The 114,623-nt window shown below is 40.1% G+C and overlaps 7 protein-coding genes, 1 long non-coding RNA gene and 2 other non-coding genes across 14 annotated transcripts; 6 read left to right on the top strand and 4 right to left on the bottom strand.

Moving 5' to 3' along the window:
* Positions 1 to 9,909: 9,909 nt before the first annotated feature.
* On the bottom strand, positions 9,910 to 56,964 carry kek2 (kekkon 2). Of its 2 annotated transcripts, none has more exons than XM_017156508.3 (3): positions 55,801 to 56,964; positions 30,508 to 30,539; positions 9,910 to 15,602 (listed from the first exon to the last, which is right to left on the bottom strand). In XM_017156508.3, the coding sequence occupies exon 3, from the start codon at positions 15,014 to 15,016 to the stop codon at positions 12,344 to 12,346; it is 2,673 nt and encodes an 890-aa protein (XP_017011997.2). In that variant the 5' UTR covers positions 15,017 to 15,602; positions 30,508 to 30,539; positions 55,801 to 56,964; the 3' UTR covers positions 9,910 to 12,343. The 2 variants fall into 2 exon arrangements, with proteins under 2 accessions (XP_017011997.2, XP_070071975.1); XM_070215874.1 differs by lacking the exon at positions 55,801 to 56,964 and adding an exon at positions 30,936 to 30,956.
* spag4 (sperm-associated antigen 4) lies at positions 24,338 to 25,860 on the top strand. The gene is made up of 4 exons (XM_070216255.1): positions 24,338 to 24,549; positions 24,609 to 25,184; positions 25,480 to 25,646; positions 25,704 to 25,860. The coding sequence occupies exons 1-4, from the start codon at positions 24,397 to 24,399 to the stop codon at positions 25,729 to 25,731; spliced, it is 924 nt and encodes a 307-aa protein (XP_070072356.1). The 5' UTR covers positions 24,338 to 24,396; the 3' UTR covers positions 25,732 to 25,860.
* Positions 26,744 to 29,896, top strand: LOC138913191 (uncharacterized). 4 transcript variants are annotated; one of them, XR_011418848.1, is made up of 3 exons: positions 27,118 to 27,132; positions 27,187 to 27,395; positions 27,837 to 27,994. It is a non-coding gene; the product is annotated as an uncharacterized lncRNA (long non-coding RNA). The 4 variants fall into 4 exon arrangements; XR_011418847.1 differs by lacking the exon at positions 27,118 to 27,132 and adding an exon at positions 29,882 to 29,896 and having other exon boundaries at positions 27,188 to 27,395; positions 27,837 to 28,668; XR_011418846.1 differs by lacking the exon at positions 27,118 to 27,132 and adding an exon at positions 28,486 to 28,500 and having other exon boundaries at positions 27,213 to 27,395; positions 27,837 to 28,428.
* LOC123003273 (U2 spliceosomal RNA) lies at positions 50,092 to 50,287 on the bottom strand. The gene has a single exon (XR_006412505.1). It is a non-coding gene; the product is annotated as a U2 spliceosomal RNA (small nuclear RNA).
* LOC123003277 (U5 spliceosomal RNA) lies at positions 50,525 to 50,649 on the top strand. Its single transcript, XR_006412509.1, has one exon. It is a non-coding gene; the product is annotated as a U5 spliceosomal RNA (small nuclear RNA).
* On the top strand, positions 51,822 to 53,167 carry Mst33A. Its single transcript, XM_017155917.3, has 2 exons — positions 51,822 to 51,958; positions 52,033 to 53,167. Exon 2 carries the CDS (start codon positions 52,063 to 52,065, stop codon positions 53,092 to 53,094), a length of 1,032 nt encoding a protein of 343 aa, XP_017011406.2. The 5' UTR covers positions 51,822 to 51,958; positions 52,033 to 52,062; the 3' UTR covers positions 53,095 to 53,167.
* A 14,328-nt stretch (positions 56,965 to 71,292) lies between the features above and the next one.
* LOC108066958 (aminopeptidase N-like) lies at positions 71,293 to 82,110 on the top strand. The gene is made up of 7 exons (XM_044394998.1): positions 71,293 to 71,774; positions 78,466 to 78,624; positions 78,690 to 79,161; positions 79,249 to 79,475; positions 79,542 to 80,409; positions 81,480 to 81,836; positions 81,895 to 82,110. The coding sequence occupies exons 1-7, from the start codon at positions 71,293 to 71,295 to the stop codon at positions 82,108 to 82,110; spliced, it is 2,781 nt and encodes a 926-aa protein (XP_044250933.1).
* Positions 82,111 to 105,391: 23,281 nt separating this feature from the next.
* LOC108066959 (uncharacterized) lies at positions 105,392 to 107,608 on the bottom strand. The gene is given in 4 exon segments (XM_017155767.2): positions 105,392 to 105,433; positions 105,435 to 105,512; positions 105,515 to 105,539; positions 107,544 to 107,608. Coding segments are annotated over 4 exon segments (210 nt in total).
* A 643-nt stretch (positions 107,609 to 108,251) lies between these two features.
* On the bottom strand, positions 108,252 to 110,273 carry LOC108066960 (mitochondrial sodium/calcium exchanger protein). Its single transcript, XM_017155768.3, has 5 exons — positions 110,177 to 110,273; positions 109,907 to 110,124; positions 109,245 to 109,851; positions 108,663 to 109,190; positions 108,252 to 108,604 (listed from the first exon to the last, which is right to left on the bottom strand). Exons 1-5 carry the CDS (start codon positions 110,201 to 110,203, stop codon positions 108,386 to 108,388), a joined length of 1,599 nt encoding a protein of 532 aa, XP_017011257.2. The 5' UTR covers positions 110,204 to 110,273; the 3' UTR covers positions 108,252 to 108,385.
* A 1,009-nt stretch (positions 110,274 to 111,282) lies between these two features.
* LOC108066966 (uncharacterized) lies at positions 111,283 to 113,017 on the top strand. Its single transcript, XM_017155772.3, has 2 exons — positions 111,283 to 111,738; positions 112,342 to 113,017. Exons 1-2 carry the CDS (start codon positions 111,321 to 111,323, stop codon positions 112,965 to 112,967), a joined length of 1,044 nt encoding a protein of 347 aa, XP_017011261.2. The 5' UTR covers positions 111,283 to 111,320; the 3' UTR covers positions 112,968 to 113,017.
* Positions 113,018 to 114,623: the final 1,606 nt, after the last annotated feature.

The following is a 114,623-nucleotide window of genomic DNA, read 5'->3' as shown; positions in this document are numbered from 1 at the left end:
CTCGCACGGCTGCAGCACGCACTTGTGCAGCAGGGAGGCGGAACTGGAAAAAAATCCTGACCCCCGGCAACAGACGCGATGTGGTCGACGACAGCGACTCTGAAGGTGACGTCGCCACAGCTGCGCTTAGTTAATTAGTTTAGCAGTATGTTGGTCCTGTGTCGGCGGTTGTATCTGCAACTGTATCTGTATCTCCGCCTGTATCTCTATCTGTATCTGTATCATCTGCTAGGAGGAGGGGACAAACTGTGCCTGTCATTTCAGGCCACCGGGATTGGAGCAGTTACTGCGTTTTTCGACTGTTTGCTGTCGTCGGTTGATCAGCAGCTCGCAGAATTTTGGGCCCTGTGTTTGCGCGTCCCTGTTTCCTGTGCCCTGAAATGCTCTTCAATTACAGCCCGGCAAATTCTGACAGCAACTGTTTGCAGTTTGCGACTTTAAAATCGCTTAGCCGGCAGCGGATTGGGTTTGTTTGACGTGTTGAGTGGACGAATGCTAATTAGAGCTTCAATCAGGGATTAAACGAAAGTACAGAGATTTCTTGAAACTGAGTCGGTATAGGATGGGAATTTAAATCTACTTAGTTATATCATTAACCAAAATTATCTTTACTATTCGATATGCGCAGAAATTTACCATTTTATGTGCATATCGTACTGGTCGAATCGATATTAAATAATATAATTTTACAAAATTGAGGCAAGTATCTAAAAGTAGGTCATAAAGGACAATTCCAAGCAAAAGCCTTCTTGAAATTTCTGATTCAATTATGCTGTGTGTTTTGTTTAAGATTTCTTGATGCCTGACAAACACTTTAGCAGATTTCATTTCAGTTTTTAAAGTCTAACAACGTCAACACCCGCAAGGACATCGGGAATAACAAGGGAAAGTGTGAAACTTTTATGTTGTTTGTTAAAATATAACCTTAAGCTCTCTTGTTGGTCAAGACAAGCTGCACACCCCACCCACAGCCACTCCGCATTTTTGCCACCTCTCCTCCTGCTTTGAGCCAAGAAAGTTGTCGGACGGAGACTTCCGAGCAATTCCCTGGGGTGTATTTTTCAAGTGGAGCCCGGCGTGGGCGAAACTTTGCCCCATCTCTCCAGTCTCCAGTCTGCAATCTCCATCTCCCACGGAGCCGGGCATTAAAAATTGATGAGTTCTTAATTTGTGTTGCGCTGCCGCTGCCATATTGAAAATAGATTAAGTTCTATTATTTGCAGTCATGATGTGGATTAGCACGGACACTTTGCAAGAGCCTCGAGTCTTGAGCCCGGATAGAAAAGGAAAGGAGGCGATTCCCTTGGCCGCTGGCCAGCGGGGCTGCCTTTATAGACGTCATCATTAATCATGCTGACGAGGGCCGCTTGGATTTTCATTTTACGGTGCTGATGGCGCTGCCGCTTCCATTCTCAAACCCATTTCCATGGCACTTTGGCCCCAGCCTGTGCCAATATCCCCGTAAACCCTATTTCGATTCTTATGCCGTTGCCATGGCCCGTAACAATTTTGTTTGCCTTTTGCGTTCAGTTTGTTTGTATAATTTATGTGCCTCACTGATGCGCAGGCCAACTGTCCAAATCCGCACTCCCTCTATCGGAATTGTCGGGATGGATATGGATGGCGAATGGTCAGTGCGAGATTCAGAAACAGAGGTTAATGGAGAAAGGAGCTGCAAAGAAGGAAAATAGGGAGGACCAATGGTATTAAGAGACCTGCCAATGAGGATTAAATATTATCAATTGGATATCAATCAAAGCGAAGAATGTCTTAATTATTCAGTGTTTTTTAGTTTTACACTGCACGTAGATGTCATTAGTTTATATGCACACAAAAAAAACACATCGGGATAAAATCGATATGTGCATGGTAAATTTCTGGTATTTTCTGTGGCTAAAATTAAGCTTTTAATTCACAGAAGATAGAATTATTATTGTAACCAATAACTTTACGTGGTTACTAATAGGTATTACCCATTCGAAGACCAGTTCTGTAGATTTTTTGGAGCTCGCAACCCACACACAACAATTTGCGAGTTATTTATGCGCAGCGCGGGCTCTAATTGCAATTTCCGCGCTGTCGCGAAATGTTGCAAAATGTATGGACCAACCTTATGCGACTTGGGCGAAAAACTCAATAATATTGGCCACACACACGCCTTTTTGACAAATTTGCCAATGACGATGGGACATCAGAATGGAATGGTGGGCCGGGAGAATATCTAAAATTTATTTATGGTAATTTCGTCAAACTGCGCGATGTCGGCACCCGCAGGGGGAGGCAAACATAATAACGGCGGGCAAACACGGCATTTGTCGCATGCCCAAGGTAAATTTAACAGATTGCCTCTGCGGCCTGGACAGATTTTGGGACCCGGTCCACCGAATATATGGATTGGGAATTCGGCATTCTATCTAATATGGTCCAGCGGCAGTTGATTTGATTTGGCGCTCATCGCTGGGCGCAGTTCATTTTTGGGGGAATTTAATTAACAATTTTGTATCGGTTCTATTGACTGCTCAGCCACGCGCTGGTAATTGTAATTGTCATTTTTTCTATCCGCCAGACGATCGTTGTGTTTTTGTTTTTGTTTGCCTTCATTGGAGTTTGTGTAATTAGCTTGGCGCGCATTGAAATTTTCAAAATTAATTAGTTCAAACAACAGGGCGGTTTGTTTGTGTTTTCATAATGCACCTGCTGAAAAGATTTTGCCTGCCTTTTTTTCTCGTTTCCTACTGTAGAATGCACAAGCACGCGTTGGAAATTTATGAACAGCTTAATTCAGCAGGCCAATTAATATTTTTATTTACTTTGCCGCTGTCTTGTCAATAATGTGCATCAATTTATTTGACAGAAGGAAAATTAAATGCCATTAAATGGAAATTAAAGGGATTTAATTAATTTATTATAGGGAAATAAAAAGATGTATGCACCGAAAAAAAACTTGATATGAAACGACGATCGATTTTAAACCTTTAACGCTATCTCCTTCTATTTCGAAATTATTTGTCTCTTTTTTGAAGGCGGAGAATCTCCGAGAGGGAGAATTTGGCCAAATTATATTTTTTAAAATCAATTTTACACGATTTGCCTATAAATACCAGAAATTGACCATGCTCATAAAGATTTGATGGCGGCGTGTTTTTTTTGTGTGTATAAATCTAAAAGTGAGATCATCCTTTCTGAAATCTGTAAAGGCTCTTTGAATTTTCAATTTTTTAAGCCTTATAAATGATCCTAATTAAATTGACTTGATATTCAAGGAAAAGTCAAGTCATGGCGTTTCCCTACTTATCTGACCATTTGAATGCGAATTTATTATTCCGGATGCGATGTCGCCTGCGAACATTTCCTAATTAGACAGGGCACCCACAGCCCTTCGAAATATCCTTTCGGCAGGCAAAAGCTCACACACGCAAAGGACTCAGCCACACACACACTCGCACACACTTACACCCAAATTGGAATGAACGTCGAAAACTTTCAACGCCACAATGAGGCATTGCGTATGGTTTAAGCTTTATTTATTTGCGGCCATAAATAACGCTTAACGCATCTAAATCTTGAACTTTGTGCGAATCCGAATGCGCTGGGCTAGGAAATGGGCGGCAGATGAGAATGGCCCGAGTTGTTTACCCGGACTAGGGATAACTCGACATGGCTTAAACGCCCGATTCAAAAGCCAAAAGTTAGAAGACAATACAAAAATCGTAGGTATTTCCCCCGCCGAGATTTATGAGCGACCTTTTTGCGCTCCCTCGAAGGGTGACGCTTAATAAAATGCTTTAAAGTTAACCATATTTTTGGTATCCTTTTTTCCGTTTAACTTGTCCGAGGTTTTTTCCGTTGATCTCGCTCCATATTTTATGTGTAGTGGTTGTGGCAAAAGGGCGGGGGAAAACAGGCACAAAAACTGAGGACTTAAAAAGGAATTGTGGGTGATTCGAAGTTTTAATACGATTTAGGGAGATTAAAGTATTAATATAAACAGAACAAAATATAAAACATTTAATTTAATTAAACAAATGTAACATTATTTTTCATATATTTGCTAGCGTTCTTGAAAAACAAAAACAAATAAGTAATTTAAACTAATGATTTTATTTTATATATATTATAACTAATGGCAAAACGAATTTATTAATTTAAACAGAAACAGATTTATCGTTTAATTTAAGCAGAAAAAAACATTTAACCCTTACTTCAAATTTATATATTTTATTTTAACAAAAAAAAGTATATTAATAAATTTAGGAATTTTCAAAATTTAATTTTTTAATTATACTTTTAAGTTAAAAGTTTTAACTGATGGCACAAATAATGTAGGTATTATTTAAACGGTTTTTAAATTTGTTTAAAATATTTAAATATTTAGTACTTGCACATCCTTTGTCCCTCTTTTGCTGGGTGCGTGCATCCTGGCCCAAAGTGATGCCTTTCTGGGCTGTCATGTTGTTCTACCAACTGATGGCTTACAGCTGCCTGCTAAAACTTGTGTCTCTTCCTGTCCGCCCCTTTCCCCGCCCACTCACCAGTACCAGTACACATCCTGGCACCGACACACACACAGATATTGGCTCGGCAAATGTCAGTTTTGGCACCTACAACACTTTGTTGAACTTTTCGGTTTTTTCTTGTTTTTTTTTTCTCTTTTCGGTGTTGCGTGAGTGAATATTTTTGTTTGGCAAAGGAGAAGAAGAGGTATGGAAAATGGGGAGTGGGGCCAAAAGCTTTCACACACTTTCCCTTGTCGTTGTGGATTTTGCTTACAAATTAACATATAAATTGATTTTTCGCAGCGCCAAAGTGTTGAGCTTTTTTGAATTGTCAATGTGGGCCAAAGGTGGCAGACTTGTAAGATCATTTGAAAACCATGTTTTCCTTTAAAATTCAATATTTTTGTTTACCACTGAGAGCGATTAGGATTCAATTGCCAGCGGAGAGTAATTGTTATACCATGGCCTAAGCTCCTTTGGCCAGGCCCAATCGTTGTGTCCGTAAATCGCTTTAGCGCTTTCCCCTAAGAAAGTGGGTCAACCGGAAGTTGTATAAATTACAATCCCCTCCCGGCCCCGAAAAAAGAACGGAAGCCAGGCAACCACATGCCCAGCTTAGACTTATTATGGCAAAGATACTGCAATGGTTATCTTTAAAATAGCCGCAAAATCCATTTAAATTATACAACAAGGAAGGGATATAAACAAACGAAGCTTAGGCCAGGCCTTCGGGCCATCTTAGATCCAGCCAAAGTTCTGGCCAAGTTAATTACATTTAATACGCATGGACTGTGTCTGTGTGTGCGAGTGGCTTTGACCAGAAAACCTGTTTGGTTATTTGGTGATTTGTGTTAAGAGAATGTTTAGAGAATATCCCTGCAAAAGGGTTCTAGGGCATTGAGCAGTGTTGGGTGTGTGTGCCAAGGGAAAATATTGGGTAGTTATTTGGCCAAAGATAAGCATAAGAGATTGCATTTCAAGGAAAAGGAAGTGCTAAACCCAACATTCGCTCTAAAATATGCATTGCAGAAATTCAGTTCATTGAATTCACGAAGCCCAAAGCTAAATGGATAGGTCTACATTTACTACAAGTCTAAGAACTATTCCTAATTAACTAAAATGTACTTTACATTCTTTGAACTACTTCAAGAAATGAAGTAGAAAAAGAAAAATTTTAACTAAATTTTTTACATTAAATTTATTTTTACGTACACCCAAAAATGATATTATTTATTATCATAAATTTACCATACATTTACCATGCGCATATAGCAACTATACCACTTTAAAAAATTTAAATTACTTTTCTTCAACATATTTCCATCAAAGGTACCTGATAGTCGTATCCTTTTTGCCATCCAACTACTGAATCCCATCTTATTTACTTGCCGAGTCCAAAGTGTGACCATTAAATATTTCGGCAAATATTCTGGTGTAATCACCAGCAGAATGGCCAAGGAGCAGAGTCCAAACGGAGAAGGAGCCGAGTTGTAGCAACAGCTGGCCAAATTATTCTAATTGCCAGTCAATGGACGTTGCCTGGCAAAACAAATTTAAAATTCCATCAATTTGGCAAAATAGTGAGAGGGCCGATGGAACTGAAAACGAGAGATGCGAGAGATCCGAATCAAATTATCCTAAAGACGTTGACATTGCTCTTTGTGTGCCGGATCTGGCAAATAGAAAGTTTCCCAAGAAGTCCTTTGTTCGTTTCATTTGTTGCAGTCTCGCAAAATTGATTTGTCAAGCAGCCACATTAAAAATTGACAACTAGACAAATACCAAACGAAGCCGCCAGCCTGGCAATGTAGTACGTGTAGGGTTTTCCAAGATGAATGGCCGCCCCACATCATCTTCAGCCCAGCTGGCCTGTTTATTGTCAATATTTTATGAGTTTGAATTAATTTGGCGACATCCAACGGGCAGCTGCTCGAATTCGTGGCCAGGCACGTTTCGGTCCTGTCCATTGTTTGTCAGCCGAGTTTTGCAGTTTGACATATTCCGAGAGTCCACTCTCCACTTTTTCCTGGGACACTCAAAGTTTTTCTACATTTTTCGTATTAGTTATGCAAATTAATGTGCGTGCATGCGTGAATGCGAATATTTAATTCCGGCTCTACGAGGAACCTGTGACAAAAGACCGGGATCCTCCGTTCCTCGTTTTATGACAGAACCCGAAACGAGTCATATAAATGAAGCAAGTTGATGCCAGGGATTTGAAATTGGTTAAGTTTCTCAATGAGGCAGGGAACGTGCCAGTGAAACACTGGGAAACTTATGATCAAAGTTTCGAGCACTGCCGGTTTTAATTCAAAGCCTTAAATTTATGTAGTGCAGCCATCAATATTTAATTGGCATATTAAGCCAGCTCAACGCCTAATCTCTTTCAACCTAATGACCAACAAAGTTGGCCATGAATCACCTGCCATTCTGAGCTGCTTTACTTATGCATGACTCTGATTGCCTTTCTTGTGGCTGCAAGCCACACTCGCAAGCATATACACATGGTATATCGACTGCCTGAATCGTTTATTTTATGCACAAGCACTTCCGAACCACATAGCAAATTTTATAACAAACATTAATTTTGGTTAATAACTTTATAAGACAAACTAGTCGGAGCCAGCCAACTTGTGTGGATATCAAACGCCCTAATGCCACAAACTTTGACTCAACATTTTTCACACAATGTTTGAGGGGGTGGTGATGGTGATGGTGCCTCCAAAGCTGTTGGGTCGAATCTGGGTTGGGGCATAAAATAGAATTGGAATAACCATACGATAAGCCCAATTTGTGCGCAGCTTTAGTGGCGCATTAGCCGTACATAAAGCAAAGATAGACGCCTCCATATTTGTGCGTTGATGTGCGTCACTTCCGCTTGTAATTGTAGCTACAATGTCACAATCACTAGACCATATAAACGCAGGCAGTCAGTCGGAGGACGAGGACGGGGAGGGGCGGGAATCGGCCATCTCTCGCACACATAAACAACCAGGATACGCACACCCACAAACACACACGCAGAGCTGGCTTTGTGTGCGCTTTTAAGTGGCTCTGCGTCTTGCCCACTCGGGCGCCGTCCCACCAAAGTGAAACTTAGATGATGCACCGTGTCCTGGAACTTGTTGTGAAAATATCCTAAATATATATTATTTGTTTTGTCCTAAAACTTTTGTGTCTGAATTGGTAACGAAATTGTACAAATTATTAGTGATACACAACCATATTCCATACATTTAGAATGGTTACTCCATTTTAAAGTTAATGAACTAAGTTGTAAGTTAATTAAATCACTAAATAAGTGCAAATAAATTTTTAAAAATAATTTAAATTTTTATAAAGGTTAGAATTTTAGTTTTTTTTATATTCTAATTTTTTTAATAAAATGTTCCCCTATCATTTACTCGTGTTGTGTTTTTAATAAACACTGTTTCCCAACATTTTTTTTTTAAATTTTAAAAAGATAAAAGTCGAAAGTGGTACTATAGCTGTCAAATTTTAAATAATAATACAAATAAAAAGTTATTTAACAATTTACTTTGAAATAAAATACCACTTTAATTTGTGGTTTGAAATAAATTTACCTTAAAGATTTCAAATATTCTTTGGAAGCTTGGTCCCACTGTTCGATGCCTGGCAACCTCAGGCTCGCAGTCCTCGCTCGTACTTGCCACTTTGTAAGTAGCCGCACCAAAGGCACACGCCCGACCATATTCGCATCCCAAAGATACTCGGCATTTGGGAGATATGGTTAGAGTATGGTATGTTGGGGTGCTTGGGGTCTGTGCATTGCCTTGGCAATATTTACAAGTCACTTGTTTTTATGCCTACATTAATTATGCGCGCCTCTGACTTTGGTTTCTGGTCGGAGTCTCAGAGTCGTCTTTGATTTTGATGCCGTTGCCGCAATTCCTGCTTGGCTTTGGTTTTTCTCTCTGCTGCTGTCAACGATGTGGCTGCTCCTCCTTATCGCCGCCCCACTTCCGTGGCCATATTTTTGCCGGCTTTAGGCGTCTTTCGGGTGTGCGGGCTTAAGGCATTTCCAATAAATTTCAACACTCATGTGGAGCTGCTGCTGCTGCTCGTGCTGCGGAGGTGGTTTAAACCCTGCTCTTAATTGCTCGGCGCTGGAAAGTGTCTTTCGCTCCGGGGCAGCTATCTGCAGCTTTCTACAGCTGCTCATAAATGTCAGGTCGAGGTAACAACTGGCTGGCTCTGGCTGCATTAACTGACCCAGTTGTGCTTCCTCCTTGGCGCTCGCAGCCTCCGTTCCTCGCTTTGCGCCTTTTAATGACATTATTGCGCACTGAAACGTATAATGCGTCAGTGCCCGGGCTCTGAGTCCGGGTTTTGAGTCCGGGCCTTGTGTTAGCTTCACTTTGAGCTACAGCCGGCTGTTGGCTGTGACCTTGCCGCGCCTTGATGTGCTCATTTTGGGCAGACACTGCGTATGCGTGATGTGCGCATCTTGAGGCCGCAAATAACCTTGTGCTGCAACGGGCTTTGTTGCTCGAGTAAACTTGTGGCAGTAAAGCTGTCATTACATATGCCAAAAGGGCTTGCGTTTCGGTGGGATTTTGCTCGACTTTTGGGTGGGCTTTGACTTACGATAATTACATTTCACCATGCTGAATTTATTAAATTATAAATATTTAAGTATGCTAGCAATTATTTGGTCTAAGCAGTTTAATTTAATTAATCATACTAATTGTCTTGAGTTTGTAGATATTTTGTGGAACTTATATTTGCTCCCTTTAATATTTTAGCTATTTCTTTCATACCCACTTAATCTTCTCAGGTGATTGCAAAAACTTTAATTAACATGGAAATGTATTTTTCTGCACCTTTCCTCGCTTTATTTTTCATTTTCTCATACTTTTGTCTTTGCAAAACAATTCAATGAACTCTTATTCAACTACTTCTTCCTAACTCAATTCTGCTTTTAAATTCTTCAAATTGACTGATTATTTTTCAACAACGAGACAGAACGAGTACCTGCACTGCACTGCTTGAATTCCACTATCTGCTCATAACTTTTTAATGAATGGTTACTCTACGAGTAATGGGTATAAAAAGGGCATTTATCTGGATTCTTCTCTGTTTCGATGTATACCTACCCTGTCCGTCTTACATTTAATTTTCTTTTAATATTCCAGCACATCTATGAAGCTCAGCATTCCCTGCAGCTTCAGATTGTTTTTTTGCGTAGCCTACTTAGCAACGCATTTGCATTTCCCTCGCTATTCGTCGTTAGTATGGCATTATCCAGCTGCAGAAAAGCTGCGAAAAAAGAAAATAAAAGAGGCTCCATCTCCGTCTATTTAATATCCAATCGCTGGAATTGTTTGCATCCCCATTGTTGGCAATGCTGCGGCCATCGGGCTTAAATAAGAAGCGACATAGTTTAGTTTTTATTAAATTCTTCGGTTTAATGCGTTTTATTCGGTTTAATTTCTCTCTTATCCTTTTTACACTTTGCTTCTGTTATTATCCGTATGCATTTAAGTTTTAATTTAACTTAGAAAATTAATTTATAACTAGATTGTGTGTCCTCCCATTGTCCTTTTCAAATTGTATCTCTCTCTGTTATCTTTTTAAATGTTTTGCGACCGTTTATGGGCCTTTTATTCGGTTTATGCGTATGTTTTCTGCCTTGCCAAACCATTAACTTAATGCTAAACATTCTCTTTATATTGTAGTGTATGCCGTATAATATTTAAAATTATTCCGCCTGCAGGCAATTCTTTACCTTAATATTCCATCGAGTGTGTCTGTGTCTGGGCTGAGATTTAAACAGTTCGCTAGGCTAAAATGTGTCGTATTTTTTTTGGTATTTTTCGCTTTGTTAATTTAGTGTCTGCTGCTATATTCCTTTAGGTGCATTTTGCCAACTAACTCACTTGGTGAAAATAAAACTTAATCGTTCGCTACATACACAAATCATTCCGAGTACGAGTGTGTGGGTGTTTTCTGCAGGTGTTAGTGTGTTTGCTTTGTTCTTACGTCTAATGATTTATTTATGCCATTTACAATATTCCATATTGTGCTTAAATGATTGCTTCTGCCCTCGCCTTCTCATATGCATTTTAGCTATTGCTAGTTGTATTGGTTTCTTACACTCCTCAAAATACTTTGCAATCTCCGCTTGCCTCGACTTAACTTCAATTTATGTTACAGTGGGAAAGTCTTGAACACTTTACATAACATTTACGTTAAAAGGTGAAAGCTTGGGCTCTGCTTAAACGATCTCTATAGCTACGTTTACATACAAGTCTCAAACGGTTGGGGCTATCCTATATTTAGTTAGTCCTTACAATGTTAGCCGTTCCAATTTACGATATCTACTTTAATGTTACCCGGAAACACTTGTGTTCATGTTTGTTCTGTTCGATTCGATACAACAAACTTAAGGCGGGAGAATCAAAGTCTGAATGTGGGATAGGATAAGATGGGTGAAAGGGAAAGGAAAAGGTTTGCTTGCGACCCAGAGAAAGTTCTGTGGAAATGCTATAAATTATTTAAATGCAACACTGGAGCGGATGTGGCCCGAATTAAAATTTCATAAACTAGAGCACACTACAAAGGAGGAGAAGCCCTTAATGCCACTCGCGATTTTCGGCCGGAATTCTCGACTTAGCCCTTCGCTGTGTGAGAGGTTCAACTGTTCCGCCGTTCGGTTGTTCAGCAGTTCAACAGTTCAACAGCCGGGTCCTCGAGCCGGAGTCCTTTGTGTCACGAGGAGCAGGTGTCGCCATGGCGAAAACACATGCCACTTGGCTCTGAAGTGAGCCACCGGCTCGGAACCCCGTGAAGTGGTCCCTCGAAAGGGGTGGCCCGGGGTTAGTGAGTGGGTCCGCCCCGTCGATTGTCAACTAACAACGCCTCCGAGAGCCCAAGAACCCAATCACACACACAGACCATACACACATATGTCTAGTCTAGCAGTAGGCCCGGGATTTCTTTGCCTTCTTGCCTTCTTTTCTCGGCCTTTGTGCTGCGGGGAGGCTGCTGCTGAAAACTTTATATTAAATGAAAAAGTTTTTCAATTACATCAGCGGAAATAAAATGCTGCCAGCTTGCCACTCGAAGCACGCAGCAAACAGAAACAAACAACGACAAGAGGCTTTTGTTTAGCGGCGTCTTTGTTTTTCGGCTTTATTAGGTTAGGTCGGCCTATTGTTCTGCCAAATACCCTGAACGCAAAGGGTCCCCAGAAATATTGTGGAATTGTGGAGGGAAAAGGCTAATAATTTTGGAAACATTTTCAAATATGATTTCTGGGAAGTAAAATATATTTTAAAAATGGTATTACCCACTCCCCTTTAAATGGTTTGAATTTATTGGTTGATTTATCATAACTAAAATATTTATCATATAATCTCAACTAATTAAATTAAATTTATTAAAATTTCATAAAATCAATTGGAAATTGAACCTTTGGAGGCTTTAGAGCTTAAAGTGCTCTTTAAAATTTAACCGGCGGTCGAGAGAACGGCCCTTAGTTTGGGTATTTAAACTTCGGCTTTCCCTAGAATTCCTGTTTCTGCTTTTCCCAACATTTTATTTGGTTTTCTGGGCCTTCTCCTTTTCGGACTCGCTTTTCGGGCTCTTTCCCTCACCAATTATTAGGTTAAACTTGGGTCCGCCTTTTGTTTGCTTGTTTCTTGCGGGCAAACCAACAAACAGAAAGAACGAGTGGAAGAGTAAGTAAAGCAAAATCAGTGGGACGGAACTTAGGCTATGAGTGGTTTGCTGATCGAAATGGCCGTTTACAGGGCCACTGAATCGTCTAAGGCCGCTTCCTCCCTGGCAGTTGGCTGCTGCTGCTGCAGCTGCTGATGGCCGGGTCAAATGTCGCTGGTCTCCTGGCCATCGCCCACGTAGCCCTCGTCGGGACTGTCGGCCAAGGGGCCGTTAAGCTGTTTGAGTTTCGCACTGTCCGTGGCCGGGTTCTCCTCCTCGCCGCCAGGTGGCGCCGCAGAGCCGGCGGCTTCCTCGAGGCGCGGCGAACTCGCCTCGCTTTCGTCCAGCTCGGGGATGGTGTGTGTGGATTGTGTGCCTGCGGCCGAAGACGTCGGTGGTTGTGGTTGCGATGGTGGTGGTGGTGCTACCACAGGTGACTGCTGCTGGCTGGTGGGTGACTGGGCGAAGCGGTAGCCGGGCAGACAGCTGGGCCACTGCTGAAAAGGGGCCGGCATCATGGCCAGATCGCTCTTGTAGCCCTCTGGCGGCGAGGGAAACTGATGTTGCAGCTGCAACTGTTGCTGCTGCTGCTGCTGCTGTTGCGGATAACCCTCCGCGGTGAAGCGCACATTGGGCAGCTGGTACTTCTCGTAGCTCACCGTCGGTCCCCGCTGGATGAACTCGGCCTCGAGGCTGTAGCGCAGGGTGGGCTGATTGGGATTGCCACCACCCACATTGCCGCCCGCTGCCGCCGCCGCCTGGAATTGCTGCTGCTTGTGCAACCTGTTGTGTGGCAAGGTGCGATAGAAGTTGGCAGCCGGCTGCACCTGCTGCTGCTGCTGCTGGTGGGGTGGCTGCTGCACCAGGTGGGCACTGCTGTAGTCGTAGGCAAAGGATCCATCCTGGCCCAGGAAACACACCGGATTCAGATGGACATCGACCTGATGGGGAGCCGGCTTGAGTTGCATGCCGCGCGGCAAGGTGGTCATCGCCTGGGCGAAGCGTCCCATCAGCGGATGCTGCCCCGGATGCTGGTGCACTGGATGTGGGGCGGCGGCGGCCAGCTGATAGCAGCCCTCGTACTGCCCACAGTCGCTCTGCGTCTCGTACTCCCCGGCTCCCCCGTCCAGACTCACCGCCGTCTTCAGTTTGTGCTTCACGCTCTCCGCATCGTTGACCAGATCGGGATTCTTCTCCTGGTAGTTCCTCAGCGAGGCGGGCGGCGAGCAGTAGGCGGCCGCCAGTCCATGACCGTTGCTGAGGAGCAGCGGTGGCGATCCCGGTCCCGCGCCCATCAGGTTCACATTCAGCTGCAGCTGCTGATGCTGCTGCTGCTGGGGGGGATTGGGAGTGGCGTACAGCAGCAGGTTCTGCTTCATCTGATTGCCCAGGATAATCCCACCGCCGGCAGCTCCATTGGCCGCCTTCGTGGGCGTGAGTGTATCGCCCATTAAAAGTCCCGCATTGCCATTCAGACTATCCCCGCCATCGTTCAAGATCGAGGCGCACTTCATCATGCCCATGCCCGTGTCCTGGGTGCTGCCCGTGGAGGAGTCCGTGCCGCCGGCTATGCTCGTCACCTGGTCGCACTTTTTGCGCTGCTTGGCCGGCTCCGAGGGCTTCTTGCACTTGACCACAATGGTGCAGAGCAGCACCACGAAGATGATGCCGCCGCCGGCACTGCTGGCCACAATGTAGTTCATGTAGTCGCGAGGAAAGGACACCTCATTCACCACCGGCGGCTCCTTGATAATTACCCTTAATGTATAGTTACTGAACGTGGTGCCGGCTATGTTCTGGCCCACGCAGGAGAAGGTCCCGTTGTCCTCGGCGCCCACGTTGTAGATGAAGATCTCGCTGCGCTTCTCCTCCGCCCCGCTAATCCCGATCGTCTCGTCGATGTAGTAGTACATGTGCAGGTTGTCTACCAGGCTGTCGTTGCTCATCACCTGGCCGTTGAAGAGCCACAGGACCTTGGGCTCTGGAATGGCCCTGACCAGGCAGGTGATGGACATGTTCCTGCCCTCACTGACCTCCGTGTAGCTGGACTGGGGACTCACCTCCGGCAGGCAGGCCAGTTGCTCCCGCTGCAGACCCTTGATCACCTGACCTTTAAGTCGCGCCGGCTCCATGCACTTGGGCTCCTCGGCCAGTGGTGTGTTGTAGTTGACCAGCCAGGAGTGGATGTCGAGGAGACGACAATCACAGTTCCACCGGTTGCTGTGCAAACTGATGCCATGCAGCGACTTGGGCAGGATGTGCGGACCCTGGATGAAGCCAATGCGATTGCCATCCAACCGCAGCCATTCCAGGTTGTCCATGCCCACGAAGGCCTCGTTCTCGATCCGCTCCACCTGGCAGTTGGACAGCTCCAGCGTGGTCAGGAAGGACAGGTGGCGGAAGGCCGAGGTCTTCAGCTCCCGAATTGGGTTCCCACTTAGCGAGAGGCGCATCAGGGAGCTGTAGTCCTGGAACGTCTCGCTGGGCACATTCTGCAGCGCATTCTCGCTGAGATCCAGCTCGACCAGGTTGGTGAGGCCGCGGAAGGCCTTCTCGTGGATGCGAATCAGCTGGTTGCGCGACAGGTAGATCTTCTGCAGGTTGAGCAGGTCCATGCGCAGGAAACGCTCCGATTGCAGGACCTGCAGGCTGTTGCCGCTGAAATTGAGGACCTGGGTGCCCGGATCCATGCCCTCCGGCAGGTTGGAGAGCTGCTGGCCGCCGCACTCCACCGTCTGCTTGCCGCCCTTCCATTTGCACACACACACCTCGGGCGGACAGGCCAGGCCCAGGGATAAAAGTGCGACGAGCGCTATCAAAAGTGGCAGGACACTCATTGTCTAAGGAGATTTTTCTATTCTTAGTACTTGGGAATTCCAGTCCTCGCTGGCTTTCTAGCTCTTGTGTAAATATTTTGCTCACGTTGGCATGTCAAATTATGCAGCCGCGTCTTCTGCGCGGGTAAATATTATTAGCCGATCGGACGCTGTCACGTCTAGTGCTTCCTCTTCTTCGTTGGGCCATAAAAGCAGCGCTGCTCCCACTTTAATCGTTATCGGAGTGGTGCCACCCATCATTGTCCTGTCATGGCTGCCACTTCCGCTTATGCTTTCGCTGCCACTTCTACTGCTGCCGCGACGTCCTTTGTATTAATTTCATAAAAATGCCAGGCTCTTGATTTTCGCTCGACAGCGCCCAGAAGTAGGCAATGGAGAAGGCTTGGGGCCTATTGTCGCCTTTGCGGCTTTCTCACTTTCTTTCTTCTTTATCCTTTCTTCTCCGCTCCTCTTCGCTTTGCTATCTCCCGGCAACGTTGTTTCACTGCCGGCGGAGAAAGGCTTTTGTCCTTAATGAAATTATAATGTAATGCATTTGCCGCGTGTTCTTGTCGAAGTTGTTTTGTGTGTCCTTAAATGCCGCTTTCTGCAAGAAAATTAAAAAAAGACAACGGAAAGGGATTAGTAAGATTAAAATTTTTAAATAATTACTTTTTTAATAATTAGAGTTTTAATTTGTAAAGGATTAAGTATAAATGTGTTGAAAAACATTTATAAGCTATTATATTTATGTAACAACTAATTTAAAAATAAAATGTTAATATATTAATATTAAAATGTTTTAATATTATTTTTAGAGAATTAAAAATGAATAATTTTTCTAAATTAATATGCTCAAAAATATTAATGGGCTTATAAATTTAGCCCCACCTTAGTAAAACCCAATTTTCCCATTATCTTAGTCACTTATAATCTTGCTGTCAATCTAAAATGTTTTATTAATTACTTTGTTTTTTAATATTATAAATTATAATTTGTAAAGGACTAAGAATGAATAGTCCTATCTAAATAAAGGTGTTTAAAAATATTTATGAGCTTATTTTTAAGCCATTCATTACGGAAAAACCAATATTCCCCTTTCGATTAGTCATTAATTATCTTGCTGTCATTGTAGAATTAATTAAAAAGCTGCGACCCTTTGATTTTAAATGTGTAAAATGCAAAATGCGATTAAATAACAGGAATATAGTTTTCAAACATTTTACACTAATCCCTACACCCTGTGATTATGGTCAAACTAATTTTGCCCTCGTGCCTTTAACGCACAAATAAATTGAAAATAATTTGGCTCATTATCTGCGTGACATAGACCCATAAATTAAACGCAGCGAACGTAATTTATTCCCAATAAAAACAGGCAATTTCTGCGTCTGAGCTGGCTGATTTATTTTTAATAGTTCTCGCCGTCAGGGGCTTCTCAATTATTCAAGTGTTTGTTTTCTTGCATAATGAATCGGATCGAATGGAATCGAATCGGATCGGTAGGGTTCGATTTCAGATGGCAAGTGAATCAAGGGCCGCAACAAGCTAATTATTGCACTCTTATTGCAGAATCGATATCGCAGTTATGCAAATATTTATATCCGGGCTGGATAAAATGAAATGGAAATTGACACAGCGAAAGTACCAATCGAGTGCATCGCATTGTGCGACTTTAATTGGATGGAAATGGATTGGTCGCTTTGTTGATATAATCCCAATAATTTGCTGGCCCCATTATGGTGCATCATTATGTTCTGTCCACCTTGTCCCCGACATTATTTGCTTATTATTCATATTTTTATGAGGGCAGTTCATTAAATTCCCCTGGGTCCGGGCTGACATTTATATTTGTCAAAATTAATCTAAGTGAAAAACAAAAGGCAGACCGAAGTCGAGCAGCAGGAAACGAGAGCAATAAACAATTGAAAATGTCAGGCATAAATCATGCAACATATTGCACGATGGCCGCCTTAGTTAAATAACAGATAAATTACAGGAAAATTAACTTAAATGCAGGTTTATTGTGCTGTGCGCAGGAGGAACAACATAAAACAAAGCCCCAGATTTCGCCTCTGGTTTTGGTTTTGCTTCAGATTGAGATTCGGGGAAACCCAAGATGAGCTGGTCGAGCAAAGGCGGATCCGAAAAGATTCCATCGCTTCATTAGCTGCCATTCCTCCCACGCCAAAAGACTACGGGCCAACTCGAGTTTCAGTTGGCTTAGAGAGGGAAAACGAACCGTCTGGCGCCAATGCAAATGCGTAATGGATACTCGGATTCCAGCAAATTGACTTGATTTGGCAGGCACCTGAAGTCTTCTCCCCGAACGACGGGACGACATTATTAATAACCGAACATTAATCATGACCACCGACTTTCAATGGCCTAATGTTGTTGCCGCAGCTGCTTTCGGCCTTCACTCAAATGTATGGTGCTTAGTCTGAAATGGAAGCCGAGATTGTAATGATACACCGGGCAGGTGAGGATACTTAAGGCCCCGACTTACACAATGGCCGTCTGTTAATTAGATAAATATACATCAGTACTGATATTACGCAAAAGGAATTTCCTCATAACATACTAAATTTCCTTAAAGAAAAATTCATTATTACCATTTATGTTTGGTCAACGGTAAATACTTTTATTGGTTTTCGCCTAATTGAAGCATTTAATAGTTCTGTCCTGCTGTTTTCTGGTTTTCGGTCAGTTTAAGCCGAATCGAAATTTTAATTAAATTTCGGAAATGTCTCTCTCTTTTTAGGCAACTTGGGCCCAGAGATAAATGGAAAATGTTCTTTCTCATTTGCTTGGCTTGTCAGCAAACATTTTTTGACATTTTCATTTGTCAGTTATGAAGCAGACACACACAGACACGAGATAGAAAATCCTGGCTCGCATCTGTGCGAGTGGAGTGTGCACATTTGTTATATCCTTATCACAGAATGATTTGACAGTCGAGACCAAGAGGCAGTTGAACCTCTGCCAGAGTGTGAAGCACTCACTCACCCTCCGCCCTCCAACTTCCCTTTCCATCATCCCCGGATGAAACTTTTTCTATCCTGTGTGATTTAATAAGACGACATGAACGCAGCAGCCTTGGGCAATTTCAGAGATTTGTTCAACTCCTGCCTGCCTACTGCCGGAATTATTCGGGCTAGATAAATATTTATTTTATTTTTCACATGTCCCAGGCATTGACACGTCTGCTAAACTGCTGTCATTCGAAATAATTTCAATTTCATTTCGTTTCAGACCGATGGAAAAAAATCAATAGGCATTTACACCAAATTGACCTTTCACTCACGAGCAAATGAAAATTTCATAAGGAATTGATTGCGCTATCGGGCTGCTGTGAAATCCCTTTGAAATATTGATGGCCCTGATAATACGGCCAATCGATGCGGATAATTTGTGTGCGCAATGCGACTTTGCCGGAGCTTACAAGATATTTTTGTTTACATTTGTCCAACATGACGTATGCGTGATAATTAAATGTGCAAATTGAAAGGTGGAATTATACCCTCATGATATTTATTTGGTTGTCAGGTAGCTTTGACTTTTAAACCCTCAGTAACAGTGTTAATTATGTGGAGATGGTTTATCTAACACATTTTTCTTTTAACTTTAAACAGTTTCATTTATTAAAAATCTTAAAATTTATCGCGTTTAATTTCAATTTTCGTATCCCTGTCTCAATGCTTAACATTCAGAATATTCCAAAAACCGCACAGTTTTATGGTCTAGGCCATCTAATAAGCCTAAACCTAATTAAAATCTTATCAACAGCTTCGTTAAAATGGCAATTTTCCCAGCGTTTGCTTGTTTCCGTGGGCAACGCGAAGCCAGACAACAACAACCGAAGCACTCCGGGCGATTTCTTCGTGGACCAACAAATTGCATTACCAAATTTAACAACACTAACTTAAAAAGTCTCCTTCTACTAAAATTCCTGGGGCCTCTGCCTCTTAAAGCGCCACTCGGAATTAGTCATGCAGCCGTGGGAAACTTCAAAGGGGCGCTGCGAACATGTCATAACATGTGGAAATTAAAATTTACATCGCAACTTAAGCGACGTCGTCCTGGCACAGGACCTCGTCCCGTCGAGATACGTTTTTTCTCGTGTTTTTCGCCGCTCCTTTTTGGCAGGCAGAGCACTTAATTTGGCACATTGCCGTGCATATTCTGGCAGCGACGACGACGACAACAATCCGCCCAGGTGCAGCCACAGTGGCGACAACAAGCGGCATTTTGTTGTAAAATGCATAAATTTTTTACAGCCTGCCAAAGGAGACCGAGCAGCAGCAACAACCTGTGTTGTCAGCTACGGCTAAAGAAAAATAGCTAAAATATTTGAAATATATCAAGGATGCCACAAAAATCTCTAGGACTTAGAAAAATGTGTAAAAGAAAGTAAGCAGCAATAGCTTTCTAGTTTGAAAGTCCGTCAGATTCATTTTCATTGCATACTTTTAGACACCTTATAATTTGATCTCAAATCCTAAGATATGGCACCCACCCAAAAGTCAAATGGTCTTATGTTTATATAGAATGTCACAAATTAGGAATATATTAAAAATGATTTTTGTGGGCAGTATGATCAATAAACCTTTTTAAAACAAAATAGTTTATTTATCTTTATAATTTATTATTATAAAATTATTTTCGTAGTTATTAAAGAAACACTAGTCCCTTCTAAAGCAAGATAAATTATCCAGCCGAAAGTCCCAACATCCATTTCCAATCTAGTACCTTAAGTTGTGAGGTGGTGATTGTAGAAGTATACTCAGTAGGTTTATTATCAAAATTTAAGAATTTATTATTAAATTTATTTAGCTAGAAAACAGCGATACAGGCAGCACTGGCTACAGAAATCGCAGCAATGGTCATAAAACTTATACCTTCGCTACGAATTACGAGCCCGCAACTAGCCGCAGCAACAACACCGTGGAGATCTCTCCATGGGCGCAGGGGGCGTGGCGGCAAATAAAATTACGCATGCAATGGCAAAATAAAATATGCATCAAAAATAAGCTGCAGCTGAATCCGAGAGGTGCAAAAAATGCCCTGGCTTATGGCAAAAAATATGTATATAAAAGTAAATAAAAGAGCCGGGACTTTTGGGTTCGTTAAGCTCTGCGGGCTGCAAAAAGGACTGAGATGTGCGGGAAGATAAAGAGTCCATGGACGGAGTCGGTAATTCTGCAGCATAAATTAAATATTTTATATCCCATAGAGATCTTAGAAATGTTTGCCCGCTGACTGTGCAATTAATTCGTGCATTTTTTTCGAGGGCATCCGTGCTTCGGCTTGACATTAAGTATTCGCCCCGTGTTGCCGCTGTTTTATGTTAATTTCCACTTTACGCTTGCCAACACAAACACAAATGCAAACAAAAATACAAATATGAATATGAATGTGAATGTAATTCAGGCAAGCGTTGTGAGAATTTTCACTTAAAAGATTTTTGTTTGCAGCAGCTGGTGCTGCCCTAAAAGCTTTAAGAGCCTCGCGCCGTATAAAAGAACGAAAAAAATCAACTAATTTTCATTTTATGCTGCTGCAGAAACAATTTTAATTCAAGTGCGCCAGACGACGCACGAACACGAACACAGCCCCACTAACAGCCTCTAAAATTTTAATAGCTCACACATTATAAACGCAAATAAACGCCTCAGCCGGCATTCCTTTGAGCACTTTCGTCCTGCTGCCATTTCGCATCGCATTTCGATGTACATTTGCCTAGCAGCAGCTTAGGTTGTTTGTGGCATGTGCACTTAGAGAAAGGAGCAAAGTTTCCCCACCAGTTTTTCCCAGCGTCCAGCTGGGGGATTTCCCTTTTCTTGTCTCCCGCCTGCAACTTAAAGGCACTAAAGTTGCACAGAATTAAGCATACTTCCAGGCACTCAGCGGCACATTATGTTTATCATTATTATGTTTATGCCGTGGGTATATGTATATGTGTGCCCTAATGTTGCCATTTTCTTGGCCAACAGCAGCTGCTGCCCGGAAAGTTCATTTCGGACCTGAGGTGAGTGGCGAGGGGAAATCATAGCAGAGCACAAACTTTTTAATTGCTTTTAAAGTTTCGCAAATATTTGGTAGCATTTTTGCTATCGAAAACAAATACCAGAGGGGACATTTCTTATTTTGCGTAAATTATAAGCAAAAATACTAAAAACAAAGCTTGATAAAATGGGGAAATTTATGCAGTTTGCCCGTTTATTAACTTTTATGTACTCTTATATGCAGCTTAATTGCTTTTTAATATAAGAGAAACTTTGCTCGAAAACAACAGCTGCCAAAGGGAAAATCTGGAGCACACCAAGGAATAAATTTGTTTTTCAAAATGTTTGTTTTCGCTCCAAGAAATATCGACAGCACAAAGTGCTAACAAAAGCTTTGGGTACAAATAAAAAATGTAATGTTTATATATTTATTTAAGGAAAATAGCTTGGGTGAATTATGTTGGTTTAAAAGAATGGCAGGGTTTTTACCCAACGCTAATCAGCACTCATTCTTCTATCGTAATGTCATATGCTGTGCATTTTTATTCCACTTTTCAGGACCATTCAAAATCCTCCTCTTTTTGTCTCATCTTTTTATTGCCCCTGCGTAATGTTTAATTATACGCTGGCTGATGACGTCCTGATAGCTTTTTCTGCTTCCCGATTCCCATTTTTTTTTGCGCATAAACATAACGCAGTTTATATTTTATTTATTTTTCCCTTTTCTTTTGCCTCTTTCGGGAGGAAAAGCCGCCTAAAAACCAATCATAAAAACCCAACCGTAGCGCCCGGCGTCAACCAAACGGTTTTATGACATTTTCCTGCCTGGGAGGCTCCACGAAACCCCACGAAAGCCACGCCCCATCGCCCCCGAGCCATCCACACATGCGGCTGGGTAATTTGCCATAAAAAATTGGAGCACAGGCTCGTATTTGTGCAATTTCACAGAAATTGTCAATTTGCACTCCCCCAAAGTCTAAGCCGGAATGATGATGACGAGCAATGTCAGAGGCTGATGGCAGAGGGGGGCTTATCGCTGGCAAGGGTTTTCCCTGGGTTTTTCCAAGTAGATAAGAGAGGAGCACGCAAATACGCGTTGATATTTTTATGTGACGGCTGTGGGCATTGCAAAATCGACTGTTAACATTTAACGCTGCAAATTTAACCGCATTTATGTGTTCTTTTCGTTCTCCCCGGCTCTATTTGATTTTCATTTAATTTCACACACTGGCTGGCCCCTAAAAATTGGCATAACAATTACGCCGGAAATAGGCAATGACAATGCCAGTGGAGTGCGACAAAGACGGGGGCGTCGTCGTAAATGCCGGACTCCGAAGGGACTCCCTCCTCGGAATGCGACTATTTGCTATCTGCAGTGTGCACTAACAATGGGCTGCCTCAATGGCACGTAATTGCAGTGCACACAATCGCAGCACGCACAGTGGGACCAATCGATGTTATTGGGTAAGGTAAGGGTAATGGTTTACTGAACCAAAGATTTATCAGATAAATTTATCGGATAAATCCTTATTTGGGAATCAAGAATTTGATCAAATGAATGAATTTCGATGTAACAAATCGAACTTAAAAAATGAATAAATTAAAAGTGGTCTAGCATTTCTTAACTTTAAGTAACTTTAACTTTCGGTTCCGGGGGTGTCACAGAAATCTCTTCCAACCAAAGACGGTTGGTTTTGTCCATTGATGTACGTAATCCAATTCAATTAGTTTAGCTAGTTCAAAAATCAATCTTTATATAAGGGAAACTATAATATTAAGTAAAAATCCAATTTTTGTTTTGTGAAACTACTAAACATTGTAATTTTGTCTCTTAACAAGACATTAAATAAAATACAATTTTAAAAACATAAATCATATTTTCTTTAGAATTGTTTAAAATGAAGACCCCCAATTTTCTGCACCTAAAGTTACAGCCTCGTACCACGGTAACCCCAACTATTGTGCGCCACTGCAACATATCCTTGCAACTAACGCTTCCGTTTCCGTGCGTCAAGGAGACGGCTCTTTCTCCTCTTCCTTCTCCTCGCCGCCGACTTGCCACCGATGTTGTTGCAATCTTCTGCAGTTGTTGCTGCCGAGGACGCCTCTTCAGACCGCCTTTGTTGTCGCTTGCCGTGTGAATGAGTGCAATTAGCAGTGCCACTTGCTCTCAACGATGCCGTTTTTGTTTGTGTCCGGCTCTGCTGCTGATCAGTCGAGCGACTTGCATTAAAAATTAATTGTCCCCCGTCTAGTGTCTGCTGTCTGTGGACGTGGACATGTCTCCATCTCCCTGTCAATGTTTCGGGTCGTGATTGCGCAGCACAAAAGTCGATTAAACGGGAAAATTGTTGAGCACGAAGTGGACATGGCCCTCAAAGTTATTTAAGACTTTCTAGTTATCGAAATATTTGTGCTAGCCATAAATACATGGAAATGAAATGCGGAAAAATAACCCACTTGAGCCCGTCGCTTGCCCTTAAAAGGGATTAGCGGCCATGTCTGAATTTCTGAATTCCTCTATTGCGATTTCTTTGGGGCTGAGCAATTTTTGATTAAAATTACATTCGCTGCGGCCTTTGAAGTGTTGGGATTCGTCGGATTCGGCTTCGGACGACTGTAACCCAAATTTCTCAGCTCCGGTCCTCGGGTCAATATTTTGCCAGCTTAGGCAACGCACGTGAGCTGGGCCAAAAGGACTCGGATGGGATGAACAGGCCTCCGCCCAAACTGCGGATGGTCACGTTCACCGTTGCCTTCTCTGCGGGACTTCGTACCTTTTTGTGGACTCTGGACTGTGGACCGGCCTTTTGGGCTTGGGCCCTGGCCAGCACGTTAAGGTCCGGCAGCCCAGTCCTGATGGATTGTTTGACTAATTAATTTTGCTAGAAATTTTCACAAAATTGCATTTGGCCCGGGCCAAAGTTATTAAATTTTTAATGGATGCTTAAAGGGCCGAAGGCGCTCTATGTGTTTTTATTTCGCCTCGGCCGGCAAACCAGCTGTTTAGCATTTAAAGTGATTTTCATTTGGATTTTTCCTTAATGCCATTACGTTCTATTCGCCTTTCCCTCCTTTCGCTTCCTTTGCTCTCGGCTCTCAATTATTTAGCCATTGACAATTAGAGACTTTCGCAGATGCTGCCGCACCTAATGCGATTTCGCCTCATTATTCTCGGCAATTGTTCATTTTCCAGCGATTTTCTTGGGGAATTAAATTTGATTCATTGAATTCCTTTGGCCCCATTATCGAACGCTTCTTCTTGTGGTCGAGTGTCGTCGCAATGAATGGGGGTAAAAATAAAGCAGTGATTATAAGGAACACATATCTAGTTGCCTCTGAACATATTTCTTTTAAAAATATTTGAAGCTGACTGAAAATTCTATATCCGAAATGGACGGTTGCCGACGCGCTGGCAGGCGAGTCTGCCTCACTTATTTGCTTTCTTTCCTACTGCTCTCGGCGTTTTTCTACTACCTAATGGCGTACAACAGCCGGAATAACAGGGGAATAAAGCGTCTTCGCGAGGATGTGGATGATATTTCGGTGAGGGCGAGTGTTTACCTCCTAGAAGAGAAGCCACTAACCCGCAAATATTTCCTCAGCACATGCTCCGCCAGCAGCAGATGGACAGCAAGGATGCCCAGATCTCGGACAGGTTCCACTGCCTGGGAGGAGAGCCCAAGGGAAGCGGCGGTGGATCTGGCAAATGCGACAACCGGGATGTAAGTGCCTATGTGGACTCGCTGTTCAAGCGAAAGATTGGGCATTTAATGGACGATGTTTACAACCTGAAGAAGCAGGTGTCCAAGGGCGAATGCTCCGCTCGGACTGCCTCGTCTAGTCAAAAAACAGAGCCCGTTTCGGTGGCCAAAGCTCGCATTAACTACGCCTCCGAAGATCTGGGCGCCAGGATCATCGATGTGAAGGCCCGACCCATTGGGGGCACCAACATAATCAAGAAGCTACTCGGCCTGGATTTCAGCGCCAATCCGCCGGTAAATATGCTGCGCCCAGGACTTTCGCCGGGCGCCTGCTTCGGTTTCAACGGAAGCCGGGCCACCGTGACCCTTCATCTGGCCAAGACCATCGTCGTGGAGACCCTAACCCTCACCCACGTGGCCCGCGAAATGACGCCCGACTTGTGTGTGAAAAGTGCCCCCAAGGATTTCGATGTGTATGTGAGTACATCCAAAGCAACGCGTGATATGAAACAATGATCGATTTGATGTTGGGTGGTATCAGTTTTGGCTTGATATGCGGCCATCTCAATCCGATGTGCTCGAAATGTAAGGGACAGGCCAATTATGTAACTGTTGAATTGAGAGTGTGTATGTATTTTGCTTCCACTCACGTAATTTAAGTCTTATTTTTTTCGATGTCAGAGAATCTCCGAGGGAGAGAGAGATTTGTTTTATTGTTGTGTGTGTCAATAGATTTTGATTACCGATTCTTAATAACTGATTCTTTCGCCAGGGTCTCCCGACGGACAATTCCAAGCGCCAGCTGCTGGGACAGTGGACATTCGATAACGCGGCCAATAGGCGCACTCAAAGTTACAGTGTGCACAACGCCCACTTATTTCGGAATCTGGTACTCGCCTTCAACTCGAACCACGGTGCGAACTCCACCTGCATATATCAGTAGGTATTTGTCAGGAACTCTATACCCTATGTACTAAATCATTTTCTTATTCACAGCGTGGAGGTGTTTGGCAGACTGCAGTAATATGTTAATATGTTTAATTTCTTCTTTGAATTGTTTATATATTTTAGTTATTTTGTTTTAAATTTAATACACTTTGACCACGTTGACTTTGAGATAAATATTATAATGATAGCTACAGTTGTTCCTCTTCAAATTTCTCGATGAAATGCATCAAAGGTCATACATAAATCGGCAATGAAGTAATGGAAAAAGTTATACCGGCTATTTTTAGCATTCATGTTCCCCTGCTAAACGGGGCAACTAATTTAAATTTCGCAGCACGGACAGCTTGGAAATTTTCGGGATCCCCAAAGACTTGTCGCATCCGCTTTGATCTTTCGCGAATGCTGTGTTTTCGTTTAATTTCGCTCGACCTGAATGCTGAGGGGTAAGCACGGCATAAAAAATGCCGCCCTGGGACGAGATGCGCTACCCAAATAAAATAGAGAGTGCAGAGTAACTTAGGACCTGAGCGGCGGTACTAAAGTCAACCGTTTGATCTGCGCCCATGTCACATTGTCAGTGCCCCGAGACTAATTAGCGCTTATGTGTAGAAGGTACCACCCCGTGCACATGCGTTTAATTAGTCGACAATATGCTCGGATGTCATCCGAGATTTACACGTCGTTCGATAGGGAATTCTCCGGCCATCCCATCTGCCCAGAATTGTTTCATTTGATTTCGTTTCGTTTGATTTGATTTAATGCGATTCCATTTGTGACTTGCTCCGAATTCGTTTTCGTAATTCGCAATTGTGTGTGCTCCGTGTACACACTGTACAGTGTGCACACACACGGGAGGACGGTAGCAGGAGCACAAAAGTCTGATTGTCTAAATGGGGATGGCTGTGTGGGTTGGATGTGCTTGATTTTGTTTGCGCTAAAATTTATTTCCTTTTTTCTGCTATCAAAAAGGGTATGGGGGATTTCTTATGGATTTGAATAAATCCCAGGAGTTTTTTTGTACAACTGAATTTAGTAAATACTCTAATATGCTATTACTTAAAAAAAAATAAAACCAAATTGTATTATTTATATTTTTTATTTTTTTCCAATTGTCAAGGTTTGCTATCAACTTAGCTGAAAATATAATACTATAATAAAAACATTATTTTAAAAGCATATAAAATAACTAATTATCGAGTATTAAAATATAATTTTTAAATGTAAGCAAAACCAAATTGAAATATATATTTAAAAATTTTAGTTAGGGCATTTAATGTGCGGTATGCCTAGGCTTAATTATTTCCATTTTCTTCCTCGTCGCCAGCGCAATTGTGGCTTGTTTACACGGCAGCCAGCGTTTCGTTTCATTCTGCGGTCTGTGCTCTAATTGCGCCTCGGCAATATATCAGGGGCCCCCTAACCCTCCACCCCCTAGGTGCCACGTCCTCCACACCACCCACTTACTACATACATTCATGTATGTAGATAGCTCTCCACTTTGGGTTTTTGTACTTTTTGCGCTCTTTCTTAGCTAGCTGCTGCCGCTTTGCCATTTGCTTACGCGTTAAAGCTGACAGGTAAAATGGATTTGTTACGGCAATAGAACAGGTAGCTGGATGGCAGGGGGATGGATGAGGGGGAAGATGGGGGATTTTGTGAGAGCTGGCTAGAAAATGCATGACAAGTGAGAAGATAACCCATGCGGTCGTGGAGGTGCAGCTGGAAAATAACTTGAAATGGGTACGTATATTTGAGAATATTTTGGTAAAAGCTTTACGAAGTATAATACTGCACGTGGGTATTTCTTGTACATTAATGCAGAGAGCTTGCATTTATAATCCCAATTAAAACTGTAGTGGTAAAATTATCTGTTGTGTCAAAAGGTTTATCTTTGAGAAACTTTGATATATTGAGACTAAAACGAAACATAAGGCATTGTCATTAAGTTATTAAAGATTTTAGGTTCCATTTTTTAATTTTACGCTTTAATTGTTTTTAATACCATTATTTTGAATTAGTAGAAGTCTTAACTTTTCTTTTAACAGAAAATTCCAAACGGTGTAACAATTATTCACGTTAGCAACACCTGATTTCACTAGGAATTTAGATCTGTGTTTAAAATGTTCTGGCACTTTGCATTTTTGTCTCTGATCTTTGGGATCGCATCCTTTACTTCCCCAGTTTCTACACAAGGACAACCCCATTGTCCCCCATGGCCACGCTGCAACAAGAATCCTAGCTGCTGCCAACGGACAGGATAAATTGACTGCAAGATCATCATGAATCAATCATAAGAAACTTAATCTAAAGATGATGAATAAATAATGTGATTCTTCGTACTCTTAACGTTAATATCATCCTCCCTTTACGATGTGATTATAATTTTATTTCCCTAAGTTTTTACGAAAAAGTTGTATTCATTTTTTTGAGTGATTCTTTTTTAGCCGACGATGGTGAGCATAACTTTTTGCCAAATCGAAAAACACATTTGAATAATGAGAGCGTTGAGTGCTACTGCAGTTTTGCTGAGTGCTCTGCTGCATTGTTACTCGCTGGAAAGCTGGCAAGCCCGCAATACAGGCATCCTGGCAAACTGGCATCCTGGCAGCTGGCATGCAGCAGCTGCTGCTCCTGTCTGAAGTCCTGTCCCCTGACAGCCTTCCACTGTCTGCTGCTGCTGCTGCTGCCGGCCACTGACATTTTGGGATTTCGGTCTCAAAATTTGAGTTGCCGGTCGCTTATGTATGCAGCCACAACCAGAGCAATAATAATGGTAAGCACTTGCTGTCGGAGTCGCAAAGTTTTGAGTTTGTGCTAATTATGCCGCTAGGAGTTGGGCATTTTCAATGCAACCAGTTTGGAGTTTGGAGCTATGAGTACCGACTGGCAGCTAATTTTCGCCAGCTGTCAGCGCTCTCCATATAAATCCCTCAAAGTCAACAGCACTGCACCCACGTGACACATCAATTCGCATTCTTGTCCGTCGGTTGGCACACGCACATCTCCTGCATATGTGAGTACGTTCATATCCATCATATTGCAATCGTCGGTTGTGTCGCCGCATGCAACGTCGCTTATCGCTCAGCTCTGTAATGATGGCAGCAGACCCAGATATACCCCGAAAGTCCCCTCATGTTCGGTCTCCCCCCAAAACATCCCCAGCTATCCATCCATCTCCTCGAACTGCTGTTGTACATTTTTCATAACGCAATTCATGTTATTCATGTGCCAGCGACAAGTCTTCGTGCCCCTTGGATCAGACTCCTCCGCACCGAATGCACAGTGGTCGGGGATTGGCAGTTGTGTGACAGCCGAATTGATTACTTTTCTGACTAGGCGGTTTAGCCCGTTGCTGGAAGTGCAGTTGGCTGAGCAGGGGATTAAATAAATAAGAGTTCTTTCGAAATATACACTATTTGGCTTGATTTCAAATGCTCCATTATTCATTATACACAGCGTCATCAGTATGGGACATAACTATTACTTGAAATAAATGGAATCATTACCTTTTCTATCAAAAAGTAATACAAGTCTATAATTAAAATAATAATTTGTTTAGTATAAATCATACGCAAATCTGAAAACAAACCAATTTTCTTTTATTTTTCTTTTTTAAAAACATCAAATATTTGAATACAATTCAAATAAAGTAAAAATTAAAAAGTAAATAACAATTAAAAAGTAAATAAAAAATAATAAAATATTTTGAAGCGAAAGATTTTCAAGTTAAAGTGGTTCAAAAAATATGTATAGATCATTTAGCTATTATACAGACTATAAAGATTTTTATGAACTCGATCGTCAAGTGTAGATACTAAAACCAATTTTGTACTGAAAACTTGACAACGTCTTTCACAAAGCTTTTACTTTTTTAAAGACTTAAGATTTTTTCTAAGAACCCTCCGTAGTAAAGTAATCAATTTAATATCTGCCCATTTCCACTTAATGCTTCCACATTTCGGATATTTATGTCGGCAGACTATTACATGCGCTCGCCCACTGTGCGATGTCATAAAAATTGTCTCATTAATCATCACACGACATGCCCCCGACCCGCCACGCCCCCCGCCACCATATATTCCCCATTCCTTGCGTTCTTGCTCGTGATGTTCCCTAACTCAAGGGGCTATTTCTGTGCTGTTTGCAGGAAACATGGACTTAGTGTGAAAATCCAGCGAGCAATTAAATTGGCTCCCCCATTTTTATTTCCATTTTTCCATTTCCAGACTCAGATTCAGATGCAGGCCCCTCGAACAAGTGCAGGGAGCATAAATCAAAGGAGTCGGCCCTTCGCGGCAATGGGAGTTTTATTTCTACTGGCGTGGCATTTTAAATTGTCTGCGCCATATTTAAAATAGCAACTAATTAATTTATTTTTTCACGCCGTGGCTGGGAAGTGCGCATTAATAAACAATTAAGTCGCTTTAATTGCAGTTTGCCTTGTGGATTATAAATTTCCGAGTGAAAATCCCCCAGCACCCAGAGCATCCATAATGAGCCGGAGTTCCCGACTAAATTCGTTTATTATTGATCAGTTTGGGCCATAAGCTGCTTAACTTTGCCGGGTGCCAAGCCAGCCATGGAGCTCTTTTGGAGCTTTAGAGATGGGGTCAGGTGTTTGGGCCAGGCTGCTGCCAGGCATTTGGCCAATTTCTGGGAAAATTTGCTGCTCACTTTGCCAAGCGGAAAGTCTGCGAGGCACTCTGCAAAGCACACAAGGTATATGGATTTTGTAATTAGATTTGCAAAGTGCGCTGACCTTTCTTCTGTTTATTTTTGGTAATCATACACTTTTTAAAATATTTGTTCAATAAAGAATATCTTATGTTATTACTTGCTTGCTGTTACATACCTTTTTAAGTGCTTTCCCAATTCTGATCGAATCTGCAAATAGAAGAAAAAAGAGTTCATTTTAATAAAATAATTAACTCAACGAAAAGTCTCCTTCAATCCACCCAGGCTGACAGTCAGTTTTTGCTTTCAGCATAAATTCCAGCATCGTGGCATCTTGGCCAAGTTAATATGATGGGACACGTTAAGCAGGCTTGAATGATGTGTATCAAGGACGAAAAGGAAAAACTACCGACTGTGTCAGCAGAAAACAGGGGCAACAACAGGACAACAACTCAGTGCAATGTCTGGTTGGAAAAAAAGGCGATGGGAAAAGGGACAAGGACGGGCGGAAAGGCAAATGGGAATGACGATAGACATTGGACACGAAAAGGGAAAATGGAGCGAAGACATTAGCCTGAAATGACAGCAACAAGATGCGAGATAGACACTTGGCTTATATCAGCTCTGTCCTGTCCTGCGGAGGAGGCTCCACCTCCACCTAAACCTTCATCCTTCTCCCGCCACTTTGCTGCGAAAACAAAAGCAACTTGCAACCAAAAGGCGTCGAATGTGCGTGCACCAAATTGAAGCCAACTCCGTGAACAACAAATGCCAATTGACAGACAGCCCAACGAATGCTTTCTATGGAAATTTGCCAGAGCAGAAAACAGCTGTGAAAATATTGTTCGGCCAAAAAAAAGGAGAAGAAAATTTTTAGCAAGGGAATTTAAAAATGCCCAGATTTAAATTAAAATTAATAGAAAATGGGTTCAGTTTTTTTTTATATTTATATATTTGTGTTGAAATTATAAAACAGAAATAACAAAAATAAATGAAATACATTATTCCGCTGCAACAACTGCTGCTCAAATAATAAGAATTTATTCCGAATCATGATCATTCAAATACTTTCCTCGTTTTAGTTGACAAAAAATATAAAATATAGAAAATTATTAAATTTCATTGAAAACAAGGAAGAAGCTAACTTCGGCCAGCCGAAGCTTTTATACCCTTAAAAATCATTTCTATTAAATAACAAATTACAAACTTTTAAATTTTATAATTTCATTTTGACTTTTTATTTTGTATCCTTCCTTGTCGTCCGATTATTTTCCAAGTTTAATTCGAAATTCTAAAATACTAAAAAAGAGCTATATCCGAGAGTAGAAGCGAATACAATAAAAACCAACGAAGCTATACTTTATTTCCTCTTATTTTCCCATTAGAAGCAGAAGGTAATTCTGCAAGGGTTAAAAATAATTATTTTGGCAGAGCATCAAATATTTGACTTCTGTTTCGTAAATTTTTGGCCTCATTGCGAGCCCATTTCAACCATTCACGCAATTCAGTTTTGCTAAGAGCTGGAGTCTTAGCAAGCAATCTGTAACATGTTGCCAGTTTGAGTTTTCTATTGAAAAGCGTTTTTCTGGCCCAAGGACAGCTGGCTTGGCCCAGATCCCTGCACTCGCATTCAGAGCCACGCACACACAGGGACTTATTCATCACTCACTCACTTAGTCAGCGTGCCGCCCAAGGATCGATGGCAAGGGGTGGCAAAGGATGAGGGAAGGACTCGGCCCGGGAGGAGGAAATGGGAAATGGGAATTCGAAGACGAAGACGTTGCTCCGCCTTCGAGGTCCACTTCCTTTGGCCGGGAAAATACAGCGCCGCCAGCTGGCATAAGGCTTTTATTTCCCATTTCTAGCCGAGTCCTAAGTGCAGATAGAGAAATGCTTTTCATGCCTCGGCTTTAGTTTAAATATTTATGTAAGCGCAGCATTTCATGGGAAATATTTTGCAATTGCTCCGCAGGCCTGTTCTTGAGTATTTTGCTTTTATTATTTTTGCAATAGGCCACGACTATTGAAAAACGAATTATGCCAAGTATTTTTCTCTTTTTCAACTGCACTTTGGCTATGAAGTTTGTTTTATCCCCACAGCCTGAACATTACATTTTATTTAATTTATGGGATTTTCTGAAAATTATACTGTTTATCAGTTAAATGCATAACTAATTTGTTGCTACAAGGCAATCTATTGATATGATAAATAATGTTAGAATTTAAGAGTTTACTTCCTAGCAGTTACGTATTGTTATTAAAGCCCATACCACTAGATTCATTTCAGTTGCAAACAACATTCCACATTCCACACTCAAATTCAAATCTATTTATATCAATTTACTCACTTCAGTGCCGACCTGACAGACAATTTCCAGCAGAGACCCCAGACTCAGATCTCGTGGTTGAGCAATTTTTCAACAGATAAAATCAAGACCAAACAAATCAAATCAAATGCAGACAACAGCACAAAAATGTTACACACAGAACACCCAAGAACACCCCAGAACACCCACACACGTGGCGATGGCAACTAAAGAACAGTGGGAAACAACAATAACAGGCAGCAACAAAAGTAAATTAATAGAAAACAATAACAATTCCCTTTATTATTATTACTGCAGTGAGTCGAGGCGAGGGCAGACATCGAAGTGAAGTGAAGTTCCCTGGGAGAGATTCGAATTTGTTTCGCCTGCCGTTTTCCGTTTGCTGTTTGCCGTTAGCCGTTAGCTGTTTGTTTGTTGTTTTGCTGTTTGTTGCTCGGTAAATGCCCAAGTTTCTGGGCTTCTGAAGTGTCTGTGCTTGTGCATGTGATTTACTCAACGGTATGTAAGTAAAATACAAATCATGTTCAACGCTCGGCCTTGCCCCGAAAAGTGAGCCACACTCTTTGACGTTCTCCCACAGGGCGGATGCGTGATGGGGGTGGGGCATATCTGAGGTTTGTCCTGGCAAATGGTTGAATTTTCCCTCGCTCTTCGAACTTTTCTCTTTTATAAACCCAACACAATAGAGACCAAGAAATCAGGCTGAGTGAAAAATAAAACATGGGAAATCAAGGCAAACAGTAAATACCCTAACCGATTTGTTGTTTACTTCCACAGAAAAATAATTCAATATGAAATAGTTTATTTTTTACCTTATTTCCTATCAATAAAAAGCCGATATGATCAATGTCAAATTTATGATTCAAACATATAACTTCGTATTTTTACATTTCATAAAAGTTATTAAAATACTGTTTTGAAATACCAAATTTAGTATATTGTAAAATAAGATAAACATAATATTTATTCATATCCAAGTTTCAGATAAGTTTCAGTTTCTTAAAGCCTTGGACACTGGAACACATTTAAAAAGTTGAATGATGAATAGAGAAAAAATATTTATGTATATACTTGAGACGGGCGTGGCAAAGTTTTTAGAAAAACTTATCACACTCTCGGCAAGAGTACAAAGCTGGCGAAAGAAAATATCACAACAAGCAAAGTGGGATAAAAGTCTCTGAAGGAAAACTTTTGCCAGGTGTTTGTTAGTGAGTATCTGTGTGTGTGCGCCTAAAAGTGTGCATGTGTTTTTGTGGCATTACGTGCATTGCATGTTGAATGTTTGTAACAAAGTCTACAAAACATCAAGCACAAACATGGAGCAGCGGCAACTTTATCTAAAGTACAACATTCCCCAACCTCTGCTCAGACATTTCATGTTGTTTTGCTGCCTGATTGGTGGGCTGCTTCCTGTCGATTCGGTTGTTTTTGGCCAGATTTCACCTGCTTTAAGCCGAAAACGAAACTCTTGTTGCTGCCACGCATGCTACATTTTTCTTTTTATTTATTTATTTTTTCGGTCGGGCTCATGTCGTGTTTTGGCCACCTTGCAAATGGCTCGCCAATGATTTTTAATGCGATTTCCGAAGCAAAGGAAAACATCACGGCCTGCACTTACACCCGGCGACACGGGCCCATTTGAGCGGCTTTGGCAACCTTTTTTAAGTGGCTGGCCAATGAGAGGGGAATGGGTTCGGTTCCGGTTTCGGTTTCAGTTTCCGTTTCCTGCCACCCCTACGTTCCTTCCGAGATATGTGTGTGTGCGTGCAAGTGACTTTATTTAATGCCATTAACGCAAATTGAAAGTTTTACGCTTTCCCAGCGGCCGTTGCATGCGCAATTGAGTTTTTCGGGTCTCTGCGTCGTAATGCCCTCTTTATGAGGCTCTGCACATTCCGAATTTTTAGGCACGACCCCGAGGAAAATCCTTTTGCCCATTGAATGCGTTGTGTAATTCACTTCGCCTCTCATTATCCACACACATACACGTGCGTTGGCCAAATCCCATGTCATGCGAAAATGGAAAAACTAGCCGGTGCAGAGGAGTCATTCATGGTTTCTATAGCCACTCTATGGCTTAAACCCAAGGACGAGATCTGGCTTTATTGCCAACACTTTGTCGCGAGACTGTGGAGAACCCATTACAACTACTTAGAGCATGTAAATAAAGCAGAAATAAGCCAAGGCGAGTGACGAGCAGGTAGCCAGCATAAGAACAAGCCTGAAGCAAGGTGTTTTCCCCTCGCAACCACCCAACCGCCCAACCGCCCACTCACGCCCCCTTGCACCACCCTGCAGAGCATTAACATAATCGTTATGGTTATGCGCGACGTGTGCATAATGGCAGCGTGGGAGGAAGTTAAAGCAGGGGGGTAGAAACAGAGATAGAGATGGATATAGAGGAAGAGACAGAGATAGAATAGACCAACAGACAACGACAGGGACACGAGGATAAACTATGTTAAGTGCGCTGACATTGTGATATATAGTGGGTTGCGCTACTCTTAAGTGCAATGGAGAAATGACTGCATATTGCGTACAAGCTCTCTTTAATTTAAGCTAACTAACAAAAGGGGTTTTTTAAAGAAAAAACACTGTTAAATGAAATAAAAGTTAGGGCAACATAATACAAAACATAGTTAATACAATTTGTATAATTTTCAGCTGTTACTAATCTATATTTATATTTTAAATAAAGAAATAAATAAATAGAAAAATATACTTATTTATTTTATAGTAAAAACAAGAAAGGAAGCTAGCTTCGGCCAGCCGAAGCTTATATACCCTTGCAGATAATTCCTATTAATTTACAAATCGCAAAAATGTTAATTTTCCTATTATTTCTCATTAATTTTGAGTTCGTTTCAATGGCAGCTATAGGATATAGTAGTTCGATTTTGATAAAATTAAAATTGAAATTCGAAAATATTTAAAAAGAGTTATATCCTAGAGTAGAAGAGAATACAATAAAAACCAACGAAGCAATAATTTATTTCCTATTATATTCCCATTAATTTTCCGATCGTTCCTATGGCAGCTATATGATATAGTCGTCCGATTTTGAAAAAATTTTATTCGAAATTCAGAATTAGATAAAAAATGACATTTCCAAAAGTAGGATGTTGTAGGTTCAAAAACACCCAAGATATAATTTTTTTACATTTTTTTTCCCGATTGTTCCTATGAGAGCTATATGATATAGTTGTCCGATCCGGCTCGTTCCGACTTATATACTACCTGCAATAGAAAGAAGACTTTTGGGACAGTTTTATCCCGATAGCTTGAAAACTGAGAGACTAGTTTGCGTAGAAACGGACGGACAGACGGACGGACAGACGGACGGACAGACGGACGGACAGACGGACGGACAGACGGACGGACAGACGGACGGACAGACGGACGGACAGACGGACAGACGGACATGGCTAGATCGACTCGTCTAGTGATGCTGATCAAGAATATATATACTTTATGGGGTCGGAAACGTCTCCTTCACTGCGTTGCAAACTTCTGACTGAAATCATAATACCCTCTGCAAGGGTATAATAATCTCCTTATCAGCATGCTTAAGAGTGCACTTTGGGCATTGCGTAGCTACTTTTTATTTTCTTTGCTTTATTCCTCATTGTTTTCTTTTTCTTTTTGGCTAGTTACCTGCGAATAGGGGGTGGTTGGGCTTTAAAGTTGCCAGTGAGCGTCGTTTTGGAGCGTCGTTGCCAGGTGTGCATATCAAGTAGCCGCCACGTCTGCCGTGGGACAAAGCCATGTGGCATACTTTTCGGGCACAGGCCATTAGCAAACAAGCAAAGTACGCACAACACAAGGAGAGCGAAAACAAGCACAGACACAAGTATGAATATAATAAATATCCCGCACACAAACATGGGAAATTGAGAGCAGATGAAGAGTCAAGCTAGAAAGGCAGGGAAAAGGAAGGGAAAGGAAAAGGAACTTGTTGGAGGCCATGCTCTAAAATGTATTCGAAATTCCCCACGCATAACTTATGAAATTAAAATTAAAATTCCAATTGCAAACCTTTATAATAAAACACTTTTAGGGTCTGCTTCTTATTTCACTTTTCTTTTGATGAAGAATTGAAAATCGAGATAGGTAGAATAAACAGTGGCGCCCAATATGTTGACGTTCTAGTACATACAAAATGGGTAAATTTTATTTTTCTGAATTAATATGAATCAGGGACCGTAAATAATCATTATTTGAGATTTTTATTTTAAAAAGACTACTGTGATATTTTGTTTTAAACGTCAAAAATAACGTTCTTTTTACTCTTGTCCACAAAGTATATGCATTTCAACAAATCTGGAAAGCAAATTAACTGTTATTTGTTCATGTCAATAAAGTGCATAAAAACCAGTTAAATTGTTGATTAAAATATGTAAAAGCCTCAGTAGGCCTTTTAAAATAAAAATCTCAAATAATGATTATTTACGGTCCCTGATATGAATTAAAATAAAAATCGATTTAAATAAAATTAATAAAACAAATTGTTTTAAACAATGTAATGCTTCACTCGATGCCTTACTGAGTTGACTAATTGTGCCTGTAAGTGATTGAAGTTATTATTAAACACGAAAATCAACGTTTGCCCACTGTGACACTGCTTTGGCCCGACAGTAAAATCCACACAGACCGGCTTGGCATACATAAGCACTTCTGAGTGCCCCAGACATTCCTTTCCACACACTCACATCTGCTGAGGATTATTAAAAATTTGGCCCGAGAGGCATCTATCAGTTATGGGGCTCTACCGCTTCGACAGTGCGCGACTCATTTCAATGAGTTTGGCCAAGGAAGCTGGTATTGTGTACAAGCAAAGAGCACTGAAAAAAATGCTTGTTGTTAAATAAGTATTTTTGTGTAAATATATTCTGAACTAGAGAGAACGCTATAGTCGAGTACCTCGTCTATTAGATTCCCAATACTGAGATAAAGAAAGTGCGAGGGAGATTGAGATATGCATGCAGAAAAGCGACTGCTTGCTCTGCTCGAATTTTATTGTTGCTCATAACTTTTTTATGAATGGTCCGACTTAAAAATTTCTTAAAAACAAATGTTTAAGTAAAATATTTATTTGTATTATTATAGGAGTAATTGAAAATCAAAATCATAACATTATGCTTTTAGTTGCTTTGCTGACTTACAAAAATATAAGAAATATATTTTTCTCTCAGGGCCAAACTTTCTTTTTCGCCAAGTGGCCGCCACATCTTTGTAATTGGCATTCCGCACACTGACCGAAATGAAAATGCTACGTGCTTTCATTTCACGTTACGACATTCGGATAAGTCGGCCCAACGCTCCATTGACCGCCGATGGAAAAGCGGAAAAGCAGGGCGGCGGCAGGGAAGTGAAAGGAAAAAGGAGATGGGCCCCGAAAAGCGAGGCTTATTTGCCGTGGTTTTGGGGCCGCCTTCGCCGTTTTAATTTTTTACGTTGCGGGCATACAGAGAGAATGCCGAAGTTTCGGCGGGGCGATTCTTAAAGTCAATCACATTACGCCGGGACATCGCCCATCGCCCGTCAAACAGCCGAGAGACCCTTCGAGATGATGGTAAATATTTGTCTGGCCTGCATCCCTCGCGAAAATCGATCGGCATGTCAAGCACCTTGTAGCATTCGCCCCCAGTCCAAACCCATCAACTCTTTCGCTTCCGTTTTATGTGCATATTCAATATACGCACAACAGACGAAAAAAAAATTCATTTAATTTTGGTTTTCCTTGGCATTTCTGGCATTGACAGTCGGCAAATTTCGTTGTCAGCCTCACGCGTCTTTCGATTGTTTGCCAGGGCTCTGTTTTTTATATATATTATTTCCTGATAGGTTTCCAGCTGTTTGTTTTAGTTTTTTCCTCCTCGCCACGATTGTCAATCCTTTTTGGTCCTCCGTGCCGGATTCTTTTCATGATTTATTTCTTGCGTAATCCTTGCTCGGTGCTGTTTGCTTTCTCTCTCTCAGCCGCAACCTTTTATCCACCCAATTTATAAGCACCCAAAATACTTGTAAATTTCAGCCGGATTCCCGGCATAAATATATACGCTGCCACTCAGTTCTTAGCCATCAAATTTATGAGCACTCGTCACACTAACTCATAAAAACGGGGCATTTTAAAACGCCAAAGAGGCGACGGGGGCGAAACAAGGCTGCAAACACGAGACAACACTTTGCATGTGAAAGGGCTTTATGCAGGATCTGAATCTGGAACTCGGGGGGTGGAGTGGAAGGTCCGCCGATGAGATTTATGTACTCTAAAGCTTAGACCGAGCTCCGGCCTGTATTTTGTGGTAAACAGCGCGTCCTGCCGCCAAATCCTGCCACGCACTCATAGGCAGAAAAGCGGGGAGCTGGAGGGCCGAGGATTTGTCGCTATTTATTCTACTAAAAACGCAATAATATATCATCTACAGTTTATCATTGCTATGACGCCAGACTGAAATTATTATCCAGCGAATTTATTGCCTTACAATAAACGCAAAGTGCACGGCTGTGTGTGTGGGAGAGTCTTTCCCCGTGTGTATCTGTGTGTGTGGCTTGGCATTTCTCCAGCAACAAGAAATTGTGGAAAAACAACATTTAGAACGTGAACTGTTTTGACGAGACTTCAAGTGTTGGAAAACAGAACTCGAGGGCCAGGACAATATCAAGTTGCTCTTCAAAAATCGAATAGCTCAACTTATTTTATACCCCAACTAAAAAACTTTTGTTGGAATATAAAATGGTACGAAATAAATACCAAAAAAATTAATTCTATAACTTATTATTTTTTTTTATAATACCAGAAGATTCCTCTAAAAATAATATACTTTTCATAAAAACAAAATACTTTTTTTTATGAAGCGAAAGGGATTCCTTGAATATCTCCAGAAAGAGTATGGAGAATACACTCACCATGTAAAACATTTGTAATAAAATAGCTGGCCCGCTTGTTTGCTCTGCCCTCGCTCACTTTTTCGAGCTGGATGCCCCATGGTTGCCACTAGATATTTCTGGCCAAGCATATATATTCATGGCAATCTCGAGAGCTGTCACACAGAAACTCCATCGCGCATATTTTTTACTATTAGCCGAAAGCAAGAGGAAATATTTGTCAGTCAGGCCGAAGCCGAAGCCAAAATCAAATGGCTCGTCCTGTCAAATTTTTTGCGTATCCATTTTCTTTTTCTGGTCGTACATATTTTTGTATTTATTTCATTTTTGCGCAGCGATACAAATAGCACAAGTTTGCTAAATTGTCGGCCTCATTCCTCAGCTTGTATCCATCCGTATTCTCCATTATATTTTCACCCTTTCTGCCTACATTTTTCCAACGACAAACAGCCCCCCCGCATCGTGTTCATTCGTCAGATACTCGCTCTAAACTACACAGGTCTGTTTTGGCAACTGTTTGCGCAAATTGCCACACATTTTGTGCATAAATGACAAATGCCTTTGATGGCATAAAATATGACTTTGGAAATTGTTTTGTAGCAAATAAAATGGGCGTTGCCATCGTTGCTGTGAAAGGGTTTGTTTGCCGACTGTGTTTCAGGGGAATTTTCCATGAATCAAAGGCGTGGAATTGGGGGATTAAGTGCGAATAGTTTTCACTGAGGGATTCCCAAATGGCAAGTGATTTTTTCTGCGAAAATGGTCTGAAATAACCCAAATTCCGTGGATTATGTATTTTTAAAAGGCCCTCGATTTATTTTTAAAATGTTAAATTTTCTATACTAAATAATACGATAAATATTACCCAAATGAAAACTGTCAATGACATTTAAATGAATACATTTTCTGGCACTCTTTGAAATAAATTAATTGCCGTTTTCGCCAAAAAGTTTCAACAAACTTTACAACTGTTGCCCTCCTCGCAAAACTTTCATTTACATGCTGTGAAGCCAAATTAAGGCGCCATATTGGCGGCTCTGGTTAAAGTTTTCACGAGGGCAATGACTTTGGAAACATATTAAATAGAGACTCTGAAACTAGAAAGACTCATTAAATAAAAATCTTTTATAGAACTTAACTCTTGATAGCCATTCAGTATAATTTCTGAAAATCTTTGAGTGTGTTCTCTTGTTGCAAATAATTGATTAGTTTTCCGCGTTGTTCCCTCATCAATGTCAGTTCTCAGTTGACAACTGCGATTCGATTTATTGATTTCCATGCCTCATATGCGGCTCCAATTAGCTGACAATTGACTTGTCAAAACATCAATTATAACTGACACGCGTCGAATGTTTTACGCTTTCTTGACAGCTCCTTCACTCCACTCCGCGTAACTTTTCCCGGAAAAACCCATTTGCATTTACAAGTCGGGCAATAAATCGAAATGTGAGTTTGCTGTTCGCGGTTCTCCCTCTGCATATCGAATGTGCACATTAACATGGCAAATAAATGGGCGCGTTAAATATTTAATTGGCATAATGCTAATCACTCGATGGCTGGCAAAATTCATTAGCACACATTCACCGATCACATCTGTCAGCACTCAGCGAAACCTCAAAAGCCCAAAGAGCCCGCCATCAAAGTCGAACCTCATACCTCAGAAAATAAAAACTAAAATCCCTTACCACAATGTGGCGCGTGTTTGCAGGGCCCTTAACCCACTGTGCCCCCCTGGAACCCCCTAAAAAACCCCTGAAAACCCCAGAAACCCAATGCCACCCACCATTTCCTGCTGCCAGCTGATGCTGGCTGCTGTGCTGGTGGCAGGCAAACATTACACAATTTTGATTGTATTTCCGTTTCGTATGCGCAGAAAGGCAGCCAACTGGCGGGGGCAGCAACTGAGAGCGGTGACAGCAACAGGAAGTTTCGCTTATTTCCGTTTGTTTACCTTTGCACTGTGCCTTGATTAAATGTCAGGTAACCCCGGGTCGGAATTGTGGGTGGTTTTTTGGCTCCCTGGCTTTTGCGGTGCTGCGAACCCAGCTGGCGGCCCCCCAAATATTTTCCAACCATATTTTCACCTTCCCCGCCAGCATTTTTCGTGCATACGTCAGCATAATCTTATTAACAAGAATTCTAATGACGGGCGAGCACTAACTGTCTTGCGTGGCAATAAGACAACATCCCACATTATTTGTCAAGTTCCGAGGGTGTGGGGAAGACATCTGGAGGATTAGTCGGATTACAGTTCCCTAAGTGGGAATCGCGACAAGACTCATGATAATTCGGGCGAAACTTAAACTGCCATAAATATTCGCTTGATTTTTGTTCTCCATTTACATAATGTTATAATACCTTAATCCACATAATAACAGTTGTGGATTCGGAGAATTATTGGGATAACGTGTTGTTATTGTAATTTGTGGGATATGGGAATTAGATAACTTGTTAGCTTAAATTAAAGCTCATTAGATTGCAATTGTTCTTGAAATAATATTTTTTCAAATAATAAAATATTTAGAAACTACACAAAATAAACAAGAGATAACTCTATAGTCGAGTACTTCGACTATAAGATACCCAGATACTATAAGCTAAATGGTGTGCGAGGAAGATGCAGATATGCAGTCGTCAAAGCTTCTGGCGCCATCTAGCGGCTATTTCAATTTTTGCTCATACTTTTTAATGGATTGTCCGATTTTAAAATTTTCTTCTACATAACGATAAGTATTAATAAACCCAAGCAACGACAAACAAGACTCCAAACGACAGAAAATAAAATATATTTTATTTTACAAATAATTAAAAGCAACATAGCATGTTGCTTTTACTTATCGATAAAATTTAAATTCCCTGCAAAACTTGGTCAGATGTGTACAGTGCTGTACAAAACTTTAAACTTCACTTTGTCACTTTTTTAAAAAAAACTTTAAAAAGTACTCATTTTTGGCTAGTTAATTAGCCAAAAGACAATTTTATTACTTCATTAGTTATTCCTATGAGTAGAAATTGTATATAAGTTTAAGGACAGCTCTTACAAAATATTCTTATGCTTTTGTTCCCCACCGTATGCTCTTAAATATTTTATGGCCAGTTCTCGGCTGCTCGACACCTGACAGTTTGAAGCCAACAAATGCTTAAAGTGTCGCGCAGACTTTAAATTACAGGGCACACATTCCACTCCGACTGGCCGCGGACTGCAGCTAATTAATTGGCCGCATTTTGGGCGGACTTGCGCGGAAAAACTTGCCCGGGAAAATGGATATGGAAATGGAAATTCGCTCTGCCGTTTTGTAGGTCAACAACAATGATGTTGCGGCTCTGGTTGTTGCCGGTTGTCTGCCGATTGTTGTTGCCGGCACATGCTTCGGCATAATTTATGTTGCCCGGCCCCGAAAAATGTTTGTGCACTTTTGCCTTATTTATTTATTTTCTTATGTTTTCGCGTGTGTTTGCTGTTGCTGCTGGTTTTATTTGGCAGCATTAAAAGCTGCCGCGAAAATGTTTTATTTACCGAAAAATGTATTTGCATGTCTGCCCGGGACATTTGCATAATTGCTAAACAAATGTGTGTGTGTGTATATAGAATTTGTGCGATGTCTGTGCATTTTTGGGCAACACCCAAATTGGAAAATAACCAAAAATGCTTATACAACTTTATTGTTGCTAGCAGTGAATTAAACTAAATGTTGTTAGAGCTTAGCTAAAAATGGGAATACTATGGGAGACCAACCAGAACAACAACATTTCCTAAATAATTTAAAATAATAAAAACCTTCCTATTCCCTTAACAAAATTATGGAATCCTTTAAACAGCCATTGAATACTTCGTTTAGGAAATATTGCAAGTCTATATTATCTTTCCCAGCAGCATTAAATTCCTGATAGAATCTATTAAATATTTAACTTATCGGCGCTCTAAATCAATAGCCAAATATATTAGCCCCTCCTCTCCATGTGCACATATACGCTCTCAGACAATACATAGACAGTTTCACACGCACACTTGTTCACATAAAAACCCATTCAAGCGTTTCATAATGATATGAGAAAAACGAAAAAAGACATGCGAAAAATAGCAAACCCAACACATTGCCTCAACTCATTTTCGCATAAAAGGACGCCAATGTGTCGGGCCTGGCAAAAGGCCAAAAATGAACTAACACATTCGCAGGCACACAAAAATGCTATCTTGGGCTATCGCACACAGGGACACTCGCTTAGCTCCTCGGTATATATACAGTATAGAGCCATTGCTACATGGCAAACAATAAATGTACGCTGCCAGGACAAGAGACCAACTAAATTATCAGTAATATTGAAGCACCAGGATTACGCTTTGCCTATGTGTATGGGTATATGTGCGAGGGGGCGTGGCCGGAGGGAGGTCCTTGGGTGGGCGTGGCAAATAAACACATCAGGCAAAATGCTTTTTACTTAAATTAACAGAGCACCGAGCAGCTTGCTTCGCTTTTTCGACTGCCAACTAACGTTTAGTCGTTAAGTTTTAGTATAAGTTTGGGCTGCACTTAGAAAAATATTTATTTTCAGGGTTTTAAAGGGAAAAGGCTTTATTAAAATATTTCTCTAGTTTATTTTAAGCAATAAAATCGTGTGGAATTTCTTTGATCTAAAAAAGTAAAGGAATATTTACAAGTATTTTACGAAATATCTAAACTTTAATAATATCAAAAATAATAAAAATAAATTTCCATCTTGTGCTGCGTGGTTACACTGAAAAACTCAGGCAGAAAATCAATAAAACTACGGCAAAAAAGGATAATCGAATGCTCTTAACCAATTTGCCTCCATTAAATAACGAAATTTACTTATACATAAATCTGATAGCCGAGAAACCGAAACCCTTTCTGCCACTTGAAAACTGAGACTTTGATTTTCCAACGAGGCACATCAATAATTGAGTTTGCACAATTTTTCTGATGGCATATACGATTCGCATGTCGGCTCATAGAATTACGTAATGGTATCATAATACCCAACTCGCTAGGGTGCAGGAACAAGCTGCTCATCAGCCTCAGCCTCCTCCGCTTCCCCAAAACCAATCCCCTCATTTCCAGAGCTTTGCCAGCTCCATCCTGATATGGCATACTTAAGAAATCGAGGCAAATGTTTTATCGTCACTTTGCCACTCACACTCACACAATATAAATACATAGAAAAAATATATATGTGTGTGCGGAATACAAAATGGCGCCAGTTTCCTTATGCCTTTGGGCTCTCTGCATCGCTCGGTTCGCCTCAATCTCAATCGTCAGAAAAGTCTATCAACCCATGGGGCCGAAGGCCAAAAATGAGGGTTATTGCCACCGAATCCGGGCTGAAAGGCGAAAAGACAAGCAGAAACTGAACTTAAATGCCGAATTTCGTAAGAAAATGTTTAATAACATCGCTTTCCTTTCACCCGCCCAAAAACCCCCAGCATCGAGTATACGACAAGTTGTTCCATTGTAAATTTAATAAAGCCAGGGTTAAGTAGTTAGGGTGAAAATCAAGAAGCCAGCAATTATTTGGTTACGCAATTACCACAGCCAGGCAACCGGCAGGTTCAATAGGCTTAAATAATTTGCCCAAATCCCCTTGGCGCAAAAACAAACAAATAAATTCAATGAAAAGGGGCACAAAACTTTCCGGTCCCGAAAAACACAAACACAAATAGTGAAAGTTTACAGGAACGATACAGTGGCGGGGGGCGGCAGAAAGTGGGCGTGGCATGAGAGCTGGGGAAAGTCAAAGCGACAAAAGCCATCTTCAGAATTGCCACACAATTTATTATTATTGTTTTATACAAACAGCAAATGCGCGAAAATAAAGCTGGCTCAAAGGAAAAGAAAGAACTAAACATGAACTAAACAACTTATTTTTTCGTCGTGCCCTTAATGAAAGTGAAAAAATCAGAGAGCTCAACTGCCGCGAAAATGTTTCCCAAGTGCAGTTTCCCTAGTTTTATTGTTTTCATTCAGAGAAGTGCGGTAAACATTTCGATATATTTTTTTTTTCAAAAATAAGGTAAAGCTAAACATTTTTCAGTTTGCAAAAAATCTCAGTATACTAAAAAGCATTTGGAGAATACACAAAAATGTAATGTTTAGAGATACACAAATGAATAAAATGTACACATTTTGTACACAAAAACGTGAAAAAGTAGTGGCATGTCAAATATTTATTTTGCAACTATCTGGTTTTTCAATAAATGATTTTAATTTATTTATTGCCGTCCATTCATCAGCGCGATGATTTACACAGCCCGGAGGAACATTTATTTTGCCCGCAGGACTGCAACTCAATCATGTGCGCTTTAAAGAATTTATATTTATGACCAGATGCAATCAACGGAACCAATGTGTCCGCGAATTGTCCATCAAAACGAGAGTATGTCCCCCAACAAGTATAATAAAAACAAATGCATTTCGCATTAAATCAATTCGCGTTGACTTGCTGGCCGCAAAAAGTTGTGCACAAGCGCCCATCAATCAAACATAAGACACGAACAAAACCAGGACAAAATGACAAAAGGATAAGCCCCGGCCATATAAACTGCACATGGATTTATACATTTAATTAAAATGCGGCACAGACACAATATTCGTCAAAGTGATTGGCCCAAAAGCGGCTTAGTGAACTTAAGTAAATTAAATGTTATGGTTGCTGGGGTAAATGTGGGTGTAGTGGGTGCTGCGTAGCAGAAAAGCCGGGGGAAACCTCAATGAAAATTGTCTTTAAAACAGTTTTCGGCGACGACAAAGCGAATCGCAATAAATACTCCACCAAGTGGCGGGTGTGTCTGGGCTCAGAGGGTTGGTACTACGGAGCTCCGGGAAATTTGCATATTTTAAATTACTAGTGGGGCCTCTTGGCAGCGATTGCTTTTGGGGTTGACAATGGCACAGCCACGACAACTCCAATTTATTTGTAATTTGTTCGAAATTTATATCAAACGCCGGCCCCACACCCATTTCCTGGCCCCCAGAGGGTCTCTATTTCACACACCCACGCCGCCACACATAATTGCACTCATAAAACGCAAAATACTCAGCTCCGCACGCTTCGATATTTATGCCTAGAGTGCTACCCAATGATAATGAGGGTGTGATAGCATATAGGATTTTTGATTTTTATATGATTTTAACAAATTTTTAAAATATTAAACATTAACACAGAACAAAAATCTTTACAAAATTTTATTAAAAATTTTAATATTTATTCGTTTATATGTAAGTATGTTATCAAAATTGATAAAGAGGGTGTGATAAAATTTAAAATTTTTGTTTGATTTTAGCCGATTTCTAAAAAATTAATTTTTAGCCCAGGGTAAAAACTGCATTAAAATTTAAATATTTATTCCGTTATAAGCATGTTAAAAAAATTGTATTGTCCGAAATTACTTTAATTTAATCTTCGATTTAAGGTTAAAGCAAGATTTGTTTACCTGAAACTCGCAAAAACAGCGTTTTTCCCATTAATTTTCCTATTGGTATTCGAACGATTTATGTAATAGTTGGCATCGTCAGGTCGATCCCCTCATTTCCAGGAAGTCCAATCCCACATGTAGACATATCTTAATGCTCACAGACTTGGGGTTGCTGGGAAGCAGGCAAACAAACAAATTATGTGCTCATTTGAATACACATTCTAATGCGAATCACGTTGACAAAAATTCATTCAAGCGTACAGGATACGCACACGAGCACACGCACTCAGCCTCACTGGACGGACGGATACCTTGACTTTCGAACTCTGGTCTATCCAATCAGGCCTGCTGCCAGGGTGTCCTGGTCCAGGTCCTGGCGCAGATAAAGATAAGGGGGAGTGGCAAATTGTCCCCACCTCGGACGCTGACAAGGACATATTTATAAAGCGCTCATTTCGAGCAGAGCACATATACATGCGGATGGAGTGGCATCCCAATATCCAGTTAATCTATCAGGACATGGTGCAATGTGTAGAAAATTAAATGTGCTAGCTGGAGCCTGGGACACTAAGAAAAAAAAGTTTCATAAATAAGATCAATACTCTAATTGAACTTATTAATTACACTATGCAGCATCAAAAATTAACCTCGATGAATGCTATATTTTTGGATTCGTTACGAATTCCCAAGTTAAACTGCGTTTTCCAAAGAGTTCCCCGACGCAAGGATTCTTAGCAAAAGGACCTCAAAGTTCGAAAAATGCTGAAATTGACCAACTTTGCGGAGCTCTCAGAGGCAAATGGATGCATGGCTTGGTTCGAAGTTAAAGTTTTTTAAAAGATACACCCTTTATCTTTCAAACCACAGTATTATCTAATCTTACTAATATTATTGAGAATATTAAATAAAAAACTCCTTCTGAATTTATAAAATTTTTTAAGCATCTCAACTGGGGTTTCTTGTAATAAATTTAACAAAATATAAAGTTTCAATACCTTTTTTAATAAAAAACTTATTTTAACGGAAACATTTAAGCAAACTTAATTTACTCTATTTTTTTTCCCTCAGTGCTCCTGTTTGCCGATGTCCTTGTTGTGTCTGTGTGTGCCATGTAAATGCAAACTAAATATGTACAAACGCCACAGCCAGGCATTAAGTCGATTGCTTCAAGGACTTTCTCGCGCTTAGTGGAGAAAGTCGAGGGAGGAGAGGATCGGAGAAGGGGGGATGCAGACAGATATAGAAAGGGGCGAAGGGGGGAGTGAGAGATTCCTGGCGGCTTTGTCATTCACACCCAGTTGGATGTCTGCTTCCATCGCTCTATTTCGCATTGTCACAGCTAACAGCTCCGCCCCACTTCGCTTTGGTGCCCCCTCAAGTGTAAATGAGTGGCTCCATCCCCAGCACCACCACCCCCAAAAACACCACCCACCTGACTATGGCTATGCATGTGCTGTGAGAGGGCTTTTTAATAAGCAATTTATTTTTAGCTTAACAACGCTCATGTAATGAAAAACGCGGAGCCTCCGTACCAACGGCTTACAATTCACTTGCAACGATTTTCCCGCCCAGAAACCTCCCACTTTTCCACCCTCTTTTCGCTGAGCCTGTTTGCCAACGATAATTAATTTTTTGGCCTACCCCAAGCAAGAAGCTAAGACCATGAGTTCGTACCGCATTAAAAAGAAATTAAAATGTTGCCATTCTCCTGCTCATTTTCCACCTCGCCGACCTCAAGTACATCTAATGAGATAACTTGGAGACAACTGGCGAGAATTAAGTGTATAAGGAATAATAAGGAACAGCGAGAGTACTGTTTGAATATTTATATGTATTCATACCTGTTTAAGAATGAACATATTGTAAATTTTTAGTGCATAATTCAGTGGAGTGGCAGGATCAAAAGGATCAAGGATACACTAAATTTTGTCAAGGACGTTAATAAAAGCTGCTCTTCTTCCCATTCATACGGCCACAAATAGCTGGCATCAACATGGCAACATTTCCAGCCTCTCATAAATCAATTTCAAATTGCTTTCGCTCTCCGCGGAAAAAGTGGAGTAAGCCCTTGCCGTTGTTTTTGTTGCCTCAGCCTGATTTTCCTTCAACTTTTCGCCTTCCTGTTGTTGCCGTCATTGCCTTTTCGGCTGGGGAAAAAACAAAGTAAATGCAAAGCCAGAAATAAACTCGGCCGAAAGCATCGCATCCCCGGTGAAAGCGTATCTCATTTGTGTTTTCGTTTGCAATTTGTTTGGCTAACTTTCTGATTGAGCTCGTGGCCCATTGCGGCGCATAACAGGCGCAGAATGAAATTATTTAATGTTTTACATTTGGCCCAAATAGCCCCCCAGCCACCTCGACGCGGCCCCATTTCCCCGATGGCAGACTGGCCGAGTAATTGCAATTGATTTGTCGAGCACTTTGCACGCCAATTTGTTTCTGGTCACGGTCAGTTTGAGAGGGGAATGTGGTCAAGGCTGTGGGGTGCCAGCCATATGGCTTCGAGAAGGCATAGCTCGGGCGCAGTCTTTGATCTTGGGATGTAGAAACCAAATTAGCACCTTGCCAATTGCTTTGACCTACAAAATTATGAAATCGTTCAGTATACAAAAAAGTACACTTTTTGATTCCATTTTTATTCCTTTCCAAATACTTATAAGCAGTATGGGGTTCTGTGCAGGAATATTCTTTAAGTTATTCAAGACATTTGTTTTATACTTATTTTCAAGAGCCGCCGGCGTTTTTATCGCTCTGCTAAGCATTGGCTTTCCGAATTTTTTTTTACATTTAAGTAAGAAACAGTTTGCCAATTAAGTGTTTTTATATATTTGAAATTTCTCATAAGGAGCAAAAATAATTTCCATTTTGTTTTAAAAAACATTTTTCAAGAAATTGCGTTGAGAAAAAAACTGGTTAGCACTGTTGTGAATGAATCGGTGATCTAAGTTGGCTATGATTTTCCATAGAGCATGCATGAATAAATAACCAAATTTTTTTCTAAGTATGGCAATCTTTGCCACTTAGCTTAAGGCGATCCAAATAGTTTGTGCAAGAGGCAAGTAACAAGTGGAATAAAAATAGGACACAGAAACTTAAATAATATTTGTATTTATTTTTCAGATGGGCTAAAATCCTGGCGGTACTGCAATACCAGGCCAACCCGCGACAGAGGAGGAGCAAGCTCCTAGCACTCCGTAAGATTCCAAAAATCAGTTTAACATTTGTTGTTCTCCAATGGAGGAACTATCAGATGTTAAGCTGATAAGAACAGATACTACACTTTGATCTTAGCCATAAGGCCGAGAAGCGATAACCTAGTTATGAAAAATATCAGGGTAGCCACAAAAATAGCTAGAACCAGTTGGGAATTATAAGTAACGTTGTGCCTATCTTAGGGGTTCATTACTGATTTCCAGGTAGCTGCCTGAGTAAAGGTGAAACGTCTAGAACAGAACGCTTCTGAAGGGAGGGTTGATTTAAGATCCTTATAGTTCCCAATCAGTTTTAGCATATGATAACTGCTACAACGAATGGTTTGATGTTGTACTTCACTCTGGTTTCTCTTCAGCTGTCGAATAAATCTTTCGCCTTTTACTAAAGATTTCCGTGGAGAGGAACACTCTAATGAGTCAAAATAAAATTTTTATAGAGCCCGACATCTTTTTGATGTTGGGCCATAAAGAATACATGAAATCCAGATTTAATTTTAAGAAAATAAAAATCTTTATAACAGAGTGAATATCAATGTTCTCAGAATTGTATAGTATTGATGTGATAAAATTTTAGATGCAATAATAAAATACCAAAAAATACTTTAGAATAAGTTTGCAAACAAGTTTACAAGGTTGCGACTCAACTTAATGCACAATTTCACCATTTAAGCCCTTCCATCTGAGCTCGCAGTAAACCGCGCGAAGTCAAAGTGCATTTCGGGAAAGTGCTTAAAGGTTAAAAGCCAGCTGACCTGGCCTCTCCTAACCCTTCCCTGCTGAAAAGGCTTACCTAAAATTGTGGCCAAATGTGTGTAACAAAAAAACAACACTCACGGAAAATCCTCAAACACACTCTGGCAAACTTTTTGAAAGCCCCGAACCCAAACTTTTGGCAAATATGTTGCCAAAGGTTTTATTTTCGGCCAGTGTTCAAAATCAGAATGCTGTTGGCCGAGAGTTCGATAAACTCCCTGGCCACTATATTGAAACATTAATAACATTATCCGCACCCAACGCCCAAAACAAATGCAAAACAAACTAATCAAACTTTTTCCAGGATAACCGAAACGACACAAAATGTGCAAAACAAATTGCTTTATTTTCTAATTCAGCTAGAAAGCATTTTCCAGACTTTGTTTCCGAGCAGAATGAACGAGCGAGTGGGGGAGAAATCGAAAATCAATTTCTGTTAATGTGCCTGGGCCAAGAATTTTCTGCCAAGAGACCTTGCCGCCCGCACATTCAACCCAAACCACCCCCACCCCAACCAACCAAGCCATGAAAACCCAGCATGCGTTGGCCAGAGCATATTTTTGCATAAAGTTTATGCAAACATTTTTACTCGAAACCCGCATAAATTACGGCGCCCGGCTCGGTGCCCTAATAAACCCTATCTGGCGGGGGTTCAGTAAGTGGCCCGGCTGCTCCTGCTCATGGTTTCACTGGTTCTGCTGCTTATTTTGCATGTCATTTGCGTCTGAGCACTCGGCGGCCCAGATTCTGCAGGATATGGAGAATGTGGAGGAGCTCTGCGGGAATGGATTGGATTGGACCCAACTTGCACTGTTTGTTTCCATTCGTTTTCGGTGTGCTGTGCGGCAAATAAATCTTCACTATTTATAGGTCCGAAATGGCCACAAAAATATACATTTTCATTTGCTTTAGAAAGTGTAAGAAAGCAGGCCAAAGTCACAGTTACCCAGGACTTTACACTTCTCCGGTTTAGATACATTTAGTCAGTATAGCACAGTACATAGCTTGCCATTCTAGGTAAATATTTGTTTCAATTTTGTGCTTCAGTGAAAAACGGTTCTACAAACCATAAAATTTTCTTTCATCCATAGGAAACAAAGATACTAACAGAAAGACATACAATGCCCCCTGTTTTGAGGTCGACAAGATCGAATCCACGTCGAAAATCCAAAACAATGGCGAATCATATTCTTTCAAGTATTATCACACAAGAAATGAACCGAATGAATGACAACGATGATCATGATACTGTCCACATCCTTGAAAGGCCTAGGAAAATGACCTATTCTACAAGTTCTAGTAGTGGGGAGGACATCGATATCTCACCCCAGCCAAGTACAAGTAATGGTGCTCAAAATGTATCCAGGGAAGTGTTGGCAAGGATCGATTTAAATGAATTTTCAATCGAGTCTATATCGGTGAGAGATAAGCCCTTTGAAAACTTTCTTCTAGACTTCTCCCTGACTCACGGCATTAGACCCCAAGAAAATGTGCAAGAAGCCGTCGACCAATGGATTCAAATGACAACCAGGCAACAAGAAGAATATAATGCCGATAATTATGTGCTGAAATTATTCACCCAAGTTCACAATCAGAATGAGATTGTCGATGCAATCGGGATTCATTGGCCAAGGGTGTCGAAACCGAAGATAAAAGCGACCCGAGGGCTGCGTAAGCCCGTTAAGAGGTTAAATCCAAGAGATCGCGGGGCGGTGTCTCCAAAATTATCGTTTCGACGAACAGGTAGTTCCTGGGCCTTTAAAAATTTCCTTCGCAAAATCCGTAAAACCGATCCCGGCCTTTTAGCCGTGGAGGCCACGTCGCTGTGGCGAAAAATGACTCGTTCTCAAAAGCAACTCTTTAAAATGGCGAGCGCTGATCGCTTGAAAAAGTCTCGAAGGAGTGCGGAACTTTGTAAGAAACTAATGGCAACCAAATCCAGAAATGCTGCCAGATTGCGGAGTCCCAGACGCCCTTCACGATCACTGCGGAAAAATTTCATCGATTCAGAAAGCAGCTGTGATGTTGGAAATCGCCAACTAGAAGTTTGGACAGACAGAGGAACGTCTGCATTACCGCAAAGATGGAGTTCCTGGCCGAGTTTGGAATACATTGCGAGGGCGATAAATAGAGTAAAAAGTTTTTTTAGTTAAATATTTCGTTTTCAAAATTTTAGACTAGAAATTATCAAATGATAAAACGACAAAAAAAATTTTTTGTTAAAAAAACTAATAAAACGCAAAAAAAAAAGATAAACAAAAGTACTTTATTTTTTAAGCAAAAATTCAAGTAAATTCACAAATCGCAAAAGGTAATCAGATATAATTAAAAAGAATTTATAAAGTTTTTATCGAAAATGGTCCTTGATAATTTTGTTAAAATATTTTGATCAGTTGTGGCTGAAATAGTCAATAGAAGTAATACAAATTTAACTAATACTTTGAAAATGTATTTTAAAGCAACCCCTTAGGAGTTGAATATATATATACATTCGAAATTATTCATCGACTTCTCCAAAGTGCAATTGTGCTCGATACTTGAAGCCCTGCCAGCATGAGTACTCCACAATTATTGCCGTTTTGGGGGCGGAATGGCCACTGAGGTGGGTCAATAGGACCTTTGTCTACTCTCGACTCTCCTGCAGCGGTTCCTGCTCCTGTGCTAACAAATTTCTCGCCATTGTTTACTTGGTTCAGAGTGCGTCGTTCCAGCCGCCTGAACTCTCATAGCTGCTTCCGTTTCCGGCATTGTTTTCGTTTCGTTTCGTTCCGTTCCGTTCTGTTCTGCCCGCCCATTTCGAAAACCTCGGGGCTAGCTTTCCACATTTGGTGTTTATTTTATTGTACATTTGCTGCCGGCAACTCCGCTGAGCCGTGAACTGTGCGGCGTGTCATCATCTGCCTCGGCTTCAGTTGCAGAACATCGGCATCATCAGACCCGGAATCACCACCATTATCATCATCATCATCGTCATGGCCATATGAGAGGTAAATTTCCTTAGTGGCCATAGACACGCGGGGGATGGGGATGGGAAGCGGGGGTGGTGTTGATGTCTGTGCCTGTTGTTCTGGCTGCTGTTATTGTTGTCTTTTGGTTGCTTTTTAACGTGCGCCTTTCGTGTTATTTACTTAACAATTTACTGAATAATTTAAACACCTTTTCCACCCGACGGGCGGTAAAAGTTATCAGGACGGGCGTATTGGTCCTGGTAAAAAGGAGTGGAAAAATCCAAGTGTGTGTCACGATCAAAAATGTCCAAGAAAAACTTTGAAAATATAATAAATATAACTTTACAAAATATTTGTATTTATTAAAAAAAAAAATCGTACTAGGCCTTGGATTTAAAAAAAAAGTTTAAAATATACATATCTGCAAATGAATAAAATCAAAACAAAAATTTTGGTTTAATAAATTACAAATTATACATTTTTCCAAGATAGCTCCTGTAATATTTGTAATGTTCCTTAAAGGATCATCTCTATAAAATTAATAATTTCGCTGCTATTAAGGACAGGAAGTAACTAAGTTTTACTAGAGTTTTCTTTATTTTCAAATTAAATTATAGACTGATTTCTGAATATCTCCTAGTCCAGACCACCTTCATTTCGTTTGCGTTCCCTGTATTTTTTCTGCTGCCGCTTTGCTTCCTGTTTGCTCCTTGCTGGCCACCTCCACGCCCCTTTCCTCGCTTTCCTCTGATGGCCGTTGAATTATGAACCTGACTTTCCTTTCGGGGGCTTGGGAGGTTCGGGGCTGTGTGGGAGGTAAAACTTTCACCTGTGCCTGTGGGAGGCTGTGTGTGTGAGCTGGTGTGGCTGATAGTTGTCCACAGACCCACACACTCTCGCTGACAATCAACCACACACACACACTCAGTATTCACGATGAAACTTCCACTTCCACTTCCATTGGCTTGTGTTTACTTAGTCGAGTCTTTGACTGACATTTAATGCGGTTAGCAGACGTGTGTGCGTGTTCGCCTCACTGTGTTGATAATGTGCATAATAAGCCTTAATTAATGTTAAATAATGAATTTTCTCATTTGCACGCCGTCAGCGTTGAAAAGGCAATGCCTTCGGCATTTCCTTGTTTCCATTTTAATTCGAGGCAAACACACGACTTTCAGTGGGCTTCCAAATATTTGCAGTTTAACCCCCGGTTGCCCCCGAAAAGTGCCGACTTCGAACAGCCGGGGGGGTTAAAAATTCGGTGTGGGCGAAAGGTCCTTTGTTGTGGTTCTTTCACCTTTCCCCTTTACGAAATTTACGAAAGCCACAACACAAACATTTTAAAAACAGCAAGTTTTACTTTTGGGCACATTGTGTGTTTGCCAATTAAATGACCTTATCAAAGGGGCCTTATCAACCGTAGCTTACACGACTTTAATTGAATGTTGAACAAATTAATAACAAGAGCCCGGGGAAGATCAAAAAGAAAATGTTGGAAATATTTAATCAATCTGTTGGCTAGAACTTCCCATTTTATTATTTTGAGCTCCTGTCCAAAGTTGTGGGAACTCTTTTATACTTTTGTACGGATACAACTTCCAGTAAAAGTTCGTTGCCAATCCCCCAAAGAAGCCAATCCTCAATATGCCAAACTTTTGGGTGGGCAACTCTTTTAAATCGAACACTTTTGTTTATTTACAAGCATTTAACCTAATTATACAAGCAACTTTCCGCATAACAAATATCGAATCCGGCTCCTGCGACCCCAAACTCAATGTGGGATGAGCAGTGAGTTCGGGAATTCGGGCATATAAAAAGTTCAAACTGTCGGAACTTTGACAGCAATATTGTTGAGTTTTATGTACAACAAGCGGAATAACTAAAACAGTGCAGAAATTAGAAACAACATACCGAAAATGTCCGAAAAACTTTGCCCTCGATTCGTGCAACTTTTCCTCCTCGTTTCTTATTATGAAAGTTGTTGTTGTTGCTTGGCTGCTGTTTAGCCGATGATGAGAATGATGTTTTTGTTGCTGCTGTTGTCGCAGGATAAAATCAATGCCGGCATATTTTATCCTTTTTTCATACGCAGGCACACAAACATATATTAATATACGAATAAAATACACCACTACACTGACACAGCAAGGGAGTAGGAAATCCAACTTAGATGCCCAAAAAAAAACAGTTGCCCAACTCAGCGTTTTTTTTATATATATATTTCTTTTTTCTGTTATTTTGTTGTAGTTGATTAGCCGTCTGATGCTGTGGATTTTTATTATTATTTTGTTTGATTTTTTTCCGCCTGGCTTTTCTCTTATGCGAGCGTGTTTTGTGCGGTTTTTATGGGCCTTGATTTGATTGCATTTTGTTTCTGGGCCTGTTGTGGATATATATATATGTATTTTTTCCTGTTTGGGTTGGCACTTTCGCTGACAGCCCTTGAGGCAATTATTTTTTAGACCCGAAAGTGCTTGAAACGTTTCAATATTTGTTGGCTATTTGTTTGATTTTTTAGTGAATACTTAAGGGTGCTTTAGTTTTTTGTTTCTGCTGCAGCGAATGTTACTCAAGTTGATTGTTTTCTTTTTTATTTTCTGTCACTTTTCCGCAGTGGGTGGCATGCGCTGAGTGGCATGTCAATCAAAATCAATCAAAATGTTCGCTATTTCGCGCTCGTTAGCGTTTACACATGTTGTTGTCGCCTGGCTCCTCAATTTGCGGCAAATGGATTTCAGGTTGTTTTCCTGACTTTCCCGTCTCACGTTACCCGGCGCACTCGGAAAATTCTGATGGCGGCACGTACTGGCCCCCTTGCTTTCGCCACTTTCTACTCTCTGCACACACACACGCGCGCGGAAGTTCGACAACCAAGGGGTTACCTCCGGGTTAAGTTCCGGTTAGGTTTTAATAACTCCGGTGTGAGATCTCTGCTTCCGTCCGGCGGAGTGCTGCACGGGCGGGGCTGCGTATCTACGGATCTGCGGATCCACGGATCAGATCGGGGCAGAGCAGAGCGGAACGGAGCGGACTCGAACGGATCGACTGCGGCGTGTCTGTCGCTCACGGCGTACGCTTTTCAACTGCTGCGCCCGCAACGCTCGACGGATTTCCAGGCAGGCAGACGCCTCCGCCAAGTGAAAACCAGGCGGCGTTCGTCGACGTCCTCGTGCCTCGTTTTTCACTCGGGAAACTGTTATACGCCCTCTCTCTAGAGAAAGAGAGAGTGCCAGAGAATGAGAGATGGGAGAGCGCGAGCGAAAGTCACCGAGAGAGCGCACCACTTTCACCGGTTTACCCAGCTAGAGAACCCGAGCCACTTTATTTATATTTATTTATATTTCAACGTGATTTATACGCTTGTAACTGCTTAATAAACGGGACTTATCAATTGCATATTAATACAAATTTATTTGTCAATTAACGAAGCTAAAGAATAAATCAGGGAGATAAAAACTTTTCAGATAACACGTATTACCTAATTGGCATTTGCATTTCCATTAAACCAATTTGCATATACTTATTGCATTTTTTACATATGCATAATGACCTATAAATCTCAAATAGGAAAAGCCATCAATCATGTGAATATATTAAATTAAACTTTCAAAAAATCGAAACTAAAAGGTAACCAAACATATTTTATTTGAAATTATGAAATTAATCTTGAGAGAAAATATGTTCAACAGTAAGACAGCTCATATTTTTGTCCAGAAAAAATTTAAAGTTTAAACAATATTTTTTTTTTTAGTTTTTGAGAATACTGTTAGTTATTAAGCTAACCGAAAAATAAATAAATTTTGAATATGTTTTGATTGATGTGAGTATTAAATCAATAAAAACAAAAAAGTCAAATAAAATGTTAAATTTTAGAATGTTTAAAATGTACAATTAAGATTATTTATTTCAATATTTATTTATTTATCATTGTAAATCTAATGTAGGTACGTCTTATTGATAGCGGTATCCTCATAAAACAATTATGTTGCCCACTTTAAAATTTTAAACTTTTTAGTTTAAGAGTTCATTAATTCAAAAAACATATAAAAGTATTTACATTTTCAGAATAATGGTCTTACGATTGTAGCCTACACCATTATGTTTCTGCATTGTTATTGTTTGTGACTTTGATAAGCACTATCGAATTTTCTTTTTTTTTTGCTAACTGGTGCTCTCTGCTGGTATAAGAGCGACTAGACAAACTGTTCCCACAAAATTTCCCTTTATAAACGGCTCTCTCGCCGTATCACAGACTGTATAACAGAGCGCTCGTTCAGGGAGTCGGCGCCACTCTGGAAATGCAAAGCACGAAAAGCCAGGAAAGCCAACCTCAACTAGCAGCTGACTGCGTGAGCTGGTGGGAAAACTTCACCACGGACTCAGGCGTGAAAACTCCCAAGCTGAAGTCCTTGGCCGGCGGAATGTGTGGCCGGAATCGGAGGCTCAAAGCGGGAGTGCATTTCCCCCTAACCCCTGACTCCGCCCAAATGCCCGTGACACCGGGCGAAACGGGCCCCCCGGAGGCGCCAAAAATCCATTTTGGCCAGTACCAGTACCAAAGACAAGAAAAATTCAAGACGAGGAGGATGGAAAACAAAAGCAGGAAAAAAAGGAGGCGGCATTGGGCTTTCGCCCAGCAGCGAAAAATATCGATTCGGTTCGATTGTTGTTGCCTGGCCGCCCACAGCGAATTGTATATTGCTTTATAAGCAGCTTCTGTCTTTGGAATACCAAAAAAAAAAGAAAGCAAAAGAAGAAAATCAGCAGACCCTGCCCTGCGGTTGCTTATTTGGCTGCTTTAGTTTCGCTGCCATCAAGTGAAGTCCTTTTCGCGATTTAAAAAAAATACAGCCTGAGATGGGAATTTTTCGTTTTACGCTGTTTTTCTTGTTTGATGCCTGCGCTGCGCTCTCCTTCCATCGAAATGAGTAAATAACCAATGAAGCAGATAGAAATGTTTATTGTTATTCTTGGGGACTTCCCCTTCCCCGGCTCCTTGGTCATTCAAATCAATTCCTTAGGCAGCTTGTCGCAGAGTTTGTTTCTCCGTTTCCATCTGCATTTTTATTTAAATTTTCTTTGGCCCCGACATAAAGGACCAGATTGTCGTCCTGCTGAGGCAAACGAGCCATTGCACATTATGAATGTTGGCTTACAATCTTTCACCGAAACCCCCTCTCCAAAATAGGAACAATAATTAAGGCTGCGTTAAGTATACGCACCTTGGGCGCGGTGCTGCGAAGCTTGTTCGTCGTGTTCTTGGCTCTACTCCCGCATAGTTTGTGTCGCATTAAAACTATTTAAGTTTTTAATGCCCTAACAGCGATGATCTTGTGCCTGGCATATAAATTACTCAGCCGCCCCTTGGCCCCCGCAGCCTTTGCATTAATGGAGCTTCAAAGGCCTCCGCCCTTCCGCCACCCACCACCCAACGCCCAGCAGAACGTCCTTGCGCGGAAAGCGTGGCAAGCGCGGAAAGCAGCGAAGCTCCAAGACGTTGAGCACTTTGGCAAAGTTTTTACTTGGCTCGTTGGCAATTTTTACTTTGTTGCTTTATAGGGATTTATGTTTAATCGGCCAAAGGTTACTTCAACTCGCCCGCACACAAAATCGCTCACACGCACACAAACACTCACGCTTTGGCAGGCAGACATGTTAAAAGCTCTTTTGTTTCACACACAGGACGAAAAATGAAAGGATAGGGGTAGAGGAAGCTGTTACTTGCACTGTCAACACCGAAAGTGGAAATTATTTTGTCTCTTGTGCATCACCAAACAGGAATACGTCTTTAAATGGGGAAGATGCTCTTTAAACACCTTACCTTTAAACTCCCTAATAGAACACGAAATCGGAAAAATATCAAGAAGTTGTTGAGGACTTAAATAGTATTAAAAATCCATTTAAATTCAGCATGGCCCACAAATTCAAATACCAAAATTTCTACTTATTCCCAAAAATGTTACCAGTTTTATATTGAAGCAAAATGGCACATTTTGAAAATAACTAATAAATTATAATTAATTAGTAAACACAAATGTTCGATATATTTTTTAAAATGCATATTCTGTTCGGTATAAGAAGCATCTTTAAGATTTAATCAGATGCAATAAAGCTCTTTAGATAGCAGTTTCTTAACAATATTATCCCATTAAATATCCGGCAAGGCAAAGAGAGTCAAATAAATAATCCAACTGCGAACTGAATTGCATTTACCCCTCGTCGCTGGCCGTTCATTAACCCTCTCTGAGCCGTTTATTTACTTGGATAAACTGTTACAATTGTCCCCAGCTCAGGTTCGGTCAATAAACGAACTTTGCCAGGACTTTAATTGAAGAAGTGGCAGCAGCTGCATGCAAACCAATCTTGGCCAGGACTTGCACTACGACAAATTTCGTAAATTAAACTAAAAAGTTTTCTTTTGATAGATACTATATAAGATATTTACATAATCATTTTTCATAAGTATGTTAAGAAGATATTTAATAAATAATTCAGTTTATACCACAAACTTGTGCTTCAAAAATTCTACTAATCAATAAATCTCTAGAAATACTAAAATATTTGCTAAAATGGGCCAATAAATATTTTTAAGTCAAATAGTTTTACTAAGCAATTATTAACTATTTAGAGAATTTAATAGCAATACATATAATAAAATATTTCAAAGAAAATTCTTTTAATTCCTTTTAATTGAAGATGTTGCATGCAACTTTGAGCCAGAGGTACGTACACATTATCTGTAGTATAAGCTCGACTGAGGACCAACATTGATTGGCAGTGCGGGAGGTAGTTCTTTGATTTGTGTCTAGACCGAGGAGCGCGTGCCTCAGTGTCGGCGGAAAATAGAAAATAGAAGAGCCAAGCTCGAGGAACGAAAAGCAACTTGGCTGCGGAAAATTCATAGCCCCGCGCGAAAGTTTATTAGATGCTCTTTGCTGTCTGTCTGTGTGTCCTTTGTCTTTGCTTTTGTTGCCTTTGAAACGCCGCCAGAATTTTAATTTCCGCCCGGAGCGTGTCGCACGTGGCCGCACTGTCAAGGAAGTTGACAAAGCCGGCAGCTCCTTTGAATTACAGCCAAGTGCCGCCGACCTTTGTGGGCGTTGTGGGCCATCCAGTTGGCCGCCTGTCTGTAATTATGACCCGCTCTAATTAAAAGTCAAAATAGTTGACCTTGAATGCAGGGGAAAATGTGTATATACGTAGGTATGTGGGCGTTCGCAATTCCTAAAAAAGCAGTAGGGTAAGGAAAATTGAAAAACAAAAAAATTAGCGGCGAAGCAATATTCATGGGAAATAGTTGGCGATTGTTTTCGACGCATTCGAGCGTTCAATGCACTCCAAATATTTGTTCAAATATTTGCCAACACGCTCCAGCTTTTCTGCTCTTTCTGTTTCACTTCTGTTCGCCTTGTTAATGCCATTGTTGTACAACTTTTGTGCAAAATATTTTACGCCCCACAATTTCCGTTCCTGGAAAATCTACATTTTTGCCCAGGACTTTTTTGCTTTTCGGGGCAGTACTCAAACACACACATACTTTATAGAAGCAGCAGGCTGAGTACTGAGACAGACACACATTTATGAGAATGGCTATTGGCATCGAGCCATGCCCCAAAGCCGTGATGCAGTTGGCTCGTTTTGTGCCTTTTCCCAGTCGGTATTTTCGGCTTTTGTTTCGATTCCCAGGCACCAATGGGCAAATTTCTATTACCGAAACTTTGTGTGTACTCTATAGGGATATAAAAATGCTATCAATCGGTGGCCATATCAATTTCCCAGTCGAAGGGTTAGCACCTCTGTTGGGAGAGTGTCAGGGATCCCCAGAGGTGTCGAAACATAGGGTTTTCAAACAAATGTGCATTCCGAAATTGCCTGTCCTTTAGATTTAATTCGAGAGAAAAACAGAATTAAAATTATTCAATGAAGTATTATGGTCATATATATATTTAATTGAAAGCCATTGGATTAATAAAGAACAGAACATCTAATTGAAAATATTAAATAATAAAATTATTTTTCGATTAAACTTTAATTTATTCAGTTTTTATTTCCGAATTTTTATTTACAAATAAGTATACATAGACATTTATAATTTCAAATGATATTAAAACTTGAAACCAAAAAAATTTCGGGACTTTAAGTGTATATGTTTTAAAAAGTACTTTACTCCTGTCATAAAATACGTATAAAAAACTTGTTTTTAAAATAATGGCTAGTCGATTAGAGCATTCCTTAGTCGTTCGCTTCGGGCCATCGAAGATTTCCTCAAATTAATACTTAAAATGCGCTGCGTTGTCAGGCTGGGATTTGTCTGGCTGCTCTGCCTGCCAAATGGGAAAAATGTTCGCTCCGCCGGTTCTATTTTGGCACGGATTGCATAACAAATGGACAGGCCAGGAATAGTAATGGAAATGTCAATGCAGCCCCCTCCTTTTTGGCCAAGTTTTTGGGTGCGGGGCCAAGGTGCGGCTATAACTCAATTTAATGTGGAAATTCGGGCAATTAAAGCGACTTCAGCCGGCTAGCAAATGGCTCTAGTACACCCAAAAAACAGCTTGATATGAAACTATGATCAATTTAATATTATGTGGAATTATTTTCTCAATTTCATATGATCGAAATGTAAGCAACAGGCCAGTTTGCATTTCAAATATATATTTTTTTCGTCCTCCCACTTGATAAAGTCGCCATATTGCTTCTTACTTTATTTTTCGAAGTCAGAGAATTATGTACGAAAAGCGCATAAATACCAGAAAATTACTATATGCATGTAGACTTGATCCTATTTTTTTTTAAGTGTAGTGCATCTAGGCACACTGCAAAGGCAATTGCAATTTGCCTACTTTTGTGCAGCGCACTTCATAAAGTGAATCATTTGGACAGCCAAGAAGAGCAGAAGCCTCAAGTCGAGCATGCATTTGGAACTTGAGCCAGAAGCGGAGGCCTGAAGAGCGCAATTAGCAGCCCTTCAGCCGAAAATAATAAATGCCGAGCTAAATAGCTCAGGTAAACGCACGGAACTCTGGCTAATTGCGGCCCATTGAGACTTTGAGCTGGTTAAAAACTTGCAGCACCTGAAGTGGGCAAACAATCTCAACGACTCACAGATGCAGATTTAGGCACACACTCGAGACTTGAGATATGTAATTTGAAGAGGTTCACAAGTGGGAGCCGCAACTGCCAAAAAGACATGAAGGTTAATTGTGTTGCACTATTGCCGGAGGCACAGCATTGTATCTTGTATCTTGCAACTTGCATCTGAATCTGCAGTCGAGTGTCTGTGTGTGCGGCAAAATAAATTACATTTGTCCTGGCTGCCAAGAAAATTGAAAAATTCTGCATGGCTGGCAAGCGTTTGGCCTGCAGCTTCAGCAGTCACAGTTTTCAGTTTGCATTCACAGTTCCCAGTCACGCAAAAACTGTCGCCCTGAGAGACCTCCACACACTTTCCCCACCCCAAAAAAATATACCTTAATTCATACATATATGAACCAGGGATTCGGCAACCCTGTCCCATATATAAGCACATATGCGTTTCCCAGCTTGTTTGTCATTTTCAGTTGGCTTGAGAAACAATTTGTAACTAATTCGGAATGTTTTTGCCCTGTTAGTGCAAATGCTTTCGATTCAAAACCCTTTGACACAAAATATAATATTCGAAATACATCGCACACAAAACAATTAAAATAAAGCTTTGGGGAAATAAATAAAAACAGAATTTAATAAATGTTTATCAAGTTGAAGTGAGCATGCAGAAAAAGATAAACACTTTGAATTTATATAAATGCAATAACGGCTTACATGTGGCTTACGATATTTAATACTCACTTTAACTTTTAGTTTGAATATTGAAAATGAATAATTTGCAGTTATTGTCAAATAAATTTCTGACCTTCTTATGAATTCAATATTTATTTCATTTCAACTGCCATCCTTACTTATGCTTTGGGAATAATGGATAGACTAAACTTTAATAATTACAATGGACAAAATGTATATCTTGAATGAGTACTAAATTCCTTAATATTAGAAAAGCAAATAAATGATTAATATACAATAATTACAAGACACAAACAATGAGACTACCATATATGTATGTATGTATATAATAAGGAAAATTAATTAACTTAATAAGAAACTATTTTTTTAAACTTTTAAGTTGCCCATTGGTAATAAAATATGTGCTTAGTAGGTAAGGAGATAAAATTGTTGTATCCCTACACTGCGAATGTGATATAATTGGTAAGTGGAGTTAAATGGGCAGATATTTTATGCTGTGAATACCTCGTACGTCGTGGCTCTTAATCGATTCTTAAGGATCCCCGGAATTGTTTCGCCCGGCTACGTGTGCGCCATCGAAATGGATTGCATTGTTCTTTAAGCACCTTCTATGCATTCCACATGCTGAACTATAATTCACACTTAACACTTGCCTTTTTTCGCCGAGTCGAGGGTTGAGTTTGAGTTGTTAAGGGCCGGGCCCGTTCTTGGGGCAACTATTTCGCACTTTGCGGAAAGTTTTTATGCCACTTTTATCTGGCAACACGTAAATATTCGTTAAAAGTTGAAATTTAATTTTATACCCTTGGCGCATCCCGCAGATGCAGCTGCCGCTTCAGCCGCCGTTGCAGCTGCAAGTGCAACTATTTTGCGCTGTTTCGTCAAGTGCGACGGAGGGAAAATCAGCCAAATAAATTTTACTTGCACCTTTCGCCGGGCGTGGCGCGTCTGTTCTGGATGCTTGTTAGCATTAAATTTATGTCTCGACATAAATAAAGCTTTTCTAAACAGTTTGCGCTCTTCGCTCTACGTGAACTCCCGGGAATACTTTCCGGCACTTTCTCGGACCGGAGGATTAGTTCGTCCGGGAGGCGCATCTTCATTGGGGGCTGCGCTGCGGACACGCAATTGAATACCAGATTACGTCGTTTAGATAATTTCATTGAGATAAATCCGAAGCAGCTGTAATGGCATTTAATATTTATTATTATTATTATTATTAATCCGCATGCGCAGGATCACAGGACTCAGGACTCCTTTGTTTGCCGGGCTAGGAAGTTGCGTCGTCATCGGTTCAATGACTTCATCTCTGGCCTCTGTTTGCGGGCAAATGGCCTTTATTATTGATGTCTTCGCCTTGTTTATGTGTCAACAACAAGCGAATTCGCATAAGCAGAAATTTCATTAAGTTGGGTCAATGGCAATGGGAAGGGCCGGCTTAGTATAATGATTCGGGCCAAAAGAGAAATCGATATTTTCGTTTTTTTTCCGATATTAAAGTGGAATGGGAATCAACTTTTCCAATGTGTGTGCTCATAACGGTTTAATTTGACATTAAGTTGCCTTGGAGTTGGATTGTACCAGAGATTGAGGGTAATGATTGATTGAAAACGCATACCGTTAGGGAACTTTTTTTAGGAAGTGTATAAAAACAAATATCAGGCTTTTCTCGAAACAAAATAACTCCCTAAAATGTCTTAGGTAACAACCTTAATTTCTTTTCCAACTAACAACATTTTTTCTAGGAAATGCTTTTATATTTCTGACATTTTATATCATTATTCTTAGAATTTACACCCCCAAAATTAGCCATTATATAAGGCAGTTTAAGGTTAATTAGAAATGGGCCACATGCCGTGTTTATCATTTTGAGAAATTGTCATAATTGATTGTCATTTCGAGGTTAATGGCTCCTCCGTTCAGGTCTCCAAAAGTTGTTCATTAGCTATGCCATTCCATTTCCATTCCCATTCCCGTTTCCGTTAGCAATTTCATTTTCACTGGCATTTCAGATGTCAGAGCATCAGCAACATCCGTTTTTGTTTCGGCCAAGCTAATTAATATTGGAAAACAAGAGAAACGCGTTGTTTGCCAACTGTGTTGGGCTGTCAAAACTTGCGCAATTTATATTAAATTACGATCGAGTGAAAATCAATTAGAAAACATTCCATAAAGTCGGCTGCCCACAATTTCCCTTCGTTCTCTCACTTTCAGCGAAGGCTCCTTGATTTTTATTATTCTCATTGCTGAAAAACCTGAATGAATGGGCTGTCGGGGACGTTTGTAGTCAATTATTCCGAGCTGTTCGAGGTGCAAGGCACCGCTCAAAGAGCAACAACAAGTGCAAAAATATTTTTATAATTTACAGTCGACAGCCAGGACACAAACAACAATGAGGGCAAATGTTTCGAAGAAGCCGGCTGCCCCGCAACGCCCAGCGAACGGCGGGCAGAATAAATAGTTGTGCAGGTGGTGTTAATTGAAAAACTTTCGCAACACTAATTAAAAGTTTCTAAACAAAATGCCACGGCTATGTCGAGCTCTTGGGATTATGTGAGGCTGTAGTGCCCCCCGCATCCCGCAGCCACATCCACCGCCTTTTGGATCAGTTACCAATGCGAATCGTCAATTGGCTACGAAATGCTCTCGGCCTGCTCCTTTTTATCGGGCGAATTATGTGAAATGTCGAGTGTGACAGGCGAAATTGATTGTGGATCGCCTGTGTGGGTGTGGGATAATTAAAAGAGCAAAAGCAATACATAATTGATTAGGTGAGAGCAATTGACAAAGTGCAATTTCCCCCGCCCCGCTAAGTAGGCTACAAACATTTTTTAATTGCTTCTCAGTTTGGGTGGTGGGGTGGATTTGGAGAGGTGCGGATTAATATTAAGTTTTAACGGCTTAAGATGGGGATTAGTAATTTGTTTTGGGTGTGTGTGAGAAGAAATGGCTTAATTAAAATCCCTTTTCTCCGACAATCAAAAATTCCTAAGTCATTCTATTGTACAGGGTTTCGCAAAGCGATTGTCTTGGGTATCTGATAATTAAATTAAAATTATCAAAAAAAGTTTAAGTCGGTTTTAATTCAACGAATATCTTGTGAACTTATCTAAGAAATTTATAAATATAAATACAAGTTTAATACTATTAAACTCAAACTTAGGATTAAGAAAAATGTAAAAATAATATTTGTATATTTTTCAATAAAATAACTATCATAAATTTTCCTTTTAAATGTTAGTATATTAGTATGATTATAACCAAAAAATAATTTCATGCCTTGCACTTTCGCTATTTCTCCAAAATCAAAAACCAAGAAAAAACCTTGAACAAAAAAAAACGATAAAACCTCAAGTGCCTGTCGACAATGAGTTTAATTTCCTCAACACCTTCCTGCACTCGACGCAGTTCTTGCTTGGGCGCCTCCACTCATCTGGACGGGATTGCGTTGGTCACTTTCTGGCTGAGTTGTCATATTTTTTGCCCGGACAGGCGGTCGTCAGATGGGAATGAGAAGGCACAAAATAATGCCAGCCAGAGCGCAAAGTTAGAGTGAAAAAATGGGGGAAAATATTTCATATCAAGTGCCGGCATTGTCCGAAACCGAAACGAACCACGTTTCAAATTTAAAATAACTTAAACGACTTGAAACAAGTGGCTTTTGTTCGCTGCCGCTGTGCTGCCACGCTGACAGGCGCTGTGTCACGCCGGAAGTCTGGGGCAATAATAGAAAACACACCCAATTTACGTAAAAAATAATTCACTGGGCGCAGCACGAGCTGCGACAGCAACAAAGGGACCTAAAACCAGGACCAGGTGTCTCCGCTTTCATCCCGCTTCCTGTGAATCCTGCGAATCCTGCTGCTGTGCGAGAATGTTACCTTTTGGCCCCGATGTCTCGCTGGTTTGTCAACTTTTGTTTTGGCGCGTGCAAGTCACAAAAAGTGAGCGGAAAAAGCCAGGATATTTTTATTTTCCATGTAGAAACAAGTTGTAAAGGGGATATGGTTTCAGTGAAACGTAAGGCCTAGCACTCTTGAATCGTTTGGCTAAGAAAATTCAATTTCAAATATTTTGGTAAAAATAAATAATAATAATAAAAGTCTTCTTAAAAAAATTTAATTTTATATGCTAATTTTTGGAAAACTAAACAAAAAAAATTGAAAGCGATATGCGCATGGCAAATGTCTGGTATTCCTGGTACTTAAAATAGAGCGAAATAGCGCTTAAAATTACATGAGTGAGAGGGAGACGACACATTCGAAATTCGAACTGGCCTTCGAGCATATCGAATTGAGGTTCCCGCATATCAAGTCAAAGTTGATACCACATATTATGTAGCACATAACATCAAATCGATCATTGTTTCATAATAATTTTTTTTGGCTGTAGTAGCCAAATGCTTTATAATAAAAAGTTTTGAAATAAAAATGATCGAAAACAGGATATCCCCTGGTCGATGTCCAAGCACAGCTCTTTTTTTATTTATTTTGGGCTAGTGCTTGAAACCTGGCGACCTCAAACCGGGGCAAACAAACGTGAAAAACGTGTCAGGTGCGGAGTGGGAATAGGAATTTCCATGCCCGACTCGAACTTGAGATGATAATCAAGGTAATGGCCAGGCCGTTTGGCCGGAAATGACTTAGTGTTTGCTGGGAAATTAAGCGACGGGCGGCGGAAGAAGGTGTAATGAATTTAATTGAAAAGTTCGTATATGAACGTCATGTTTGGGAAATGTCCTGCCATCGTTTCGAGGGCCAAAGTGAATTATGGAAAATCGACGCAGTGGGCCACAAATCGCGCTAAATGGGCCGCTGGGAGGTATTTTTTTATACTTTCCCAACGGCCAAACAAATAAAACAGTTCAATAATAATTGCTAATTCGGTTAGAGCGGCCTAAATAAACACACAATTCTGGTTGTTGCGCAATTAATTAGCCAACAGAGCGATGACAGTTACATGTGCCGATCAAATGGCCAAAGAGTCCTTTGGCCCAGATGTAGATACAGATATAGCGATATGGCTGGTGTGTTAGATAAATGTCCTGGCAGATAGTTCCCACGAGTGCCGTTTAGCATGTGCGATAAATGGGGACACTCGCCTGTCGACCGGGGCAAAATACATTTGTGTTAATAATAGACATTGGCAGCGTCATTTTTCATACACCAAAGGGAGCCATCGGAGTGGGGGGACAATTGCCTGGAAGGTAAACAAATGGCGGGATGGCTGAAAAATTGCTACAAGCTAGCATTTGGCCCTCCTATATCCTTGGATATATGTAGGTAAATTATGGTTAGATAAATTATGCGATTTATTGGCATCACAGCACTTGCTTGAATATTTATGCCGGCTAATCTAAGAAGAAGTACAAATCATAACTCAGTCGAGGCGCCAGACACAACTTGGATTTCCCCAGGCCGCCGCTAGTGGAAAATTAGCTGAATGCAGCCGGTCTATAAACCTATATTCATACTCACGTAAGGGTAATTGAAACTCATCATCTCAAGTTGGCAGCCATAGAGAGAGAGCTCCACCGAGTGCTTGGAAAAGAAGCCGGGCTCACCGGGCCAAACATAAATTTAGCCATAAAAGAGCATTTAAGATAAGCTTGCATTTATGGTCGTTAAAATTCCAAATGCCATTTAAGAGGAGCCAGAAAAAGAAATAATAGCAAAGAGGGAGCACTCGAAACAGCACGACATCCTGGGATGGTGGAGCTATGAGCTGGTGCACAAAGCCAACTTGCATCGGATGCGGCAAGTAAAAAACGCGAGCCATTTACCTAATACGCTAAATATCCAAAATCACATTGGACCTGCGGATCGGGGATTGGCTGCGGTTCGCTTATGGCCCAGACAACATTTTATGTTTGTGCCAGGCCAACCCTCTGTCACTCCTCTCGCACCCTCAGACTCCAAATACTGGGATGCAAACACACATTGCCAAGCTTTATGCTGCCAGCGATAGCAGTTTAGTGTCGTTGATGTTAATTTTTTGTAGCCACCCAGGTGGAGATTGGGATTCGCAGGTGGAAGGCACTCGTCCCCGGAAAGCAGAACCTCATCATCGAGAAGGATTGCATATCGGCGACAGCCTCGATTTCTGCTGACTTTCGCTCGGCATTACGCTCGATTGAGTGCACAATTTCATTAACCGTATGTGCCTCAGAAAAGGGGTCAGGTCCTATTCCTGGTTCTGGTTTTGGTCCCCGGGAGATCGAGTCACTGGATGTAGATGTGCATATGGATCTGGTTCGGGGTAAATGCAGTTAGTAGAGTATCGACAGCTGGGAGACGGGAACCTGCACTCGAGGAGCTTCAGCTGCTGTAGTTCCCAAAGTAACGTTCGCTCAAAAATAGGACATATCTGGCAGCTTAGTCATTCGCAAAAAGACTGAGGTGGGAATGGGTATAGAATCTATACTATACTATTTAAAAAAAATGTAATCTTGACCGACTTTGGTAGTTCTTTAAAAAATCACAATTATCTATAATTAATTCAGGTTATTCCTTAAAAATCAATAAAATGACTAACCATTTCTTCATCTATTATATCTTTTGAGTTAACCCGAATTGAAAAATGTTTACGATAAATAATAACTAATCGAAATTTTCGCCAATATATATTTTGCTGCAGTTAATAAAAATTAAAAGGAAAAACAATACACAAATGTTTCTGCATAAGAAGCAAAAATTCAGTAAGGAGTTAATAAAAACGACTTAAAAAAAAAAAATAAAATAAAAAGTAACCAAACCATTTATCTAATAAAATCAATAAAGTAGGTAGTAAGAAAAGTAAGAAAAGTTTGTGAAAAAATTATTCAAATAATAAATTAAAACATTATAAAAACATTTCGTTTGTCTTCTTTTTATTTATAAAAAGGAATGACCATATCTCCTTATCAGCTTCCGAATTCGATTGGACCAATGACTCACTATACTCATTTGGGTTATCCCAGATGTACGAGCGGGATCTTTATGAGATTGAACTTACCGGCAGCATCGGCATTTCCGGCATTAATCTTATAAAATGGGACAGAACATTTTGCAAATGAAATGATTTCCGTTACTAATATTTCTCATACATTACACTGAGCAACAAGTTCTGATTTGTAAACCCCTGCAAAAGGTATTTAAATTTCAGCTTAAAAAAGTCAAGCTGTAGGTGGCACGCTTAAATATTTGTTTTTAAATCTTAATATTTTTTTTTATTAAAACTATAGTGCATATTATTTTATTTTTGGTTAAAAAAAGATTTTAAAGAAAAAAATCGAAGTCAATCGGATTAGTACAGCTGGAGCCAAGAATTTTTTTTTTTGTAATTTAAATTTTTGACAAACTTAAAATTTTTTTTTTAATTTATTATAATAAAATAATAAAAAAATAAAAAAACAAATAATTGGCTTGGCTCTTTATTGCTTTTAGGCCTTCCAACCTAATTGATTACGATTATGGGGTTTCTCTTATACGAATCTCCATCGATCAGCTGTCCAGCTTATCTCATCGGGACGGTTGAGGCTTTAGCATAAATCACCGTGATGCTACTCACCGCCACTCAGTCTTTGCGGCTCCCAGGCCGCGAACAGATACAGTCTTCGTTTCGATTTGCGTTTCACGTATCACCATGATCGCGTCGGCAGAGTCGGGTGCTTTTCTGGTCACAATGGCCCTGGTGGTTAGCGGATCTCTGGCGGTATCCCAGCAGGAGCGTTCTTTGCGCCTGCCCAACGAAACCTATCCCATTTTCTACCAACTGCACATATCCAGTGATATTCACAAGGGAACGCTGGACTTCTTCGGAAATGCGACCATTGACATAGCCGTTCGGCAGTCGACGAACGAGATTGTGCTGCACGCCAAAAACCTGTCCGATATTCAGATTACTGTCCTCCAGTTGACGGACGAAGGATCCGTAATTGTTCCCGACCTGACGCACACACTCCATCACTCAGCCGATTTCCTCATCATCCATCCAAGGAAGAATTACCAGGCCTTCGAGAAGGGTCAGCGCTATCACCTGGAGATCCTTTACAAGTCCACAATGGCATCGCAACCCGGAGGTCTGTACTACATGGATTATTGGGATCAGGAGAACAATCGCACCTCGTAAGTACATTATGTTTCGTAGCAACAGTTTAGCTCAATTTAAAAGTTGTATGTAAAATATGTTGCTCAAAGGGCTTTTGAGTTTTTGACCACTTTTTATCAACTGGTACCCACTGTATCTTTAAAACGACACTTGCTGTATAACCCACAGTATTAATACAGAATACAACTTAAGTTTGGTACAAAAAATCTTTATAGCAAAGTTAATTCAGTGAAATAATAGTGTAACACAATTTGTACACACAAAAAAAAACTTGGTAAAATCAACTGCAATAATTGTCAAACAGGCCCCAACCAGCAAAATTGTCAATTCTACTAAGTAAATAGTCATTTCACAACAACAAAATACACACAATTAGCAAAGACACAAACCCAAAGCAAAAACAAAATACACGTAACTATTTTAATAGTTACGTAACTATCTTTGTTGGTCAATTTTACCAAGCAAATTTTTTTGTGTGTATGTAATTAATATTTAATAAACAAGTTGTATAGGTCTTGACACATTTAGGTTACACATTTTATATCAGAACTTTAGCATGTTAAAGGTGAGATTGTAAAGACATTTACTCCCTTCAAGATGTGTTTTTTTTTTAGTTCTTTGTAACGGGGAATAACTGACAAAAGGAATAGTCGCACCTTATCAGTTCCCGGTAGATAGTGACAAAAAAATGAGCAATAAAATTGTATTACGCTCAAGTCTCCGATTTCTTTTGAATTTTTTTGTGCAACTTATTCGTATGACTCATGATTTTAGATTAGCCAGATAGTAGGTTGATTTAAGCCGGTAGCACATCCAAATCAATTATTTTGTGGTGCACTCTTTAAATAACACATTTTTTTCACTTCACGAATTCCAAAAATTTTCAGAAGTATGAAAAAGAGGGCGGTCCAAAAAAATGAAATCCTATTCTTACCACTTTGCATGGTAACATGGTAGATTAAAATGAGCAATGTAAGTAAAATGTATGTAAAAAAAAACTTTTTTTGGACTTAGACCTAGCAAAACGTCCTCATATTTTTTTCTAAATATTACTCATACGACACGTAAAACAGTTCGAGTTTGGTAAAAGAAATTCGTTATTCCATTTCTAGTCTTGTCAAATTATAAATATAAAGGAAGAGCAAAACATCAATTAAATGGTTGAAATGTACGCTACCTAGATTAAATAAACTTTTTGATTGAAGGCAATTTGAAAACCTTAAAACGTGCTTTTTCAAAAAATTTATTTTTGAATTTTTTAATTACTTCAATGCTTACCGTATAGGTGAGAGTAGAACCTTAAATATTTCCATACAAGTACAAGAACAAATTACACAGGAACACAAAATTAAACTTTGTAAAATTTCCACGAACCATTTCAAGTTTTCCATGATATTTGGGTGCTCCTGAGTAAAAGTCCTATACAAAATTATTTTCCATCACCTACAGGTTCCGCGGTATAGCTAAGAATACAAAAAACCGATGTTGGTCGACATTTTGAATTACGTGGCCTATATAATTGGACTAACCTTTATTATTTTCGGTAGGACCTACTCTCAATACATCACGGCATTCCTAAAAAATAGTCCCCATTGTGAACCATTGCCCATGTCTTTGGAATTCGACGCCAAAGTTGAAAATCCCAAAATTGTAGAGATTTTTCTGATGTAAAAACAATTCTGAGGATTAAATCTTGAATGGAAGTAATTTTAACTATTCATTGTATCTATTGTTCATTGTATGCTTTAATTTCGGTTTAAAGCGTTTTCATGAGGACATTTTATTGGATTTCTTATACTAATAAAACCTATTTTTTGATTTCATTATCTACTCCTAAATGTTGTCAAATTTTGAATAAGTCATGGCAACCTCTAGAACTAAGAAACTAAAGTACGTTCACTGAACATACATAGAAAAATGTAAATGTTTACTCCCATTCTGTAGGATGCCTTGACTTTTTTAAAATTTGACAACATTTAGGAGTAGATAATGAAATAAAAAAATCGGTTTTATTAGTATAATAAATCCAATAAAAAATATTCTCATTGTAGACAGCCGATTTGTGTGCTTCTTGTTTGATGGTCGCAGCAAAAGTGATCTTTATTAAGCAGAACTCTGCACGCTTAGCCTATTTCACAAGGGTTGGGTACATAGTGTGTGTGAGTGAGATAAGTATAGTGTTACTTGGAGTAACAGGGATGTATATATGTACAAATAGTGTGACCTAACTTAAAGTAAGTGTATGTATGTATAAACAGCTGCTTAGGAATATATATGTATGTATTTTTTTGATATGCATAACAAATATTTATTGAAGAGTGTTATGTGAAACTCAATTCACTTTCACCCATGAAAAAAAAAAATAAAAATTAACAAAAAGTGAATAAAAAGATTGGTTACAAAAGTTTAGCAGTGTTGCAGTCTAGGCGTCTAAGTCTGGAATGAGTATATGTATGTATGTGTATGTGTATGTCTGTGTAACTTATTGCTACAATTCGGCCATCCTGACCGGAGAGCTCCTGATCTCTTAACTATTTACATTTTGTATCCATGGCCGCATATTTGCTACTGCCCAAACTCCCTTATAAGGAAGCCTAGATTGTTGGAACCCTTCAACATCCTCCAAGACATATCTATCGTTACGCAAAACTTTAGTCACTCTATAAGGGCCTTTAAATTTCGGTATTAATTTTTTAGATACGCCTACATGACAGTCGAAATTTTTTATCATAACTAAATCATCTTTCTCACAAGATCATATAACGGCTTAGCTTTTGTTGAGAAGTCTTTAACGAATCGTCTGAAATAGGAGCACAATCCAAGGAAACTTTGAACTTCATGCGTTTTTGTCGGAATAGGAAAATCTTTAACAGCTTGCATGCCTTTTGAATCTGGTTTAATACCCTCTCCTGATATTATGTATCCTAAATATTTTATTTCACTTTGGAGAAACTCGCACTTGTCTAACCTAAGCTCTAACTTGTTATCTACCAATCGCTTAAATACCTCCGTTAATATTTCTATGTGACTCTTACTATCTTTCGTTGCTATCAAAATATCGTCCATATAAATAAGTACCTTGTCGTCTCTAACTAAATCAGCAAAAATTTTATTCACGAACCTTTGAAAAACTGCAGGGGCGTTTCGTAAGCCAAACGGCATTCTAAGCCATTCATATTGACCCATAGGTGTTGTAAAAGCAGTATATTTAATTGAATCTTCGTGCATGTGCACGTGGAAAAACCCATTTTTAAGATCTAACTTGGTAAAAATAATTTTTTCGGAAAGTTTATCAATAAGGTCGTCTATAAGGGGGGTGGGGTAATTATCTTTCAACATGTTCTTATTTAATGTTCTGTAATCTACGCACATTCTTAACTCTCCAGACTTTTTCTTAACTAGGACTATTGGTGACGCATACTCGGACTCGCTTACTCGAATAATACCGTTTTGAATGTAATCATCTAACAAATTCTGGACTTGACTTTTCTCTGCGTATGATAAACGCCTTGGAGGGTAATTGAACGGTTTAGTATTGTCAAAATTCAGTTTCATTTCCCATTTAACTAAAGGTGTCTCCGGTCGTTTTGGTTTCGTATAAAACTTATCAAATATGTCTATCAATTTGTTCTTTAAATTACATTCACACGTATCGCTTATGTTTAACTGATTGCTATCGGTTGGATCAGGATATTCAATTGACATTATTTCTGACTCAAAATTATCGCTGGGCTGACATTTTGCACTCGGACTTAACTCTATCGTTTTGCAAGAATTACCTAATTTTCGCTTGCTTTCATTACATTGCTCTTTATCTTGGAACTTCAAATTATCTTGACTACACATTTTTACCAATTTAATACTATCTGTATTCCCATCCGTTTTAATTCTATCGTTATTGTAATCGTGATCATCTCTATTTATAAACCGAACCTTTTTAATAAATTTAACTGCGCGATCGTTCCTAACTTCCTTGTCATAACCACTAATATCAATACTCTCATTTAAACAATCATTTTCTATACCGCTATTAATAACACAATCGTTTGTAGTCCAACCAATATTCGAGCGATCATTTTCAATACCACTATCACCGAGGCAGTCATTTTTAAGACTACTATCGTTAGAACTATCATTTTCACAACCACTATCATTTGAGCAATCTTTTTCAATATATCGATCATTTAAACACCTATCATTTTCACAATCTCTATCATTTGGGCGATCTTTTTCAATATATCGATCATTTAAACACCTATCATTTTCACAATCATTTGGACAATCATTTTCCCTAACAATCTTAAAGTTACAAATATTCATAAAATCTCTTCCTAAAACAGTACTATATGCCATCGATTTGTTTGCCACAATTAATAAATCAAAATTAAATTTCACTTTATTTATAATAATAAAACAGGATACTTTTCCATATATATCTAAAGGGCTGTGATTTAAGCCAACGTAATTCGTATTATTGTTTTCACTAAACTTAATGCTGTTGCTTCTCAGAATATTTTCAACGCAGGATAACTTTGTAAAACTAATTGGGCTCCCAGAATCGATTAGGCATTCTAAAGACAAACATTGATAAGGTTCTGAATTAAAGAAAATTTTAAACGGTCTCACATATTCGTTGTTGGTTATGTTTTTCTTCTCGGTGCAATGGGATACAAGGTGCTCCAGACTTCCGCATCCGTAGCAAGCTCCGTATGCGCGTTTAGGTTTGCGGCAGTCGGCCGCGAAGTGTCCAATGGAGTTACAGTTGAAGCATCTTATAGCGGGTCCGGGTTGGATTCCGGGTGAAACTTTGGGGCGTCCAGATGCGAAGGATGGTTTTCGCAAAGAAACTTTGGCGAACGCCTGCAACAGCTGTGCAGACGAATTGAAGCAATGCATGTGTGCCTGTTGTCGTAGAAGGGTATCCGGTATTCCTTCGATAATACTGTCGATTAGCTCCTCGTCGTCAATCCGGATGTGCGCAGCCAAAAGTGTTTTGTTGTTGAAATAAGTGGCGAAGTCTTCAGAGTATTGCCACTTTCGCTCCTGAAACTTACGGCGGGACATTATCTTGCTCTCCTTTGAGTGAAAGGCTTCTGCGAGTTGTGTTAAGAGTTCCGGTACTGGTAGGGCGAGCAGATTATCAGAAGAGTGCAACCAAATTTGTGCGCGATCTTTCAGCTTTGACATGACCAGCATGCGAGTCACGTCATCACTCAGATTGTACATTTTGATAATTGCATTAAGTTGTGCGATCCAAGTACTAACTGGTACCTTGTTGTTGGCAGCACCGTCAAAAACTGGAAGCATTTCCTTGACCATGGTCAGCAAAGAATTGTTGTTAGAAAATGCTGTGTTTGATCTGGCAACTTCTGCAACAATATTTCCCGAATCCGATGGGGCAACATTGTTTGGATTTGGTGTGGCAACGCTGTTTTGGAGTTCTGGCAAATTGCTTGTCGAAGATGTGGTCACTCTAATAGATGGCTGACGGCGCGAAACTTCCAACTTGAGCAACTCATTTTCCAATTGGATCATTTCCAAGTGACGCTTCAGAGATTCCAATTCCAGCGAAACTTCTGGAACGTTCATGATACTTGAGACATCGGCGTTGTTGTGGGCATCCAGCGATGAGGTGCCGGCGCCATCTTGTTCTGCTACGTTGTCGGTAGATGTGTTTGGCCTTTCCTCGGATCCAACTTCAGCATCGAATAAATCCTTGGGATCCGGTACTGGGCAAACTCCACGGGCTTCGGGGGGCACGCCATTTAAACGAGCAGCGAGAGTTGCCTTGTTTCCACTTTTTGGCAGCCCAAGCTTTTCTAGCCAGCCCCGAAGTTCTGCTGCTGAATACTCGTCTGCACCGATGATTTCCATGATTTTATTCACTAATTAACAAGTTTCACTAGTGTACTTTTAACTTTTGCTTTGGTTTTTATTGTAGGCAGAGTTTGATATGCGAAAAAAAAAATTTTCGCAGTGATCCCACTTCTGAAATTGTAGACAGCCGATTTGTGTGCTTCTTGTTTGATGGTCGCAGCAAAAGTGATCTTTATTAAGCAGAACTCTGCACGCTTAGCCTATTTCACAAGGGTTGGGTACATAGTGTGTGTGAGTGAGATAAGTATAGTGTTACTTGGAGTAACAGGGATGTATATATGTACAAATAGTGTGACCTAACTTAAAGTAAGTGTATGTATGTATAAACAGCTGCTTAGGAATATATATGTATGTATGTGTATGTCTGTGTAACTTATTGCTACATCATGAAAACGCTTTAAACCGAAATTAAAGCATACAATGAACAATAGATACAATGAATAGTTAAAATTACTTCCATTCAAGATTTAATCCTCAGAATTGTTTTTACATCAGAAAAATCTCTACAATTTTGGGATTTTCAACTTTGGCGTCGAATTCCAAAGACATGGGCAATGGTTCACAATGGGGACTATTTTTTAGGAATGCCGTGATGTATTGAGAGTAGGTCCTACCGAAAATAATAAAGGTTAGTCCAATTATATAGGCCACGTAATTCAAAATGTGGGCAAACATCGGTTTTTTGTATTCTTAGCTATACCGCGGAACCTGTAGGTGATGGGACATAAGTTTGTATGGGACTTTTACTCAGGATCACCCAATTATCATGGAAAACTAGAAATGGTTCGTGGAAATTTTTGGCTGTGTACCTGTGTTATTTAAATCTTAAAGATACATAGCCGCAACGCAATCGGAGCCCACAATGGCACGTCTTATTTTTCCCTGTTACGATGAGCCTGGATTCAAGTCAAACTTTAGCATAAAGGTAACCCACGGAAGAACCTACTCTGCCCTATCCAATATGCCAGTCAAGGAAATTCTGACTCATGGGTAAGTCAATAAGTTTAATTTAAATAATTTTAAAAGTAGTAATCGACTTAGGATTTTACTTATAGCGAACTGAAAACGACCTTGTTTCTTACAACCCCGCCAATTTCCACCTACCTCGTGGCAATCGTCATCTCCGATTTCGAGAGCATATCTGAAACGTATCGCGGAGTCACCCAAAGTATCTACACCTCGCCAACTTCCAAGGAAAAGGGTAGAAGTGCCTTGAAGAATGTCGTAAGAACGCTTGCGGCGTTCGAGGATTATTTCGGGATTTCCTTTCCATTGCCAAAGCTAGATCACGTGGCGCTAAAGTATGCTATGGAAGGAATGGAGAACTGGGGTCTAGTCACTTACAAGGAAGCTAATTTGCTGCAGAACGTATCCACGACCAAAAATAATCCGTTGTGGGGCCAAACTACTCAGAGCCATGAGATTGCTCACCAGTGGTTCGGCGATTTAGTTTCACCGGAGTGGTGGAGCTACACTTGGCTGAATGAGGGTTTTGCCAAATACTTTAGCAATGTGATCACCGATTTGGTGAGTAATTGAAAACTAATTGTGGTTTTTATTTTACATTACAAAAATTGTTTCTCCAAATTTAATCTTTAAATTTTTTACTCATAGCTCTACCCAGATTACAAAATAATGGATGTTTTCATATCCGAAGAGGCTAATAGTGTCTACACTGACGGCCACTCTATCCGACCGATGACCTATTATGTGGAAGAGGATATTATGAAGGTTTTCGACTCCGTCTCCTATTACCGGGCTGCATATGTGATCAGGATGTTCCACAACGCTTTCCGCCAGAAGGCCTTCGTGCGGGGCATTAGCCATTTCCTGGAGAAATAGTAAGATTTTGAGACTGGACAATTGTAATTGGTCAATTAATAATAGCAACCTGCTCTTTTGCCCAGTCGTTATAGCGTGGCCAACGAGCAGAATCTTTTCGACGCCCTGCAGGAAAGAATTCAGGAGGATGAGAACCTTTCGCAGAAGCCATGGGCCTCCCGGATAAGAGAGATCATGCTGTCCTGGACGCACAGCGAAGGGGTGCCCATGGTGATGGTCGCTCGGAATTACGAGAATAACTCCATTACATTTAGCCAGACATCAAATTTAGAAGAGGAAGAGCTCTGGTGGATACCGCTCAACTTTGCCACCTCACGATCGCCCACTTTCGAAACCACCCAAGCGGATATATTCATGCCCCCGCAATCGCAGTATTCTGTATCACTAAAAGATCTTAATATGGAACTCAGCGCCACGGACTGGATCATAGTGAACAAACAGGAGACCGGTTTTTATCGCGTCAACTACGATACGGATAATCTAATGGCCATTGCCAGGCAGCTGCAGACCAATCATTCGGTCATCCATCGTATAAATCGAGCCGGTCTCTTTCTGGATCTTAATCCCCTCATCTATAACAGCAAAATCGAAAAGGCGGCTGTGGTGCTCGAAATGCTGAAGTATCTTGAGATCGAGGAGGATATGCTGATCTGGGAGGAAGCAAAGGAAATCATTTCTTGGTTGACGGAAAGCTTGTTTGAAAAATCCTCACAGAGTCTTCTTAACGAGTTCGTCCGCCGCCTGGTTGGACCCATTTTCACAAGTATTTTTTTGGGACAAAGTTTGAAAGTGTCTCCGGAAAAGAGCGATGAAATCCTAAAAATGGCGTGCTTTGCGGATCTTCCGGAGTGCCTGGCATACACAAAACGTTTGGCCAAGGAGTATTTCATCAATAAACAAGAAAGGAAGCTAGCTTCGGCCAGCCGAAGCTTATATACCCTTGCAGATCATTCCTATTAATTAACAAATCGCAAAAATGTTCAATTTTCGAATATTTATTATTAATTTTCCGATGGTTCCTATGACAGCTATATGATATAGTCGTCCGATTTTGATCAAATTAAAATTGAAATTCGGAATTATTTAAAAAGAGTCATATCCTAGAGTAGAAGATAATACAATAAAAACCAAAGAAGCTAGAATTTATTTCTTATTACTTTTCCATTAATTTTCCGATCGTTCCTATGGCAGCTATATGATATAGTCGTCCGATTTTGATTAAATTAAAATTGAAATTCGGAAATATTTAAAAAGAGTCATATCCTAGAGTAGAAGATAATACAATAAAAACCAAAGAAGCTAGAATTTATTTCCTATTACTTTTCCATTAATTTTCCGATCGTTCCTATGGCAGCTATATGATATAGTCGTCCGATTTCGATAAAATTAAAATTGAAATTCGGAAATATTTAAAAAGAGTCATATTCTAGAGTAGAAGATAATACAACAAAAACCAAAGAAGCTAGAATTTATTTCCTATTACTTTTCCATTAATTTTCCGATCGTTCCTATGGCAGCTATATGATATAGTAGTCCGATTTTTTAAATAATTAATTCGAAATTCAGAAATATTAAAAAAATAACATCCCCAAAAGTAGAAGGTAATATTTCAAAAAACACCGAAGTTAGAATTTTTAAAAGTTTTTTTTTTCCGATTGTTCCTATGGGAGCTATAAGATATAGTTGTCCGATCCGGTCGGCTCCGACATATATACTACCTGCAATAGAAAGAAGACTTTTGGGAAAGTTTCATCCCGATAGCTCAAAAACTGAGAGACTAGTTTGCGTAGAAACAGACAGACGGACAGACGGACAGACGGACAGACGGTCAGACGGACAGACGGACAGACGGACATGGCTAGATCGACTCGTCTAGTGATGCTGATCAAGAATATATATACTTTATGGGGTCGGAAACGTCTCCTTCACTGCGTTGCAAACTTCTGACTGAAATCATAATACCCTCTGCAAGGGTATAAAAAAATGAAACAATGAAATTACGCATTGATTTGTGTATGGGAATCCGTGCTATGAGCGATCAGGAGTTCCACACAAACGTGCTACAAATGACAAAAGTGCAACCGGAGTACTCCAACATCTTGTATGGTGCGCTCTTATACCGGAAAAGTCATCAGCACATATTGGAGTACATGGAAATCCTGCTGGGAAATAATTCAACGCATAATAAAAATCCCAAAAGCACGGGGTATCTCGTGATTATATACAAATATAATCCGTATTCCCAACCGATCATCTGGGAGTATATCGAGCGCAACTACAGGTGGCTCTGCCTGTCGCCTGACTTTTTAGACCATTTCGAAATTCTTGCTGGTCTCGTACCCAGACATCAGAAAACACAAGTGAGTGGAATCTATATTCTCTACTTCAATAATTGATGTGCATTTAAATTTCTTTTAGTTTGCGAGGGTGCGCGAGATCATTGCCAAATACATGAAGGCGGAGGATCTTAATTCAACCCAAAACCTGATTGAGTCCGATTCGCCACTGGTGGGAAAAGGGGCGGAGCGTTTAGAAAACTTTCAGGACAAGTACGAGCAACAGATCCACAATTGGCTGCTTGACGAGATTTCCCAATTATCTGCCCAGAGCAAGCGCGCATCCAGGGGAGGCTAAATGGGGATATAAGATTAATATCTTCGAGTCAAAAAGTCCTTACTAAAATGTAGTATTTTACAGAAAATCAGGTATTTAAAAACCGAAAAAATAATGTAACATAATTCTTCGCCTTTCCCAGATATTAAAGCATCATTAAGTTCGGAAATACAATTTTTTTAAGGACCATCTCGGTATATTCTAAACATTTTTTGCAAACTTTTTAATTTTCAAAACTAATATTTGCGAAGCTAAAAATAGATGCATACCTGGATAATAAGTCGGAAAATATTCCATATGTGGAGGTAAAAAATATGTAAAATGTGTGGGAACCGACCCACGTTGGCAGCTTAAAGCGCGGTGTTCAAAAACTTGGCTAGCAATTTCACGGAAAAAATTCAAATGCATAATGAAGCATGCCAAAGATTGATATATTTTTTGCGGCTTTTGCGGTCACATTGCGGAATCGGTTTGTAATTAGTTTGCAGTTGGTCCGGGTTCGACGACCCGACGACCTGTCACTCACTCGACGAAACCCAGACGTACAAAAACTTCTGTCGCCGCCCGACTGCAGTCAACTGGCCCGAGTTGATTTCCCACAAAAGTATGCCACACACACTGAATGGCTTTGAAGTGCTTCTCTGGGTCTGGGTGCGAATGCGAACGTGAATGTGAACGTGAATGCGAATGTGAGTGCTTTATTCATGACGGCAATGCCTTTGCTGTTTTGTGGCTTTTGGCATGCCACAGAAGTTATGCACTAACCGAGGCCCGGCACTTTGCAAATTTATGCTCTGTCTGGGCCAGTTCTTCTTTAAATGTATTTTTTGGCAGGCCCAAGTTGCCGGCAATTGAAAAGTTGCCCAGTTGCGTGGCCAATAACTTTTTAAACGCCTTGGCAGGCTGGCCCACATCTCGGTCCATCTCGAGATCTCGAGCCGAAAGTCTTCAAACTACATGTGTCCAAAATAAATAATCCTGGGCCGGCTCAGTCGCCTGTCTCCTCACTCCTTTTTGCCGCATGCGAGTGTCTGTGAATCAACACCATTTGTCGTTTGTCAAGTGACAATTGAATGCAATGACTTTTGCCAAATTGATTCTCGACAACGGAACGGAGCAACAATAAAGGCGACAATGAATTCGACTATCGAATGCAAGACACTTCTCCATCTCAGTCTTCGCCTCCCAGTCTGCAGTGGCCCAAGATCCTCCAGATGCGGGTATTTATGTGTGTCGTCGAGATGGTCGCATCTGTGTGAATGGGTTTCGTTTCATTTCATCTCAGTGGCTTTCGTTTCGTTCGCTTAGCCTTGAGTTTTGCCAAAATAGATGGCATATTAAGTATACGCTCAGTGGCACCTGCGACTGGGTGCCAAACAAACTGCGCATCGAGGCCACGCCTAATAACATATAGATGCATAATGGATAACCATATTTAAAAGAAATGGATGGCCGATCCTAAAATAGAAATATCTCGAGGAAGTGTAGGCAGATAAATCAAGAAAAGTAATGATATATTGGGAAACAGAGAGCTATAATCGAATCAAGTAAATTTTATAAATATATTGCTTTTTGTTTTAGGGCTGGTGGAAAGGTTCGATGAGAATAAATTGCTACCTGGCTATAATATATTTTTTAAATCTATTTAATCAACCTTAAAATTATTTGCATGAAATATTTTTTTATTTTATTTTAACTAATTTGATTATAAAATATAAAATCTTTGATGACTTGTATGTAAAGTATTTCGATTTCCCTTAAATAATCCTCCACCTTCCTTAATTTGCATTTTCTTTTCGATAAGCTCAGCACATAGCTGCACACTTCATTTACTTGAAAGTTGCCTAATGAAATTAAAGATCTTCAGAGTCAACAGCACCCAGGAAGTTGCAATTGTCTGTCCTCCGGCGGCCCTTGAGAGTTAGTTTACCATAACCATTTCATTAGGGGCATATCATGTGGCCATTAAAGGTTGGCCCGGACCTCGGTAAACACCTCAAGATTTTGAATTCACACCGGCAGCTGAAATGGCAATCTGCAGCCCTAAGATCCCCCGAGTTGCGACCTTCAAGCAGCCACATGGCAGTTGCCAACTCGTCATTACCGGTTGTGTAAATATTTACAGGGCACATAAAACACACGCACACACACGGCAGCTAGCTAGTGTTAGTGTTAGTGCTAGTAGGGGGAGGGGTGGAGAATGAGGTAGTGGGTGTGGCAAGGACTAAGCCTCATAAATTGAGAAGCTGCAAGGCGTTTGGCCCAAACACAAATACGAGTGCAAACATGGCCTGACATCGACACTGACGACTCACGGCTGGATGACGCCCTTCACTCGAGGGAGGAGATTTTCCCTTTCCCCGCCGCCCTGTGAGATTTTCCCCGGCTTTCACCGGAGACTTTCCCCCAGCTGGCATCATGTTTAATCGCGTTAATTGCGAGCTGCTTGTTACCTTGGCCAACTAGGAAATTCGACTCTGTTTAATTGCCGCGCTGGCTGAGTGGAAAACTTCTACCGACTGGCAGCCGACGACTGTCTGTTTTTCGGCCACGTCTTAAAACCTAATTGGAGGCGTAATTCCCATTGACTTTTTGGCTTGTCGCGGTTTTTAATTGCACATGTGCTGCCCTCGAAAAGTCACTGGTTATTAATTAATTTTGCGGTTTCGCTAAGAGTGCAAATGCACAGACTTCAGGTTTCACTTGTGTCACATATTTAAAGCGAAATTATTCTGTTTGCTCAACACCACTTGGCCTTCAGCTTTAAGTGGCCAGCCTCTGTTCACTGAGGGAAATAAAAGCAAAAGGATTCTGAAATGTTTTTAAAATTATTTTAATATTAAAATAAAATTACATAAAATATTTTTTGGTTATATATTTATTTATTATATTTCATTATTTATTAAATCAGAAGATTATTGAATTATGGCATGGATAGAACTGTTGAAAGTGTGAATTAAAATTCTTTGCCTACATACAAAAAAAAACATTCGCATATCGTTTTTACCAAGCAATACTGATAAACTTGATATAAAATAATATCATTTTGAGGATTTATCCTTCTCGTAGATTCTCTGATTTCTAAAAAGGGAGTAAAAAACCGTATGACGCTCTAATTTACGTAGGCGGAAAAAGAAGAACTAATTCTCTTAATAAAGTTACTTGACCAATCGTTTAAATTAATTTTTTTCCCTAAAAGGTACTTATCTACATATAAAAAATACACAAACTAACCTAAAAACAAGATATTTTCCGTGCACTTTTTCTCTGTGTCTCAACTTAAGTTGGAGTTTAAGTTTGGGCTCAAGTGGCCTCGACATTAACCAGAGTTGACAGGCTGCAGCATTTGCGCGGCTTCCATCCCCTGTCCCTCATTAACTTCTCCTGGCCCGCGGCATAAGCTAGCTCGTTCTTCAATCCCCAAACACCCAACCACTCCGCCCCAAACCACGTCCACTTATTGTTAATCCTCAGCGGCCTAATGTTCAAATGTTGGAAAATTGAGCCGACAGCCACGGCTGGCTGGCAAAAGTGAAAATAAAGCAGCGCAAACGAAAAAGAACAAAACACGACAGGGAAAAAGAACGCAACTTTTGAGTGATGCTTGCAGCACGATAAGCACCACCAGCTAACCAGATTCTGGATTCGCTTCGGTGGTGCTGTCCTGGGAAAGGCTTCTCCACTACGACACTGGCCTGCAAGTTAGGGGATTTAAAAACTAAAAAAATAAATCGAAAAATCGAATTTATCATTATGTCTAAGGGGAGCTTTCTTTTGCGCATATTAAACTAAAAACTTCCCAATTTTTAATACAAAACTATTTTTAAGTAAAAGCACCTAAAATGGAAAGTCACGCCATTTAGTCAAAAAACAATGTAATTTAAAGATCAAAATATCTGATTTTTTCCAAAAAAAATATTTTTACAAAACAGTTTTGTTTTTAAAAACTGTGAAAAGTCGTTTTATCTTTAAACACCACGCTGCCCAGTGTTATTAGAGCAAGTAAATGAGGTTTAGTCTTTTGGGTGAGATGCTGCTTGAGTGGGTGGGTGGCTAAAATGGGAAGAAGATTGCGGGGTCAGTGGCGCTTTTGGCTCGGCTTTTGCCTTTGTCGCTAGTCCAGGACAAGAGCGGCACAAAAGTTTGTTTGTTCATTTGATGGTAATTATTGTAAATGGCGGCAGCGACGCAGGTGGAAGTGGGAGTTCGCCGGCTCTTTGATAAAAATGAGCCCGAACTCATGGCCCAAAGGGGCTGTGGACTGAGGACTGTGGGCTGGGCGAACATTGACGGCAAAAGCGCTTTGGGCGCTGATTGAGCAACCAAATAAATGCGCCAAACTTTGACAATGGCTGATGTTGTTGATAATAGCATAAGGATGATGCTCCAACCTCCTTGCCTGCTCCTGCAGGAAGCCGCTGACGATGGTAATGATGATGACGCCCGACCCCACTTGGTGTTTATGGCATTCCAGCTGGCATTCCGAGCTGAGCTGAGCTGAACTGAGGTGTCCTGTGGATGCCCAGCGGCCAAAATGTGAAAAGTTGTCGCGCCACCAACTAGTTAATGGCATTTGTGTGTTGCTGGCTTCCCAGCGGAGTCGGCAGCGGTCTGGCGTCCCTCTCTAGCCCATTGGCAGATCCTGCAGGTGTAGTTGGTAAACCTTTGATTGGGATTTTCAAAACCAATTGCAGGATCAATTTAAAAATTCAGAGAGCGATTAAAAAATGCTGTAAACAAAATATGCAGCAGGAGTTAAGTTGAAAAGCCGAAATTTTAATTTAAATTTATATTTTTTTGTGATTTATTATTTAATTTATTTTTTTATTTCTCGATGATGTAAGACTATGTCTGTTTAATTTTCATCGGTCATTGTTAAGTTTTAAGTTCTTCAAAAATACAAAAATTCAATTTTTTTTATTTCTTTTTTTTATATACATTTTAGTAAAGGAAAAAAATAATTCTTTATTTTGCTAAGCATTCCGTTCTTAATTTTTCCATTTTATTATAGACATTAATCTAATAATTTTAATTGAGCAAAGTCCTATAAAGCAAGATGCCCCAGATAAGTGTACAATTTATTTAACATAAAGAAACTTTGTTTTACTTAACGAACATCACCTTTAAAAGTTGCTCAATCGCCCTCAGCAAAATGTGCCGCTTAATTAGATTAGTTCACGTAAATTGCAAATGCCTGGACAATGTCTTAGGCATGTGTAGGCAAAAGCAATAAAAAGGCATAACTTAATAAGGAAATAAATTAATAGATTGACCACACAAAACATACACTGACCTCCTCCGCAAGCTCCATGGTGAAATTGCCATTGATTGGTCCCCAGCCATCGATGAACTGACCCGGGAAAAAGGAAATATTTTTTTAATTTTGTGAACAAGCCCCCAGCCAAACACACAAACAGACAACAACTAGTCGAAGGAGGAGGAAAAAAGAGAGCTCATATGCAAAGTAAAGAGCTGGAAAATCATGTTAACATTTCACATTATGTCCATGCTGAAGATGAACGGAAAACTCATTCAATTTTCGTTGCAAAATAAGAAAATAAAGAAATCCTCCATTGGACATTATGATTTTATAAGAAAATTGCAATGTACGTTGAGGGCCATTGAGGCTGCAAAAGGTGGATTGGAAAGGAAAAAGAGCTTGGGAAAATGGCTGAGTGGGCGAAATGGAAAATGGCTAGAAAAGGGGCTGATTGAGGGCAGCGAATGATGTGTGGTCCTAGTGTCAGTTTTATGGTTTTATACTTTCATTTCCGCCACACTCGCTCATAAATGCAATATACGACTTCCGCTAAGGTCTCAAAATTTTCGGCTGAATACAAAGGCGAACTTTGAAGGTGAAATGAAAGTTTCACCGACTATGAGAGCGGTCATTGCATTGCAGTTACCCAAGCTCAGTTGGCCAAAAAGTCAGACACATCATTCTGGCTTAGTCCTAAATGGTCCACCAAAGTCATGTATTTTTTCTAGGGTTTGTTGTCCCCAGCATGCATTGTCTGCATTTATTTTCCGAGCTGTTGGTTTTTGTGAGGGTCTCTGTTTCTTTTCGCCATTTTTCAGCTTTTCGTGTGCTGACCAACCATTGGGACAAGTGGAAAAGCTAGGTGTTGACTGGATTTCGACATGCTCGATAATTTTAAGACCCTAAAAACTGAACCCTTGAAAGACTCTCTCAATACGAAATGCCTTTAGATATCCATCTCCAAGGTGAATGACATTCAGCAGCATCAATTGCTGATTATCGCAATGAAATGCGCTTCGATGGGTCTTAGTGCAATTGATTCGTTTGATTGGATGATTGCGACCAACGGACTGGAAGTCCCCCTATGAATTCCAGAAAAAATTCAACTTGTTTCAGATTTAATGAAAAGGTAAATTATTGTGAACTGATTACGAGCAGATAAAACGGCATAAATTGTTGACTAATTAGATGTGGCATAATCGAAAATGTTAGTTTACTACTAATTTGACATATTTGCACAAATTAATATTAACCAGATAACAATTATTCAGTTTAAGCAAAAAATTGAAAATAATAGTTAGGGAATGGATTTTAATTTTCAATTAAACAAGAATTTCATCGGATTGATGCATTTTATTTAACATGAAAAAATAACATAGAAACTAAGTATTTGCAAAATTTACATAAATTAGCTGCAATATTTATTATGGCCCATTTTCAAGTAGATAAAAAAAACCACACATCAAGTGGAATAATTAGTGGAATTATTGGCGCTATGGATAATTAAAAAATTATCTATGTTAATCCGCGTGAATTAAATAATATTAAATATGATTACATTTTTTGCTACCTGGCACCGAATTGTTCTATTTTTTGTTATGTGGAAAATCTAGTCTACCGATATGGAATTCTACTCAGCGGCCAAGTGGAAAAGGGCAAGTTTTTAATCTGATAAACATGGCCAACATCCAAACGAGAAATTAAATTAAAACTTTTCCTTTTTCGGGCGCAAACAAAAATCGAATCGGGTCTGTTAAAAGGAAGGGAATGCGAGTCTGGGAAGCAAATAAATGTATTAAATCAATACAAGTTGCCCGAAAAGAGAGAGAGCTTGGGATGAAGGCTTTGTTGAACTCCCCGAATCAAAAGTGATAAATCTAAACCGGACGTGTGCGTGTACACTTATAGAAATTGAAAATGAAGAAGGGCAGCGGATGGGGATGAGCCAGCCAAAGGCATTTCCCGTACATCGGCGAACGATTGCTCCTTTGAGCTGCCGAAACTATAAATTTTATTTTCGTTGAGGGGCTGCCAATTTCAATGACACTTTAATTTAAATTCGCTTAAACGCAATTGCTAGCCACGCACCCAGTGACAATCAAAGGGAGCCCCCACATCCACATCCGTGGAACGAAGAGTTCCATTGAGCAAGTTGTCAAATTGTTTGAATTTATTTATTGACTTGGTGGGGCGGCGGCATTTGCATTCCAGTCGAGAGACTTTTGACTCAGTGGCTCGGATGGAGCCTCTTGCAAAGCCATCGGCGGCGGAAGTGTAAGCTCACGCTGCCTGGCTCCTCTATCCCTTCACATTTTTCCATCTCCACTTTCTGGGGGTCCTGGTAATGAAAGGCAAAGGACTGCAGTTTATCCTGCAGGGCAGGCAAACTCGACATTGTCTGGAAGGCACAGTGGTGATGGAAATTGTAATTACGCTTTTAAAGCAGGATTAGAGAAATTTTTAAAGATATTTTTTTTTTACTTTTTCGTTTCGGCAGTTTCAAAATTAATCAAAAAGCTTTATGTGGCTTAGCAATTTGCCAATTAAAAGGACTGTATTTTCATATTTTAAATTTATTTTTATTTCGGCTTTAAAAGAGAGAGAGAGAGAGCATTTTAAATGGTGCAACGTTTAATTTAACGACTAGATCGAATGTTAATCGGATTAACTTAATCCCAATAAAGATTTCGAAAAAGAATAAATTCAATTTTGATTTTCTTATTAATCCTATCGAAATGTAGGAGAAAATTTTCAAATCGGACCATTTATTAAAATGTTATGAACAAAGCAAATAATGTACTTCAAGCAGTGCAAGCAGCAGCTTTGCAGCTTTGCTGCATGCATTATAATTAAAATAGTAAATTTAAGGTAACTTACTTTTCCAAAGGACCTTGAAATGCCTCAAATTAAAGTTATATTCCAGCAAGCATTAAATTCCATGTACTTTCTACAAAGCCAATTTCTATTGTTGGCTATTCACTGATTTCATTATTTTTCCGCATACTTTACAATCAAAGCATTTTATAGCACACTTTCGGGGGCACTGACGAGAATATCTCAAACTGATTTTCCACTGTGAGCAATTGAATGGCAAGCGGAAAAGCGCACACAGATACAAAAAGGGTCATTGGTATGGTGTCCTGGCATCGTGTGTAACTATTACTGTGTTTATACGATGCCGAATTCACGCTATCATTTCACGCTTTCTGCCGATTCGTGCTTGTATAAACGCCATTTCGTGAATTCGGCTACACACGAAAGTTGACTATGATTTCAGCCCAAAAGCATGATTTGGTGATAAGCAATATGGTAACTCTGTAAAAAATGATCGACGTTGCCAGATCGCTAGAAATTGAAGGCCTTTTATAGGCTATTTCTCTAATCAGTGGTATTAAAAATTAGATATTTTTACCGGTCCGGCATCCCTATCAGCTGAGAGTGAATAAAAGCATGAATTCTCGGCTGTCGTATAAACAGGGGTTATTTCTAGATCGCGCTTTCAAGAAATCGTGATTGCTATCGTATAAACATAGTATATGTGTGTGAGGTCGTGTATGTTGTACGCGTGTGTAGGTATGTGGGAGAACCTTTTAACTTTATCGCATGCAGCGAACTCGACCCATACATACGCAGAATAAGTTAAGTAAGACTTGCCGCCGGCATTTGTGTGTGTGTCACGCACGTCTCACTTGGCCACAGCCCTTTGTTGGTGTGAGTTTCAGTTGACTATTTAATAAATCCCAGTTTTGTGGTCAGCATACCAAATTAATGCGATTTACTTGGCCCACACACACGCACACACAGTCCAAATAGCACGGGAAAAGTGTTGGCAATATAAAAAGAAAGAAAGAGCGCAAAATTCATTTAATTTATTCTAAAGATTAGCTATTCATTTCACTGTTTTGCTACCGAAATTCTCCGACCTCCTGTCGAAGGAGAGTTGTTACACCCTCTGGACGCGGCGGCAAGTACGGAATTTAAATTCGTCTTGACCAGTTAGCAGGTGTGAGAGTGTCTTCGAGTGTGGCTGCGAATAAAACTTGCCAACTTCTTCCTGGCACGTGTTTGACTTATGCGCAGGACAAGTACCAAAGTTTAAACTTTGTCCATCTGAACGGAGCTGAACAAACAGAAGTCTTGAATTTCAATTTCGACTAGACGGTATCCTGAGCAAATATTTCATGATTTCTTAAATTTATTAAAATTTTAATAAATCTTAATGTGTTAAACAAAATAGTAAATAATAGCAGCCTTCTAAAATTCTTTAAAATATTTTAAAAGTGATGATTATTATCAGCAGAGGAAAACCAACAAAGGTTAGAAATTAGAAATTAGAAATTAAATATGTTCATTTTAGTTATTTCTTTTTGGTGTTTTCAAGATCCAGAAACCATAATTCCAGCACAGTCACCTGTCTTAATGGCCACTGGGTAGCGCGGCAGTCTCGAATTCAGAATCACAACGGTCGAAGGGAAAAAGTTTGCGAGTACAATGCCAGCACCGGACACTAATGCCCGGCAAGTGCCCAAGATCAGGTCGGGTCAGGTCAGGGAGCTGCCGACAGTTGGCCAGAATCGTGGCCCATATGCCAGCGGTGCTCGAGGAGGAGGAAGAGCGGGGGAAACGGACAACGGACAACGGACACTGGGAACACCCAGAAATTATGCTAATTTCTTGGAATTCCTTGCACATTTATATTATTTATTGTTTTCCTTTTTTCGGGACTCCTTCTTTTCTATTCCCGGCGAGTTGAAAAGAAGTATTCAAAAGTATTTAGAGTCTTGACAGTTTTTTGTTTGTTTGTTTACGTGTGGTGGGGTGGTGAGATAGGATTTTGGAACTTTTTGTGACTTTCATTTATACTTTGCTGAGGGGCAAAGCACGAACTGCTGAAAAAAGCTTAATAGGAGCGACATGCATGAGTGGAATTAATGTCAGCTGAGAATTACTTTAAATAATAAGTGCTAAAATAATTTCTGTCAATTTAAAAGACAAGTTAATTAACTAGACAGCGTGTTCTGTCCATCAGTTATCAACTGCTCATATCTCAACCAGATGGAGAAATCCAATCTTATGTCTCATCAAGTAGCTCAACCATTTCGCAATCAGGCTGCGGCTTGAAGCACTCAACTAAGCCGTCTACGGGCTGTGTTTGGACCTGGCCAAGAGCAGACAAGGCCAACAGCAGCCAGGCAGCAAAACAAATCAATTAAAATAATACTAGCACACACACATACCGCACACAATGAGGCACAATGACAGCACGCAGCTTAGGCCAAAGTCCACTTCAGTCAAACTATTACATAATTAAATCACAGCGACGCACGCACGCACACACTGGCCCCTGCACACATACATATACTCATAATAAATGGAGGATTATGTTAATCAAGCGGAAAAGCAGACACGCAGCCGTACAGAGAATGGCCAAATAAATGAATGAATAAATGAAACATTTTATTAATGGTTTATTTCCTCTGTCTCGCGCTGTCCTTCAAAGTCACAAGAAAGTTCAAAAAAGTCTAAAAAAAAAAATAAGTCGGATAAAAAAGGACAAAAAAGTTATAAGCATTTAGCTTTGTTTTCGTTTGCTTAAATAATTCATTAAATTAAGTGTACCGAACAATCAATCAAGTCGCATTTAGTTTTGTCGGCCAGCACAACGATAATGAAATCCGCAGATTCCTCTTGACTTTGCCCTCATTATAAGGAAAACTTTTTCTTCGGAATTCAGTTTCTTCAGAATGGATTTAAGCACAGTTTTAAGCAATCCGGCCATAAATTTGCTCTCGGATATTTTTCCTTTAGCTTGCTCTGCGCCTGGAATATTTTTTTTAGCTCAAACATTGTTGGATTTGCGATAAGCTTCGGGCAATTATGGGAAGAAACTGCAACCACATTTTAACCATCGGCACTACAAATGGAAGAACCCCAGAAAATAAAAACGAAATTTCCTAATAGGAAATTTACACTATGATATTTCAAAAAAGGTTTTTAAACATTTTGAAAAATGTAATGTGTCGACTAAATATTATTGCTTTAGTGTCTACAATTGATTCCACAACAACTGAAAAAGAGTCCGAGAATTTGTTTCTGAAATGTAATGGTATAAATTTCACTTTTAATACAATGCAGGTAAAATTACTAAAAAATAAATCACAAATTAATTTATTTAAAATTAAATACATTGTGAAAAGGGCTTCATGTTTGTATTGTAAATGTTTCATCATAAAAGTTGTTCTATTTATCATGCAAAATTACATTATATAACACAAAATAATATAATATTGATGGGTCAAACATAAGGCTCCTTTATTTTCAGTGTGGGTCCTGGGGCAGACGGAAACGGAAACCAGACCTCGGGGCAGACTCGAATGCTCTTGCAGCTGAGCGCTCCGAGTGGCACAATAATGCGCATAAAAACTAGCGCATTTTTCCACATATTTCGTGGAGCATTCCTCCCGCAGGAGCTTATTGCCACGCCCCCCAATCGAGCGCCCACTTTAACTCATATGGCTGTCGCGCGGTTGTCGAGTTCTCCGGCTCGTCTCATAAGCAGTTGCAAGTTATTGGCGCAAGATTTCCCCTGACGTCGGTTCCTGCGGAAAATTCAAGGCGAGTGCCGACGGCGGCAACATAGTTTAGTCCTTTTTCGTCACACAGATAAACGAATACAAGGATATACTCACACAAACACACTCCGAGCCGGGGGACGGCAACAAATATGCGAAACAAATGTTTGCCTTGTGCTTGCATTTTTAGCAACATATTTTCGTAAAAATAATGTGTAGCCCAACAATTTTTGGGGCTGGTCCGCCTTTGCAACTCGCTTTCCTTTCGTTAAGCATCGAGTTTAGTTTAGTTTAGTTTATAAACGTTAACAAATAGTTGCCCATGGTCCGTGCTCGGTGATTTTTTAGCAAACTTATTTACTGCGAAAATAGTTGCACTCGTTATAAAGTTAGTTGCTCGAGTGCCAAATAAAATGCCATACCTTGCACTGCTTTCTCTTTTCTGGTATTTTTGGGGCTTGTTTGTTGGTAATTCCTTCTTTTTGTTTCACTCTTGTTTTCGTGCATTCTGTGCTCTCTTAAATATTTTGCGACTTTGTGGCCTGAGTTGGCTTTGAGTGCAAAAGAAGCTGGCGAATAAACATATTTGCAAGAGCTAAGCCTTGGGTGAAGAAGTTGCATATATGTATGTTCTAAGTAAATTTCTTAATATAACATCCTTGTTTATATTTACTGGCTTTGTATTAAAGCATTTTGTAATTTTCGAGATGATTCTCCATGCTGCCATTTACACCAAAATAAAAATGATTTGAAAGGATGATCAATTTGATGTGGTGTCAATTTTGACTTGGTATGCCTTCGAATTTCGAATATGTCTTTCTCCCCTCCACTCATTTCCCACTCAGAAATTTACCATGCCCATATCGATTTGATCCCAGCGTGTTTTTTTAGTACAATTCCCATTGACACGATCTTAATTCACCTTTTAAGATACTTTAACGCTTAACACGTAGTCGAAAAGTCTTGTTATCTCTTCGCTTTTTTAACACGACTGTCGTGTACTTTTATTGGCCTGCAGCACGTGACTGCCGCCGGGCAGGCTTTCAATTATTTAAGGTCTTTATAATCGAATAATTAAAAATGAAAAATTAACGCATGAAAAATGCATCCTCAACTCAAATTTACAGTGAACGGATCGGTCGAGGGGATAGGGAAATGGGAGGGAGGGAAATGCCAGCAGAAAGTTTTCATATCTCCTTTATTTGCCCGGGCCATGCTACTTTTTGCCCACTTTTTTGGCCGCCTGCTGCCCAAACACTTTGAACTCACACATGGACAAACATGCACGCACACATGCACATGCAATTCACGGGGAAAAATAATTGGAAGATATTTCGCATACTTTATGGTCGAAACGGTTGAAGGCGGGAGAAGGACGAGTGAGTCCTGGGTGGTCAGCAAGGATGCGGGACCCAAACACATTTAATGAAAACTGCCTGAGTAATTAAATACATGATGACAAAAGTGGACATACATGCGAGCTCATACGCATTTATAGTTTACTACTCTGCGTGACAATCGAAACGAATTGATAGCCACTAGATCTTTGGAAGGACTTATAAATAAAAATGTAAAAGTAGTTCGAAAAGTCCTTTATTTATTTAAATGAATTTCACACAGAAAGCCATATGTTTTTTAGATTTTCCAGATACGATCGGTATGCTTATAAATAAAATGCTTAGATTTAGTTTATTTAAGTATAGGACCAATTTTCAAAACTATTTCATTAAATATTGATTTAAGTGCTGTAAATTTAAGAGTATCCCTTGTTCCTTGCAGATCCAAGGCTGTAGCATAATTTCATCATTTTTATTTAAAAACAGAACGAAATATGCGAATTATTTATGGCTTGCATTGACCAGCGACAAGGAAAAGAGATATCCGGACCGCAGACGAAGGACCAGAGCTGACTTGACCCGCCTGTCGTCATTTTGGCGCCCTTTCCCGTCACATTATTGGTGGCCCATTGACAGAAGATATTAAATTAAAGCCCATTTGCCACCCTAATGCGTTAAAGAGCCGGGCTTAATGAGACCGCAGCGCAGAGCGAGGGGAAAGCTCATGAAAAACTCACGGAAAACTCAACCAACTGAGGCCTTGCTCCCACTCCCGAAACTATTTACGAGTTGCTTGGACTCCGCCGGAAATTATTTGCCGAACTGAGAGACAGGAAAATGTAAAATGTAAAACTCGCCAAGTAGTGTCCGGCACAAAAGGCGTAAGAAAAATTCCAAACAAAACTTAATTACATTGTTGGGGAAAGGGGAGAAACGGGAACAGAACAAATTGGCCAAATTTGCTTGACTTGCTAGCAAGTTTGCATTCGTATTTGCCGCTCTTTGTTTATATTAACTGAGCAAGGGTGACATTTTTTCCTGCTTTTCATTTGCTTGCTTTTTTTCCTCCCCGTTACTTTTCAGTTCCTTTAATGAGGGTTTAAGTATTATTTGCCCAAGGGTTGCCTTTGGCCTTTGTTTGACTGGTAGGTGCCCATTTCCTAAGCCGAATACCTTGTCGCCGTAATTTGAGAAGGAAGGAAGGCAGCGAAAAAAAAGGTTTGCGTGTAATAATTTTTAATTTTAATTTTTAGTTCGCTGCGGCCAGAAAAGTTTCTTTGGCCCCTTTATTTTTTGAGCCACTTAAGCGGACTTTGGGTCAAGTGAAGAAGGTTTGGGCACAAATAAATGTGGCAAAAAACAAAAGGAGGCTGTTCTTGGCGGATCCGAGATAACCAAATGAGATGTCGCTGGCGAAGTAAATAACCGGCGAAACTTATGACAAAGGCAAAGTCAGAGTCTGATGTCATTTGCAAGATTACTTCTGGCACTTGCGAGGCAATTTCAATACAAATTTGCTTAATTGTTGGCGAAATTGTAAGCGGAAGAGTTGTATAATATTTGTCTTGTTATAGAAATAATTTTGGACCGGATTTATTAAAAATAACCAATTAATAAAAACTAAGGTTTAACTAATTAAAATTTTAATTTCGGAATTAATCATATTTCTGGCTCTCTTATCGCAACATTTTTGAAGATGTTTATCCAAAAAACTTTATATGGAACGTTGATAAATTTGATTTTATGTTGTTCTAATATTATGCTCGAAATATATAAATATCATGTAACTTAAAGCTTCATCCCGATCCATTTTGAATTGGGAGAATTAGTTCTTTTTTTTTTATTTTTAAGAAAAGTTAACCAAATTATCATGAAAATCCAAAAAAAAAGCGTTGAAGACAACTTAAACAGTTTGTTCAAGAATTGATCAATAAAGAAGACAATCAGTCCGAGCTGTAAGCCTTATTTTCCGTTTATTCGCTTTTTTTCGCCACTTTTTGTTAAAGTAAATAATAGCTCCTCCCCACAGGATGTTGATCAACAAAGGCTTCAATCAGTCGGCGCATTGAAAGGTACTTTGTTTCTCGCAGGACCTTCCTCATCCGACGCTGATGCCGTAATTTGATTGACTGTTTTCGGTATAAATCACTCGCCGACTGGCGGCCGCACGGTCAATCGATTATTTCAACAATCTTGGCGAAAACATTTTCGCTCTCGACTCTGACACTCACTCCACGCAATTATCATTATGATGAGATGCGGAATAATTTGCCAACAAGTGCATGAAAGGACCAAGGATTGTTTGACATTGCCATTGCCGAAAGGACTGAGTGACAGCGGAAAGTGGAGAGTTTGCGTCGAGACATATAAAAGTAAATTCCATTTTTATTAATTGTCCGCTTTCTTGTTTGCCCTCGAATCGGAGTCCGTTGAGTTTTCATCTTTAAGCCCCCCGATATTCTCGATTTCCGCATTTCCCCCTTCGATGGCACTTGACTGGCGAGGCCGCTGAGGGCGTGGCAGGGGCGGTCAATGGAATGCCGTTTCGAGTGGCATCCATTGAAACACTATCGAGTGTCGGCGGTCCTGCGGATTCCAGATTCTGGGGGCTCGTTGGTCCCCTCAATCTGGTGGGGTCTTTCAATAATTATAATTTGTGTGCTTTAATGAGACCCGGATTGCAAGGGACGGAGTGGGGAGGAAAAGGGATCAGCTGCCGTTCCTGCACATAAAAATAATTTTAAATCAGCTGCATATTTACCCAAAGCCTTATTTGATTTTAATTGATTTTTTCGCCAGCGATATTTGCTTTTAATTTGCCCGGCGAAGTCGCAGCGAATCTGCAGACACGTATTTGCCCATAATTCGACTGTTTGATCTGTCGAAAAAACGTACGCGTACATTTACACACACACATATGTACGTTGGTGCGTATTTTAATTTTATTTGCTTTTTAAATGAAGCGTCATTGGCCCAGAGCGAGCGCAACTGATTGTGTCTCCGCCCCGGGCGATTGACAATCAGCTGGTTTGGGGTGGCTGCAATCTATCAGTACCATTCAACCCCTTACACCCACTTACCACCGCCCACTCCAATCACTTCCCCAGCAAAAATTAACCTCAATGCAAGTTATGCGTGCGCCAGCAGCAAATAAATAAGAAGCGAAACAAAAAAATCACAAAGTTAATACTTTTGTTCTTACCATGACGAAACTTTATTACTCTACCCAAACACTCAGATACTACAGACAAAAAAACTTGATATGAAACGATGATCAATTTGATATTGTGTGGTAACACAATTTCACCAGTTTTGCGTGGTAAAAATCAAAAGGTTACCATGCGTATATCGATTTGATCCCGCCTTGTTTATTTTTTGTGGCTACAAATTCTACAATATAATATTAAAAATTTGTGAAATATTAGAAAAAAGTTCAGAGAATAATATTAATAATCAAAATTCATTTTAAAATTAATATTATTATTCAAGTTTTAATTTTTATTTGAATTTTCGAATCTTTAAAACTTTTTTCACAAATTTGATTACAATACATTTATAGTATTATTTAACTTAACTTAACTAGTTAACATGACCACCGTAAATATGGTTCTAGAAAAATAAGGGAACATTTTATTTACTTTGTTTCTTTGCGCGCCTGGAGCTACTTAAGTTCTTGGCTTTTCCCTGATTTCCCAGTCTTGTTGTTTTCGTTGTTGTGTATCGTAAAATATTTGCGTTATTATGCTAGTAATTTTTCCTCTTTTTTGTTGTTTCGTCCTCGCCCCTTTCGCCAGGTTTGTATTGTTGTTATTGTTGGCTAGTTGGCGGTTGGGTTTGTGACGTTGTCGTCGCAGTTCGGTAGCTCATTTTTATTTCACCAGCCCCGGGCTGGGATGACAAAATCAGGGCTTGCATGTGAGTACCGAGCGACGAGGTTCTACGTTCTCGGGTCCTGTGGCAGCTTTTCCAGCTTTTTGCAGCTCGTCATAAAATGCCAAGCATTTCCCAGAAATACAAAGAGTAGCAACAGCACAGCAACCAGAGATACTGCCATTAAAACTAAATCAAGCACGAGTAGCTTGCCACTTTTCCCCCAACACTGGATTCCGGTTTCTCAGAAATTTTCAACTTGTAGTTCAACATTGTTTAAACAAAAAGGCGAAGGGGTAGAGAATAAAAGTATCCGAGTAAAGCCAGAGCCAATTGCCGAAGCCGGGCGGAATGTCCTTAAGCTGGCAAATCGGATGAGGAACTATGTCGGGACACAGGCCGGCATTTTAATGACCTTTAACTTTGACAACAAGGCATAAATGGGCCAACAATTGGGGCGTTAACGGAAATTGGCTTAAAAAGCTATAAAATTTGCCCAGTAGCTACGACCGGGAGCCGACACATTTATTGGTAAATAAAGTTCCGTTCAAGGTATAAAAGTTAATAATAAATTGAAACAATGAGGCAAATTTTGTTGATCTTGGCCAGAAGAGCGGAAAATCTTAAGCTACCGAAGTCAACTTTTATAGCTGGCAATAAAATGGGTAATTGGTTGAAGGGCATATGAAATTAGCTACCGAAAAGCGAGTGGATTTAATTAAACTCCACAATGCAAGCTGTTGATTAAAAGCCCTTTTCATGGATTTCATAGATAGATTATCTTTTTGTAGAACCCAAACCTGCCTATATATTTTATTAAATTTTCAAATATTATCCTTCAACTGAAGTCATTTCTACGTTCATTCCCAGAATCATTTCGCATCGCTTGAAGTGTCTTCAACCCACTACCCAAGTTATTTTCCTCACATCAGCACGATTTTATATTAAAAAGTTCAATTAGCCCCGGCTTCGGTTGATGTCTTGAGTGCCATTTAAAAAGAAAAAATAGAATAATATATTCCCAGAATATCGGGCATAATTAAATATTAATAAGGTTTGCCAATTAAGAGGCCACGAGAAATTTTCAAGTACGAAATTTCCACATCTATTCATGTCACCAAATTATCGCATAAAGTGAGAAAGGTAAAAATTCAACTGAATTTTGCCAAGGACATGGCTGAGGCAGAGGACATTTGCCCCTAATAGATGGCAATCTAGGGCGTGTGTATCGTGATTGTTATGCTCCTCGTCTCGCAGATGAAGACGCAGTGCGCATGTGACATAATTGAAGGCGACACGGCCGCCTCGTATGAACAGGTGAGCAGGATCCACCTGTCCGTCCTGCGTCTTGTGTCCTCCTCCGTCTAATATAAGATTATAATGTACGCGTTGCTTAATTTAAAATGGTGCGTGCTGGGCCGCCTTTGAAATGCTGTCAGAGACGCTAAATGAAATTAAAGACTGCCTCCCCCGAACTTCCCACCTTCGGGGTCACAGATAACAGGGCACTCATGTTTTAAAAATTAAGCGAAAATAACGAAATTAGCATAAATAAGCGGCGCTAATAGGATTTCCTTTGTAATTATCAAATTGCCAGGCTGGCAGCCTGGCACAGACAATAAAAATAGAGCAAGCAGCAAATACGAATTGTGAAATAAATTAAAGAATCACACCGGCTTTAAGCATTCCTTTGCGGTAAAGCGCACAAAAAAGTGCGCAAATTTACACACATGTTGGCACCTGTTTTTTGTTTGTCGATTTCTGTTTTGACGCCTGCGCTTGTTTTGTGGGTAATTTATTGGCCTGCTCGCCAAAATCGATTTCGCATTATTCGCGTATATCAATGCACTGGCTAATTTGCTTAAAAGCATAATTAACACGGCTCACGCAGACAGACACAAAGCGCGCATTTTATGCGTGCACGTGAGTCGTAAAAAATCGGCAAACACGCGAGGTGCAAAAGACACGGCAAAAACATGATGCCACAAAAAAACAGCTGTAAATCAGCGCATCGAGCAGACAATGCCAATAACAAAGGTCCGCCTCACCACACGTCGTATACGTAATGGATAATTCGTATGTTTTGCTCGCCTGTTTTGCGGCTTTGCGTTCTTTTTTAGTGTGGAAAAATCACTTGCACGGGAAATGAGATTACCCAAAAATGTGGATAAACAAACATCATTTGAGTTTAACATACGTATATGATAAGAATTTACAGAACCATTAAAATTTGGTATAATTATCCAAAATAATAAACAACATTTTTTGAGAACTTTTAATAATTTTCTTAATTGAAAAAAATATAATAACATTTTTTTTTAAATATAAGCAAGGAAAGATAAAATATTTATATTGTGACAGATTTTTGAAAAGGACATTTTCTGTACGTCAAATTTTAAATAAAATTATAAAGTGGCAGAAACTTGTCTTTTATGAGTTTTATACGGTAGTTTGAGTTTTATCGGATCATTAAGTCATCGGCTACCGGCCTTTCGGTTGGTTCAATAGCAAGCATAATTTTCAAAAATGGTTCCGCCTATTTGATGACCCGAAAATGCTTCTCGACTTTCTCTCATTGCCCTGATTTTCTTTGTGGGCCAATTAAAAGTGATTAGTTTCATATTGCACGCAATTTATATTATGCGCACTGCTCAATGCGAGTTTTGTGTTTTCAAATGGCGAAAAGTAGGCAAACCTTTTTTAATTCCGTGGTAATTAATTAGCCCGCCCATTTAAATTGCCCAGCGACCCCAGGCACTCGCTTTTCACGGGACTGGAAAAGCTTTTTCGGCAATGCACGTAAGCGTTTACCTATAATTTTATGACTTTATGAGCGGGGCAGGGGAAAGCGCCGGGAAATGGCGGGTGGTGGGCCTGGTGTTGCCTGCCTGTAAACAAAGTTCTTGTTGGGGCCAAAAACTTTTCTAATTATAATCTACATAACTTAAATTTGCAAATGAGACGCGAGGGCAAAGGCACAAAAGTTTACCGCTACCAAGGCATGTGAAATTAAATTATGTCGGTGTCTACGCCATGTGTGTTTGTGTAAAACAAAAAACAGCAGCAAGTAAATTCGCAGACCCACATTTAAATACGCAGAATCAAAATTCGAAATTGAAAACTTTCACAGCTCGAATGGAATGTATTTTGGCACTTTATTGATTGCTTTATTTAAATACACATATCCGTACTGGGGAAAATATACAAGGGTGGCGTTTCCCTTGGATCCGAAAAGTGCCTACCAACTCTCTGCGTTTATCTTGAAAAATCATCTAATCTAAGCTAGACTTCATATTTTTCGCAACGCTAAGCTGCCTGCCATCTAAATGTGTATTGCTTTCGTAAACGGTTCCGAGTAACGAAACCGCCTATAAATCTTAAGATTTCTAAAATATTAAAACGCATATAAAGCATCTATATTTTAAAATGATATAATATTTCACTTAAATTATTTGTTTGTCCTTCATTAATTAATGAATTAATTAATTAGTAACTAATCACGTGTAATACTTTTTTTTTAAATTATCTTTTCCCTTTTAATTAAACCATTGTTTAAATCTGATTTTAATTCTTTTATAAAAATAATTTTCAGTTGAGAAAATAATAATATAAATTGTGTTATGTAGCCTTTGCAACATTTACCTCTCTGATCTGCGTACAATTGATTGCTTATTTATAGTTTGCATTAAATATTAAATATTACTTATATACCTTACGCGATTACCTTTTTCCATCGAAACTTAAGCTTTGGGATTTTTTTTGAGATATTGGTTTTTAAAACACATTTACCAAGCGCCACAAAGTGTGTGTGGTTGATAGCTCTCGGCTTCCTTTTTCCAAACACCCCTGGGCATATTTTAGAGGCTCATGTGACAAATTGCGCCAGCACGTGTATCGCATGCTCATTTCTGGAATATGCCAGGTCCTTTTCCCGCTGATGCGAGTATCTCTTAGTTGCGCACACGCTGACAAATCCAATTCATTCCCGGCCGCCTTACGTGGCGTATACGTAATGGGCCAGCAACTAAAGGTAATGTGATGGGCGCTACCTGCCTTCCACTCTGATTTCGTGTTTATGCATGTACACTCCTCAAATTGGCTCCCACTTCAATCATTTCCACTTCCAGCTGCCTCGTTATTTTTTTCAGACTCAGTTTCCATTTTAGTTTTTCATTTGCCTGCTTCGCTGGCGGTCCATCAAGTGGAAGGCAATCGAAAATTGGCGCTTCGCAACAAAATGCTCAATGTTCAGCAAGAAATGGCCGGACTTCACTTGGCCGGAATGATATTGTTGCATCGGCACCAACATGGCATGGGCATGAACATGGGGCATCGGCATCTGCATCGGCAACGGCATCATCCAACAACTGGCAACAATTACGCGCGCCTTAATTGCCCCACATACACACACTCGTTAACTGGAGGATGCTGGAAAAACGCCAGCAATAACAACAGACAGGGGCGGATCGGACGGGGGGCATCGGACCTGAAATCAAAATCATTGGTGTGAAAATAAACTAATTGAAGAAAAATTTCATTTGCAACACCGGGAGCAACAGCAGCGGCAGCAACAGCAGCATCGCCACTCGAAGCACCGCATCTTGTTGCATTTGACCCTGGGTCAAGTTGCAGGCGGTCCACGGCCCACATACACATACACATGCCATTCCACATCCTGGCGCTGGAACAGAAGACACCCGAGAAGGGGGACAGGGACACCAGGGAGCCCGATGCGACGTGTGCTTATTTATCAGTTGAATCCCCAAACCCCTGCAGTCGTACACTGACTACAGCTATTATATGGCAACAGAGTATTTTAATTCATTTTAAGTGGAATTGGGTTTCCTTTTCATCAGAATGTTCAGAGGAATCCCAAAGATATGCATTAAGTGTGAGGATTTTTGCGATTTTATTTTTAGAAAATAACAAAGTTTATTGAATATCGTAAGATCAAATCGTATTTTTTAGAATTAACATATAAATACTACGTTTTAGACCACTGTGCAGTTGGAAAGTTCCTTAATGCCTGGCTCACATCGGAGCACTGTTCTTGTCGGGGCAATATTTTCAGGGAGTTGCCAGCCGTCCGGCTAACTATTGAAATGAATGCATGAAAAACTGCGAAACGGTAATGTGCAGTTGCCATGCGGCAGCAGCAGCAGCAGCAACACAGCACAGCAGCAACAGCAACAGTATCAACAGCAACGGCAGCAGATGTTGCTGATGGAGGTGCCCTGAGTTGCACATTCGGTGGCATTCGTGCGATACTGTGTGCTTTTTTGTGTGTGTGTGAGGTGAGGGCGTGGCACATATCCTAGACTGTTTATTTGCCGCTGCCTACTAGCTGCCAGCGGCTTACGCGTTTCCAATGCTGTTGCAACTGCCGATGTTGCTGGTATTGCTGTTGCTGCCGTGCAGTTGCCAGCAGCAACAGTTGCGTGCAGATAGATGGACAGGCGACTGACTGGCAGACCGTAGATATTGCAGCTTATTTGCGAGTGAAAAGGCAACAAAGGCGGGGAAAAAATACATGTGAATCGCACTCGGCTTTTGCCGTATGCGCTTTCAAATTTTACTCCTAATTGGCAGCCAGCAGATTGTTTTTCAAGTGCGAATTCATCAAGCGTATTACAGTTATTATTGAACCGAATCAATGGGGTATATCGGATTTACTTTTAATGAGTGCAATCGAGGAGGTGAGATCATTAAAAATCGAGTTATGTAATTGATAAGGACAATCAGAGCAGTATAGAGCACTCTACTAAGTCAAACTTGCTAGGGAGCCCCATCAAAACTTGAACATTAAACAGTAAATACCTTCAGTACCAGTAAATATAACTCATTTTTATGGTCATGCTTTTGTTTTTAAGGACTAGAACGTTAAAAACCCAAACTTAAGTTGGTAAATATATTTTCAAAAAAAATTGAAAAGTTCAAATATACTTCTTGTGTCTAACTACACTTAGTTGCAGAAGTCTCAGAGTAACTAAGAGTAAGAGTAGTATTGCTTTTAATTTATTTTAAATCTTGCACTTAAACCTAAAAATATTTAAAAATTTTCGTATATTTTATTTTTCTTAAAGCTAAAAATATGAAAATAAATTTTTATAAATTTTTCTTATATTTGTCTTCAGTTTTCTTTAAAAAGTGTCTGAAATAAAGATATAACTTTCTTTTTTCTATCCAGCGAGATCTAATTTAAATTGAATATTGCTCTACACTCTGGCCTTTCCCATTCCTGTATTTTTTTGGCTAGTCACAAATCAAATCTCTGATTCTCACGCTCGATAAGAAGGAGGAGCCAACTCCCTCGGCTGAACTAATTTCTTTCACGCTGCGGTCTGAGTTATGGAGCTTAAATTGGGCAGCCCCCAAGCCCCTGACAACCACGGAGGACCACAAAATTTGCATCTCCCTCAGTCCTCGGTTATCCCCATCGTCTCCTCTCCTCCCACTAAGTCTATATCTTTTCGCTTCTGGAAGTGTGGAGGCATCTACATAAATGTGGCTTTTCATTAAAATCTAAAAGCATAAATCTAAAAAGTGAAACCAACAATGCCAGAGCAGACACAGGCGGACATCTGCGGTGTGCACCACCCCCAACGCCGCCCAGTTACCCCACCCCCGATTTCACAGGATCTGTGGGCTGACTGCTTTATGCCTTTCTTCCTTCCTGACTGAATCGGTTTGTATCTGAGTCTGTATCTGTATCTGTGTGTGGGCATGGGTGTGCGTGGCAAAAACTAATTGAATTTTGAAATTCAAGTCGAAATTAAAAAATTACAAACAGCCGGCCGCATTTGGCCATCGCCAGCCGAAATAAACTGTAAAACGGAAATGTATTCGGCAGGTGGAAATTGAAACTGATTGAATTGTAAAGTGAAGCATAAAATGCTTTTGCCTCCGTTGTTTTTGTTTACAGCTGGTGGCGAACACACCTACCGAATACAGACCTTCCACCCACCGCCCATCGGTTTTCCCCAGTTGTTTTTATTTTTGTATAATTTATGGTTTTCGATTTTAATTTGCGCACTTAGGCGCTTATTTTATGGGAGTTTTCTCCCCTTTTTTGCATATTTCGACGCGCCTTCTGTGTTTTGTCACAACAAAATGTGGGAATGATTTAGAACGAGAGTCGATTGAAGAATTTAATCTGTTGTAAGTACATAAGTATTTCAATCTACTGAACAAAAAAATACCCAATATTAAAATGTTAAACAATAAAAGTAAATTAAAAGTTTTTATTTTATTCAAGAGCTATTTTGATGCATAAAATTCTTGCTTAGCCAATAAATGTATTAAAAATTTCACTAAAATTCCTAGAATAAACAAATTCAATTTCCAGATTATAAAATCACTATAGAAATATCTGCCCTCGCTCTAAGCTCTAAGACATATGCATTATGATTAGCGACCGTAATTGAAGTTTAACTGCGCGTGTAATAAAAGCGATTTCTGGCCATTTGCAACGCATTAAAATCATAAATAATACAAGCCGAAAGTGTGAAAATAAAGACACGCGATATGTTGTGTTCCTCGTGGGGCCAGGGCCTCGCCCATTCATTTCTCCAAAGAAATCCGAAAGCATTTCTCAAAACAGGAGAAAGTACGGTACAATTTTTGATGAGCTGAGGATTTGGGGGACGCGAAATGGGCGCGAGAAAATGTGCGAAATGCGATATTGTAGCAAAGCATTAAGAACGTGCTGGCATTACCAAACCTAGACCGACTTATATGGGTTTGCACCGATGTGGATGTGCTGTAGACCGCAAACAAACGACGGCGACTTATTCATTGCGCTTGCCATTAAGGTGGCTCTGGCTGCCATTTGGCCATGCCCACTGCCACTGCCACTGCCACTGCCATCGCCCTTCCCTTGCCAGGGTGATATATAACACGCTCATAATTGGTCATAAATCTGACAAATGTAATTTGTCATCACTCAAGCAGCTAGCGAACCTTGGCAGCATCACCCCAATCTTTCCCAGTGCCAAGAAAAAATAAAAAAGTGTGTTGTTCGACTAACAGATACCTAGTACTCTATTTCTTTTCAAAAGTTATTACAATATGTTTTTCTTGAGTTATACCAAATGCTATTATACCATATAAACAGAGATATTTTTATATATTTATATTATATATTATGTTATATATCTTGTAGATATTCTCCAATTAAAGTGTTAAGAAAATAAAATTCTTAGTCTACTCAAAATGTTAAAAGTATTGTAAGTCCCGTCTATTTGTCAAAGAATAAACACTCTTGAAAGATTAAAAAATTATAAAAAAGTTTCCAAGGCCTAACCAAAAATGCCTATTTTGGGCACATAAAATTGTTTTAATATTTATTATTTCTCCGTCTATGCTACACCCACATCAAAACCACATATCCTTTGAACTCCCAGGTATGGGCATCACCCTGGTTTCTTCGGCTTTTTCCCCACTCCCTTTCGGCTTTTGGCCCAGTTGGACGACTTGGTCATACTGAAGTGCCAAAATGAAAAAGGTGCTTGACACGAAATGTCAGCTGGATATTTTTTATTACACAATCACAACATACACGTACGAACGCACACCCAGACACCTTTAAATATGCCCAGAAGCAGACTACGCTTTTGTTTTAGTTTCCGCCCGACACCCACACATAGACAAACAATATTTTCGGGCACTCCACACATAAGCCACAAAGTAGTTACTTTTTATGCTCCTCACTCATACTCATAATCGGACTTCAGAGCCCCGATTCTGATTGTTTTCCCCAACGCACCCTTGAGCTCGTAAATATTTTACAAGTTTGTCCGAAGTCCGGTCCCCTTCTCTTGGAACTAATTTCAGCTCTTACAGATGACATACGACGCATTTTCCGGGGCTCCTTGGACTCAGCATTCCGTTATAAATGACTTTCAAAAGGCCTAAACGTTGTAAATGGAGTAAGTGCGTGTTTCTGGTCAGGGCATCGTCATCAGCATTAAGTTTAAATGGGCGGCAGCAATCAATAGGCCATGATAATTTACGGCGATTATGTCTGCCAAAGGCTGAGAAAGTTGTCCAAGAATATGACTTAATATCAAACTTTGATTTCCAATTGGGGAAGAGGGCCATTGAGTAAACATAATTTGAAGTGAAATCTTTGCTTGGAAAATATTTACACATTTTATAGGGAAATTCACTTAAAGTCAAATAAAGTGATAAAAAAGTGAAACGGTTAGTATAAAGCACACTTTTAGGCAGTCAAAAAGTACATTGATTATGTGAAAGGTTTAGTTTTTGGGCTTCACTATATGAAGGGTGGCCAGGGAAAGCATCCAATCGTAGTGAATCATCCATTGAAGAGTTACATAAATAACCGTCAATGTCAAGAGGTAGAAAAACAGGGATATGCGAAACTCATAGCCACTCATGGAAATGTGCAGCAGAGTGGTGGAGACGATCAGAAAAACGAAATGAATGCCAGTCTCGGTTGAAGCGGTTGTAATAAGCTGTAATGATAAAATAATATATGATTGAATAATATATAGAAAATCCCAATCGACTTACGCTGCAACTGGGATGGTAGCATCCCTGGTAGAAAAGCAGAGGAAAGGCCAAAAAGATCGCATAGGTGACCATGCTCATAACGACTCCGAAGGTGGCGTCCCACAGCTTCCTCTGCTGCAGACACCGCACTATTATAACCTCGCTGAACATCTCACCCAGTCCAAAGTACATTAGGGCCGTCACATCGGGCATCACATCGAAGTGTATGCTGACATACTGCCAGGTTATATTCTCTATCTCCCGGCTAAGCAAATTCATGGCCACCGAACTGATGATCAATCCGAGGAGGGCGAGGAGCCACACATTATCGGGTCGCCTCAAGGAGTGAGTGGATATAGAGGTCAGAATGCCGAGGGCCCAGCAAACCAAGAGGATTATTAGCCAGCTAAATGCCTTGAAACCGTGGGGCAGGCATATGAATGGCAGGAAGATCAAACAGAGGCAGTTTACGTATTTGTTCCAGCCAACCAGAAAGCGGTCTTTGCATATGACTGGGAAGAAATTGGACACCAGAAAGAAGATGGGAATCTGTGAAGGTTTTAAAATCAAATAATAATAATGACATAAATGATGATTACCCACCATTAAAACTCTGTAAACCAAATGCGAATCCTTCATATTTTCATAACCATTAATCGTTTTTAGCCACAGCTGACGTCTGGAAAACACTCTTTGCTTTGGGTATTTTCCCAGTATCTCATCACCGCTTTCCATATCCATATAGCTATGCGACTTTGGGGTATTTCTTAGTAAGCTTCGTTGAAATGTAGCATGCGAGACGACCATGATCACCAGCAGAACCAAGGCAAAAGTGTACAAAAACACAGTTACCCGAAATTTAATCAGATACAAGTCAGTGTCCATAAGCTCAATATGGTATGATTTCTTGGTCACTATATACAGGTAGCCCATTCCGGTCAGAATAAAGGACATGCAGGACCAAAGGGTGACTCCTTCAGCTCGATATCCTTGCGCACTCAGAGCCATAACTCCAAACACAAAGTATCTTATTATGTCTCCCACCATTTTGGCAAACTGCAAGCGACTCAGGTGATTTTTCTGAGGATCGCATATCATCCAGGCACTGTTGTAGAAAGATAGAAAAATACTTGGTCCAAAGACAAGGAAACTAAAACCAAACATTGTCATGGGTGCGAATTCAATGAGCGTCACAAAATTTGGCATGAAACTATGGAAAGTCGAGAATAAATTAAAAAGAAAATGTGATACATAATATTACCCACAAATATTTCGTAAGCATAAAGAGCAGACTAAAGTATGCCATTAATAAAAACGCACTTATCAAGCCATAAATTGATATCGTAGGCAATTTAAATGAGCAAAAGAAAATATCCAAGTAGTTTATAAGGAAGACAAACGATCGGCAGCTAATTGTACTCCTCGCAAGACCACAAATCTGGGAGGTATTTCTATACAATTCCTGCGGAAGTGCGCAGCGGGTCTGGAAAAAATTTGTAAGTCTTTGATAATTCCCAAACCTCACGAGTACTTGCCACAGCTGAAAGGTTAACAAACTCCATAATTAACAAATTAAACAGTTAATGTAGTTTTATTAAAATCATACTTTATTTGAAGACGCTGCCCAAGGTGACTAAGTTTTTATAAAAGGATTTCAGTTCAGAAAATATTTATTTATTTACCTCTATCACCTTTTTGAATTCCACTTGGTTGGCAACAACATGATGGATTCCAATGGCATACGGTCTTCAAGGTGCAGATGCAAATGCACTGCCTTCGAAATGGGTCATCATAAGGTTCATGAGCGATCGTCGTCATCATCGTCAACGTGACGAGCTCCAAGTACGCCGCTTATCACTCCTCAGTTGTTATTTATCTTTTGTGAGTGGCCAGTCCCCAACGGCCAAAGATTCGAATTCCCGCCGTAATGGAACTTGATGCGACACATTTGGCAAATTGCCGTCGCCTCAGCAGCAGGCCTCAACATCGCCCGAGAACATGAGATTTTCGCTTTTTTTTTGGGCTCCAAGAGATAATCCGAGAACTTTGCGAGCCTGCCTCAATTAGCGGCAATTGAATTATTACACGGCGACACTCATTCAATTTCCAGTGATAGGGGAACAGGCCCACGGGCAAGTGTTTGTCAGAATTCTGATAGACGAGTGCGACGTGAGATGCGATTGGATGCGAATGGATGGAGGAGTGATGCAAATACCCTACCGAGATTTTGAAATTTTTTTTTAATATATTTTACAAAATGCTTAGCAAATAAAATATATGGGTTTCTTATACTTAAGAAAGAAGGTAAATCATGTTTACCTGTTTCTATATTATTTAAATTTAATATTTCGCCACACACTCTTAACAGAGAAACTTAAAACTCAAATACTTCTTTAAACATACATTTATTGTAATTATATTTTTTTTGTTTTAGAGGAATATAAAACAGTTTGCCACAAAAACTCATCAAAGGTTTTGATTTAATGTACAATCTATAAGACCTTTAAGAACTAACACTTTTTATCTTCAATAGCTATATGCTCTTTCCGACAATTGTAGGGCATCGTCCCACGCATTTGCACTTTCCTCGGATAAACGCGTCGCAGTTGTGCCGCCTGCCTCCAGTTCGTCCGCACCACTCGATCAGTAGGGATCATTTGTATATTCGCCGCGATCAAGATGAGATCCTCGTATTTGGCACTCAGCCTGCTGCTCATCGCAGCCTCCGTATTTCAGCCCATCGAAGCCCGTGGAGGCAGGGGGCGTGGCGGCGGATCGTTTGGGGGACTCTTCGGCGGATGGCGCAAGTACAAGAAGCCCTCTTCGTCGGGCGGTGGTCGGCGGGTGGTCAGCGGTTCGCCAGTTCACACGGCCATGACGGTGCCGAAACCTCTGCCGCCTCCGCCCGCGCCACCCAAGCCGAAGATGCCGTCCAATCAGCAGATACCCAGCTATCCGCGCCAGCAGATGCCTCCGGGCTACGGCTACGGGTCGTATCCTGGCCAAGGAAGCGGGACATATTACGCCAATCCGCAGGCCTTGCCAGCGGGAGCGGTGTACTACGCCCAACCACCTGTGGGAATGAATCGCGGTACGGGTGAGTATCCGATGGAAAATAAAAATTACTGGCACTAGGATACCATCATTTATGCACAATTGAATAAAGTTTAACTTCAAAATGTTTGCCGAAAATAAATAGTTTACACCACACATGGAATAAAAATTATCTAAGAAATATATTTAAGATTTTGTATTTTCTAAGTTCTGCAACGTATAACTGTTTTAGTTCAACCAAAGAGGTTGAATAGATCTACACGCTTTGGTTCAACTACGAATTATTAAGAAAATGTATAAAGTATAAAACATAGTGATTTTCTTTATAAAATACACTGAGTGATTTATATCATAAGCCAAAAAAGAAGCAGAAAATAATTTATTATTAACACGCCTCACAAGAATGGTTTTTGTTTTTGCGTTGCGTGCTTTTTCAAAAGAATCCCGAAATTTACGGGTCCAAAAAGAATAAAGTTAATGGTAGGAAAACCTAATGGATTTTTAAAGGAATAAAATAAACCCTTAGAAACTGCAACCTAATATATTTTATGATTTCTGAGATACCGCCTCTCTAGACAAACTAAGTTTATAAATGGTTTTGTTACTAAAGACACCTTAACCTTCTCTTATTTCGTACAACTCGCAGGAACGGGAGATTTCCTCACCGGAATGCTGGCGGGTCACATGATGAACAATCTGCTGTTCGGCCACCGACACCATGTGTACCACAGAAATCGAGAGGAGGGCCAGTCGTCGCCTCAGGGAAATGGTCGCCAGATCATCATCGTTAACAATGGTCAGCAGGAGGGTGTTTTGCAGAATGAAACCACTATTTCGGGTGAAGCCTCCGCCGTAGTTCCACCCGAAAATCCCCTGACAGAGGACGATGAGGAGGGGCAGGGCGAGGGGGAAAGCGAGCCGGTTTCTAGTGAGGAATCCCCGGAATTCGAGGCGACTCCTCAGCCCTATCCAGATGGTGGCATCATTTGCTTTCCCATCAAGCTGAACGAAACAGATCCCGAAAACTCAGAGGTGCTGCGAGAAGTGGAACGGGTGGTTTGCTTTCCAGCACCACCCAACAATCCGGACGATTTCCCACCCGCCTTAACCACTGAGCCACCCATTGTTGCCGGCGATATTGTTGGAGGTGCAGAGGAGGGTTCGGAAGGCGGCGGAGGTGACGAGGCTAGCAACGGTGGTGGTGGTGTCCCCATCGAGGTGGCCAACTTTGTGGCAGCAAGAGCCGCCAAAATCGAAATGGACTCCATTTGAGTACTCCTAGGATAGAAACTAAGTAAAGCTAAATAAATAATAATAACTTATTTTCAAATTTGTTTTTTTTTATCGACGGCTTGATTTAAGAGAGAGATTTAAGCGACACAACATTTTAACACTTTAAAAATTTAGCACACGCATTAGGTAATATGAAGACCCCAAATATAGAACCCACGTCAGGAACCCATTGTTTGTCACGAAAATGATGACGATATGTTCAAGGAACAGCAAGCACAACAGGTTACAACGAACTGGAAAACTGTGGACCTTTGCGAATGTTTATGCCATGAAGGATATGCGCTTTAGTTTTGCCCTGTCTTTGCGTGCCGACCTCAATGGATATTTTCCGTGGATATTTTTTAATAGGTAGATTCTTCTTATGTTTGTATCGATATTTATAGGAATAAACAGAAATTCTATCGGCAGGCGAAACTGTACAATAAAATAGGTAATCTAAGGAAATTATTACTGATATGTTTCAGGAAAGATATCGGTCTAGCTGCAGCAGAAACAATTAAGCTTATCAATATATTATTATTTTTTAATAGGTAGATTCTTCTTATGTTTGTATCGATATTTATAGGAATAAACAGAAATTCTATCTGCAGGCGAAACTGTACAATAAAATAGGTAATCTAAGGAAATTATTACAGATATGTTTCAGGAAAGATATCGGTCTAGCTGCAGCAGAAACAATTAAGCTTATCAATATATTATTAAAAATGTCAACGGAGCAATAAGAATATCGTATAATAATATGAAATAAATTTGTTTGGCTCCTTTTCCATATTTACAGAACTACATAGTTAATTGGGGCATTTAAAAGTATGCCGTGAAAAATATCTGAATACAAAATATATGATTGCATACTTTCCAATAAAACTTATTTGATATTTACATACTGGCGTCCACAGTAAAAATTTGATCGCACATCACACACTATGGTGGATTTGATCATTAATTAAGAACTTCGAAACCAGGGAAATTAGGGTTATTTATGATTTTTATTTTAATGCCTCTACTACCTCTACAAATTATAGAACAATCAGCAAGTATTGAAAACAATTAAAGCTTTATTTACTTTGGACTTCAAAATGTTTAAAAAATTGTTTAACTAAACAAAAATTCATTGAAAAAACTTAATTGTTTCTTTTTTTTTCCAAATCTTGATATACGTGTTTACATATTTGCTGAATAGTACGAGAAAATGTACAAAAATTTGAGGGCAAATCAAATTGAGATCACTATGGACGGCAGTCCATGTAGTGACGAAGCGCACCAGGAGAGTGTGCGAAGGCGACTACTATTATATAGCCGCAAAATTGAAAATCTGCTGTGATAGTCCGATCGTAATGAGTAATACACCAATCGAAAGGTATTGCAAAAACTTAAAGGATTGCATACCAAGACTATAAGAAAATCAATTGGCTTGGGAGAGAGAGCGGTGAAAGTGAAAAAGTGAAAATTTCGAAATTTGGAGCTGTTGGGGCCGGTGGGGATAATGTTTTAGTTGTATTCCTTTTGAAAATACCCGTCGAATGAGGGGTCATTTGTCAAAATCCGACGCTCCGTTCAAAAGTTATAGCCAAAATAAGATTTCCCTCTTCTTCCCAAAATGAAAATTTAATTCTGTTTGTCAGTTTGTCAGTTTGT

The sequence above is a fragment of the Drosophila takahashii genome, chromosome 2L (assembly GCF_030179915.1).
Source record: "Drosophila takahashii strain IR98-3 E-12201 chromosome 2L, DtakHiC1v2, whole genome shotgun sequence".
Taxonomy (NCBI): Eukaryota; Metazoa; Arthropoda; class Insecta; order Diptera; family Drosophilidae; genus Drosophila; species Drosophila takahashii.
Note: the sequence above shows the minus strand (reverse complement) of the source record. Positions and strands in the feature narration are given on the sequence as shown.

Bases quoted from the DNA above. Each gene is read 5' to 3' on its own strand.
- LOC108066966 (XM_017155772.3), top strand. From the start codon at position 111,321: ATGAGATCCTCGTATTTGGCACTCAGCCTGCTGCTCATCGCAGCCTCC. The intron at 111,739-112,341 runs GTGAGTATCCGA...TACAACTCGCAG, and splicing joins GGGAATGAATCGCGGTACGG to GAACGGGAGATTTCCTCACC.
- LOC108066960 (XM_017155768.3), bottom strand. From the start codon at position 110,203: ATGGAGTTTGTTAACCTTTCAGCTGTG. The intron at 110,125-110,176 runs GCAAGTACTCGT...AATTTTTTCCAG, and splicing joins TTGTTAACCTTTCAGCTGTG to ACCCGCTGCGCACTTCCGCA. The intron at 109,852-109,906 runs GTGGGTAATATT...GACTTTCCATAG, and splicing joins TTTATGCTTACGAAATATTT to TTTCATGCCAAATTTTGTGA.
- kek2 (XM_017156508.3), bottom strand. From the start codon at position 15,016: ATGAGTGTCCTGCCACTTTTGATAGCGCTCGTCGCACTTTTATCCCTG.
- spag4 (XM_070216255.1), top strand. From the start codon at position 24,397: ATGGACGGTTGCCGACGCGCTGGCAGGCGAGTCTGCCTCACTTATTTG. The intron at 25,185-25,479 runs GTGAGTACATCC...TTCTTTCGCCAG, and splicing joins CCAAGGATTTCGATGTGTAT to GGTCTCCCGACGGACAATTC. The intron at 25,647-25,703 runs GTAGGTATTTGT...TCTTATTCACAG, and splicing joins AACTCCACCTGCATATATCA to CGTGGAGGTGTTTGGCAGAC.
- Mst33A (XM_017155917.3), top strand. From the start codon at position 52,063: ATGCCCCCTGTTTTGAGGTCGACAAGATCGAATCCACGTCGAAAATCC.
- LOC108066958 (XM_044394998.1), top strand. From the start codon at position 71,293: ATGATCGCGTCGGCAGAGTCGGGTGCTTTTCTGGTCACAATGGCCCTG. The intron at 71,775-78,465 runs GTAAGTACATTA...TAAATCTTAAAG, and splicing joins CAGGAGAACAATCGCACCTC to ATACATAGCCGCAACGCAAT. The intron at 78,625-78,689 runs GTAAGTCAATAA...TTTTACTTATAG, and splicing joins AAGGAAATTCTGACTCATGG to CGAACTGAAAACGACCTTGT.